This window comes from Gopherus flavomarginatus, chromosome 1, assembly GCF_025201925.1.
Source record: "Gopherus flavomarginatus isolate rGopFla2 chromosome 1, rGopFla2.mat.asm, whole genome shotgun sequence".
In the NCBI taxonomy this organism is placed as follows: Eukaryota; Metazoa; Chordata; order Testudines; family Testudinidae; genus Gopherus; species Gopherus flavomarginatus.
The window spans coordinates 243,968,249-244,112,427 of record NC_066617.1 but is presented as its reverse complement, the minus strand read 5'-3'; the positions used below and the strand labels follow the sequence as shown (position 1 = coordinate 244,112,427).

Here is a 144,179-nt window from a genome sequence, read left to right as displayed (position 1 = left end):
CCCCACCCCAACCACTCCCCAGTATACCACCCCCCCATCCAACCCACCCTGCTCCCTGACTGCCCCCTCCAGAGACCCCCACCCCAACCACTCCCCAGTATACCACCCCTCATCCAACCCACCCTGCTCCCTGACTGCTCCCTCCAGAGACCCCCACCCCTAACCACTCCCCAGTATACCACCCCCCATCCAACCCACCCTGCTCCCTGACTGCTCCCTCCAGAGACCCCCACCCCTAACCACTCCCCAGTATACCAGCCCCCCATCCAACCCCCCCTGCTCCCTGACTGCTCCCTCCAGAGACCCCCACCCCTAACCACTCCCCAGTATACCAGCCCCCTATCCAACCCCCCCTGCTCCCTGACTGCCCCCTCCAGAGACCCCCACCCCTAACCACTCCCCAGTATACCACCCCGCCATCCAACCCCCCCTGCTCCCTGACTGCCCTCTCCAGAGACCCCCACCCCAAACACTCCCCAGTATACCAGCCCCCCATCCAACCCCCCCTGCTCCCTGACTGCTCCCTCCAGAGACCCCCACCCCTAACCACTCCCCAGTATACCACCCGCCCATCCAACCCCCCCTGCTCCCTGACTGCCCTCTCCAGAGACCCCCACCCCTAACCACTCCCCAGTATACCATCCCCCCATCCAATCCACTCTGCTCCCTGACTGCCCCCTCCAGAGACCCCCACCCCTAACCACTCCCCAGTATACCACCCCCCATCCAACCCCCCCTGCTCCCTGACTGCCCCCTCCAGAGACCCCTGCCCCTAACCACTCCCCAGTATACCATCCCCCCATCCAACCCCCCGCTCCCTGACTGCCCCCTCCAGAGACCCCCACCCCTAACCACCCCCCAGTATACCACCCCCCATAAAACCCACCCTGCTCCCTGACTGCCCCCTCCAGAGACCCCCACCCCAACCACTCCCCAGTATACCACCCCCCATCCAACCCCCCCTGCTCCCTGACTGCCCCTTCCAGAGACCCCCACCCCTAACCACCCCCAGTATACCAGCCGCCCATCCAACCCCCCCTGCTCCCTGACTGCTCCCTCCAGAGACCCCCACCCCTAACCACTCCCCAGTATACCATCCCCCCATCCAACCCCCCCTGCTCCCTGACTGCCCCTTCCAGAGACCCCCACCCCTAACCACCCCCCAGTATACCAGCCCCCCATCCAACCCCCCCTGCTCCCTGACTGCTCCCTCCAGAGACCCCCACCCCTAACCACTCCCCAGTATACCAGCCCCCCATCCAACCCCCCCTCCTCCCTGACTGCTCCCTCCAGAGACCCCCACCCCTAACCACTCCCCAGTATACCACCTGCCATCCAACCCCCCCTGCTCCCTGACTGCTCCCTCCAGAGACCTCCACCCCTAACCACTCCCCAGTATACCAGCCCCCCATCCAACCCCCCCTGCTCCCTGACTGCCCTCTCCAGAGACCCCCACCCCAACAACTCCCCAGTATACCAGCCCCCCATCCAATCCACTCTGCTCCCTGACTGCTCCCTCCAGAGACCCCCACCCCTAACCACTCCCCAGTATACCAGCCCCCCATCCAACCCCCCCTGCTCCCTGACTGCCCTCTCCAGAGACCCCCACCCCAACAACTCCCCAGTATACCACCCGCCATCCAACCCCCCCTGCTCCCTGACTGCTCCCTCCAGAGACCTCCACCCCTAACCACTCCCCAGTATACCAGCCCCCCATCCAACCCCCCCTGCTCCCTGACTGCCCTCTCCAGAGACCCCCACCCCAACAACTCCCCAGTATACCACCCCCCCATCCAACCCCCCCTGCTCCCTGACTGCCCCCTCCAGAGACCCCCACCCCTAACCACTCCCCAGTATACCACCCCCCATCCAACCCCCCCTGCTCCCTGACTGCCCCTTCCAGAGACCCCCACCCCTAACCACTCCCCAGTATACCAGCCCCCCATCCAACCCCCCGTGCTCCCTGACTGTCCCCTCCAGAGACCCCCACCCCTAACCACTCCCCAGTATACCTCCCCGCCATCCAACCCCCCCTGCTCCCTGTCGCTTGACTGCCCCCACCCCTTACCCAACCCCACCCCACCGGCCCCCGACCCCTCACCATGAGGCTCCTCGCTCATCCGCAGCCCCGCCCCGCCCCGCCCCTCAGAGCGCTGTGCGCGCGGCTGCCGGGCTCCGGGTGAGCGGGAGCGCGCAGCCCCAGCCCCCAGAGCTCTGCGCGCGCGGCAGCAGGGCTCTAGGGGAAGGCAGGGGAGGGGGCATCGGCACTCCGGCCCGGGACCGCGGACCCCGCGGCTTGGCGCCTCCGCAGGACTTGGAATGGCAGGCGGGGTCCCAGCAGGCAGCCGCGTGCCATTAAAAATTGGCTCGGGTGCCATCGGTGGCCGAGGACCCCTGCTCTATATGCATCTAAGAATGTTGAGGAAATGATATGGTATTTTAGGACCTGCTCTTGTAACTAAATTCACAGGAGCAGACTCCAGTGCCCATACAGCTCTAGTTGCTGCTGGAGCAATACACATGCACAACGTTGGCACATGCAGCCTTTTTCAGGCAGAGCAGGGAGCTGAACCTGCATCTACTTCAGAGCTAAATCCCCTAACAATTAGGAGATTGCAGTGATTCTCAAACTTTTGTACTGGGGACCCCTTGCACATAGCAAGCCTCTGAATGCGACCCCCCCCTTTATAAATTAAAAACACTTTTAAATATATTTAACAGCATTATAAATGCTGGATGCAAAGCAGGGTCTGGGTTGGGGGCTGACAGCTCAGGATCCCCCCGTAATAACCTTGTGACCCCGAGGGGTCCCAACTCCCAGTTTGAGAACCCCTGGGATATTGGCTGTGGTAGGGAGAGGGGAACCTACACATACTTTAACTAGAAAGTTCATCCTGGACCATGAACCCTTTTCCAGTGAAAATTTAATTGAAACTGATACCCCTGAAAAGTTTTGGTTTCATCAAATTGGGCATTTTCCACCCAACCCTTCTTCCCCACTGAAAAAAGGAAAACAAAACCCCACTCTGATGCTTAAGCATGCAACTTTGACTTCTAATATGATGTTTTGTATGGAATTTATTAGGTTTTTAAAATGAAAATATGGTGGGGAGGAAATACATATTTAAACAACTTTAGTCTCTAGGACTTAAAAGTTGTGTTGACTTGTAAAAATTGGAGAAAAGCATATGTCAATTCTATGGTTTGGAACTGTTTAGCTAGACACAACTGAATGTCCTGTTCTGTGCACCTTAGGAGATCAGATGCATCAGATTGGGGCTCCAACCTCCTGCAAACTTTACAAAGGTCATACCATTTAATGTTTTTTATCAGCATGTTTCTATATATTTTTCACCCTTTTGCACTGTTTCAGTATATTTGTCTCTAGAGCTATCACTTTCTTACTCCCTCTTTTTTATCTTTATTTTTTTTTCCTTTTCCTATTTTGTCATACTTTTTATCATTCTCATTCTCCCCCTTTCACTTCTGACCCTGGGATCTCTTTTGCCTCTATTTCTGCACCTCCTTTAGTCCTCTCCCAGTGCTGGTTCAAGTCATTTTTGAGGGGGGGTCTTTGATAGCCTGATTGCGTCCCCCTCCCCACTTTGAAGACCTAAGATTCACTATGTGACCTTCCTTTACCTGTTACACTGGCATGTTTGGAGGTGGGATAAAGAAGTTTAGGTTCATGGAAGGCTTTGGGAGCAACAGGGAATATGTACGGAACTGGCATGTATGATTTTGGAGAGAATTAGGGAAATAATGGATAAGTGAGTTCTTGTTAAATGGGGAGGGGGATGGTGGTGCTGGATCTGAGATGTTCCCAAGATAACACTGATAAAGGAGGAGCCATCATAACCTTGGAGTTTGCAGGCCTTGGAGCTTGAGATGCAAAAGGTAGTCCAGGATTAACTGCAGCTGCTCAGGCTGAATACCTTTAGACAAGGTCCAGCATATAAACCACTTCCATTTGGCCCAGTAGGTCACTGTGGTGAAGGATTTTCTGCTGCCCCACAGAACCCATTGGACACTGGCCAGCACTCCTGCTCTTCCTCGTTTAACCATGCAGTAGCCAAGCCATCAGGTGCAGAGTTGCCAGGTTCGGATGCAGAAGACTGCCGTGGTTCTGGGACAGCAGCTCTGGGCGGAACGGCAGCTGTAACAGCGTGGCCCTGGAAGGTCCACAGCATGCTAAACCAGTGCTGGAGTGCAGGGCCAGATTAACCTTTTGTGGGCCCTCATGGAGGCAATGGAGCATGGCCCAGGAGGTCAGTCCCCAGAGCAAGGCGCCAGCCAGGGGAAATGGGGCATGACTTGGCAGGGGCGGCCCCGCTCCACCCAAAGCGAGGGCACTATTTACAAACCGGCAGTTGCCAGACGCAGCGGCCTGCCAGCGTGCCCCTTCGCCTCGGGGGTCGGGCCCATGTTGCGCCACACAGCCCCCCCTCCCAACACCCTCCGACTCCCTGTGGCCAGAGGCCCTCCAGACCCACTATGCCCAGCACCCACCTCGGGCCCTTCCACAAATGCACAGCGCCCTGCACAACACGACCCCTGCCCAGTGCCACCCTGCCCACAACCCCACAACTGCCCAGCACCCCCCACAGGACAGAAAGGAGTCCTCAGCCAGCCGGGCAGGCTGAGAAGAGCAAGTGGTGGACGTAGCAGCCAGTTTCCCGGATCCAGGGAGGGAATGATGGAGGCCAGGGTAATCATCCAAAACTTCAACTTTTTGATATACTTGTTGAGGTGTTGCAGGTCCAGGATGGGTCTCAGGCAATGTTCCCTCAAATTTTTTCCATCCATGTGCAGAATGAATTTTGTTACGTGCAGCACCACTATCAAGGTAATGTGTGGATGTGCACAACTCGTACAAACAAAAAACCTAGATATAACACACCAAAATGTGGCATAGTGAAAACAGCTATATAAATAAAACAAAGTCATGGCCATTAATTGAAAGCATAAAAAATATGCACTTGAGTCTCAATTTAATAACCTACTCCTACCATAGGCCACTAAATCTTCAGGGAAAGCTGCTCTTGAAAAATGAAGCATCTGCCAAAACACTAGCATGCTACAGACTTTTGCAGGTCACAAAACTATTCTGCACGCATATTTTTTGCACACTTAGCTAAGCTTTAAGATGCTAAACAAATCTATTAGTCGACTAGAAATTGTCATGCTCTCATCGCAAATATTAATGCAATATTTTCTGATACTGGAAAGGAGAGTAAAAAGTATTCACTCAGACATAGTTTCTCTGGGATGACAACTCTTAATTTGATTAATACTTTACACACATAGAACAGTAAAAATAAGTAATAAAGCGACACAGACAGCAATGAAAACCACAAACAAACAAATGACAACACTGAAAATATGAAAAATATAAAACAAGTGATTGGTTATGGGTATTTTAAATGAGTGTTTAGGAGTCGGACCACGCTGTGCAAGTGCAACAGAGCCCTGTAGAAACAGGGCAAGTTCTCCTGGTTTCAAATTGTGTGTCATCAACTCAAAAACTCAGAGCAGACTCATTAAGTTTTTACACATTAACACATAGCTTCAGAGTTTGCAGACACTTCCCTGCTTCAAAAAGCTTGCAAATAAGCTTTATCCTACAAAAAAGCCTAGTGCTATTTGCTACTTATGAGTCAATGGGAGTATTTGAAGAGCCAGAACTATACCAGATAGCAAAGATCTGGCCTTAATGGTTTCCAATACCTCTTGTTTACAGGGTGCATTAGCCCACATGAACGGGTTGTAAATTCCAGTGTGCACTACCATGGTGCACACTAAATGGCTCATGTCTGGACAAGTGATTTCCATTAAGTTTTAGAATTTGTTTGGGGGGAGGCACCTCTCCACTGCTGTCCCAGCCCCGGAGCTGGGGGAGAGGCATCTCTGGACAAATCACAGAGGATGGGAGGAACAGACTGAGGCCTTGGCTACACTGGCACTTTACAGCGCTGCAACTTTCTCGCTCAGGGGTGTGAAAAAACACCCCCCTGAGCGCAGCAAGTTACAGAGCTGTAAAGCGCTAATGTAAACAGTGCCCCAGCGCTGGGAGCACGGCTCCCAGCGCTGTCAGCTAATCCCCACGGGGAGGTGGAGTACCTGCAGCCCTGGGAGAGCTCTCTCCCAGCGCTGGCGCCGCGACCATGGCAGCGCTTTGAAGTTGCAAGTGCAGCCATACCCTGAGAAATGCAAGGGGTTAGTAAGCAGCTCAGAAGCTGCTGCATGCCTTCCCTATCACAGCCCTAACACCTATTTCTAAGGGCTTGTCTACACTTACATTTTATAGCACTCTAACTTGCTGGCTAAGTGGGGTGAAAAATCACTGACCGCAGCAAGTCTGAGCTTTAAAGTGCTAGTGTAGTGTAGACAGGCTCTGAGCTGTGCTCCCAGCGCTGGGACATAATCCCCTCATGGAGGTGGATTACCAGGAACGCTGGGAGAGCTCTTTCCCAGCGCTCGTGCGCAACCAAACTCACACTTCAAAGTGCTACTGCAGGAGTGTTCCTGCAGCAGCACTTTGAAGTTTCCAGTGTAGACATACCCTCAAAGACCCTGGCTGCCTGTAATTGCTCTTGTCCCACTCTCTACTGCTTTCCTCATTTTGAGGGAGGCCCTGACTGCTGTCAGGCTCTGTCACTTCACGGGTAACAACAGCCTGAGAAGAAGTACAGGAAATCCACTGAACTCTGTTTTGTGAGGAAAACAAAAACATGGACACAGGGAGGAAGAAGGTAGGAGAAGGAAGGTAAATACGTGGCTGGATGTCAGGAGCAGAAGGGTTGGGAAGGAGGGGCATCTCTCTCTGGCCACCACAACCCTGGGGCTGGGAAAGAGGGGGAGTCTTTCCCCCACTGCAGCAGCCACCAAGCTGGGGCTGGTAAAAACAGGAGAAGGTTCTGTCCTCTCATACCCTTTCCTTCCTTTTGATTTGCAATTGTGTCTGTTTAGTTTTTCAGCTGCAATTCATAGAATCATAGAATATCAGGGTTGGAAGGGACCTCAGGAGGTCATCTAGTCCAACCCCCTGCTCAAAGCAGGACTAATCCCCAGATTTTTGCCCCAGATCCCTAAATTGCCCCCTCAAGGATTGAACTCACAACTCTGGGTTTAGCAGGCCAATGCAATTACTCCAACGTCCCCCCATATATATAAAACCTAGAATGTCTGCATGTATAATGCCTCATGTATGTGTTTTATGGAATTTGTTTCTGCATATAGAGAAACTTTGGAAGTTTGATAAAGTCTTCAAGTTTCTATGGCTGAAATTTAAGCAGATTTTTTTTGTGCATTAACTATTAACCCCAGTCATACATTGTAGAATTAAAAAGTCTACCAAATTATTATTTGATTTATGTTGCTTGGGGTTATTTTAATACAAGAACCTCCTAGGTGCTGTATTTGACCTGTACTGGGATACATCTTTCCCCTGCTGCGGTGGCCCCTGGAGTTGGGGCTAGGAAGGACGGGGAGGTAGGGTGGTGTCTTTCCCCAGCCGCTGCAGTCCTGTACACCCCAAACTCCCCCGACCTCAACCCACTGCCCCTCATCTACCCATTCCTCCCAAAGCCACCACCTCACCTTACATGTGCGTCCTCTCCAGGGTACAGGCACCTAATTAGTGGAGCCATGCCTGTGTGGCTCCACTAATTAGCTGCACAGCCCTCGATGCCTTCTTATGCAGCCATCCAGGTGTTCACCTTGGATAGGACACAGGTCGCAGGCCCCCTTTTGCTTTTGGGATGAGGAAATAAACACTTAATTTAATGGCTAACTAAATATCTAAGTACAAGAAACTGTAGAACTGGAATTAACTTGCAAACTGGACACCATTAAATTAGGGTTGAATAAACACTGGGAGTGGATAGGTCATTACACAAAGTAAAAACTATTTTCCCATGCTAGTTTTTCCCCTACTGTTACTCACATCTTCTTGTCAACTGTTTGAAATGGGTGATCTTGATCATCACTACAAAAGTTTTCTCCTGCTGATAATAGCCCACCTTCATTGATTAGTCTCATTAGAGTTGGTATGGCAACCCCCATTTTTTCATGTTCTCTGTGTGCTGTGGCAAACTCAGGACACTTAGCTACCAGGAGAGAGGTAGTAATTAGTCCCAGAAGGCTTAACCACGGCGGAATAAGGTTCAGCTGGAACAGGGATTACCAGGGAGCTAATTAGTTTCAGCTGGCCCCAATGGCTGGAGACCTTTTTAAACCCTCCCTGGCAGGGAAGCAGAGGGGAGGAGAGAAGTAGAGTAGCTGCCAGCGAGTAGGGGGCAGCTGAACTCTGAAACTTTTTTTGCAAGGCAGATTGCACTCTCCCCAGAAGGAGAGGAAAACAGAACCAGGGCCTGACTGAGAAGAGATCAGCCAGACTCTGCGCAACTGTGAAGGGCTTTTTGCTTTGCCCAAGCCTGTGTTTCCAAGGCTAAGAAGGACTGAGCTAGCAGAGGAGAGGCAGGTACTTTGCCACACGTGGTGTCAGGAGTGGGAGGTACTAATGAGTGAGACTCGGTGGCAAGCCATCACAGGGCAAGGTTAAAAAAAAAAGAAAAAAAAGAAAAAAAAATGTTTTTAGGGGGGAAAATGGAGGATGTACTGAAGGCATTGATGCAAGCCACCGCGGCTCAACAAGAGGCTACCCGAGTACAGGTGGCGGCCCAGCGAGAGTCTGTACAGGTACAACAGGAGACCAACCAACTGCTGATGAGCCAGGCGGCCCAAGATTGAGCCACCCTGACCGAGGTAGTGAACCAGTTGAAGGCCCTGACCACAATGACGCATGAGGCCCAGGGGACCCGGCCGCTACGGGCAAGCAACTACTTACAGAAGATGACAAGAGATGATGATATAGAGGCGTATCTCCTCGCGTTCGAGAGGACGGCACTGCAGGAGGCCTGGCCCCAAGACCCGTGGGCAGGTCTGCTGGCTCCATTCCTGTGTGGGGAGGCCCAGAAAGCCTACTTCGACATGACCGCAGAAGCAGCTCTGGATTACCCTCGGCTGAAGGTGGAAATCCTGGCGAGGGCAGGCGTGATGCCAGCCATAAGGGCCCAGCGCTTCCACGAGTGGAAGTACTGGGAGGACAAACCACCGAGGTCCCAGCTATATGATTTGATACACCTTGCGCGGAAGTGGCTCTGCCCCGAGGCCCGTGGGCCGGAGAAGGTAGTAGAAACCCTAGTATTGGACAGGTACATGAGAGGGTTGCCGCCGGACATATGGGAGTGGGTCCGCCAAAATGATCCCTCCTCTTATGATGATCTAGTTGCTCTCGTGGAGAGGCACTTAGCAGCCCAAGAACTTTCTCAGACCACCAGGGGAGGAAGGCGCCAGTATCGGAGACCAGCCTCTGCACCGAGGCCCCGATTTGCCCTAGCTCCAGGCCGGAAAATGGAGGGGAGGCGGAAGAGGCCAGCAGTCCCGGAGAGACTGGGGGACTGGGGAAGAAAGGCTCAGGGGATAAATCCCAGCAGCCTGAAAAATAGGGGGCTGCCCCGAGGGGGGTACCGCTGTTATGCCTGTGGTGAATTAGGGCATATTGCTGCCCAATGCCCTAATCTAGGACAGCCCATGCAGTGTGAACTGGGAGATATAGAGGGACCATGCGAGCTAATAAGTCTAGTCGGGGTTGCGATGGTCCCCCATAGGTACACTAGGTCCGTTAAGCTGAATGGTATAGAGACCACAGCATTAATAGACTCGGAAGTGCAGTCACACTGGTCTCAGGGAAGCTGGTCAGGCCGGGCCAACTATCCCAGGCCAAGCGCTCGGGAATATCCTGTGTACATGGGGATATCAGCTATTACTCGACCGTCCCCGTACGCATAGAAGTTCTTGGGAACCCCGCTGAGTTGACAGTGGGAGTCGTTCCGAAACTCTCTTACCCTGTCGTTATCGGACGAGACTTCCCGGGGTTTGATGGCCTATTCCCCGGGGACGAGGGAGAAGGAAAGGACCCTGGGACCCAAAGGGTGGCCCAGATCGGGGACTCTCTCCCCGCCTTCCACGAGTTTAGCCAGGATGTGTTCTTCCCACCAGGGAAGTCCAGGAAGACTCGGAGGGAACGGAGGGCTGATAAAAGCAGGGGGACGAGAATCCTGACCCGGTACCTGACACCTACACTGGCAGGGGAAAGAGGGGACTCAGCTGACAGCGGGACGGGGTCGGCCAACTACAATCCAGTTGTTGGACCGGGTTCCACAGGTGCTGTCCCTGAGGGGGAGACGGAAGTAGTCCCCCCTGAAATAGGGCCAGTAGGGACCGCACGCGGGACTTTTGGTCAGGATCAGGCCAATGATCCCATATACCACAACATTTTTAAGGAAGTAGTCGAGGTAAATGGGGTCCCAGTGGAGGGGAGAACTAAGGGCCCAGGGCCGTATTATATGATTAAAAAAAGGTCTGCTGTATAGAGTAGTCTGTGTCCAAGAGCAAGTCATCGAACAACTCTTGGTCCCCCGGAAGCATCAAAAAGTGGTAATGGATCTGGCCCACAGTCATCTATTTGGGGCCCACCTAGGGATGGATAAGACCCTCGATCGGATTCTACAGAGGTTTTTTTGGTCTGGTATTTATGCGGCCGTCCGGCGATATTGTTCCTCCTGTCCAGAGTGCCAAATACATGGGCCCCGACCATACTTAAGGGCCCCTCTGGTACCTCTGCCAATTACTGAGGTTCCATTTGAGCGAATAGCTATGGACATAGTGGGGCCATTGGAGAAGTCGGCCCGAGGCCATCAATACATCCTGGTAGTACTAGATTATGCCACCTGATACCCCGAAGCCATCCCCCTATGGAATGCCATGTCCAAGACCATAGCCAAAGAGTTAGTCCAGATATTCTCCAGAGTAGGGATACCTAAGGAGATCCTGACAGACCAAGGGACCCCCTTTGTTTCTAAACTGATGACGGACTTGTGTACCATGCTCCACATACGGACCCTCAGAACGTCGGTCTACCATCCCCAGACCGATGGCCTCGTTGAACGTTTTAATAGGACGTTGAAGAGCCTGTTGCGGAAGGTGATTAGCCGCGATGGAAAAGACTGGGATGCCCTGCTACCTTATGTACTGTTTGCCGTAAGGGAAGTTCCTCAGGCTTCCACTGGATTCTCCCACTTCGAGCTGTTACATGGTCAACACCCCAGGGGCATACTGGACCTGGCTAAAGAAGACTGGGAAGAACAGCCGAACCCAGGGAGAAACATTGTGGAACACGTGCTGCAAATGAAAGACTGAATAACCCGAGTCACCCCCCTTGTGCGCGAACACATGGAGAAGGCCCAAGGGACGCAACAGACGTACTACAATCGTCAAGCATGGTCCCGGAAGTTCCAGGTGGGAGACTGGGTGATGGTGCTCATACCCACAGCGGAGAGCAACCACCTGGCCAGATGGCAGGGGCCCTATGAGGTAATCGAAGCTGTAGGAGAAGTTGACTATAAGGTCCGGCAGCCAGGTTGCCGGAAGCTGGAGCAGATCTACCATATAAATCTACTGAAACCTTGGCAGGATAGAGAAGCTCTGGTAGCTGCTCTGGGGGCACCATCCCCTAAAGGCGATCAGCCCAACCTGGTAGGAATATCCCTGGAGCTGACCCCGGAACAACGATCTGAAGTGGTCAGCCTGATCAAACGCAACCAGGATGTGTTCTCGGAAAAGTCAGGCAGGACTACTGAGGTTCACCATCACATCTTCACAGAACCTGGAGTGAAGGTGCACGTCAAGCCATACCGGATCCCGGAGGCCAAGAGAGAAGAGATTACGAAAGAGGTCAGGAAGATGCTGGCCTTAAGAGTCATTGAAGAGTCTCAGTCAATGGTCCAGTCCCGTGGTTTTAGTGCCTAAGCCAGACGGCAGTATGAGGTTCTGCAATGACTTCCACAAGCTAAACGAGGTGTCCCGATTTGACGCCTACCCTTTACCCAGGATAGATGAGCTGATTGACAGACTGGGAAAAGCCCATTTCATGTCTACCCTTGATCTTACTAAGGGCTATTGGCAGATCCCCCTGGCTAAAGCCGACAAGGAGAAGACGGCCTTTGCAACCCCAGAAGGACTATATCAGTACACTGTTCTTCCCTTTGGGTTGCATGGGGCCCCCGCTACCTTCCAGCAGCTGATGGACAAACTGTTACGGTCCCATGGGGAGTACACTGCTGCCTATCTTGATGATGTCATCATATATAGCCCCGACTGGGAGACGCACCTAAGAAAGGTAGAGGCAGTCCTGGATACCCTGAGAAAGGCCGGACTGACTGCAAATCCCTCCAAATGTTCAATTGGGTTAGCTGAGGCCAAATACCTTGGATATATAGTGGGGAGGGGCGTGGTGAGGCCACAACTCAACAAGCTAGATGCCATACAGAAGTGGCCCCAACCACTCCGGAAAAAACAGGTCCGAGCATTCCTTGTACGACTACAATAATACCCCTATTATTGTACGACTGTTGATGTGTCTTCTGATTATGGGGTAACTTTTAAAAGTACTAGCAATTCAATGCAGCCAGAGCATTACTGCTGCCAAGTGAAGAGGGTAGCTTCTGGCATTTTACTTACGTTCAGGAATGTATATAATCTCTCTCAATTATTGAAGTAGTTTCAGAAAGCTCCCAAAGTCACATATCTCTTTCATAAGATGCTGATGGGAAGCCAATCCTATAATAAAAATCATCAGATGTGATTGCTGATGTGTTCTGGTTTTTATTGCCAAATAAAATTTCTTTATTTCTTAATGCAGAAGACAACATCTAACACACTTCCTGTCAGTTTAATTTCTTCATTTGTGAAGCCATGATGGTCCAGTAAACACCTATATTTGGAGCCATTCCTCTCCTTTCCCTCTTTTTGGACAAGCATGTTCAAGGACTGCAGTAAACCTGTGCTCCTTTTCTTCTCATCATCCAACACCATTTCAGCCCACAAAATGCCACAACCTAATTTAAAAACAAACAAACAAAATACCATAATCTTAATCTGCAATCAGATTTAAAAAATTACATCTGCCATATAAAGGCATAAAATATAATACTAGTGGTTTAATTTTGCATTTCAGATGTACTCAAGTTACTAGACCAAAATCACTATATACATACTGTATACATTAGCTCCTTGTAGAGAAAAGAATTTCATTTCCTTTCACAAGATCCAGGGGACACATACTATGGGCTAGATCACCTCTGTTTCTGTGAGAGGGGGACTCAGATCTGGTGGACCTAGGATGGGGTGTGTTTGTGCGGAAGAAATAGGGGTAAGACCACTTCAGTGTCACTCACTGCTCCTATCATCTCTTAAACCTGTTGTTTACATTTATATTGCAGTAATCTTTAGAGGACAAATGGAGGACTAAGGATGGGGGAGCACAGTGCTAGGCACTGTGCAAACATAGAAAGTGATAACCCTACAGGATCCCTTCCACAACTCTTCCGCAGGGATAGGGTTCTTTGCGTTGAGGAAGGCCCAGGTGTGAGAATAGAGGGAAGAGACTACGGTGATGCTATTTTCCACTCCATCTTCCTACCTCTTTTACCCAGTAGGAAATTTCAGAGTAAGATAATGCTGACCAAATGAACATTATTGTACTTGCTCTTCTCCATTGCCCTGTGCAGTCATTTACATCAGTGCAAAGTGGGTGTAAAATGCTAACAAATCAGACCAACGGGTAACATTTTACACTCATTTTGTACTGATATAAATGCCTGCACAAGGTGCAGGACAACAGTGAATCGAATCCCATATCTATGTTCTGCCCCTTGCAACGATTACCTCAAAGGCACTCAATGACAGTATGGCTCCTACTGGCAGATGAGAAGCTTTGAGAGGCATATAACCCAGGGCTCTGATGTATAGATTTAGGGGACCCCTTTCTGTCAGGGGTTGAGCATGCTGCTGGAGTTCAATAAATAATACAATAAATCAGCTGAAGACATGCAATTCCTTTTGGTTGGGAATGGATAAAGTCCTCTGTCCCAAACCCTGCCTTATAGAGTGTACATACAGCATGACAAATTCTCACCAGCAGAGAATGTAGCTGTACATAACTGAGGCAGATTTACACCTTCTGAAATACGTGAGTGCTCATTTGGTCATACAGCCTGAATACATACAGATTCTGTATTAGAATGTTTTTCCCCTCCCATCCCAGCAACTGTCCTCCACCTGCACAGGCAGAACTGCTGTTCCTGATCACACTGCAAGGGTTGCTATGTGGAGCAAAGCAAAGCTGGCACTTCTAGGCCACTGAGTCAGCCTTGTATTAAAACAGCTGAAGGGGCCTCCTGGACATTTTGCAAGGAAACCATGAATAGCAAGGCAACTAATATCCTACAGCAAATCACTCAGACACTGGGGATATCTGAATGCCATGAACACAACGTGGACAAAACATATGCAGAGGAATCAAACACTGCCAGTCTGGGAAGGATGCCCATGTACCTACAGGGAGCAAGTTATGATTAGCATAGAAAAAAAAAAACAAAACACAACTACAGGTAAGGAGTATTTTACAGTAGGAACGAAGATCCTTCTCGAGGAAGGCTTAGACAGAATTTAACTTGGGTTCAAGGCTTGTCATCCTTATCCTTAGAGCAGCGGAAAATACTAGGTGAGGCTTTTTGATCTCTTTGCAGAAGGTCACGAGGAAATGATTGTAATGGTCCTTGCATTAGCCCAATTCTACACTGGTGTAACTCAAATTAAATTAATGAAGTTACATTGCTATAAAACAGGAGCAACGCAGCAGTGAATCAGGCATTGTATGTTTGGAAAGCTGCAGAGAGAAATCAGAGGTAGAAACGTATAAAAATTAATTAAAAAAGTTCTTGCAGCAAGGCAGCAATAATGCACAAGGGCTTCCATTTAGAATAGCATAATAACATGGGAAAATAGCAATGGGCCCATGTATTACACAGTGACTGCAATGGAAGGGCAGGGGATGGGGGAAAGAGAAAAAGGCAAGTCTTGTGTTGCACAATATAAATGCTTCAAGTAAAAGTAGATGACGACCTGTGTGTCAGGGCCACTGCAGATTATGTTCTCGTTTCTAAGAATGGCAACTAATCTTGTTACAGATTACCCATAATCCTCATTTATTTTAATAGGCTGGTTCCGTGCAAGAGCAATGTTGTACTCATTTTCTCTCTTCATCAAATGGGCTCAATTGGAACCATGAACCTAGTCTTCAGCTCCTGGTGGTTGGAGTACCCCAAAAGTGAGGAAAGTTATTGCTGCTGCCTAGTGTCCCCCCATTCCCTCCATCAACCAATTTAATCCTCGCTTCAAGTATAACATGGCAAAACTCCCACTGACTTCCTTGGTAGAAGGTTTAGGCCCACTGATAAAGTTCTGTGGGCCAGGGATGCTGCTATTGCTAGATTGCTTCTCAGCAGGCAGGGCTTGAAAGTATATGGGGGAGGATGGTGGTGGCACTTGCCTAGGCTGCAGCCACAAACCTGCTCTGCAGTTGACCAACCCGAACACTTAGCCTCAGACACGGAGTCCTTAACTCCATCGTCAATAAGGCAGCTGGAGATATTGGGAAATGTCAGGGAGGAGGTGGTGCCTCTCCTAACAACCCATCATGGTAGAAAGACAGCAGGGGATGCAATGAGGGAGCCTGGAAGCCCTCCTGCTCCATCCCAGCACAATGACAAACCAATCCAAAACTGAACTGGCAGCCAAGAAGGGGATGAGGGGGCACAGCCTTTAGACAACACTGCCTAAACTCCTGCCCTTAGGGCTCATATTGAGCCACATCACAGCCAATTTGCTGTCCCAGGCACAGAAAGTGGTCAATATCTGTAGTGAGCGTGCTAGGGTTGCCATTTTTCTATTGGGTTGGGGGAAAAAAAATCCAAAACTCTGCTTTGTCTTACGAGACCATCCCCCCCCCCCCCCCCCCCAGCCCTCAAGGATTCTTCTCAGCTCATCATTCAGTGAGTAAGCATCTGAGCTCTCTTTTCCTCTTATTTCCCTTCCTGTGTCTACTGATCTTTTAATCCTCAATATTTTACACCTTTTGACATTCATTTGGTGATCTATTCGGTCTCTCAGACATAACAGTTACATTACCTGATTTGTCTACATTGGACTTCCTCTATGCCGTTTATAGAGACAGCTGTAAATGATCCCACATTCAAATAAACGTGTTGGATGAAATTCTGATAAGTGAACTGAATTCATATGAACATCCTCTCGTGCATATAAAATCAGACATGCAGATACAGTTACATTCATTTCAGTGAGTGGAGTTCCTCATATCAACATGGGCATTCCTACTACTGTGAAGCAGCTTACCACCAAACAGCAAGTAGCAAACAAGCGGACTTTAGTATTGGCAATAGTTCAGACATCTGGATGATACAAAATAATCCCTCATGAAAGATTATGCAGATTTGGATAATTAATATTAATAGCTCAAAATTATCCTTCATTTAAACAATGTTCAGACAGTTTTTTCCAATAAGGAAACTTTACGACACAGTCATTATAACAATAGTGAGTAGAAATGAATTTTGTCCAGGGAAGCAGCATATCAATGTTTGTACCTCTATAAAAACAGATTATTGGTCTATCTAGTATTCGGAATGTCTATCACTCTCCCAGTAATTCTGTAGTATTTAAAATGAGCATAAACTCCTCTCCCTGCCCTGCCCAGCCCTGAATTCCTTGCACACACTATACTTCCACTGAACTCAGTGGGAGTCTTAGCAATGGAAGGAATAGGCCTGTCAACAGCAAGTGAAAACGTTGCAAATGTCTTTCCCCTCTGCTCTCTGAAAGACATACAGCATTGATCTTTCCTGCGTGTCAGCAGATCTCTCTGAAATAGTTTGGAGACAAGCTAGCAACACACAGACACCCGCTGTTGAGCAAAGCACATTCTCCTGCAGCTCATTAGCCACCCTTTGTGAGACATTCAAAACCAGTTAGCGAAAATGATTTTAGCTGTCCCGGTTCACGAAGAATGTTTTTTGTTTCAACAGCTGCTTCAGATGCATGTCTTATATGGAATTTTCAAAAGGTAAGCTCCCCCCCCACCCCTAATTTTGCAAAGCTAAAGTTAATGCAGACACCTAGCCTCAAGGGACTAATGTGGAGTAAATATATAATGTTGTGCTTTTCTAGTTTAAGACACTGAGTTTATGTTTTAGCCAATTGTGTTCTATAAAAGTTTTACAAAGAATAAGTGAGTACATAATAATCAGAGGGCATAACATTAATTTGACAGTATGGTAGAATATGATGGTTTTACAGCTTATGTAAATCCATCACATGCTTGGTGAGACAGAATCAAACAGTAAAACTTCCATCTGTTGAAATAATAATGCTACCTTTTTTAATGTAGATCAATTAAAAGTAGAAAGAGACCCTTTTTTGTCCCAAAACAGAGAGAAACTTGTTTTTAGTTTACTTAGTTTTCAGTAGCTGGATATACAACCTTACCAAATTTTACTCATCCAGGGCAAGAAACTGCTACAGGTAAATCATTATTATTGGAAAACATGGGTAAGTAGAGAGTGACAAATTTTCATGATGAATTTGCATGGTTGAAACATATTGTAATAAATATGTCCCTCACCTGATAATTTAACTCATCAGGGCCCCTTTACCCTGCTCAGTGCTCAAAAAGAAAAGTAATTATGTTAATGACAGACATTTATGATGCACTTGAGAACACAAATTCTGCCAGACGAAACTATAACTCTTGCCCTTGCTAAAAGCATCTTTGAAAGTTGCTGATGTCAGCAGCTGAGTGTAAGTACAGCCTCTCCTCTTTCATCCTGACTGAGTGGCGATATTGCTATGGAAATCTCCTGCAATCAATAAACTCACAGCTTCCCAGAGATGAAAAACAGTAGCTTTATTTACAGGCGGTGGGGGGAGGGTTGTTCCCACTACAGCTTTAGCAAAATATGTTTTATATGAAAAAAAGTCACTATTGAAGAATCATCAGAAAAAAAAACAGCATATGAAATAGGGGAAAACCAGAGTGACAAATTAGTTGATAATCTGGACATACAATATATACTTATCCCTCCAATTAAAAATCATAGAATGAAAAACTGGCATTTCTATATTCCTCTTATATCAGCATGGAGTTGGAAAGAAGCGAAGAGCACTAGTATTTATGTAAGGAAATACTGTAACTCTTCGCTTAACTTTGTAATTATGTTCCCGAAAAATGCTACTTTAAGAGAAACAGTGTTAAGTGAATCAGATTTCCCCATAAAAATTAATTTAAATGGGGGTGGGGGCAGTTAGGTTCCAGGGAACTTTTTTTCACCAGACAAAACACGATATTATATACACCTCTAACCTGATATAACACGACCCAATATAACATGAATTCGGATACAATGCGGTAAAGCAGCGCTCCGGGGGGAGGGTGGGGCTGAGTGCTCCAGCGGATCAAAGCAAGTTCGATATAATGCGGTTTCACCTGCAATGCTGTAAGATTTTTTGGCTCCCAAGGACAGCGTTATATAGGGGTAGAGGTGTATATAATATCTCACACACACACACAGCAATGATGATTGTGAAGCTTGGTTGAGGTGGTGAAGTCAGAGGATGGAAGAGGTGGGATATTTCCTGTGAAATGCCTTACTGCTAAATGATGAACTAGCACTCGGCTGAACCCTCAAGGGTTAACACGTTGTTAATGTAACCTCACACTCTACAAGGCAGCACAAATGGAGGGAGGGAAGACAGCATGGCAGAGACACACACCATATGCGTGTGAGAGAGACACACATTGCCTCTTTAAGTACGCTGATCCCACTCTAAAGTAAACTGCCTTTTTAAGTAGATCAGCAAGTTGAGACAGCAGGTGCTGCCAGCAAGCTCCTTCCATCCTGAGCCCTGTTCTGTCCCCGCTCACTCTATGGCAATGGGGGAGGGAGAGGAGCAGGGGAGGGGAACACCCTGACAGCACCCCTCTTTCTCTTCCCCTCACCCCACTGCTCAGCAAGCAGGAGGCTCCTGGGAGCAGCTCCAAGGCAGAGGGCAGGAGCAGCACAGGCAGTCAGGGGAGGGACAGCTGAACTGCTGGCAACTGATAGCCTGCTGGGCAGCTGCCATAGTGGAGAGCTGATAGGGGGCTGCCGGTCCACCCTGGTTCCAAGCCCCCACCAGCTAGCTCCAATGGGCTGCTCTTTCTGCAAGCAGTGGACAAAGCAGGCGGCTGCCAAACAATGTTATAAGGGAGCATTGCACAACTTTAAATGAGCATGTTCTCGAATTGATCAGCAGCATAACAATGAAACAATGTTAACTGGGATAACTTTGTTAGGAGTTGCTGTAGAAGCCAGAAAGAGGATGTCACCACCTAACCCTTTACCACATGGACTCTTCTCTCGAGAACAGTTGTATTTGAGTGGTATGAGTCAGGCTCTCAGTTTGGGAGCATATGGGTGGCCAATTCACTTGAAAGACAGCCTCTACGAGGCTGCAGTGAAATTATGGTCACTACAGAAGTAAACAGGGGCGGCTCTAGGCATTTTGCCACCCCAAGCACGGCAGGCAGGCTGCCTTCGGTGGCTTGCCTGCAGAGGATCCACTGATCCCGCGGCTTCATCTGCAGGAGGCCCTCCGAAGCCGCGGGATCAGCGGACCCTCCGCAGGCAAGCCGCCAAAGGCAACTTGCCTGCCACCCTCGCAGCGACCGGCAGAGCGCCCCCCGCAGCTTGCTGCCCCAAGCACGCGCTTGGCGTGCTGGGGCCTGGAGCCGCCCCTGGTAGTAAAGATCCTTGTGACATGACAGCTATGGGTGGGAGTTTCACAATCACCTAAGTGACGAAGGGGCAGCTGCCTATGACCCTAAGACACTTCTTAAAATCCCACTTTTTTCTTTTTTTATTCCTGTTTGCAAAAACATGCATTTCAAGGTTGTTTCCCTCTTCTGCTTCTGAGCAAAGCACTATGGACCAGTGAGCAAAAGGAGAGAGCATCCCAAAATTGCCAAAGTTGTACAAAGTGCACTTTTGTAAAGACAAATGCAATGATTGTTAACTACTGAATAAGTTGCTTAAAGGAGCAAGAAAATTCCTGCAGCTTTTGACCATTTTCCAGAGTACTTTATATATACAGTTCATACTATACCTAAGCAATTGATAAAACAATCCATACTATGGCTGGTTGATAGTTGTATGAAAGTAAAGTTACAAAAGCTCAGTGCCACACTTACTTGCAGTGCAAACTAATGTGCAGAAGTTTTCTTAAAGCCCAAAATCACATCTAAAATGTTTCCTGTAATTTTAATTTGCACATTGGTGAATCCATATTTCTCCAGTAGTTGCTTATACTCTGACCCGTTTCTCTGCTTTCCTTCAGTCATACTGAGAGACTGTAATACTCCTCTAGAAGGGTGCGTCTTCTCTTCATCAAGCACAATTTCTGCCAGTAGCAAGGCACTTCCTGTGTTTTCAAAATAACAACCAAAAATGGTTCAATAAAATATTCTTAGCTTCCAAACTGCAATGCTGTTGGTTCAAATGCTATTATAAATGGGGAAGATGTGTACTTAAGATTGATGTGCGAGTTCACTGTGTGAGCCTTTGGAGAACATTTCCCTTTCATTTCTCACCATGAAGTGGAGAGGTAGTTATTTCATGCTACGAGGATTAGGGAACTTTCAGGGTTTTTAATAAATTTTCTGATTTCTATATGAAACCACCTATGGTTTTATCGCTTGTCAAAGCACATTCTCTCAAGCTAACAATAGACTATTCTAAAGGTATAGAACATGAAGGTGTTGGAGAATTGTCTTAAAGTATTTCATACAGACCAGATGTAATTCTATTTCACAGAAAAGCATTCAAGGCCACTATAGCGACCATTTCGTGATAGATTAGGAAGATAGTAAGGCATACAAGAAAGCAGGCATTCCTCCCTTTGGTTTACAGGCATGATTCAGCAAACAGCATGGTTACTACTTGAAGTAAAAGTTAGCAGCTAATGATATCATTAAGGCCTTCCCTACAAATGTCATCGTCCAATCACAGAGACTCCTTTGTGGCAATATTTAGCCACAAAGTATTCCAAACTGTCCTTTGAAACAAGCAGCCCTAGTTTTCTCTTACTGCTCTCTATGTCCACTGCTTGCAAGGACTTGTTGTCATGTCTCCTGTTCTCCATCCTGGCAAATGCAGTTATCATTTGGTTATCACCTTTCTCCTCCTCAGTCTTACTACTAGTTTCCTCCTCTCTTTGGCATTTTTATATTGTGCCTAGGGTATGGTACAGCATACGCAGGGCCATCCCTAGAGGGGTGCAGAGCCTTCCCTAGGTGGCGTGCAGGGCCCCGGACATAGGCGCTGAATTTCTATCTGCCAGGGGTGGGGGTGCTTCCCTCAGCCCCAGCCCTACTCCACCCCTTCCCCCAAGGCCCCATTCCCACCTAGCCTCTTCCAACCCCTGCCCTGCCTCTTCCTGACCCCGCCCCGCCTCTTCCCCACCCAGTTCCGCCCTCTCCCCCGAGCACACTGCTCCCTCGCTCTCCTTCTCTTCCCTCCTCCACCAGCGCCTCGTCATAGCGAAATGGGAGGGAGAGGGAGGCACTGATTGGCGGGGCCTGCCAGTTGGCAGGAGGCATTGGGAGGAGGGGAAGGTTGGTAGGGGAGCTTCTCCTCACCCCCTACCTGCCCCCCACTTCCCCACCCGCCTCCTAACCAAACACAGGCCCCCTAAAGCACAAGGCCCAGGGCCGGTCACCTCGATTTGCCATACCCTAGGGATGGCTCTGGGCATATGTGAGGTTCATATTTCTGGAACACTTCATTATTTTTATTCCGATAACGTCCAAAATATGCTAAGCACTAATCACACACAGGAAAAAAATCCCAGCCCATCTCCTGAAGAGTTTACCATCAAACTCCGATCCTGAAAACATTTATGCACTACTCTCATGAGTTAATATAAGCATATGCGTAAGTGTTTACAGGTTCAGGGTTGATGATGGGGAGGGAGAGAGAGAGACAATCAAAACAGGCATAATTTTTAAATAAATGATAGATTTAGAATATAAATAAGTGAATTGATTGTTCCTTTGCACAATGACAGCCTTGATAAGCTTTTGCTTCTTAGTATGTTGTGCCATAAACACAATTTGTAAAGGCTTCTATTTTAAGACGGGGAAGAAAAAAGTGATGATAGATGTTCATTTTTAATTGGAGTCATTGTAAACCACTACCCATAAAACCCATGAGGCATTGCAAACCCTTCCCAAAGCACCCTGCAGCCAGTTGCACAGTGGGATAGCTACCCACAATGCACTGTTGTCTTTGCCCAAGAGCTGCTATTGTGGATGCACTCTACCATCACAAGAACCTCAGCGTGGACACGCAACAATGGTTTAATTACAGCGGTTTAATAAAAGTGGTATAACTTGTGCAAAAACCTCCCAGTGCAAACATACCCCAAGGAAAAAAAAAAAAACACAAGATGAAAAACCCTTACCTGGTTTGCAAATAGCTGATATTTTGCTTAACAATATGTGAATCTTTTCATCATTCAAGTCATGTAGAATTAGTGAAAGGATGTAAAGATCTGCTTCTGGAAGATTATCTTTGAAGAAGTCACCTGTTAGAAAATGTATATTTGGTATGATACAATTCTATAAAGCAAAGTGAAAGATATTTAGGGGGAAATGTATGTTTATTTATAGTATGGATGTAGTTTGGGGATGCAGAACATACAAAGGAAAATAATTTCAGTGTCAGTTTAGTTTTAATGTACATTTGATTTTGAACTTTCTTCTGCTCCAATTAGCAAGTCCATGAAACATTTTAGAAACCAGGAGAGGAACCACAGTTTGCATCATAAAATAAATATGGAGCCAGCAGAGGTGATGGTGACAGGTTTTTCTATATGCATCTTCCTACATTTGCTGAAATTCAGAACTCAGAACTGATGAGCCAAAGTAAAGAGAGTTTCAATAGTTAAAAAGACATGAAGTCATGAATAAAGACTTCAGCACTGGTTATGCACCGTGCTACACAGGCAATATTTTGATTTGCAGTTACAGAAGACATGGTGAGAGAAGGTCAATTCATGTCAAGAATACTGTAAAGTTTATGAATCATGTAGAGGCCTGAGTCAAGAAGTGAAATGGAATTGTGATGGTAATGGAAGTATCTTCAAGCAAGTTAATACGGCATACACAGGAGGAGTGTCCAGCCAGGCCCCTCACTGGTGTCACTTAAGCCATGTCTCCGCAGTCACCACTATTTTCCACTCTCACCCAGTCTCTTTTTCCCCTGCTGTCTTATGAGGAAATGAAGTAGCATGCAAGGACCTAAGACTTTCACTTAACATGGAGGATTCTGCTTTGTGCTTAATCTTGTTTGCCCCCAGACATAGCTTCTGTTCACACTTTCGCTGGAGCAGACCAGTGTGCTCTGTCTATGCTATACAGTGAACCAGGATTGTCAGCCTAATAGTTACCTGCTGTGAACATCACTGGAGTTATGTGCTGTCCTGAAGGCTGAAAGCAAGAGACATTTGCAATGACGTCTGGAAGGTCAAATACAGTTACGTTTAGGTTTGGGTATTTTTGTACTAGCTCATGGCCCAGAACTCCAGTGCAACCTGTAGTAGGTAAAAAATAACTAAGTGAACCTTTTCCTTTATACTTGCAGACAAAGTTCATATTGTATCTTACCCAAATACAACAGCACTAAGTTAAGGATGGGGGTGGCCAAGTGACTCTACAGGGGACTTGGGAGCTAGTATTGCCTAGTGGACATAGGTCTGGAGTGGGACTAAGGAGACCTAGGTTCTATTCTTGGCTTTGCCACTAGCCTGCTGGATCTATGTGGGCAAATCACGTCCTGTCTCTGTGCCTCAGTTTCCCCAAGGTTAATGACACTGACCTCCTTTGTAAACTATGGATGTAGAGCTAGGCATTATTATTACCGGCAATTCTTGTACAGTTTGAATAGTGCTCCTGTTAGGGGGCAAAGGATGCAAGGAAAGGAGCAGGAGCTCAAAACTCTGTGGAGGTTCACTGGTAAAAGCAGTTCCAACCATGGACTGTGCTGGTCCCTATGTGCTGTCCACCCTCTCACCCCCTGGGCAGCACAGTTCTCTCAGGAGCTCTCTTTTACACAATCTTTTGCCTGCATAATACGCCCCCTCTGTGGAGGTGCAGGCACAGCTAGGAATAGCATTAACTCCATGCTGATTCCTACAGACAGCGTACTCTACAGAATGGCGGTTCTCCAATTGGATCCCTTTGAGGACTGGAATTGGGACATTGCAGTGCTAAGCTACAAAACAATACCAAATACTTGTGGGGGGCCATCTTGGATTTTTATCCAATTAGAGATTTTGTGTCTGAAAGTTTTTAAATTTTCTAAATTCAATTACAATGTTAACTCTAATCCAGGGATCGGCAACCTTTGGCATGTGGCCCGCCAGGCTGAGCCAGTTTGTTTACCTGCCGCGTCTGTGGGTTCAGCTGATCATGGCTCCCAGTGGCTGCAGTTTGCCGCTCCAGGCCAATGGGGGCTGCGGGAAGTGGCAGTCAGTGCATCCCTCAGCCTGCGCCGCTTCCCGCAGCCTCCATTGGCCTGGAGCGGTAAACTGCGGCCAGTGGGAGCCGTGGTTGGCCGAACCAGCAGGTAAACAAACCAGCCTAGCCTACCAGGCTGCTTACCCTGGCAGGCCGCGTGCCAAAGGTTACCGATCCCTGCTTTAATCAGCTTAATATTTAGCACTTCCATAATGCTTTACACAGGTAGGTAAGCATTTTACAAGTGACCAAGGCCAAGATTTTCAAGACTGATTAGTGATTTTGGGTGTCCAATATAAGATACTTGAAAGGGCCCTGGATTTCAGAAAATGCTCTGCAAATCCTCTGTAAAGCACGCCCCTTTAAAATAACTCAAGTTTCGCACCAAAAATAGAGGCATCCAAACGTTAATCATTTCTGAAAATCTTGATACAATTAACATGTGAAGATCACACAGTAAGGCAATGGAAGAGCTGAAAATCGAATTCCCAGTCCCAGCTACTGAACCACATTGTTTCTCCTGGGGGAAACCCGGCCTGCGACTTAACAGCCATACTCAAAGTAAATTAACAGTATTTTAAGCTAGTGTACTTCCATTTAACTTCATTTTAGCTTTCTATCAAAGCTAATAACAGCAGAAAATTTACCAGTTAGAGAGCAACAACTGTAATTTTGCATTAGATTTTCTTAAAACTATGATGTACGTATATTTCATTAATTTGTATACAAGTCAGTCTAGTAGCAATACCTCCCAAATCACAGACAGATTTAAACGGTGAAAGATCAAAAGCTGTTGCCACATCTCTTGCTGTCAATTTGGCAACGCTATGCATGGCAGTCATGAAATGCTGCTTTGCCTCCACACTGTGATAACAGGAATCCTTAAAAACAGAATACAAAAATTTATTTATGCACTTAAATTATTGTGATTTTAAACAACTGAAAAGATGCCTATCCAAGGGTCTCAGTGCTCTACCACACCATTAATACCGTAACTCAATCTATGTTATTTGCCACTGTTGTTGTAGATGCATTGGTCCCAGAATATGAGAGCGACAAGATGGTTGAGGTAATCTCTTATTGGACTCAAGTTTTGTAGGTGAAAGAGAAAAGTCTTCGAGTTACACAGAGCGTTTCTTGAGGTCAGGGAAATGTATGCAGAGTGTCACAGCTAAATACAAGATTGTATTTAGATTGGAACAGATTGTTTAGCAAAAGTAGTTAACACATTTCTGATCATAGATTTCCATCACAACTTCAGCAACCACCCCCCATCCATCAAACTCTCTAGAACACTCCTGCACTTGCATCAACTTCCTGGACACCACGATCAGCTTCAACAATGGAACCCTACAGACAGCTACACACAAGAAACCTATGGATCACTGCACTTAAGTTCACAGATCCAGTAATCACCTCAAACACACCAAGAAATCAGTTATCTACAGCCAGGTACTCAGATACCACAGAATGTGCTCCGAGGAGAAAGTCTGGGATACACACCTTAGCACACTTAAAGCCGCCTTCACCAAACAATGATGCAATCTACATCCCTGATGGAATGTCAGAGAAGAGGCCACCCAAACACCCAAAAGAACCTGCTTCAATACAGAAGCAAAAAAAGCCTCTAGCCTCACACCTCTAGTTCTCACCTATCACAACACACTGGATCCCGTACAGGTTATCAATTACAACCCACACTAAACATCAGAAACAAGCTCCATATAGACCAGTACCCACCAACTCAAAGTGGCACCAGACTCTTCCAGAACAACAAGTGTAAAACCTGCACCCATATCTCCATTGCTATGATGATCAGTACCCCCACAACACACCTTTCAACATCCATGGGTCCTACATATGTCTATCACAACATGTGGTTTACCTCAACCAGTGCACTAAATGACGTAACAACAACTCTGGGAGTGAAACCAGACTCTCGAACTCACATAGAAAAAAGCCAAAAACAGCTTAACACCTGTGGGTGAACACTATTCACAGAACAAATCACTCCATATCTGACTTCAGTCCTCATCCTCAAAAGGGACCTGCCTAACATCTTGAAAAACACGAGCATGGGAGCTTAAATTCATAACTTTGCTAGACCCAAAAAATCATTGTTTTAATAAGATTTATGGCTTATTACAACAATTTGTAACCCCCCTTTTTTGTCATATGACTGCAGAGATGTTAACTGTTCACTTCACTTTGAATGGTCTCTTATAATAGATTGTTTAGATTAAGTAGTTAACATCTGTTACATGTTCTATTTAGCTGTGACACACTGAGTACCTTTCCCAGACCTGAAGAAGAGTTCTGTGTAGCTCAAAAGCTTCTCTCTTTCATTAAGAGATATTACTTTACCCAGCTTCTCTCTAGTAACTCAATCTAAGCAGATTTTAAATGATCAATTCAATAGGAACTAGCCAGCCAGCCATCTACAGGTCCTTTCCACCCCTTCATCATTGTGGGAAGCATACCCTCAGCCCACTCTAAAAACCTGATCAAACAAATGTCTTTTCCAGCACGCTAGGAAGGTCACCAAATGCCGATTATTTTGGACCAAGCTCCAGAGTTCTGGAGACCTTCCAAGAAACGACCACCAACTTTTATAACAATGGGAATCCAACTTGAGCACCCCTGCTGGCTGGAGCCGGGGCAGTATGGCACAGAGAAAAAGGCAATCCATCAGGGATAACAAAATGCTTTCTTTAACCAGTTATACCTGTGGCATATGCATTTATATAATAATTAAGCTCCATTCAAGAGAGCTAGGTATCTGTTTATACCAGGCCTGCACAACATACGGCAGCAGTGGGGAGTCCAGAGCCCTTTAAATCCCAGCCGCGGCCGGGATTCAAAGGCTCTGAGCTGCCAGCAGCCGCGGGGAGCCCAGAGCCCTTTAAATCCCAGCCGAGATTCAAAAGGCTTTGGGCTGCCCGCTGCGGCAGCGAGCCCAGAGCCCTTTAAATACCAGCCGCGACCAGGATTCAAAAGGCTCTGGGCTGCCCACTGCGGTGCCGAGCCCAGAGCCCTTTAAATACCAGCCGCGGCCGGGATTCAAAAGGCTCTAGGCTGCCCCCAGCGGCGGGGAGCCCAGAGCCCTTTAAATCTCAGCCACGGCCAGGATTCAAAGGGCTCTGGGCTGCCGGCAGAGATTCCCGGTCGTGGCTGAGGGCTCAGGACTCCCCGCCGCCATGGGCAGCCCAGAGCCCTTTGAATCCCAGCCACGGCTCCAGCGGATGGGCTGGGGCTGGGATTTAAAGGGCTCGGGCTCCCCTCAGCGGCAGGAGCTCTGGGCCCTTTAAATATCTGCCCCAGCCCCGCAAAGTTCCGGGTTCCCCCAGCCACTGGAGCCCTGGGCCCTTTAATTTGCCCCTGAGGACTCCCAGCCACCTCTTCAGCTGGGAGCCCCTGGTTGATTTAAAATGAAGTATCACCTCCCCACTCCCAACCTTCCATTTTGGCCCAAAGCTGTTTTGGTGGGGCGGCGCTGGGGAAGGAGGGTTTGTTTCTGCAGGGCTGGGCGGTGCTGAGGCAGGGTGTTTCCACGGGGCTGGGAGGGCCTAAGGGGGCGGGGTGTTTCCGCGGGGCCGGGGTGTTTCGGCCCTCTGCTGTTTTCTTTGGAGTAATGTGGCCCTCGCTGCTTTACAAGTTGTGCAGGCCTGGTTTATATTGTAAACTTATTTTGAGAGAAAGGACTGACTCTTTGCTTCTAAATTGTTTTTGGGTTGTGTTTTTTCCTGCTGTTCCCAATTGTTTTCACTGAATGCTGACATTTATTTATATCTATAATTCTTTGTCAGCAGGAACTTCTTAGCAGGCATTATGTAACTGGAAGTTATACAAAGAAAAGAAATGGCTTCTTAACAGTCTGCTTTCCTGGGCTCCAGCAGTGATTTTCAGTGCAGAGCAGAGTATATTTTTGTATTAATCTGTAATTTCGGAGAGGCTAACTGGCCGAATGAAAGGAGAAAAAAGAAGAAAAAAAGTTTCCCAAATAGACAGTTGAAGAAGCGAGAGTACCCCACATTCTAAACCGAGAAGAGACACAGAGAAAAGATGGTAGTGTAGATGGAAGTAGACTACTGATCATGCTAGAGAAAGGCAGCTAAAGTGTGTGGAGAAAGCCAGAGTTTGGAAAACCAGAATGGTAGTTTGCAATTGAATTCAGGGCCATCTAAGAAGGAATATGATCTCCCTTCCTGAGGCAGAGCAAAAGGCGAGGGATAGCTCAGTGGGTTGAGCATTGGCCTATTAAACCCAGGGTTGTGAGTTCAATCCTTGAGGGGCCTATTTAGGGAACTGGGGTAAAATCTGTAGGGGGATTGATCTTACTTTGAGCTGGGGGTTGGACTAGATGACCTCTCAAGGTCCCTTCCAAACCCTGATATTCTAAGTTTGGCTATAGCATTTCTGATTCCCTGAAGTTTAGAAAAGAGGAATTTGGGAAGACTATCATAAGGAAATTAAATAAGATAAATAAATGCCTAGTAGATACAGACTCCTTGTGAGACTATTACTGAATCACTTACCCTACATATGCCACAGTTTGAGCAACTGTAAAATGGGAATACTTACCTAAATGATGCTGACAGCACTGATTAGCTAATGCTTATAAAATGCTAAGTTTCTTGGGTGAGAGGAGATATTCCATGATTTTTAAGAAGCCTCTCACCATCCCTCTAAGCACACCTACATAAATGTTACACACAGAAAAAGGGTGACTGACTGATGTGAAAGTAAACAGACTCAGTCTTACCCTTCAAACATGTGGGTGAAACCTGAGCAAACGGTTGGGCTTTATCAGAGTGTGCCCTTGGCACAGTGTATCAGGTGAATGTAGGAAGCACATTCCAGAGGTGAGGGAATGGAAACAGCTGCCCCTAGCTTCCCGATATTTAGATCTAGAGCCTGGAAATGAGATTGCATCAACTGATCTCCACTGCTGTCACGGTGCATAGGGAAGAAGTATATTCTGATCCCCCAAGTTCATGCAATCACTTGACAGGGTTGCTCAATGTCCTCAAGTCAATATTCTCCCATCAAGGGCAGTTCTTAGGGCAGTGGTTCTTAACCTGGGGTGCATGCACCCCCTGGAGGTGCGAGATGCCCTTTCTGGGGGTGCAAGACATGCTAGATTTTTTTAGAAAGAAACTGATCGAAAACACAAAATTAAGCACAGGCACGTAAGTACAAGTACTTTGTTTAATCAAACCTATATATTTATTAACATTATACATTTTTTAACGATTACCACATTAAATTTTAACTGCACAATTAAAATAAATTTATAATTCTCTCTCTTTCATTCTATAGTTATGATATATCTAGATTTAAAGAACTTACCTACTTCAACGATTTTGGATAAGGGGTGCGAGAACATATTTTTGAGAACCAAAGGAGTGCAGGCTGCAGTAAAGGTTAAGAACCACTGTTGGCTGAAGGCTTTGAATAGGAAGACCACAACATAGGACTGGATGAGGAGACTGCCTAGTGTGCCTGCTTCTCATTTCTGCAGCTTTTGAGCCACTTAGAGCAAGCAGCTATTTGTCTCCCACATTCCCTTGCTATAGTTACGCATGCCACTGTAACCTCTAGAATAGATTGCTTTAATACCTTTTGCATAGTGCTATGCTGAAAACTGCTTTGAATGCATGAGCCAATTTGCTTAGCAGTGTTAACATGTTACACCTGTACCCAAAGACTCTGGCCCCTATTTATTTCTAGGTTCAAATCAAGGTGTTCATTGTTCGCAAGGCCCTATATATTTTTAGGCCCTGTCATGGTATAACCCCCACTCTGAACCTTAGAGTCCTAAAGATGGGGTACCAGCATAAATCCCCCTAAGCTTAATTACCAGCTTAGATTTTGTAGCGCTGCCACCAACCAGGACTTGCAGTGCCTGGTACACTCTGGTCCCCCCAAAACCTTCTCAGAGGACCCCAAGACCCAGACCCCCTGGTTCTTACATAAGGAAAGTAAACTCTTTCCCTCACTGTTGCCTCTCCCAGGCTTTTTCTCCCTGGGTTACCCTGGAAGATCACTGTGATTCAAACTCCTTGAATCTTAAAACAGAGAGGAATGCACCTTTCCCCCTCCTCCTTTCCCCACCCCAAGAGGTAATACAGATTCAAGCTCCGTGAATCTAAAACAGAGGAATTCCACCTTCCCCCTTCTCTTCTCTTTCCCTGTCATCCACCAATTCCCTGGTGAGTACAGACTCAATTCCCTTGAGCCTCAACAAGGGGAAAAAATCAATCAGGTCTTAAAAAAGAAAAGCTTTTAATAAAAGAAAGAAAAAAGCAAAAGTTGTCTCTGTAATCAAGATGGTAAATGTTACAGGGTCTTTCAGCTTATAGACACTAGAGAGAAACCTTCCCCCCAGCACAAATACAAATTAAAATCCTTAAAGCAAAATACACATTTGCAAATAAAGAAAACAAACAATCAACAAGACTAAACCGCCTTTCTACTGGTACTTACTATTTGAACAGAAAATTAGAGAGCCTCTAGGTACGTCTGGTTACTCTCAGAACCCAGAGAGAACAGACAAACAAACAACACAAAACAAAAGACTTCCCTCCACCGAGATTTGAAAGTATCTTGTCTTCTGATTGGTCCTCTGGTCAGGTGGTCCAGGTTTACTGCTTGTAACCCTTTACCGGTAAAAGAGACATTAACCCTTAACTATCTGTTTATGACAGGCCCTCACAATCTTAGGACCCTGAGGTCAATGGGAGTTGAGGGTGTCCAACAGCTCCCAAGAGGCGCTCAGCACCTTGCAGAAAGAAACTCCTAGTCCCTACAGTCCTCCAAGCTTCCTCTACACAGACAATCCATTAGCTCCTGGACCTCTGCCACTCATGCTGCTGCATGCCCTCTGCTTCCCCACGCCCCCCACATCAACTCCAGCCCCCTTCTGTGACAAGCACACAAAATACAAGAGAAAATATGGCAGGGGAGTGGCCTTTGTGGGATATTTGTAGTGCAAAGAGAATATTGGCAAAGGGGTAAATTGCATAGTCCTTGCAAAGCTACAAATGGCATGATACATATGAACCTAATTGCACAGGAGATAGAAATAAGTGAGGCAAACACTTAGGAGACTCAAGGGATGGAGAATTCTGAAAATCTTTGACTCAATGCAAGGCAGATTTATAGACATGCTCAGATAAAGGAAGAATAAGTTTGGAGTCAAAGCAGATTCTGGTCAGGAGCAAACTTAAGCTCAGATCTTGTCTCAAGTGCTGAAATATTTCTGGTCTGCTGCTGAAATCAGTTTTGGAAGACAAGCTTTCAGGAGAGATGAAGCACATACCTTGAAAATATTAATTCTGGGTTTTGGTAACTATAGTGTGACATTCCAATTGCCTCAACACCCTACCGCCCAATCCTGTGCCATTAAAGTCAATGTGAGTTTTGCCCTTGACTTTAATGGGAGCAGGATCAGGGCCTTAAAGAGTCAAATATATTGGTATTTGAGACATTTCTGATAATTTATTCACATTCCTAGATTATGATAATCTGTGTGACGATACTCTGCACTGGTTAGGCCTCAATTGGAGTACTGTGTCCAGTTCTGGGCACCACATTTCAAGAAAGATGTGGAGAAATTGGAAAGGATCCAGAGAAGAGCAACAAGAATGATTAAAGATCTTGAGAACATGACCTATGAAGGAAGGCTGAAAGAATTGAGTTTGTTTAGTTTGGAAAAGAGAAGACTGAGAGGGGACATGATAGCAGTTTTCAGGTATCTAAAAGGGTGTCATAAGGAGGAGGGAGAAAACTTGTTCACCTTAGCCTCTAAGGATAGAGCAAGAAGCAATGGGCTTAAACTGCAGCAAGGGAGGTTTAGGTTGGACATTAGGAAAAAGTTCCTGTCAGGGTGGTAAAACACTGGAATAAATTGCCTTGGGAGGTTGTGGAATCTCCACCTCTGGAGATATTTAAGAGTAGGTTAGATAAATGCCCATCAGGGATGGTCTAGACAGTATTTGGTCCTGCCATGAGGGCTGGGGACTGGACTCAATGACCTCTCGAGTTCCCTTCCAGTTGTAGAATCTATGAATGTATGATGTGCTCAGTCTGCAATTCTCATTAGTTAGTTTTTCTGGGCTGTATGGTTTTTCCAACTTGACAATTACTTCCTGTTCTTCAGTGCACAAATAGCATAAAGACAAAATAAGGACCAGAGTTTGCATTACCTGAAACAAGTCCTGTGTTTCCTTTCCAAAAGCCCGATGTGTCTGCATGGTCCCCTCTTTGACAGCGGCCTCCAGGTGTGTAAAGAGATGCCAAAGGCGGTCATTAGAGTGGATAATGTAGCCATGAAGTGAACGTTCTCTGTCTGATACCAGATATGTGTCAGCTGAATCTGTATTACTGTAACCTTAAGGGACGAAAAAAAACTGTTAACTAGTTTTTTTGCAGTGTTGTAGCTGCAGCCATGTAACTAGTAACTAAATTTGCTATACAAATGAGTATAATTTTCAGTTAAATGTTTGCGGTAAGATTCTCCACTGGTATAGGATGGACAGCTCCACTGACTCCAGCAGATTTACATCAGCTGAAGATCTGCTTCTTAATCTGCAACATGTTTAATTAAAAAAAACAAAAAACCAAATTACATTTGCTTTGTTCAGTCTGTACACACTGTCCAGTTGATTTGCATAGTCATGTTATCTACATCACAGCAAGCTCAACATAAAACACCAATTTGCAGTTAAGATACCAAAGAATAGATTTAGATGTTCTTGCTTTTCATGTTACAGATGTGACAAACCAGAAGTTATTACTGAGAAAAGCCCACCTCCCTGCTCGTAACATTTCTCAGTGATTGTGAAATTAAAAGTGCTCTCTTTTTTTAATTGGATTTTAAAAGCCAATAAGTAACACTAGTAGTAGTAGTGAATATTTATTTTACTAAAAGGCTCCCAATTAGGATTGGAATGTCACTGTACTGAGTGCTGTACAAGCATAGGGTATGTCTACACTACAAACCTAAGTTGACCTATATTAGATTGATTTACAGCCACTGCAGTAATTACTGTAGTGGTGAATGTCCACACAACCTTCCTTGGGTCAGCGATGCGCATCCTCACCAGGAGTGCTTCCACTGGCCTAAGACAGGCAGTGTGTGGGAGGGAGTGTCCTGTCAGCTCTGCTCGCAGTTCCCTGCCCAGAGTGCAGCTGCCACACAGGCTCCCGGAAGTGGGAGAAGCCACCCAGGGATTCTTCCCATTCCCTGTGATACACTTGCCTTTGAATCTTACTCCTTTCCTTTCCCCACTGTTCTTAAATCACATGCATTTAAGCCTCTCAATCTGCATTCTTCCTTTAGCGCTTTGTTAACAAAAACAGTGGATAAGTTGCTCAAAGGTTTCCTTTGCTAGGCACCTTTTCATCATCTTTAAAAGGTTTATTACTAAGTGATGTGTATCTGGGAGCTTAAAATTATGTAGTGCAGATTGAAAAGGGAAGGTCAAGCTTCTTAATCGTTCCATCACCTGTTTGTATCTTATAATTGCTTAATATTTTAAGTTGCAATAGCTTACTGTTGTCCAATTTCAGTGCCACATTCTGAAAGTCTTCTCTCTGTCATATCCATGGCTACACTACTGCAATCAGTGATTCTGCACTAGTGTAAACTCAGAGAAAAAAAATGACCCTTGTTGTTTGGCCCACACTGAGAGAGAAGCAGGCAGGAGCAGAAGCAGCCAAAGTAGGAACTGCTGAACTGGGGCAGAGGGAGTGAGGGTGGTAAAATGCAATGCAGCCAGGGCCACCCCTCCTCCCAATATCCTCCTGGACCCAGAACTAACATAAGAACATAAGAACTGTGCAAAGGAAACCTCTCCTCCCTCTTCTGGGAGCAAATGGCTTTGGAGGAAAGCTGCAGAGTGAAGCCAGCCAGCCACCCCACTGGCAGGTGCAGAAGCAGCCACAGCAGAGATCTCTGGACATCCAGAGGATAATGCTACATTTTGACTTGACTGTCTCTGCCCTGTGCCGATTGGGTGTTTACTCTAACATGGCCTCTCCTTTCTCCCCATCCCTAACAGTCTATTCACCTCAATTTCACTCCACACTTGCCTCTCTTCTCCTCTGCTCCATCCCCTAAGCTCCCCTTCCCTTCCTTTTTCCACTAAGCTGATCCCCTCAGCTCAATGAGCCATTGGCTTGGGGGAACTGTGATTTGACTTTGAGCCCCTTCTAACTAAATCTACACATCCCTCCAAAAAAAGCCATGGAACTAACATGCCATTTGCTGCCTTCACATTGCTTGTGTGTTAGACCCCTTCCCCTACACTGCGTCTGTCTTGTTTGTTTAGATTTCAAGGACTTTGAGACTACTTCTCTGTGTTTGCACAGTGCAATGGGGCCCTGATCTTCACTGGCTCGTAAGCAGTACCATAATAAACAAAATTATTATTAATACTTAATACGTTTAATTTGCCAAGGACTAGTAAAGTTTCCTGTACAGCCCCAGTGAACAGGAACAAACAGCTTAGTTTTCACAGTGGACAATAATACATTAGAAGTTCCTTCTTCCAGCTCTCTCGGTCCCCCTACACTGGAATTGTTCTACAGTAAAAGTTACCTTGATGGGTTTTCTCCAGCAATCCAAGAGAAGCACAAGCATCAAGCAGTCTTTCTGTTCCACACACAGAGGCTTCTATCTTATTGGCAACATCCACAGCCTTCAGTATACATTTATCTTTCAGAAGATCAAACACTTTCAGTTTAGAGGCCACAAACAAAGCCTGTGTATATGAAATATACATTGAGTTAAATTAAAAATTACTACAACTAAAAAAATAACACGTGTTTGTTTTAATACAAAAGAACAAACGTTCTGGAAAGCTTTCCAGAGGCATGAATTAAGTTCAGAGTATAGTAGTCGTGTGAAGGCAAAACCATGCCATAAAGAACTTAAGAACTGCTTGACTCTGTTGAATTTTTTCCTGCAGAAAATTTCAGTTCAGCCCTGTTACTTCTGGGACAGTTTGCTCCTGGCATCAAAAGACAGATGTCAGCATCTTTGCCATGGTAACAATGTTAGGTGAAAAAAAAATTACTGGTTAAAGCTTGAAAAAACCTGAAATGTCTACTTCAGGTTTTGTGTCTTAGACTCTTATTCATCAGGATACTTAAGCACATGACTAGCTTTAAACATGTTTCATAAGGTCAGCAAGGGTTTAAGTATGCTTTGGAATTGGGGCCATAGAGAAAACACATCAAATCTAATTTGAGTTGATTTTCCTAAGAAAATAATTTGACATTTCTTCACAATGTATTTTTTTGTTTTAACAGCTATAATTCATTGCATACTAATTTTCTAAAAACAAAACAAAAATAACAAAAAAACTTACAAGCACATACGAATACCTTAACTAAACTTATACAGTACATGCTTGTATTTAAGAGGAATTTTCATATTATGCAACAATATGCACCTTCATAGCTCAGATTAGGTTGCACTGTTCCTTCAATTAATAGTGTTTCTGAGGAACTATAAAAGAAAAAAAAAATCAGACTGGAGAGGGAAGAAGAGAGTTGAAATTTTGTTAAAAAAATCAGATGGAAAAATTGCAGCTGAAACGTAGAGGCTTCATATTCGTGATTTTTATATTTAAAATGTTTGCTATTTTGGGGGTGAAGGTGGAATATACAGTTGAGATTGTCTCCAAAATGCCACAAAAATTAACATGCCTGCCTAAATTTAACAATATGATTCTTGTTGTTAATGCATGTTCCAAATCATTGCTGCATTCAAAAATGCACATTGTTTTGTAAAAAATGTTATTAGGTTTAGCCAGAGAGAGGGGAAGTTTCTGGTAAGCACAGCAAGTGTTTAAACAGTTTCTTTGTAGTAGTGGAAGATAATTAATGGCCAGCTTAAGGCCTTTGAGTTGTAAGTCAGTACTGAAAATTAGGTTATTGGCATAACATTAACAAATAGAGCCAGTATTTAAATTATGATAGGATCCAAAGGTCCCATTCAAGATGTGTTGGGTCCTGTATAGCTACAGAGGAACCAAACCAAACCAAATTTAACCCTGAACTTCCATTGACCTCACTGAGTGCAGGACCAAGCAAAAAGTTCCTAGACATCATTTTAATAAAGATGATTATTAGGTTTTTCTTGCTTGCAGTTGATTTCAGCCTGCATTGTGAGGGCTCTGAACCCACGTAAAGGTCAAATTAAATTGAATTTAACTAACAGCTAAACTGTAATTTTCATTATACTTTCAGTCTTCGAAGCATATTACAAACTAACTAGCTTCACAACATTATTGTCTCCATTTTATAGAAGGGGCAGTGCAGGCAGACATAGGATGAGATTTGCCCAAGGTCGCAGAGTAAGTGTCAAAATTGGGATTAGACTTTAACAATCCAATCCTGTGCCCACTGAAGTCAACAGCAACCTCCCATTGTCTTCAGTGGGGCCAGGATTTCCCCCCAGGAGTTTCTGGTTCAGGGTTTTATGAAGAGACCACATCCTGCTCTGTTTCCAGTTAGAATACTTGGTATTTATTTCATCTTCTCTTTCTTCACTGCTGTCACCTTTTCTTTAGTCGCACTAGTCTGGCTCTGAATAGGAAACCTAGCTGTGATTCAAAATTATCCATTTATCTGTTTCCAGGCACAGTTGACTGCTACAGTACACATGAATATTAGCTTCTGTGTACATGTCTTCATGAAGGCCCAACACAAGCTACTGCATTGTGATCATCAGCTACAGCCCTGGTTCACACACAAGAGATTCTTAGAGAAGTATTTCAGTGAAAAGTAGAGAAACAAAAACTGAGCAATCAAGAGAAGGCGGTTCTTATAGGAACCTACAATACAAATACATGGAAAGATAAAGGAATGAGGTAGAGAACAGACATTACATATACATCATATATAAAAAAATATTTATTTTAAATGGAGGCATTTTGAAATGTTTCCTCTGCAGAAGTTAACAGGGAACATTCACTAAAAGAAAGTTACACAGAAAGTTCATTGCCCTCTGAAGTGTTATTGTGCCAAACATGGAGATTAAATTCAAATAATTACAATGAAAAAGGATTTTAATATTACTTCAAGTGCAAATCTCAACACAGACTTAGGAGAGTAGCCACTATGGACATTTCCATAATATATATTTCTGTCATCATTTATGTTGTTTTAGATAATATTTCTGATTACAATGAAATAAATGTTACAAGTACATATATTTTAACATGTTATGTAATCAGCTCTTTCCTCTTATATACATTCCCTGTCCCATCCTGATTTTTGCCCCTCCTCTCTCCCACCTTTGTTCCCCCACTTTCTGAAATCAATACGAGATACAGGTGCTCAGCACCTGTTAGGATCAGATCTGAAGAAAAATGCACTAGAGAATTTACTCAGTGGCATTCTAGGTCTATGTTTCAGTGTGGCATTGCTACTTGCCTTAAATCTAAGGGTGCTCATTATTAAGGGCACTTCTTAAGATGTCCCTCCATGCTGCTGCCTAAGTTCCCTCTAAGCTGCGTGGCCACGCAGCAACCTATTCAGTGCCGCGTAGGTGCTCAGGGCTAGCCCTGGACCTGCCATGGCCGGGAGAAGAGGTACCCCTCCCCAGCCCAGTCCTAGACCTGCCATAGCGCCCCTCCCCCAGGCTCAACCCAGCCCTGACCCAGAGCTGCCGCGGGAAGAGGTGCCTCTTCCCCCCAGCCGAGGTGTTGCTGCAGGGAGAGAGCGCTCTGCGGAGTCACACATCACTTCTATATTGGGTGCACATAACAAAATTCATTCTGCATATCCATGGGAAAAATTAGAGGGAAAATTGGCTGTTGCTTTGGAATGTCATAACAAAACATGCACAGACAGTATTTGCATCACTAAAAGGTACTTTTCAAAAATGCCCCTATGCATTCTGCTGCCCTTGCTAGCCCAGTGCAGTAAATCCCTGAGGTTACTGTTCTTTTCGAGCCTCTTACTGGAATGTGCGCTGGTACTACAGCCTGGGTCACTGGTGCAGCTGCTGGAAGATGCCATTCTCTTGCATAACACACATAGAATCAGAATGAATATTAGGGTAAAATAAATGCATTTGATCATTTGTTTGAATGGGGCTGTTCCCCATACACATGCATAGTGCTGTAGTACTGCTTTACTACTAGAACCTCCAAACTACACAGAAATGTTTAAAAATACAAATTTGAATTATATTAGCTCACCAGTGCAGAGAAAATTAGATCAAGAAGAAGTATTTTTTTTTTTTTTTTTTTACCTTTGAAGCTCTGAAGCCATCCGTAAGTTCTACAATTTTTGATGGGAATTTAGCTGGACATTCCCTCACTCCACTCTGATTTTCCACAGCCACTGTACAAACAGGCTTGATGCTACCGCTGTTTACTAGAGTATGAACGGCTCCTGAGAGGGGCATCCCATTCCTCTCTAATGTGTTAGCACTTTTATGCTGCATGGGATTTGAAGAGTCACTCTCTCCGTCACTGAGGTTCTCAAAAGTCTCGACGGAGGGGATAGAGTCATGCTTGACATGCTGTATAGTATGTTTGAGGGGTGGATAATACAACTCCGCTAACTTTTTGCAGAAGTGATTTAGAGGAAAGCCCACCACATTCAAGAAGTCTCCATGAATATATTCCACTAACATTCCACCAAGGGCCTGGATTCCATAACCACCAGCTTTGTCCCTGCAGGGGGAAAATACAGACATTGAGTTAAGATAGTGGTTAAGAGTGAACGTGGGGATGGAGGAAAGGAGTAACCACTTAGTACTGATTGTAGATTCAGGTGTATAAACATGTTTTAGAAGAATGGAAATGACAGAACTTTGCCTTGATTGAACTAGTGTGTTAAAGTTAGAGATGGATTAAACTAACTTTCTTTTCTTTAAAATAGTCCTGGTTCAACACTGCAGCTTTGGAATCACAACAGTAACGTTTGCTCTTTCACTACATAACACTAGATAATTGAATTCAAATGAGAAAGCCATTGTTACCCACTAGTCCATATTCAACCCTGGTGAAATCAATGAGATCCTGGTCTAAGACTTTTTAGTAAGTGGACTAACACTGCAGTAGTGTAATGCCATTCTGACTTTCACTGAGGTGACATGCATGAGCTATGTTATGGCCAGCCACAGCAAGCACATTATTTTGCTAGGTAAGATCTGATAAAAAGTCAGCACTGGAATTCAGGGGAGAACCCCTTTCTAGCATTTTATTTCAGTCCTCTCCCACTGCAAGAGGTGCTGTCAGACTTTCAACTACCAAGGTTTACCCTTGACATAAATTCAAGGATCAACAACACATGCAGCAGTGCTTTTACCCTAGTGCCTCACCATCTGCCTGTACGTAACTGCACACAATGCCACATATTACTACCTAGCCACTATTTCTATTTGCAGAGTGAAAGGTTATAAACACTGACATGAGTGAAAATTCCCTCCCATTGGTTTCCTAATAATTCCTCCAGTGCTAAACTTCAAGAAATTGGTAAATATTTACACTTTACGCACAACTTTCACAATGGCTTTTTTTAGCTCTAGTAGTGAACTACCTTGTTGACATTTCAGACTAGATGAATTTACTGATATGTGGCGATCACAGACCTTTTTCTAAAGCAATCTTTCAGGGTTATCAGTTATGCAACAGCAGCAGACTACATCAATTCACCTACGTTGGATCTTGCAACTAATAAGAATGCCCTTGAGGACCTTGTGGCACCTTATAGACTAACAGACGTTTTGGAGCATGAGCTTTCGTGGGTGAATACCCACTTCCTCAGATGCATGTACGTCTGTTAGTCTATAAGGTGCCACAGGATTCTTTGCTGCTTTTACAGATCCAGACTAACACGGCTACCCCTCTGCTACTTGAGGACCTTGACTTTTTAGTCCCTGTTAAACATCCTCTTTTTTTTAAAAAAAAAAAATGCAACTCACTAATGTCAGCGTTGTCCCAAAAAACATGCTTCACTGACTGCCCTTGGATGTGATTCCTCCTGAGGTCAAGGGGAGCCATGTGCACATCCAATACATTCTACAAGCAATGGAAAGGGATGCAGTATCTGTATTTCAGGAGAATACTTCTAAAGGTGGGGGCTCAAAAATTACAGCACACGGGAATGCTCCCTTTTTATCTGTTAAAAACCTAGAAATCATGTCCCAAAAATTGTATTTAGGAGTGATACTTCAACTGTGTAACAATGGGTAAATGGGCAGGATAATCTCTATTATGTTAGCTACTGTGAAAGGCCATAATGGACTAGAGCCAAATGGCTAATACAGTTTTGACAGGTACAGAGAGGCAGCAGGTCAACTCTCTTTTCATACAGAGACCAGATCCAACTCCAGAAATTTGATGGGTTAAGCCAGGTTCCAAATTAACTCTGGGTGCAAGGTTGACTTCAATAAAACTGTGCCTGCTTATGCAAGCTGTAACTTTGGCCTTTATTCGTTGAGAGCCTGGGGCTGAAACCCACAAGCTGTCCATGTGCCTATCTCTGCTATGGATTATAATTAAAGTACAGGTTTGAAAAATCCGCTCTCCTACGCTCCGGTGGTAGGTAGAAAGCTTTTCTTGGCAAGTGTGATGCTAGGACGAGAAAGTGCCATGGGTGCAGACTAAGCTTTCATTTAAGGAGTTAAACATCTAGCCCTGGTGGTTGCAATAATAACTTTACAAACATGAACCAAGCAGTGCTGTCCTCCTAGACAGGCAGGTGGAGAGACTGACAGTTTGCAATGACTTTTTCTGGCTTTAGCGTTGAACTATTTCTTATAAAGTTTGCTCATGATACCAAGCTGGGAGGGGTTGCAAGTGCATTGGAGAACAGGATTAGAATTAAAAATGATCTTGACAAACTGGAGAAATGGTCTGAAATAAATAGGATGAAATTCAATAAGGACAAATGCAAAGTGTTACACTTAGGAAGGAACAATCAGTTGCACACATACAAAATGGGAAATGACTCCCTAGGAAGGAGTACTGTGGAAAGGTTCTGGGAGTGGTAATAATGGATCACAAACTAAATATAAGTCAACATGTACCACTTTCGCAAAGAAAGTGAACGTCATTCTTGGATGTGTACCAGAAGTATTGTAAGCAAGACACAAGAAGTAATTCTTCTACTCTACTCAGAACTGATAAGGCCTCAACTGGAGTATTGTGTCCAGTTCTGGGCACTACATCTCAGGAAAAATGTGAACAAATTGGAGCAAGTCCAGAGGAGAGCACCAAAAATGATAAAAGGTCTAAAACATATCATCTATGAGGAAAGATGGAAGAAACTGGGGTTTTTTTAGTCTGGAGAAGAGAAGACTGGGGAGCGGGGGACATGATAACAGTCTGCAAGTACATAAAAGGTTGTTATAAAGAGGTGGGTGATAAATCGATCTCTTTAACCAGTGAGGACAAGACAAGAAGCAATGGGCTTAAATTGCAGCAAGAGAGATTTAGGTTGGACATCAAGAAAAACTTCCTACCTGTAAAGATAGATAAGCACTGGAACAAGTTACCTAGGCAAGTTGTGGAATCTGTCATTGGAGGTTTTTAAGAATAGGTTAGACAAACATCTGTCATGGATGGTCTAGATCACGGATGGGCAAACTTTTTGGCCCGAGGGCCACATTGGGGTTGCGCAACTGTATGGAGGGCCGGGTAGGGAAGGCTTTGCCTCCCCAAACAGCCTGGTCCCTGCTCCCTATCTAACCCTTCCCACTTCCCACCCCAACTACCTTCTTAGAACTCCCAACCCATCCAACCCCATGGCTCCATCCCCGACTGCCCTCCTGACCCCATCCACATCCCTGCCCCCTGACAGGCCCCTCGGACCCCCACTCCCAACCCTCCCTGTTCCCCATCCCCTGACCGCCCCCCAAGAACCTTCGCCCCATCCAACCTCCTCCTCCTCCCTGACTGCCCCCAAGGACCTTCTGCTCCCTTACCCAACCTCCCCTCTCCCCTCCCCTGCTCCCTTACCAGCGACAGGAGCTTGCAGCTGTGACACCCGGCCAGAGCCAGCTGCACTCCCCACGCTGCCCAGCCTGTGCGGCACTGTGGCTGCGGGGGAGGGGAGACAGCAGGGGAAGGGCCGGGGAGTAGGGTCCCCAGCCAGGAACTCAGGGGCCGTAGTTTGCCCACGTCTGGTCTAGATAATACATAGCCCTGCCTCAGTGCAGGGAACTGAACTAAGTGACCTATCGAGGTCCCTACCAGTCCTACATTTCTATGATTCTTGTGCCTGTGTCACTGCTACTTAGAGCCTTCCCAAGTTGCAGTACTCTTGTTGGTTTAATTGCTGCTATCGAAAGCCCTGTGGAGGGCAATGAAATTAACAAAAATCACATTCATATTAATTTGCTGCTGCTTGGGAATTAAGAGCAGAAGCAAAGAAAGGCACTAGAGCAGTGGTTCACAAACTTTAACAACCTGTGAACCTCTTTCACTAAAATGTCAAGCCTTGCGAACCCCCTCCTAAAAATGAGTATTTCCAGGGATTTTCTCCTTTACCTGAGTATAAATTATAAAAGCAGTGATCTTGAAAATATAAAATTTGTTTTTATGACATGCTTATTACACACTATTAACTATTCAGTATTTTTATTACATTATGAAAACGGCAACACTTTTCCAAGATCTCACTTTCATAGCTTGTATCACTTTGAATAAGCCTGTTATAAGACAAGACTCCTATGTTTCATCAAGGAGTATCAGATGTGAAACAGCATGAAAGTTTTTAAGAAACCAACTCAAAAAGAGTTCCTCCTACACAAGCATTCAGGTCTTGAGCAGTCCAGGCAAACAACGCATGTTACAACAAAGCTTAAACTTGTTCTTCATAATATTAAAAAAAAAAATACTAGCTGCCTATTTAGTTTAAAAAACAGCAAAAAATATCCACTTCCCTTTCCATTTCTTATAAGAAGTCTTGAAGTTTAAATGATCTCAGTGTGATAGATACGCTTGCTTTGATCTGCTTAGCTCTTGGAAGTCCAGGGACTCCAGGCTGCTGACCCCATGCTGCCTGGGATCACTAGGGACAGCTCTGTCCACCATTAGGGATTTTTTCCCCACCCCCGAGACTCCCCTGTAACATTTCACAAACCCCCAGGGGTTCACAAACCCCAGTTTGGGAATTACTGCACTAGAGCTATTCACTATCACTAGAGAAGAGATTCCAAAATAGAAGCTGGAGCAAGGGAGTAGCAGATAGGACCCCCTATGTAATGTCAAAAAAGCCAGAAGTTATAGAATAGCTGAGGCCCAGCCCTTCCCACCCCCAAAACTATTCGGACAGCTGGGGGGAAGGAGATAGTAAAGATACTCGCAGCAGCTAGGAAGCTCCAGGGTGGGAAGGAGAGCAGGGGGGGAACCACAGAGTGAGAGAACAGCGTTTTATTTTCTCCCCACCAGCAGCCAAAAGATTGGGAGGCTTCCTATTTGTCTGACACCCACTACCTAGAAGGTGATATGAAAGAGTCCCTGTGCAGAATCCAGGGACAGCCCCAGAAGCCATTTCAGCACCCTTTTCAGAAGTCTGGGAGAGAAGCTGGGTTCATCACAAATATGCTGCCCCAGAACAGCACTTTCCACATCATTTTTTATATCTGCTTCATGCTTGTAGATTTAGACCCTGGCTCAGAGAGGTCTAGTAAATATCAAAAGCACTGATTATGCCAATCTTTGTATTATAGGGTTGTTGGGTTTTTTTGTCCACTGTGTCACCAGCAACTTGATGCAATCCTCAATAATACAAATGTTGCTTAGCTTTTTGGTATTCTGTGTAATGACTAAGTTGGCCATGACATCATGAAGCTGGACCCTCACAAGAAAAAGCTTCTTAGTTGGAGCATAAGTAATGTCCAAACAGGTTCTTCGGTAAAGGACTGCTTTAGCCTATATAAATAGACACAGAAAAAGATGAAAGAAAGACTTCCTCCTCCCAAGGCATCCTTTGGTTTGCATGTAATTTGTAGGTTGGTATCCTCAATTACTCCCACACCAACCCAGAGCAGATGTTTCCCCTCCTTTCAGGTATACAGTTTTCAGTTTGCTCTGTCTCAGACAGGGGCAGAACAGATTATGTGAACTTTTGACCCCCAAAGCCCACCTGGATCTCTCGCTGTGAATTAACAAATGTCTGGTAGCAGAGAGAACAGCTAAGATGTGCTGTCCAAATCCTCCCAAGAGCAGTTCTGCTGCAGCTGTGCTTCAGCAATGCTCTCACTCTTCCAGAGGCCATAGTCACAACACCTGGACTTCTCATTCTAAGCCTTAAATTCTATCTAAAAATCCCAATAGTTTGTCCCTCAAGTCTCATCTTTCTCATCAGCTGCATACTCAAGGGAGATTGATTTAGTGAACTAGAGTTCCCAAAAGCATACTGGGAATTTCTCGGCTAATCTGTACTCTAAAAAAATGTATTGTTTTCCCCACACAGCCCAAGTGATCCCCTTATTCTTTGTAACAAACTGCTCCTGCCCCAGATTTAATTATTCCTGTTTGGGTCAAATTCACTTTGGTTCCTTTTATCCCACTAAATGTGATTATATTGTTAATTATTAGTATTAGACAAAAGCAAGGCCAACGTAACATGAAGGTTGAGGATTTAAACATAAAACAGGAAATTAAGAGTTATGGAGCCAAATCTTCAGATCTATGCTTACTGTATCACTCTAGAGGACTGGGACAAATCTAGCTCAAGATCACCTTTGCACTCTCCCGATCTCAGAGTCAGCTGGAGGCCAGTTCAGCTCCTAACGCAAACTCTGAGGCTGCACTAACTTACTTATGCTAAAAGTAAAAACCCTCTTTCACCTTCAACACACCTCCTGTGCTAGAAAAGGGCTGGATTAGACTGTGTAGACAAGTTGTATAGACCTGGCTCTACACAGTTTTCTGGGCATGGTACTGCAGATGTTGCTGAAGGGGGGTGGAGCAGGGACCAATGATCTGGTCCATAGCTGGGTGTAGAGTATATGTAATATAATGGATTACAAAACCATGCAGTACTGGGCTATGTGACAGATCTGGCAATTCTTTTATAGATACATAATGTGTAAGTGCCATAGCTGCCTTAGATTTCTCATCTAAGAATGCTGGCTAATTAGTGGAGGGGGAAGTGGAGGGAGAAGAACAGGGAACACAGCAAATCTAATACAATTGAATGTTAATAAAGCATTTAAGTGTCTCCTGAAATCTTCCTGAAAACTTCATTCAAGTAGGCTTGGAAAAAAGGGAGGGGACACAAGGTCTGATATTGGTTGATGGATTGTAAAGACCAAGGATCTGTGCTAGGTTCAATTTTATTTAACATCTTCTCTCTCAAGGGAATGTTAATGGAATTCACAAATTAAAATGAATTTACAAACGTCAGCTGAATAAAGACAAAATGACTTAGTTGACTTAGAAATATGAAAGGTAATTCTCCAAATCAAGGTTCGGCTCTTGTTTCCCTCCCGCTTTTTACATTCTACAAGATGCCTCATTGTGCGATATTCCATGTATCCATAGGTGGCTAGAAAAAGTTCTCCACAGCACAGCAATGCTGCTCTTTTCAGAGCTGTCAATAAGCCTATTACATTATTTAGAAGGGTCTCAGCACCAGAAATACTTTTCAACCTCACACCACCAGAGGGTTAAGCCCAGGCTGACTTGGAGATGAAAGACTCCATTAGTCTCAAACTCTGATCCACTGCATGATTATTATCATTTATTTTAATGAGAACGCCAAGAAAGCACTACCTCAATGGTATGACTTTCCTCAGAAGAATAAAAAACAAACAGATCACACTTTTGAGACAAAAAACTACCTCTAGTTAAAGTGCAATTGTTTAGGATTAAAGTTAATGAATTACAGTTTTGGTTGATAAACACAATAGTGTTGATGCAAGGTGTTTGACTTAGAACTGCATGACAATTTGATTAAATATTTAGAATAATATAAAACGAACATGGAGCACATTAAAATAGATTAAAAGCTGGCTAGCTGACAGATGTCAAAATGTAACTGTAAATGGCGAATCGTTATCAAGTAGGTGTGTTTGTAGTAGCCTTCTACAGAAATCAGTTCTTGGCCCTACACTCTAACATTTATATCAATGTCCTAGAAGAAAACATAAAACCATCACTCAAAGTTTGAAGATGACACAAAAATTGGGGGAGTGGTAAATAACAAAGAAGACAGTTCACTGATACAGAGTGATCTGGATCGTTTGGTAAGCTGAGCACAAGCAAATAATATGCATTTTAAATATGGTTAAATGTAAATGTATACATCTAGGAACAAAAGAATATAAGCCATGCTAACAAGGTGGGGGACTCTATGCTGAGAAGCCATGACACTGGAAGAGAGTTGGAGGTTGTGGTGAATAATCAGCTGCCAAAAGGACTAAAACAATCCTGAGATAGATGAATGTGAATCTCAAGTAGGAGCAGGGAGGTTATACTATTTGGCATTAGTGTAACAATTACTGGAATACTGTTTTCAGATTTGGTGTCCTCAATTCAAGAAGGATATTGATAAATTAGAGAGGCTTCAGAGAAGAGGCATGAGAATTATTAAAGGAGCGGAAAACATGCCTTATAGTGATAGACTCAAGGAGCTCAATTTATTCAGCTTAACAAAGAGAAGAAGATTAAGAGGTGACTTGATTACAGTCTTTAAGTATCTGGATGGGGAATAAATATTTGATAATAGACTCTTCAGTCTAACACAAGAAGGTAAAACATGAGCCATGGTCTGGAAGTTGAAGTTAAACAAATTCAGACTGGAAATAAAATGCATGTTTTTAACAGTGAGCGTAATCAACCACTGGAACAACTTACTAAGGATTGTGGGTAGATTCTCCATCACTGGTCATTTTAAAATCAAGATTGGATGTTTTTCTAGAAGATCTGCTCTAGCAATTATTTTGGGGAAGTTCTATGGCCTATGTTACACAGGAGATCAGACTGGCCTTGGAATCTATGAATCATGATGTGTACAAATCCATACAACACAAAAATGTGCATCTTTCTCTGTAGCAATATAAACCTTCTACTGTATTTTTTTTTTTACAGTCTACTGGGTTTTTTTATTACCTACCCCTGTTGAGTAGCACTGGCTAGAGTCAAACTAATGTGGGAATACAGTCTGTCAATTTCCCCATGTAATTTGCACACCATATCCCTTCCCTACAGTAACCCTGCTAATTCCAGGCCTGCCTTCCACTGAAGGCAGTGCAGCCACTTCTGTATTGATTCTTTATGTGTTTGCAGAGTTTTCCATAGAGATGAGAAGCTCTAACGTTATAATCCCTTCAGGTACCGGTGCCACTGCCCCATTATTGGTTTACAGGTAGAAGCCGTAGCTGTTAAAGACTCATCTCATAGATAAATCTAAGCAAAGACTCCTTCCAGCTCTCTGGATATTTGGATTAAGCTGTTAGTTCAACATGGACATTTATTAGTGCTGATTAACACACAACAAATGCAAGACAGAATGTGTTTTCTCCACTTTGTAAAAGTTCTGCTGTAGGTAGTGCACTCATAACTGGAACATACAATGATAACTGGCTCTATATCCTCACTACTGTGAGCTGCTACATGTCCTAAACACCAATGGACATCAGTAGGAGTTGAAAGTGCCTCACAGAATGCAGGATAGAGTTCACTATAAGTGTAAGGATAAGCTAAGGCTCTTCCAACTTTCCATACTATATCCATATAGGGCCTAATTCTTCTCACTAACAATCTGTTTCATTGCTCACTGAAGTCAGTAGATGGGTTCCAATTATCTTCATTGAGATCAGGCAATAACTAAACTAAAATTGGGCCTTAAACAGAATACTGCACAATTCCACTGTGTCATCCATTGCCTGAGCTTTCAAAATAAGGAGCTATTGAAAAAAAAAAAAAGACTGCTAGCAGTTTAAAAGATTGGGTTCAGAGTTCCACCCTGGGAATTCAAATGCTAGTCAATGTTGTGAATGCAACATTAACTTCCTTTTTGCTTCACACAGCACATCAATGACTGCAAATACACAAGGCCAATTTCCCCCAAGGACACGGCGTATTGCTTGCTTCGTATTTGAGGTCAACAATGTCTTAAGGCCTATACTCAAGTTAGATGTCCTGCCTTCAGCAGCCTACTTACATTGGTTCTCCACTGTGAATATATTCCCATAAAAGCTCCTCAGATAGTTCAGCAAATTTAACTTTTGTCTCTTCATAGAAATCAGTGACTTCAGTCTCCAGACGATTATCTACAACAAAAAATCCCACTGTAAATAAAAAAATTGTAACATGAAAGTAATGAGACTAAAGGGTAAAATAAATCTTGATAAATGGTTTACCTTTTGAATACTCTGAACTGACATTGTTCATCCAAGAAAACGTATACAGACTTTTGATTCTATTTTAGGATTTAAAAGAGATTTCCTGAATTTAAAAGATGCTTTTAAGGTTAGTGGGCTCAAAAATCTGACCTACTTCCTTGCCTCCCTCATCCATGGCCTTTGTCAGTGAAAGGTCCAGATTCCTGTATAGATATATGCTACTCCTGGGGGGATTCTGCATCACTGTGCTTGTGCAGAATTCATGGACCTTGCAGATTTTTTTGCTTCCCTGCAGAAAAAGGACTTCTGATGGGGAAGCAAAGGGAAGCCGCAAGAGAGGTCATGCACAACGTCCCCAGCAATGCAGGCAGTTTGGTTTGGGCACCCAGAGCAGCTGGTAGACACATATTTCACCACTGGGGAGGTGGAGGGGGCTGGGCAGTCGTGCGTAAGAGAGAGACACTCTCTACCTCTCGCTCGTTATTGCGGTATGCTCGGCATGGATAGGCTGGGCTTTGGGGTGTTTCTGAAGAGGTAGGCATGGGGCAGGCTCTGTTCCCTCAGGCAGAGCAGAATGCAGCAGCCTGCCTGCTTAGTGAATTGTTCCCATTGTTCTTAGGGAATTCCCCCAGGAGTATAAAACAGGTATAAACATTTTAAGGCTCCTTTACACTGCCAGAGTGGTATAAAGGAGCCGTACTGTAAAGGACGATGTGGTGCTTTAGTGATTAGAACTGGTCTAAACGTTTGGACTGAAAAAGTTTCCTATCAAAATGTGCTTCATGAACTGTTTGCTACTGACCTCTCTGGAGATGGTCAGTCGCCAATATAAATTGTGAGTTTGAGTCCCCAGCCCTCGCTTCCTCTTCAGTTGCCAATGATGCAACACTGAGCATATGGCTGCATATATTTGTTGACTAATAACTAGAAGTAAACGGTCAATATAGCTACATTACTATTAGACAAAGGGGGCTTGGCGATTTCCTCCAATGCTCCCCATTCTCAGTCTCCATCCATTGTATTGTAGTTTAAATAAACTAGCAAAATAATTGAAACCAGCTTGATTATATTGTGTTATTCTGACAAAAAATATGCAGAATTTTAAAATATTGTGAGAATTTTTTATTTTTTGGTGCAGAATTCCCCCAGGAGTAAGCAAGAATAGGGTTTACTGCCAGGTTCAGTGGAATATCTATTCAAGAAAGCTGAAGTGAGTAAAACCCCACATTATCTAATTCTGCAGAGTCACAGCATGTAACTATTTACCCAAGTGGAGCGGGAGAAAGAGATAATAGTAGGACAAAATTTGGAGAGGAGGATCTTATTCCTCCTTTATGGAATGCTCCCAGAATTAATTCTGTCATTGTAGGACTACTGGTTGATTGCCTGCACTGGAAAGAAATCTGCCTAGCTCAAAATCAGATTCAGTGGGCATGCAATCAAAAACAGAGTAAAGGAAATGCAGTAGTCACTCCTCTAACATTGTGTATGCCATTATGCCTAGCAATGTGTCACAGCATAAAACTGCAGCAGTGCATATAAGCACATACAATAGCTGCAAGCAGCAGCCTCTGTCATCCAGCAATCCCTTTTATCCTATCATTTCCTCTGCAGCAGTAAAGAGTAGTGCAGAGTTGTAATACCTCTTTTAAGCCGACACAGCACTTTTGGTTTTTTTAGCTGGAAGCTGGTTGTGAGCAACCTGCAATGCAGAGTTGTGCAGCACTAGAGGCGGATTTTGCTGCATGGAAAAATGCCTTTGAGTGCCGGAATTAGAGCTCATGTGGGTTCTGCTAAGGGATTTGAAGCATACTGCCCCACATACATATACTGGTAACAAACGATGCCCTAATTAATGATAGAGCAGTAAGTTCCCATCCTTGTTCCCTACCAAACCAAGAGCAATATTCTCCTCTTATCTGCACTGCAGATCCCTAGTTAATATTCTGACAGAAGTGGAAGTTTCTTGGCAGAATACGCCAGAGAACTGCAGTATGGATCAGAGATAAGAGTTTTATTCAAATACTACAGCGTGAGTGATAGAAAACATTAACATTTCTCATAAAGCAACTTAATGATTTCATAAATGGTTACAAACAGTGAGTAAAAACAATTATGCATAAGTTACTGAACATAAATTGACAATATCCTTTCAGGATGACAGTATGGTCATTCAGTAAGATGCTTGGTAACAGGCTTTTTAATGGGCTGCTAACTGATAAATGGTATGCTCCACAAGCTTCTCTCTTAATTGCAATATTCTGGGGAATATTTTTATTCATCAAAATTCTACAACTTTTTTACAGTAGTTTCTCCCACCACTGGCTATATTTTTTATATGGGCACTGGGCTGCTGATACAACTGGTTTATTTTTTAAATGTAAAAGCATTTATTCTGAAAAAAGCTTTTCAGGGAGTTGTACAGCAATTGCAAACAGAGAAAGAGGGGCAAGAGGTTTGGCCAAATTTCAGAAAACTGATACTTCTGAGAGTTTCCTGAGTGAAATCCTGACTTGACTGAACTCAATGAGAGCTTTGCCATCAAGTTCAAGGGTGCCAGGATTTTACCCCATGTCTGGAATGATGGTAATACTATAATATTTACTATAATATTTATTAATGCTGTTATACTGCTTAGGAGCCCTTGTCATGAACCAGGACCCTATTGTGCTAGGTGCTGTACAGACATAGGACAAAGACAGTTCCTACAACCTTACAATCTAAGTATAAGATACGCAACAACAGATGGATATAGACAGACCAATGGGAGAGTCCAAGGAAACAATGAGACCCTATTAGTCAGCATAATCTGATGGAAAAAATCTCTTACTGATCAGAAATCCATTAATCTGAATGAATTATTTATGAAACAAAATATGGTGCAGGTCAATCTCAAACCCAGGACTGCACAGTTAAAAGGTAATGTACAAACCATTATTTCACTTACCACCCAACAGGATTTTTTAGAACTGCTACTAATAATGAGAAGTAATTTTCTAGCAATCCAATCTCTTTACAACCTAGATATTAAGAAACTAGAGTAGGACCCATACATGTGATAATCTTCACCATACTTGAACAACATAGTCCCTTCATTCTCACCAGAATAAAGCCCAGCAAGAAAAATAACTATGGATCAGATTCTGCCACCTCTCTCATGTTCTCATGTTTACTCTGGGCCTGATTCAACGTCCACTGAAGTGAGCAGGGAGATACTCCCACTGATTTCAGTGGGTACTGGATCAGGCTCTTTCAGTAGCCCTACTGATTTCAATTAAGTGCCTACTCTATTCTTAATAGGCTCTTATACCAGTCTTAATACCATAATATCTGAGCGCACTTCAGTAATGCATTATGTGATCCAACTAACATCTGGCATTCATTCTCTCATCATCCTTTATGTGCAGCATAGTGTTTTGTTTGTAGGACTGTTTGCTCATTTTATTTAATTACAGATAATCCATTCCTCACTATGGGAAAGGGTAGCAGAATCAGATGTTGTATGAAGGGATTCCATCTTCACAATTAGAGTAGAATTAGATAACATATGTCTGTAAGAACATACGACTTTACCACATAGGTATCTGTACACTTCTCTGCAATTACCTTTACTGCTGCAGTGAACAATGGCCACTCCTGTAAAGACACTGTGCTCCTTTCCACTCAACCTATGAGGGAAAAATGAAGAATCACTATGTAAGTTTTATAAAGTCCCTTCTTCACTAATGCATCACTGCATTACTATTTCACAGGTTTACAGAGTGTTCCACGAATAAGCCAATGGACACCACAGAAAAATACCAGCTCTGGCTCATATCCTTACACACAGGACATGGGTTTTGATTTTTCTTTCACAAAAGGTGAAGAGCTAAAACACAAAATGGTGCAGAAGGATGGGTACAGTAATTGGAATCTCTCAATGCTTAGTGTCCCCAAAACATTAACACCTGCTGGCTGTTCAGTGGCCTAAAATATGTTCATTTATATTGAGGTAAAATTAGAATTTTTGTTTGGTTTTATTATTTTACTATACCAGAGGAGAAGTGTCAATCTCACGGGCAAAACAGGATCATCACCATCATAAATGGCATTGTGATAGTCAGCTTCAGCAAAAAGATAATCCATGAAAGGCTAGGTTATACAACCTTTCCTCATGCTGAGTGGGAATACTGGTACCCTGCTACACCAGTATACTCATTCATTTCAGCCGGGCTATTGATGGAGCAAAGTACCACTCAGCTCAACTGAGAGTGGCAGCAAGGAGAATGAACTATCCTTACACCTGCCTAGGGATGATGCTTTCAAAGAATGGCTCAGAAATATCAGCAGGGAAGTGCAGGAAGCTTGAATTGATATTGTTTATTTTGTCATAAGGACTTTACTTTCCTGAGTAGTTAACTACCCCTTTGCACAGAACATTGAACATACTTTAAAAGAAAGAGAGAGAGAGAGAGCGCGAAAACTATACAGTTCATAGATGTGTAAGCAAAACCAATGTAAACCGAGTCAAGACAGCTTAACTTCTTAGACAGTCTGATTATGAAATAGTATCCTAACGCTGAATTGTGATACCATTACTCACATCAGATAGTACCTCCCACCCTAGTTAGTCTCACTGAAGTAAACTACTTGTGAAGCATGAAACTACTCAATATAAATCGTCCATTCTGGCCCCTTGAAAGTTTGTGTAGCTGATGATAATTAACACACAGATAAGAGACAAGAGTTTACACTGCTAGCACCGGATGCAAAATGACCCCAACAGGGATTATCCTGAAGAAAAAAAAACACAAAGATTTCAAATATATTGCACATCCATGCTTGTTTTAAAAGTTTTGAGATGACTTTTTTATAGTCATGTAACTCACAAGATTGTGGATCAGAATATAAACTAACATCTTTGTAAGTTAAATGCAAAAAGTGACTATTTTCTAGAAGCCACCAAACATGGTATAATTTCAAGCAAAATTATGTATTTAATCAGAAGACCCTTTCCAGTCTTTCATGAGTTTGGTAGGATATGTTTGGTCTCCTGATAATATCACATTCTGCCCTTACTCATTTGCTCTGAACCACCATTACTTTTTATGCCTCCATCAAAAGGAGAAATCTAATTCAACAGCACAAAATCTAAATCAGAGCCACAAAGCAAAGATTCCAGAAAGCCATATGCTATGTGTTCCATCCAGTGAATTTTTCTTAAATTAGTTTGTCTCTTTCATCAGCTCATATTCAATAAGTCATGTCACTGGCAGTTTGCTACACAACAGAAAAATGATCAGCAGTCTTTAACAAAGACACCATTTTATTCTAAAAATGGTAGAATGGAGCCTTGAGAAAATGTGACCATGCAACCTCCTACTTACTAGTCCCACCTGAATAACCCAGAGCTACACTCCTCCCACACGACTACTGTAGGCAAGTATTTCTTAGTTTATGAATTATTACTATGTACTTCTTATCTTGATATTTGTCTTACACTAAAAGCTTACATCTCACAAAACTGGCACATAAACACAATCGCATTGATTACTTTTTTTTTTTTCTTTTTACTGTTACTTAAATGTTTATTGCCATGATCCCAGAACTGCAAACCTTTAAGGGGAAAAAAGTTAGGTAATTGAGTTGCCTCTGGAAGGCAAACATGGTTTCGTCAGACTGAGATACAATCTGATTTTTCTTTTAGGCCTCAGGACAAGATAACAGCCTAACAGCATTAGAGCTTTAAGAGGTGGAGTGACAGTCAATTAAAGTGTTCTAGCCTGGTAACAGGCTACAGTATTGTGTAATTAGCACTTATTAAAAGTGATGAGCTGCAGAAAGAAATAATTGCATTAATGAAATGGCTCACATATGGTATACAACAGAATGAGTCTGAAACATGGGGAAGAGGACATCGTTAAGCTGAAATGGTTGAACTACATTCAAAAGAGAGAAACAGAAGCCTGAGATGACTTAAGGACCCCAATGTAGGACAGGGGAATAAGATAGGACAGTAAAAAAAAAAAAAAAAAAAAGAAAAGCAAAAATTTTGCTCTTGGTTACACCAATGTAAATTCAATGTACTTCTATCAAAAAATAAAATTGCTACTGTAAAGGAGAGCACAATGTGGCTCCAAATAAAGGAATTCCTGATTAGTTTTCTCCTAGTACACACATCATGCAAACCGCACCTGAGCAGACGCAAAGGACCAATATCAAATGCTTGTACTGTTAAAGAACTTTATTATTAAGGAAGTCAATAATAAAACAACTGCAATGCAAATAAAAAAGAATTTATCCTAATGATACTAATGCAACATTGTTATTGAGACTCTGGAAGGACACAAGTCAGGAAATTCAAAGCGGTGGATCCTAAGCACACCATATTTCACATTCCTTGTACAGATTAGTAATTTGTAATAATATTTTATTTATAATCTTGTATTATTGTACTGCCTAGGAGTCCCAGTTATGGATCAAGTCCTCACTATGCTACACACTGTAAAAACACAGAACAAAAAGACGGTCCTAGCCTCACCGAGCATATATATTGTTATCTTTTATGCATCTCTGTGCACGAATGTTATAGAATTTTGCAGTTCCAGTTGCTTTAGAAAACACTGCCTGATTGTAGAATTGCCTGATTAACTCATTTAACCTTATTTAACACTACAAACCTTGACAGCATCTTATATGCATCTTGTTTATCAACCGGTTTCTCCAGAATCTGTTTTCCGACAGTCTGAAACAGAAAGAAAAATACTCTGCTGTGTATCTCTAATATGCTGAAACTGAGATCAGTCACACAGACTTTTCAAACCATGATTTCAGCCAGCCCTGCCAGCAACATCAGTCTACTGAAAAGCATAATGTTAAGTATCATATAATGATACTGATCTCCTCTGTAAAGCTTTTTGAGACCTAAGGATAAAAAGCACTAAATAAGAACCTTGGAGACATGAGCCTTCTATTTATTAAGAGAGCACATACTATCAGTGCAAGCTTCCTCTCCACCCTGTGACTGCCAGAAGGATCTGCAGAGGCGAGTGGCTAATTCAGTGTCTATCATAATTCTTTCTTTACCCTCTTTGCTGAGACTACCAGTAAGAGTACCATTTGTGTTGGCTGTTAAAAATGTCTTAAATGGCATTGCTTAGGCGATGCACTCAGTTATTTGACAGCTGTGAGGTTCAGGAAACGTGCCTCTTCCAACATAGTAGAAAGCCCGATATTGATTATGGAATATGGAGTATGTCTAAAAAAAATAAAATAAAGGTATTGGTGGAAACCCTGTCATTTCAAACCAGGCTAAGTACTAGAAAATATACCATAGGGACAATTCTGCATTGACAGGAGGATGGACTAGATGAGTAGTCAGGCCTTTTCCAACTTTAAATTTCTAAGAAGTTAGACCCCAACAAGAGAGTTTTAGGCACTGGTCAGACATGATTCAAACTACTGCTAAAATACACAAAAATTCTTACCACAATAGTGTCTGCTCCTATAACAATATCTGGAGTTCTAAGGTGTTTCTGGAAAGATGGAGACAAAAAAGAAATCAATAAAAAAAACCCAGAATATCCAACTCAAGACACTGTAGCTTTACCACTTGAAAGGTATTGATCTAAATATATCTAGGAGGGAGCTGAAGTCTAAGAATCCTTAACAGAATTGTAATCAGTTACATCTGTGAAAAAACAGGGACAGCAAGGGATGTGGGCAGAAAAATCTGAGGGCATGATTTTGCCTGCAGAACTTGTATTGCTGATAAAGTGCACTCAGGAAAGATTAGAACCCAACTCAACTCTCTGAGCACAGGTTGAGTTTCAAGGCTGCCAGTCACAAAACAACCTTTTTTGTAACAAGCCAAGTGTATTGGATACAGAAATCATTGGAACACATTAAACATGAGTCCCACAATGCCATTGTTATAGATGTCCTTAAGTGTACTTGCATACCCCTCAACCACCTGAATTTAATTGTATCCAGCCATTAAAAGGAGTTCTAAGGTTTGGTTTTATAGAATTCTCTCAGCCCTTTCCTTCTTCCCTCTCCCTGCTCTCAACTGCAAAGTGTTCTTGTTGTCTAGGATTTTTTGCTTGCCTACATTTCATTTGGATGATTTCAGACACTAACTCTACAGTTTATCATTTTACGATGTAACATGGCTAAGACTTACATTTATTTATTGTTCATGATGGAAGCAACTGTTGATATAAACTTACTGCTTCTTGTGGCAGCTTATTTTCATAAATAGAGAAGGCTCTAGTCTTAATATATTAGGTAAGAGTTAATACAGCAAATGAGAGTAGGAACTCTACTGGGAAACAGTGTAAGATTTGATATCATAATAGAAAGTGAAAGCACTACCGTACTGATTAGTTTTAAATGGTACACCTACATCCGTATGCTACTTAACTAAATCCTGTACACTGGAAGTGCTCAAAATCTGTCTGGATGGATTTAAGAAAAATATGAAGTAGCAGGAAAATTTTTAATACTATTCCACAATTAAAGTCCACTATATTCTTCTTAAGGTTTGAAATTCACTCCCCTAATGTCACACCATAGTCAGAAAAAGAAAGTGACAGAAACAGATATGAATCTGTGTAATCATTTACATAGGAGATAATTCAATATTTGCGCTGGTAGATAGTGTCATTTGGAAATGGTGTTGGCAGGGCACATTCAGTATATGTGAATCAACCTCAGAAAAGGATTAGTCTCTATTCCTCCCTTCCAGAGGAAGGTCATTAAGGAAATATTTGCAGATCCACACCAGTAGCAAACAACAACCTATAAGGATTTTTTTTTTTAATCTAATCAGTTGAGCTTCAGGCTTGGTTGTGGCACAGAACCAGCCTTAATCACTGTGGTGGAACATATTAGGGCAGTAGGCAGAAGTCTAATAGCTATGCTGATGCCAATAAATCTATTGCTGGATTTCGACAACATTACTCACAAGGCTGTATTGGCTTGACCATGGGACTAGTGGAGAGGCAGACCAAGTTGCTTTAGTTCATTGTTTTCAGAATGAGGTCAGAGGGCTGCGTGCTGGGCAGCTGTTCTTTTGCTTAATTTATGAAGGCTCACACTCCTCACTCCAGTCACACTTCTTATTCAAGCAGTACCTGAAGCCATTCAGAGATTGTGAGGCATGATGGGTTACAGTATCATTGGCATGCTGATGACAGTCAGTTCTGTATCTCCTCATAGGACCTAAATAGAATTGCATCTCTGCTCACCAAATGCCTGGAAATCCTGGACAAAGGCTAACTATCTCAGTCTCAATTTGTATAGTTCGCTGTTGGAAGGACTTAGCGATTATACCTCAATTTAAAGCTTCTGCCTGCTATCAGAGCTGTGTGTAATCACAGTTTTGGCCTTTCACAAACTGAAGGCACTGGAGTTCCTTTCAGCAAGTCTAGACCATTTCAACAGGTAGTTGCCACAATAGTGACATAGGGGAAAATGTGTCTGTTTGCTTAAAGGATGCAAATGCACCTGTATACTTACTATCTTTACAAGTGCACATACCAGTAATAAATAGTGAGAATAACACATACCACACAAACACAAGATTTGACTATTGAAATAGCTGACAGACTCACTAGATGCATTCTATTTGCCACTTCAAGTGCCTTCTGCTTTGCTGTTTCTATGGCATACTCATAAGGGGCTGCAAAAGACGATTTCTCAAGTGTCTCTTTAAACCAGGATGGAACCACCTCAAATCGGAGACCCTACAATATACAAAGGAAAGACAATGCAGTGAGAATCATCAAGTGTTTTGGAAAAAACCTGTAAAATAAAGAGATTAAGTGGATTTTGCTCTTTTTTAATTCTATATGTTTATGTCTCATTTCCTCTACAGTGCAAATTATATTAAAATCATGCAAATAGTAAATTAGAATAGAGTGGAAGCTAATCTGAGAAATATCAGTGAAAACTATCTAGTTATTTATTTTTAAAAATTAACCTACTATAAAATGCCAACTGTCTTCAAGAGAGACAGAAAAAGATAGATATTGGGAACAACATATAAACAAACTGTAGTATTACAAATCTATTGCAAATATAACGATCTAGTGCAAACATTGCAAACTTCACTCATTCCATCAGCAATATGCAATCAAAATTAAAACAAAAACAAATAACCTAAATTCCGATTGTGTGTATTTCATCTGAGAAGCAAAATCCTTGTTGCATTGAATTGTTTTGAATTTACTCTTAATATGCAAACATCTCAAGATAAAGGCAAGAAAATCTATCCATGACAAACAAAAGTGTTACACTTGGAGTATTTATAATCATTTTACTCGTCAGCTATGCATGTAACAACCTAACCACAAATGCATGACATCTCTCTTCTTTAGGGTTTTCTATAACACCCAACATTGTAGTATCTGTGTGCTTCCTATGTAAATTAGATCTGTGCAGTGAAGTCTGCAGTAGATATAATCTTGGCATTTACTTGCTGCTGCATGTGGATAAATCTGTGTAAATATGAGTTTTGCTACACATTTAACTGAAACACAACTATCAAATGTATGTTTAAATGTAAACATTCACATGTAGCCAGAAATACACAAATTAGTTTGGTCACTGCAACCGATTTAGCTTTCTGGATTTTTTCCCCCTAATTCCTGCCTCCAAACTACAGGTTCTATCTTGTTTCATCAGTGACTTCAGTTAAAATAGGATTTCACCCCCGCAGGGGCATTTCCAGGGAGCTTTTGGGAGCTAAGACCAAGCAGGGCTGGGCATCCTTGCAAGAGCATTGGAAAGTGTATGTCTTCACCTCAGTTAGACAACAGAGACTGGTCTGTGAGTGGTATCGGCTGACTGGGGCTTATCAACTGCTGTGGAGACTTCTAGGCTGGAGCTCTAGCACCCTCCCACCTGACGGGGTGCAGCCCCTGCCCAGCGCCAGCACGGGTGTCTAAGTGCAGTGCAGACTTTGCAATGTAGCCACACTCCGAGTGCCCACTAACGGCAGGGGGCCCAGGCGGCGCTGCCCCGGACTCACCACGTTCGTGAGGATCTCCTGCCGGCGGGGGGAGGCGCTGGCCAGCACCACCCTCTTGCTGACCAGCTTCCCGATCACCGGGTTCAGCACCATGGCCGCGGCTGCGGGGAGGCCCGGGATCTCCCCCGCACAGCCCAGAGGCTCGGCAGCGCAGCACCAAGCCCGGCCCAGGGGGTGACGAGCGGCGCGTTTATACTGCGCAGCGAGCGGGGAGGAGCGGGCACTGGGACCCGCCTCCGGGCCGGCGCGCTGCAGGGGGGAGCGGCGAGCGCTCCTGGCGGGACCCAAGGGGCAGCTGCCCCGGCGAGCTGGGCACGCGAAATGGGACGGACAGACGCTTATCTACACTGGGGGGAGGTACAAAATACTAGTGCGGCAAGGCAGCTGGCGGGAATGGCGAGACAGACGGCTGGAAAGTTGGATACGGGGCGGATTTAGTCCAGGAGAGTCAGTCTCGCAGTTTTCAACTTCCACATAGTACTGGGATCCTCAAGTGCTTAAAAATCATTATTCAGGCTCCAAAATCAAAAGCCTGGTTTAAAAATTGTGAGATTAAAAGGAGAACTACACAGGTGCACTCATTTTGCATTTTCAACCTTTTCTCGGCCACCGCAACGGCTAAATTGTATTATTATTTATTATTTTGTTTTCATTATTAATTAATGCTCAGCTTCACCTGCAGACTCTTGATTCCAGCTGCTGAGGCTTTCAGACGATCACGAGACTTTTGATGAATTGGTGAGCTGGCGAGACTGCAATCTGTTCTGCGGGATGCTTCCCTTTGAATAAGACTGAGGGCTGGTCTACCCGACACACTTGAGTAAAACGATGCTGTTCAGCAGCCTGAAAAGGGAAGTGGCTTAACTACACTGATGGGAGGAGCTCTCCTGTCCTGTTCTCCTAGAAGCATCTTCACTAAAGTGTTATCACAGCTTTGTAAGTGGCGACCTGCCCTGAGTCCCATGGGGTAATCAAGATACATGGCAGTAAGGGGCTAGCTTGACCCTTTAACTGTTCATTTCTTGACTTATTTCCCATGTTTGGGTACTTCAGAAGGTGTAGATATTATCTTTAGATAATATCTTCATCCTTGACTCTCATGTCACATGATGCTGAATGTGAGGATTTGCACACCCTATATATGGGGTGACCAGCTCACCACACTAAAATATTGGGACACATTGGGGTGCCATTACCCCTGCCCACAATCCACACCTGCTCCTCCCAGGCTCCTCCTCTACTCTGCCCCAGGTCCTGCCCCCTCCCCGCTCAGCCCCCTTATCGCACCCTTCCTCATCCCCCAGCCTGCCACTGGCTTGCTGTGTCCCTCCTCAGTCCCCCACCCACCACTCGCCTCTTAACGCCCCAGCATTGACTTCCACTCTGCCGGGTGGGTGCTCACCCACCACCTGCCTCTTCCTGCCCCTGCACCACCCTCACCCTGCCCCCATTCCACCTCTTCCCCCAAATCCCCGACCCTGCCTCGCCTCTTCTCCACCTCCTCCCCTGAGTGCACCGCGTACCCACTCCTCCCCCCTCCCTCCTGGAAAGCACTAAGCGCCGCCAAACAGCTGTTAGGCAGTGGGAAGCACTGGAGGGGGGGAGTAGGGACAGGCGTACTGGGGGGAGAAGGAGGTGAGGAGTGAGGAGCTTGGCTTCAATTTTTCCCCATGAGTGCTCCATCGCCAGAGCACTTGCAAGGTCATTACCTCCGTCCCACTCGCCTCCTTACCTGAATTACAGGACAAGTGGCGTCCTGATCGTACATTGATCAGGACATGGGACAAAGGGTTAAATATCAGGACAGTTCTGATTTTATCAGGACATCTGGTCACCCTACCTATATATTTTTTTCAAAATAAAAAACCTAAACATACATTTGCAAGAAATTTCTAGACATGAAACTGATTAATATTTTCATTATCTGGCCGTCTCCCAACTCAGTTACAAATAATAATGGAAAATCATTAAAAGGTTTATGTAGGTGGAAACCAATCAAACTCACAAACGAAGACCACTTGTCGGTATGCATAAAGAAATGGGAAAAAACCTTTCAAAATAAGCATCAGTACAAAAGTGGTAGAATTTTCATTTGGCAACAATTATAGGAAATTCAGACAAAAGAAAAAATTTCTGCAACCATAAAATGTGCAGCAATTGTTTTCCAGAAATGAGACTGAACCATCTGTAAATGATGGAGTCCAGATATCCCAGCCCCTCATCTATCTGGGCCAGATTGTGAGCTTTTCACTCCTGTTAATGAACAATTCCAATAAACAATACATTTAGTCTCACCAAAAGTGAATGGAACTGTCCATGTGAGTACTTTCACAGATTTTTGAAATCAGAAAAGATTATTATGATCATCTAATCTGATCAGTTTCTCACCATGAGTACTAATATCAGACCAAATCCTAATAAGTGCATAGCATCTACTGAACTGCTGCAACTCCCCATTGAAGTTAATGGAATTCAAATAATCAGTTCTTCTTGGGATTTGGACCGTAATAATTACTGATCCAAAGTTATTATTTCACACAATACCTCATATGATTTCAGGATATGATATTGTATTTTGGTGATGTGCTGCTCTAGAGAGCAGAGTTGTATCTGTTTATTCAAATAAAGTAAGAAGTAATGATCAAGTTGTTTAAATAGTGCTTGTATTAATCAAAAGTTTGAAAGACTTTTTTTCCTCCTCCTGCTAATCAACCTGACTCCATAGTTACTTATGGTGGTGTATATGTGGCAAAGTTCAAATATCTCTATGAGAACAAGCTAAGCAATGTCAAATAAGCTAACACAGACAGGAGAAGTAGATGAGTCTCACACATACTTATGAGTTCTGAAAATTTACTATTGACAGGTAACCATTGTAAACCACTCAGTTGCAGATTTTCAGAAATTTAAAAGTATAAGTATGAGATTCCAGTGAGTTGACTGAGATGAAGGACATTGACAGCAGTAGTTATTGGAAACGTGGTTGCCTACTGTGGATATTCTGGTCAAAGATTAGCTCATCCAAGGTTAGTTGTTAAACTCAACTTTTTCAAATACCTACTAGATTTTGAAAAAAGGAAGGTAAGAATTAGAGATGAATGTAAAGCTCTGAACTGTAAAGGCTTTTACTGTATTGGAAGATTGGTATTCCAGTTTTAGATCTCTTCCTTTTTGCCTATGTTCTTACACGATGCTCATCATTGTGGTAACTGTGAAATATCAGAGAATGTTTTAAGGGCTAAATTCTACTCTCATTTACACCTGTGTAAATTCAGAGTGACCTCAATGATTTAAATTTGGGTTTACTGGAATTGCTTTATTTGGATACAGTGTCTCTGCAAATGCTGAAACTTCCTTATCAGGAGAACTATGTAGTTCCACTACACAGAGATGACAGGATGCCAGGGGAGCTGCTATGGAGGCAGAGCCATAACTAGGGATTTTTGCGCCCTAGGCAAGGGACAGGGGCGGCACATCCGGCTCTTTGGTGGCGGGTTCCTCTCGGAGGGAAGGACCTGCCGCTGAATTGCCGCCATTCTTCGGCAGCAGTTCGGCAGTGGGTCCCTTAATCCCTCTCAGAGAGAAGGATCTGCCGCTGAACTGCCGCCGAAGAACAGCGGCAAGTCCTTCCCCCTGAGAGAGATTGATGGACGCACAGCCGAATTTCCGCCGAAGAGCCAGACGTGCTGCCCCTCTTCCTTGCCGACAACTGGCGGCAATTCAGCGGCGGATCCCTCAGTCCCTCTCGGACGGAGGGACTTGCCGCCGAAGGAGAGACTTTCTGCACTCCTCACCTTCCGCGCCTGATCCCATAACCACTCAGATACTGAGCTAAGGGAAAGGGTATTTTACTAGGGCTGGCAGGAAAGGGACAGATTGCAAATACCATGGTACAAAGATTTAAACAGTGACAGTTCAAGGTGAAAAATAGTGGTTGTTGTTTGAGTCCATGGGGGAGTCCAGTCAAGAATCAGGGCTCTTTGTGCCTATTGCCTAGGTGCCCTCTCCAGTCTAGTCTCTATTTTAGCAAATAGAAGCTTGCAGGTTTCCAAGCCAGGCTCACTAGGTATGTGTGTCTCTCAGGAGGCCCCTCTGCACTGTCTCCTGCCTAGTTGCTGCAGTTGATCACATGTGTGGCAGTATCACGTGTATATATAGAAATGCAGTAATAGATGGGTGCCTAAAGTTAGTACATTTGAAAGTCATGCCACATTTAGGGGAGAAGCCCCTGAGAGGAAGGATGGTCCAGTGGTTAGGGTGTTAACCTTGGACTCTGCAACAGACTTACTGTATGATCTTGGACTTAGTTTCTCTCTGTGGACTTAGTCTCTGTGTGTGTGTGAATTCCCCGTCCGTACCATGAGCACAATACCACTTCCCTTCAGTAGAGACTGTGGCATGCTTAGATACTTTGGTAATGAGGGCCATAGATAGGTACCTAAATATTGATTTAGGGCCTAGCTCCTCAAAGGCATTTAGGTGCCTAATTCCCACTGAGACCAATGAGAGTTAGGTGCTTAAATAGCTTTAAGGGTATGGGTGTGAGAACCTAACTTTAGGCACCCACATTTGGAATTTTTTGACCTAAGGTAAGTTTCAAAAACAGGGTTCAGAATCCCATACTACAATGGATCGGCCACAATCTGTTTAATAGCCCACAATCTGTTTCCCAAACAGTCAAGGAAATCATTGCATTTGAGCTTACAGCCTGAAGAGTTGTAGGCCCTATCTTCTTGGATTTCCCTGCTCAGAATAGTACTCCCAAAAGGCTCTGGGTGAATAGTGCTTAATCTGTTATCTTTGTTATCCCAAAGGTGACTCTCTGTGAATGATCTGATACAGTCGTCTCTCAAGTCATTTAACCATGCAGCTGAACTGCTGAGGTTCTGCAGCAGAATAGATCTGTTTGCAAAAGGTAATATAGTCAGCCTCTTTTAAGAATCTTTTAAGCATTGGGTTTGCCTTTGAAGGCAAAATTTATTTTGACAGGGCATGGGCATTGGCTGTTCAGTTTCCTATGTACAACTTCTGAATTCTGTTTGACATTGGGGGGCTCTTTATGTGTATCTGTGTCAGTCTGCAGACTCCATTTTGAATGAGGAGTTTGCTGCCTTCTCTGTTATTCTTTTACCTCCAACGAATGGTAACACAGAGCTAACAACAGAGGGTCATTAAATCTTGAAGGGGCCAATGTTGCCAACTTTCATGATCTTTTTTTTGCAAGTGACAGGATTTTGGCTGTGGCTGGAGCCAGCCTCGCTGCAACAAAATAAAGTCCGGCCCACTAGTGAATTTGAGTGGTACTTGGGAGAAATCACCTCTTGTTGGCTACCTGCCCCACTTGCCCACCTCCTGGGGTTTAGTAACCAATTAGAGCTTCTACAGAAAGCTCTCTCCCTTCCCTCAGCAACCTGAAGCCATTCTCACAGAAGGGGAAAGGAGAGGAAGGAGCTAAAGAATCCAGCAGCTCAGAGTGACACTGTTCTTGCCTCTCACATACCCTGCTGGGAGCAATGGGGATGGTCCTTCTCCTCCCACTTGCAGCACTTGCGGAGGTCAGTGTGAGAGAGTGCATGATTCAGAGGAGAGCCACATACGGAAGAAGCGCTCAGACTCCTCAAAGGTTTCTACCCTAAGCCCAAAGAATGCTTAAGAGCTATGAGGAAACTGAGGCAGAAAAATATGTACAGGTGTGTTTATTATTTGGTCTAGATCAGAGGTTCTCAACCTTTTTCTTTCTGAGGCATCCCTCAACATCTAATAAAAACTCCACGACCAACCTTTGCCACAACAACTGTTTTTCTTTATATCCAGTAGATTAAAAGTTATATTAAATAGATAGTTATAAAGTTAAACACAGACACATATATAATATACAAAAGAAAGAGATAATATAGGTACAAAAGTAAAAAACTGAATATTATTTTTACTTTACTTAGTGTGAAACTTTTTGCTGGTGCTGGTCAGCAATTCTGCCAAGACATGGAGGGTATCTTCAACAAGCATACTTACCTGTATGTCATGGTCAGTGTTCATCCTGGCTCACCTTCAGCCACAGGTCGGGGGACTCAGGCTTCAGCTTTCTGCCCAGCAAGTCTAACACTGGCCCTGCTCTCTGGTTTATTTTGGTGGACCCCCTGAAACCCACTCACAGCCCCCCAGGGGACAGCGGACCCCCGGTTGAGAACCGCAGATCTAGATCTCTATATTTCTTCTGCTAGCTAATGTAAAGAATAATTGTTTCAGAATCCTGTGCAAAGTCTGACTATGCATCTCCTGGCTTGCACTGTCACATTCCCCTGAAGAGGGAAAGTGTAAACCCAGCATACCAACAAGAGTGAAGATTTGTCAGAGGGTGTGCTTAAACTTCTGGGGAGTTTGGAGGAGTCAGCACTAATCAGAGGGCCTGGGCAGTTGCACCGCTAGATATAGGATCTGCACCCTGAGAGATGCCTAGGACCCTAGCCAAAGGCCATGCCTGAACTCTGTTGAGACTCAAGAAGATTCAGGAGCAAATAGGAGCCTGCTGATATGGGCTCCAAACACAACTGCCTGGTGAATGTCCACGGGGAGTGGTCTATGTGTGTGACAATTGTTCAGTGTCCTTGTAACGTGTTATGCTCACCACGGTGGCGCCTCCTGCTGGTTGCTCCGGGAATTAGCTCTGTCAATCAGCAGGGTGCCCTCCTCTTGTGGTGTCTCACTCTCCGTCACTACTTCTCCACCATCTCCACTGTCTGTGGGGACCGCATCACTCCCAGACCACGGTGTCCTCTTCAGGGCATGGCCCTCCAGCTGTGCCCCAACTCCATTGTCTCCCCCGTTCCGGGGGAACCGGCAGTCCTTCGCCCAGCTTCTCACCGCACTGGTGAACTGCAGCCCCAGTCCAGCCCCTCACTCAGGGGCAAACTGCAGTCCTTTGGCTGGCCACTTCTCTTGGCAGCCAGTGGGACAAGGGGGGGGGGGGAAGGCCCACCCGCTACTCTGGGCCTCAACGCAGGGACCCTATAGCTGGTAGCCGCTCACTGCCTCTCCTTCCCCTCTGCCGCTACCTGCTTTCCCTGGGCTGCTTCCACATAGCCCCAGCACCTACTCGGCCCCTGTATCAAGATGTAGTGGGGTGATCATCCCCCTCCAACCCTGACGGGGTTAGAACAGTCCTGGGAAAGGGCTGCCCCAGGGAGCCAACCATGGGCGGGCTTGAGATAGCCAATCAGGGCCTGGCTGGGCCACTATAAGAAGAGCTTCTGGGGAGAAGGCAGGGAGTCTCTCTTCAGCCCTGGAGGAAGAAGGGCTAGCTACCTGAGAGGAAGGTACCTGAACTGGAGCAGTGCTGGGGAAAAGGGCAAGTGAGCTGGGGAGTTCCAGCCTGGTAAACCCCCATGCTGCAGGCCTTGTTGAAGGCCTACAATAGTACTGGGGCTACAGAGGTGCACCCTGGGAATAGGCAGAGGCAGCAGGTCCTAACCCCTTGCCAATGATGAGTGGCCATTACAGACTGCAGTCTGCCCCAGTGAGTGGGGGCTAGATGCTGACTGGCAGTAGCCACTGAAGCAAGGTAGGTGAGAGGGTTGGGGGTTTGCCTGGGAGGGGAGACCCAGCATGTGGGGGTACTGCAGTGGTCAGAACCCTGAGGTAAAGGACATCGGGATCCAGGAGGGACACAGGGGACCTGAAGCAGGCAAGACACTGGCCACCAGGAGGTGCTCTGATGCTGAAGAGCTAATTCCCAAGACTTCCAGTAGGAGGTGCCACAACAGCGAGTCTTTGCTTCGCTACACAAGGCCACAGTGTAGGAGCCAGCCAGGCTGGAGATCTGCTTGCTCCCCTGACCCTGCCTGGCACTGCTCTGTCCCAGGTGCTTCTCCCTATAGGTAGCCAGTCCTTCTCCCTCAAGCTCCAGGAAGAGACTGAGCTCCTCTTTGCCCAGCAGCCCTTCTTGTAGGACCCAGCCTAGCCCTGATTGGCTGCTTCTAAGCCTTCCTCTAGTTGTCTGGGTTCTGCACAGCTGCTCCAGGGGCTGCTATTAATCCTTTGCCAGCCAGTGAGGGGCAGCTGCCCTGTCACAGTCCTTTACAGCTTTCAAGGGCTGTGAGCGCTTTCTTGGAGTGGGAAGCAGCCAGGAAACCTGACTCGCCTTGGCTAGCACATTATCTCAATGATATTAGAACATAATGTAAGAATCGCCATACTGGATCAGACCAAAGATCCATCTAGCCCAGTATCCTGTCTTCTGAGGGAATGAACAGAATAGAGCAATTATCAAGTGATCCATCCCCTGTCATCCAGTCCCAGCTTCTGGTACTCTGTGTCTTATGAACTTCCAGAGAATGGGGTGGGTTGCATCCCTGACCATCTTGGCTAATAGCCATTGAAGGACCTATCCTCCATGAGCTTATTTAATTTTTTTAACTCAGTTATAGTTTTGGCCTTTACAGGATCCCCTGGCAACGAGTTCTACAAGTTGACTGTGTGTTGTGTTTTCTTTCTTGCGGCCATACTGTCAGCATTAACTTACTTTGGGAAAATTCCCCCAGATTTCCAGGTGCTGAGAGGTTATGGTGAGGGAATCTATCTCAGCTCTACCACCTCTTTCTCCTCCTTCTCCCATCACCAATCCACTCCTCCCAAACTGACAGGGAAGCTCAACTGCATATTGTGTGCACAGTGGGCTACTGATGGGTTGGTGGGAAGGAGAAATATTATCTCAACTCTCTCCCACTTCTCTGTGACAGACATTTGGCCTTAAAGAGTTGGTTTCCCCTACTTTCATCCCTATTGGTGGGAATGTTTTAGCTTCCTTATTTGGAAATTGTTCCAAATTCTTCTTTCTGTAAATATATCTGTATTCCCCCACCCGTGTATTTTTTCTCCCAAGTCTCGCAACATCTATTTGATAGTCACGTTCCAGACTTGTCTTCACTCCATTGTTAGCTTGAATTATATAATCATTCAGGTGTTGCCCCAACCCTGACAGCTGCGCACACTCAAAATCTATAGCATTTGTAAGCTTGCAGGGTGCTGATACTCGGGCTAGTATTGCAGTGGAGATGAAGCCACTCTGTACTGCTAATCCACTTGCTTTGTGTACCTCACATACTTTGCAGCATGACTGCTCTCAGTCAAGCTAGACTACAACACTTAAGTTAACAATAACTTCAGTTAACGTTGCAATGAAGATAAACCCTCACGCTCATGCTAATTCCATCAGGGTTTCAATCACGTTATGGGTCTTTTGTGAGACAGATCAAATACATTTTATCTGAAGGTCCAGTTAATAGTCTGGTTAGCCATAGAAATATAGTAATATAAGGAGAAAATAGCATGTGTGAGTGGCAGCTAAGCTGATAGATCTATACTTTTTTCCTGTTAAATGTTATAAAATGTACTCAGGAGGGCTTTTTTTGCAATGTGCCTGAGAATGTAAACTGGGAACAATGGAGAAAGTATGTTAAAAGAAAATTTAAAAAAAGGTGGAGGTATTTTTTTCATGAAACTACAAAGCAATTTGTTTGACATTTGTAACCACAAATGGTATAATCCTTTAACTGTACTTGCAGAGTTAACACTGATTTCTGTAAAGAAAAACCCCCAAACCAAAAACCAAACCAAAACATCAACAACCCTTTAATTCTGCAGACATCAGAAAAATAGGCCAAATTCTATTTTCTCGGTTAGACCTCTGCAACCACACTGAAGTTAATAGCTTGACACAGGTAAAACTAAGAGCTGAAACTAGCCCAATGTTTTAAAATATATTTCTTGTTTTAGTGACTCATCTTTCTAGTCTTCAAGGACAAAGGATTCCAGAATTAGTCACTAAAATATTGTAAACCTTAAAACAAAATGACTCAGATTTTTTCTTTTCTTCTTATCACATTCATTGTTATAAATGTAACTTTGTTTTCCAGAATGAAAACTTTGTGGAAAAAATACAGCTTCTACTCAGAAACAAGTTAAATTAATAAGTTGGCAAAATCAAACTATTGTTTGGTCTGTGCAACTAATGAAACAAACATTGTTTAAACTTAAAATTTGCACAGCAGTTAGCCCATAAAGCAGTTTGGATTCGGTATTTTGTGAAGCAAAAGTTATTTAACTTTTTTAAGTCTCTGTTCCTCAAAGACTTTTACCTTGCAAACTGTGATGGTCATAGGAAGAAAAATAGTGTAACTCCAGTAAAGGTCTTTTGCAAAGGATATTGGTAATAAAACATTTGCCAGTTCAGGCAAAATATTAACACTACTGTAAAATTAATTATTAGCTCTAACTCAGTAGTTTCCTACACTTATACATATCACCAATATGTTCTTTTTTCCCCTAAATAGCTTCTCATTTAGTTAGCCACAAGATGGCAGTATATTACTTCAGTTTTCTCTATATCAGGGGTTCTCAAACAGGGGTCACCGCTTGTGTAGCAAAACCCCTCTGGCAGGCTGGGCTGGTGTGTTTATCTTCCCCGTCCGCAGGTCCAGCCAATCGCGGCTCTGGGCCAATGGGAGCTGCTGGAAGCAGCACATGCTGAGGGACTTACAGGCCACTGCTTCCAGCAGCTCCCATTGGCCCAGAGCAGCGAGTGGGAGCCGCGATTGGCCGGATCTGCAGATGGGGCAGGTAAACACAACGGCCCGGCCCACATGGGGCTTTCCCTACACAAGCGGCGACCCCTGTTTGAAACCCTGCTCTATATCCCCCAAGCTTCTTAGCTTTTAAGTAACAAACATAGCATAACTATAATTTCTTGTTCATTTCTGTTTAAAGTTTAAGGCCCTATTCCTGCAAACATTTATATACGTGCTTGACTTTAAGCATATGAGAAGTTAAGCATGTATGTAAGTGTTTGCAGGATGAAGGATATAAAAGGGCATAGGTGATAGCTTCATATTTAGGCTGTGTTGAGATTTGTAGTTGTAACAAAGATTAAGGACATGATCAAGCAAAGCACTTAAGCATGTGCATAACTTTCAGTATCTGAGTAGTCCCATATCAAGGGCTAAATCTCTTTGTTAGATATGAAGATTAAAGTGTATCCTCACAAGACTTACACTACATACAGTTAGTGCACAGACAATCTTCTAGAAAAATAGTAGTAAATCTGTTAAGTATCTTATGGATATGAAGGAGTTAAAAACTTTCTTTAAAAAAAAAAAGTCATCTGACATCTAATGTTATATTTCTCTATCCCTTTAATATACAAATGGCTTGGTTTTAACCTTGAAAACTTTAGATACATTTATCTCTCCACAAAACCTCATGCATACTAGTATTTAAGGTGAAAATATACACACATTACATTATTCATAAGTATTGTTTAACTTGCTGTTTATGCAAAGGAAGCCAATAAATAAAGCTACGCCATCTAGCTCCTTTGACCCAGGCAGTCTCCGATGTCCATGTCCAGCCCCTCAGCTGATCACAGCTCCCTGCCTTGACCACTCCACAGCCTGTCGTGCTCCAGCCCTTCACCTTGGATCCCTTCATACCTCCCTCATGTGCATTGCTCTTCTCCTTCCACAATCCTGCTAATGTGCACAGGAAGAGAATACCAGGCTGATTGGGCCTCCCAGTCAGTCTTAGGACATTCACTAACCACGGAATCCTACCTCCTCACTCATCTGTAGCCCGGCAACAGCAGTTAGGGGCCAGGAAAAAACCTGAGGCAAAATTTATGTTGGCAGTGGAACTCCTAATGTCATTGGACAGGTGTCTTCTCAAACTGGCAAAACTGGCAAGCTGTTAACCTTGTCTTGCAGTCCTGGGCAGGTTAAGTGGGAGGTGGCAGCGGATTGAGGCACTTAAGCAGAAATTGGGATGATGTGCTGGCCGGAGGCTGGCTGGGAATCGGGGATGGAAGAGTGGCTGGGGTCCCAGGGAGATGGGGCCAGGGTAGGTATAAAAGGAACTGGGGGGGTGGAAATAAGAGCCCACTTGCACAACATGTCACTCTTTTCATTGAAAAACTTCAAAGTCTGATATTTTCAACCAAAAATGAGAAAATTTGTCATAAATTCTTTTTGTGAAAATCATATTCCCTTGTTTAGTTGAAAAACTTTGAGGTTCAGAATTGTTGGACCAGCTTTACTCATTATACTTTGGATTTTCAGTGGGTCTAAGAGACCAAGTCATTTCAGTGACATAATGTGGGGCTTGGAAAGCCAACCGGTCTAGTGATTGGAATACCTGGCTTCCTGCCCCTGCTTCTGTCATTAAGGTGCCTTACTCTCTAAGGACTCTACCAGGTCCCAATCATGGACATAGTTTGCAGGTTAGGGGAGGCATTGCTCCCCCAACAAACTGCAAATATCAGGCAGCTGCAGAATTTGTTCCCTCCCCCTCCACCCTACAGTTGGCCTGACTGAAGCTGTCCCTCTAAGTATAGAAGTCAAACTATGCCTATGGTCCCAGCCCGAGGCCCTGTTTATTTCACTCTGAGTACTGAATCTACAGCAGGGAGTCTACATTCACTGCCCAGGGCTACTTCCTACTGTTTCCCTTTAGTTTGGGGCATAGCCCTTATGATCCAAGTTCCTGTGGTGGCTTGTCTCTTAGTAGTGCCCCCTCATGGACCCTGGGTGGTATCCTGCTGTGGTCCCCAGGTTTCTCCAGGCAGGGCAGCCATAAGTTTGGTGGGGTCAGAAACCCCCTTCCCCCAGGTCTCTGTGCTTCGGTCACCCGAGTTCCTCTCAGGGCGGGTGCACCTAGGCCTCTTTCTCTTTCTCTGTCTCTGTCAGCCAAGAAGACAGTGCTTCATCCCTGGTGGCTGCCTCAGTCCGCAAGCTAGTGATCCTTTCCTCAGGTAGGGTGGCAGATGGCTCCTGCCTTTTCACCTGTCAGCCCCAAGCTCCCCTCCAGGCCTGATACTGGCTGCAGGTATAACGGAGTGGGGCCAGCTGGGCCCAAAGACTCTTCTTAACCCCTTCCATGCTGGTAGGTTCACCACAATTGGCTTGTTTCTAACTATGATGTGACAGCTGAACACATTTGCCGGCAGCTCCTTCTGAACCAGAGTGTAATTTTCTCCCCCAAATTTAGAAAGCCACTCTTAATGCCAATGGCTGGCCAGACAAACTTTGAACAGTTTTAATTAGATTAGCCAAAGGGAGGATTACTTGGGCTAACCTCTCAGAACTGCTTGTGGACCATGAAGGTCCCATTTTGAATCCCAGCTGTGGTAAAGTACAAGCCTTACAGATAAGAGCAGCTAATCAAAAATGTTCAAAAATCATGAGATTGTTTGAAATAATAAATGTTAAATTCTTTTTCTTTGCCTTCTGGTTTTTCATCCTTCACAGTGCACTTACTTCACATTTTCAAGGTTTTCTCTTCTACCAGAAGAGCTCCATTTCTTTTTAAATGACAGTTGAAGATTTTGGGATAATAGCATAATTCCAGCAAAATTCTGGGGCTTTAAGAAAAACACTAAACATCACAAAAAATAAAATCGCAACATTTGGCAACATTGGGGAATACCAGATAGGGGACTCTGATAATAATTAATATGCTTTAGTGTTTGTTCACTTGATATCAGCCACAATACAAAGTGGAACTATATTTACTCCTCAAGTATTCACTGATGTATAGTGTAAAGACTTGTTAATAGATTTGACAGCAGAATTTGGCAGCATTTGGGAAGGTGAAGTTCAAAATCCACTTTGTCACTTTGTGAATACATGGAAGTGTATAGTATGGGTCATGTTCTGCTCTTGGTTACACTGGCATAAATCCAGAGTCACCCCTTGAAGGCCATGTATCTGCAGCATAGTTGTGGTATTAGAACATCCTATTGTTTATCGATGTGGATGTGCACAAAACGTTCCAATTAGCTTTCAGAACCTTTCCCACTCCATCTTGGATTTTTTAAAATATTAACCCAAATCTTGCTTTCTGAGGTGGCAAGTCCAACAAATTGGAGCTCTGTGGTCATATTTATTATGGCAGGATGACATTAAATCTGAACTTTCTGAGAGTTGCAGAAGCCATGCTTTCCTGACCGTTATGAAGATTACTTCATATTTAATGTATGGTCACAAAATTACTGCATGGGCTACTATCAGTTTTGTTGGGGGGTTTTTTTGTGGGGGAAGTGGGGAGGTTGGACAAAGTTTTTCAGTAAGTCTGAGAACCTTAAAATGCTTAGTCTCTCTTTTGACGTCAATTATCAAAGGGTGCCTGTGACTGTTTGGGAAATATGTCTGTGTCCAGTTATGAATGCCATTTGGTTTTATGAACACTAGTTGGAGCTGTGACAGTCACTGTGAATTAGAACTTCCATTCTGGCGCAAAACACAGATTATAGAATTGGCTACACTTGAAAGAGTTTGCCAGTAGAGCTATACCAACAAATCTCCCTACTGGAGATTTAATTTATACTGACTAAAGAATTCTTTAATGCCAATTCCCCGGAGACAGTAAGCAATACTAGCAAATTGACTTTTTTATTGACATGACTGCATCTACAACAGGGCTTTTTCTGATGTACTACATCAGTAGGAGGCGGGAAGGAAATCACATCCCTGACCAAGATAGCTATGCAAGCAAAATGTATTTGTAGACCAAACTGATGTCTGAGAAGATGAAACAGTGCCATCTATCTTGAATAGTCCTACTCTGCAGGAACAATAGGGGGCTACTAGTGGAACCATTAACTGTTGGCAACGGTTATGCACACCAGCCCGGAGAGGTAGCGTTGGAGAATGGAAAATCCCAGCATAAGAAGAGAAGCAGGAAAAGGTGTCAGAAATTGCTTTTAAAAGTAAAGCAAAGGAAGCTGACCACTGCTGCAGGGAAGAAAAGGGAGTCTCTCCTAGCCAGAACATGGACAGATCTTGGATCAAGAACAGAGATCAGATCAGTCTGGTGGGGGACTGCATTCAAGTGTTCGTTGTTTTGCCTAGATCTGTACTGCTCTTTGTGCAGTCTAAGAGTAAAATGTGTGTTTAAGAAGTTATTTTGCTAAGCCTGTGTTCCTTACTTTACCTGCCATGTGGTTCTTGAACAGAGTAACTTGAGAAACTAGGGATCACCCAGCTAGGTGGACTCCAGGGGGCACATGTCTAACTGGGGAGGAGGGACTGTGGCACTGGTTCCAGGTCTAGGTGGCTGATCAGCAGGGCCCTGCTGCCAAAAAGGGTGCCAGACATGCAATCTGCACCTGTGGTGGGCCCGTGTGTGACCCTCAGCTAGGAGGAGTGACCAGTCACTGCTGAGACCTGGGAGGTGGGGGAGCTTAGGGATTGAATGGTTTCACTCACAAGGTTGTTGTTGGTAGAGAATGGAACTAGATCAGGTTGTAACAGTGTCATCTATAAAACCTTTTTGCATTTGATACATTGAACAATGTATACAATATAAATTAACACATATAGCTGAATGTATTTTTGATGACTCTTTACCACTAAGGCACACCAAAAACTCACAGATACTGAGCATTAATATTAATTTTCAAACTGCAATGAAATGAAGCAAAAATGTACCAGAGTGTCACTTCCATGCAAATGAGGAAAATCTGAATGTAGGTTTGTGAAAGAGAATACTGCCCCTTTAAGGAACAGACAGGAGCCTATAGCTAGGGCAGCCTGGGCCATAATTAAGAATGCCTGGGCTATATAAATAGGCAGAGGAAGCCAAGTTAGGGAGACAAGAGTAGAAGTTATACAGACTGCAGTGGGGAGGTGGCTTCTCTCATGCTCTAGCAGAGCAGGTTCAGAGACTTTGTTTTGTGGATGTACCTTATGAATTGTTTTAATAGCTCTTGTTCTGAAGCCTTATTAAAAAGGGGACATGCTATTTGTTCATGTGCATTGGCTCTTCCTTGCCTCAGTTTGTTATAGTGAATGCAGTGTTGCCAGTTAGGGGAAATTAAGGTAGGGCACACACCTGTAGTGCCACACTGAGGGTGTGCAGGGACTGCCCAGGCCTTTGCAAGGCTCAAGTTTTGTTTTGTGGTATTTTTAAAATCTGCTTTACAAGTTTGATTGAGGAAAGTGTGAATGGTAATGCTGGCCCTGGTTTCTATAAGGAAAAAAGAAGTGAACAGAAATGCAAAATATTCAGCCTTCAAGATGCTTGGGAAAACTGAGGAAACTGTAAAGGAAAAAATAATCTAAAGACATAATAGAAATGGAAAACAAACTTCTGTTACTTCATATTTAGCTGCCCCGCCCTGTTACAAGTTGGGAGTAACTCATACATTGTAAACACACACAGAGAAATCATACTTAAAATGGGCCTTTATATTTATTTTATTAACTACAGTAGGCATTTTCACAGCAATATCATACAGCAAATATAAAAAAATCAGAAGCCTATACAATCATCCCAAAATGTAATCAACTATCCAAACAATTAATAAACAAAAGGTCCAACTTCCTTAGCAGTCTACTTTTCCCCAGAGTGAAAGCACTGTATCCATACTTCAAGCTATGGGTGTCATGTTGAGCTTATGTGGATGTATGCACACTAGCTGTGATGGAGCTAGCAAGCTGAAAATATCCGTGTAGCTAAGGTGGGAGGGGCTAGTCACCCCAAGCACATACCGAGGGTCTCAGGTGATATGGTAGCTAGCATATGTATGTTTACCTGAGCTGGAAGTTACACCTCTAGCTCAAAACGTAAATGTATCCCATGGCTCCTCACAAACCTTCTAAATGGCCCTGTATGCATGTTGAATATGAGGGTAACAAGGTGGCAAGAGAATATTTTCAGTGGTTCAAAGAACATCTCCCCAGACTGCTCCTCACGAAAACAGAAATACATTTTATAGCAAATTACCTTCACAACATGCACTACCGAGTCCTAAAGACTATGTACATAGAGCCAGATGCTATGTTCTTCAGTCAGGCAACAGTCCTACTGACTTTGATAGGAGTTTTGCCTGAGTAGGTCAGGGCCACCCAGAGGATTCAGGGGGCCTGGGCAAAGCAATTTCGGGGGCCCCTTCCATAAAAAAAAATTTGCAATGCTATAGAATACTATATTCTCATGGGGGGCCCTGCAGGGCCCAGGGTTCTGGGGCAAATTGCCCTCCCCCCCGGGCAGCCCTGGAGTAGGCACTCTGAGATCTAGCCCATAGTGGTAATTTAACAGATATTGTGGTGAACAATCAACAGTCCTGGCCCCTGACTGAGACATTAGTGCACCAGAAGAAAGATGCAGTGGTCTGAAGGGCTGTATGGGGATGAGGGACAGCGCATTTTCAGTCACTTGTGGCTGACCTTTTTTATTGCAGAAAGACCATTTCAGCATTTCTGAAACCATAAATCTGTGAGGGTCTGATCCTGCAAAGTTTCTGCACTGTCAAACTCCTTTTGAAGAGAGTGACAGTTCAGAGCATTCAGTCCCTGACAGGATTGGGCCCTAACTAAAGCACATAAAAAAATCTGCTCTAGAGCTAGGGGAAATTAGCAAATTTTAATTGGACAATAATTGAATTTAAACCCCCCTGGATATTTAAGTATGTAATCCAGAGCAAAACTGCTGCCATCATAAGTGTAGAATACCGATTTGATAGCAAGAATGCTGGAATTCTTGAAAGCTGATGGCTGAATAGCTCAAATAGCAAAGTGAAACCATGTGCTACTAAACCTATAAGCACATTTGCAAGACATAAATAAACTCACTGAATTTCTAGATGATGAATGTGGGATAGCTTAAAGAGAATCTGTTCTCAGAATCTTCTCAGACACAGTAAATAAATAGAATACATATCCAAATGCCTCAAATTCACATAATGTGCATCCTCCCTCTTTTGAGTATTAATTTTTAAAAATATTATGCTTTCATTGTGTACTTATTATTATAAATTAGTACTTTATCTGCTTCTTTCTTTCTTTCTTTCTTTCTGTGCCATACCAGATAACTTCCCATCTGCTTAAAGAAAGTTAATGTGGAGTGTATTTTTTTAAAGATAAGCAGAATTTTCATGGAGTGCTTAAAAATATTACTGAGAAGTGACATAAAACACTTCAGGTAACTTTAGAACGATAGTAGAATCTCAGAGTTACGAACACCAGAGTTACGAACTGATCAGTCAACCACACACCTTCTTTGGAACCAGAAGTATGCAATCAGGCACCAGCAAAGACACAAAAAACCAATAACAAACAAACAAACAAACAAAAAACAAAAACAAAAAACCAAACAGAGTACAGTGCTGTGTTAAACATAAACTACTAAAAAATAAAGGGAAAGTTTAAAAAAAAAAAGATTTGACAAGGTAAGGAAACTGTTTCTGTGCTTATTTCATTTAAATTAAGATGGTTAAAAGCAGCATATTTCTTCTGCATAGTAAATTTTCAAGGCTGTATTAAGCCAATGTTCAGTTGTAAACTTTTGAAAGAACCACCATAATGTTTTGTTTGCAGTTACAAACATTTCAGAGTTACAAACAACTTCAATTCCCCGAGGTTTTCCTAACTCTGAGGTTATACTGTAAAGCACTAATATGTGTTGCTTTTCATCTTGGTTGTAATCTCCATCAGTACTTGACTCTTTGACAGGGAGGATAATAGGTAGGAAAAATCCTTATAAATTCTAAAACAAGTTTTTTGGTTATCCAGTGACTATAACAAAGCATGGGTTAGAAAGTAGATGGTGCACAAGACTAATGTTTGGAACTAATAACATTTGTATTGCTGAGTTTGAATCATACTTTAGATGAAAAGGCAGATAAATTTTTAGTGGTCTGGCACCTTTTAAATGTTTTTGTCCACGTTACGGAACTACCACACAGTTCACATAGCTGGCGGTCGCTGCTCCAGGCTGGCCAATTACTTGAGGCCTGATCCAACGCTTATATCAGTGTCAATGGAAAGTTTCCTGCTGAGCTCACTGAGAGTTAGATCAAGCACTAGGATATTAGAAGTACTGTTGAGTTGTTTTGGCCCAGTGGTGAGGGGGAGCTTGCTTGGCTCTAACAAGTGTCATTTGCTCCTCATTTTAATGAGTGTTGAAATTATGCACAATTTCAAATTAAAAAATAGGAAAAAAGTCATTTGAGATTAAAAAGAAAAACATAGATGCTGTTTTATTGTATTTCTAAACAACCATTCAATTTCTGAGATATGAGGAGTAGCATGGTATGATGCAATATTTTGGGACAGGTTACTGAGGGTCTGAACATACCACTGCACTAATAATACATGAGCTAGCTGCAGGAAGGTTGGTAAATTTCAACTGCCCAGTGCCTTTCTTTCTGTCTGTAATACCTGTAGTCCAAACATGTAAAGTATCAAAAGCAGATGAGGTAATGCCAAGATTCGGGAGACAAATCTTCAGCTTGTTTATATTGGCGTAATGCAATTGAGATAAATGAGATTACTCCCCTTTACACTAGATGAGAATCTGGACCATTATCTGAACTAGCTCCTAGAGGAAAGCAAAATAAACTACATAAAGCAATACTCGAACTGACTGCAGTGGGAACTGTTTTCAGTACAGGACCATAGAGTTTGGCCCATTGTAAAACAAACAACTAAAGTATGTTAAGTGAATGCCAGCTCTGCAATCTTAGTGTAGTGGGTCTTTGTGAGAAAATTGCCATGTAAGCCATCTGCACTTCACCTCCCTCCTTAGAAGTGTCTAGTTCTAACAGTGATGTAACCCACTCAGCAGCTGGGGCGTTGATGTGGTTTAGGGTACTGACGTTGGTCTTTCTTTTTTACTTCATTTTACGAGATATTTCTATAGACAAAATTGAAATAAATAACTATTAACCAAGCTAACCTCTTTGAAGGTTAATGTGGTTAGGTTAGGCTGTGTATAAATCAAGCGAGTGATACGTAAGTGTTGTGATGAGTTCATAGTGGCTACACATAATATATTCATGATAAAATGGCAAGATATATTCATTCTTTTTCTGCAACACAAAAGAGAAAATCATACTTCTATAAGCAATTAACATATTATTTACAAAGGCAACTCCCTGCCCCCAAACCCACTTTAACATTATTTTCCTTTAGTATGATAAGTGAGATCCATAAGTATTTGGTTAAGCACTGAGATCTCAGATTCTGAAAGTACTTTTGGTTTGTCCTTGCTTTCTGATCATATTCAGAAGTGTTCAGTAGAATTAATTCTATCTGCATCCTTGTTTGTCAGTTTTGTCTTGGATCACTGGACTTGGACTGGATCACTTTCTTCCTTTGATAATTTTGGTTCATCTTACTCCTTCTCTATTCCTTCCCAGCAAGTAGTTACTGATTTTTGACATGTGTGAGATACTTGCTGTTCACTGTGGTTGGACTATTATTGCTATGGGCATTGATGTTTATCAGAATATCATTTACGAAAAATCCCTTTCTTTCTCCACTGAGAACTTACTACTACCTTCCCACATCTGATTTGAAGTCTGTAGTTAAAAAACACTTTCTTGCCTTTGCAAACATACCTTAACTCCATCTAACCCTTCCATAGGCCCACTTGACATTGACCTGGCTGACATTGTCCTGCCAGAAAATAAGCTTTCCCTTCTGGTCTCCAGACTGTCAGTGAGCAGTACCTTATGACCTATTACCTGCATAAATTTCTGATAAAATTCTTTGGATGCAAAATAGTAAATGAATGGATCTATACAGATGTTCAGGCAACTGAGGCATAGGGTGAGCTTGTAAGCAGGGTAGAAACTCTTGCTCAAAAAGAGACGGCTAATCATGTGCACAAGTAGAATAAAGTTATTAGGGGCGAAGCAAGTGACAAATACCAAGAGGACAATTCCAGCAAGGTAAATAGACCTAGTCTTCTGCCTGCTACCGTATCTGCTAGAGGTCTGAATGAGCTTCCGAATAATGCCAATGTAGCAAGCTACCGTCACTATGAATGGGATCAGGAAGAGAAGAACAAACAGCGTCAGAAGAAAGGTTGCCCATGCCATAACATTGGGCAACATGTCCCATTTAAGCACATCGAAACAAGTTATAATCCCTAGTGCTTTTACTTCATAGGTCAGATCTGTGCTTGCCAGTGGGTATAGGGCCAATAGCAAAACAGCCCACGTGCCCAGGCAGGTAGCAAGTGCATATCTCTTTCTTCTCCACTTGACTAACTTCATGGGATACACCACTCCCAAGAACCGCTCTATGCTGATGCAGGTCATGGTGAGTATAGAAGAATACATGTTTGAGTAGAACATCACTGTGACTAAGCTGCAAAGACTCTTACCAAAGATCCAGTTGTTGTTCTTGATGTGATAGATAATCTGGAAGGGAAAGCAGCAAGCCAGCATGAGGTCTGTGATGCTAAGGTTAATCATGAAGATAACTGAAGGTGTCTTGGGTTTGATGTGGCAGCAGAGCACCCAAAGGGAAAACATGTTCCCAGGGATGCTGATGAGGGCCACCAAGGAGTACACAGCTGGGAGGGTGATTGCAATAGCTCTGTTCTGAAGCATGGCCAATGTTTCATCATCCAGTTGGGATTTATTTGTATGCATTATGGAAAAGGAAATTGTTGATTCTTAAAAGCCTTCTGGATCATATCATGAGAGTTCAGTTAAAATCTAAAAGGCAAATATAAAGAGAAGAGATAAGTCAAAACAATAGTTAAAATACATTTTCCCTGTTAATTAAATGTAAAACAATAGCATTATTTACACTCACATTTCAAGTTACTTTTGAATTGAACTGTCATTACATCGCTCTGGAAAATATTAAGTGTGAAATCCTAGCCCTATTGAAGTCATGGCAAAATTGCCATTAACTTCAGTGGGGACAGGATTTCACTCCCAAATTCTGGCTGCCCTTTACCATTCCCACTTTATATTCCTGTGTTTGTCCAACAACAGTGTGGGGTCAAAGATGTGAATGCATTGCAGCCAAAGAAGAGAAAGGGAAATGACAGATCAAAAGTTAGCTCTGTGATGAGACAAGGCGGGTGAGGTAATATTTTTTATTGGACCAACTTCTGTTGGTGAGATAGACAAGTTTTCGAGCCACACAGAGCTCTTCTTCAGGTCTGGAAAACACTCAGTATATTTCCCAGACCTGAAGAAGAGCTCTGTGTGGCTCGAAAACTTGTCTCTCCCACCAACAGAAGTTGGTCTAATAAAAGGTATTACCTCACCCACCTTGTCTCTCTTATATCCTGAGACTCACGTGGTTACAACACTGCACATAACAATAGAAGAACTCTATGGTGGACGTAACAGGAGCCCAGAATAAGGCCAAGGCTAATGCAACTGGCAGCAGTGGGGACTGATAGTAGTGTAGAAAGGCCTGTAGGACCCACTATATCCAGCTGGTGGCAACTATTGATGAATGTTTTAATTATTAGTTATTTCTCATAGTGCCCCAAAACTTTCTAGACTTCTGCCAGAATCGACTAAACTGTATGACTGTTGCCCCAAAGATTTTACAAGCTGAAATCAGACAAGGAGTTATGAGGGGCTACAAAGACAGAAGGGAGGGGGTTGAGAGCATGAACCCTGTGTAGCCTTAAATTCCCCAATTTTTTTTTTTTTTTTTTTAGAGTTAGCAGCCTTGGAATCCTTTTAACATACGATAATTCAAATGTACTAAAAAAGACTTGATACTAATAAGGGTCTGTATCAAACAGATAACATCAGTCGTTGTTTGTCCTCTCAGGGTTTGTAGTCTCAGTGTGTTTGGGTCTTGCTAAGTAATCTGAGACACAGAACAAGGCAGACAAGAGGCAGAATCTACAAGAACCCAGAGATAAGTTCTAATATGCAATTCACATGAAAAGAAATTAACACATGCCAAGAAATAACTGAATCCCATGATCACAATTGCACAAAACCCTTAGAAGCAAATTCATCACAGCTGAATTTCATTCGTGTTAGTGGAGTTACACCAGAAGTGAAACTGGCCCTCTGTTTTTAAGAGGGAATTGCCAAGTCACTTCCTGACACAAAACTGTTGAAGTGCAGCACGTGCAGAAGTCTCTCTCCCCCCTCAGTCTGTCCATGGCTTTTACAGAAAAACTTTTATTGTAGGCTCTGATCCAGCAAATCTTTATATGGATGTGTAACTTAAAGCATGTGAGTATAAGCTAATGGCACTGTGCTTAAGTGTCTTACTGGATCAGGACCACAGTGGCATATGACATAAGTAGGCACTGGAAGAACAGATGACAAGAATGACTGGAATCAGAAAAAAATTGCAGAAGTCTGATCAGCTTTCTCATAGACTGTAAATCTAGAAGGTGGCATTAGGATCATCTACTCTGACCTCTGCATAACACATGCAGCATTACTATTCCCATCTTTCAGCAAGGGAATTGAAGCACAGAGAAACTAAATGACTTGTGCAAGGCCACACCAGAAATCTTTGATAAATCTGGGAACTAAACCCAGGTCCCTCGAGTCTTTGACAGTTACCCTAACCAGCAGACTATCCTTCCTCTTTGATTACTTTTCTTAACATAGATAAATTTAAATGGTCTAACTACCAAAAAGGGCAGTTGCCTGAAGTGTGTTGATCTAGTTTAATTGTCCCTATATTGTGTCTGTTTTTGTTTAGTGTGTATATTTTCATGCTTTTCTGTACAATTTTTATGTCCTCCTGTCACCTGTTGTCCAACCTGAAAATTCAATACGTGACATTAAAAAAAATTGTAGTAATTTTTGTGCTTAAAACCATATTTGGGTTAGAGTTGGGTTTATTCATGACATATTTTTCTTACTGCTGAAGACTTTTCCTTCAGTTATATCCTTCCAACACAATTGAAATTAGTGGAATTTCATGGGTTGAATGGGGAGAATTTGTCAAAGAACTATTTGAAATTTTAAACTTTACACATAGTTTATACACAAAAATATTCATGTTAAAATGTCACGGTTATGCTTGTACCTTGCTGACAGGTGCATTAGAAGGATTACTAATTAGACAGAACATCTGACTAAGGGGTTTTCAAATGTGGAAGAGAAAAGGGAGCAAAAGTCTCATTGCCACTCCTCTCAATTTCTGGGTTCTCAGATATCAAAAGACAGGGGTTTTAAGCAGTTAAGCTTTCTCTTGTCTTAATATGGACTTTTATGGAGGGTTATATGGATTGATTTATTTCAGTTAACTTGTGATGGTAAGATGATCTGAGTCCTCATAAGCACTCTGAAGTTGTAGCATAGAAGGGATTTCTTCTGATCATACTTGTCTCTCATCAGCCACATCCCAATACCACAGCTCCTTGTAGCTTATGTAAAATCAGATTTTTCTTCTGATGTGCGAGTAAAGATGACCACCTGCATGTTAGCTCTGGTGACAGGAGCTGTAATTTCCACCTGCCCCTCCAATTGGCAGCCAAATGTAAATCACACAATAACAGCAATATCCTTATCCAAATGGGAAAAAAAGAAAGGAGATGGGACTGTGGGCTTTTTCTCACAGTAGGGTAACACCAAAAGAAATGTCTATTTTCCTCATATGAAAGTGCTAAATAAAACAGATGGTTTTCCTCTCACACATTTGTTCTCTTGTAGTCAATACATCACCAAGTGCATGTGTGAAACTTATGACTGGCACAACAAATACTCAGTCTTGAGTGAATCTACAAAGTTTTGAGTTCAGGTTTGGACTGGATGCCTTAGTCTAAGCCTATCTAAAACTAATAAGATTTCACACTGACAAGTTCTGGCACAATCTCACCCTCACTCACAAGGAATTCACATTTCCTCTGTAGTGAGACCAGGCAACTTGCTGCTAGGTATCCTTACAGGTCTGTCTCACCTCATGTGTCTCTGAGGTGGAGATAATCCGAGAGTACTAGAGTATTAGAGAAACCCTGTTTTTCTTATAACAAGATAACACAAAATATTCTTTACTTTCCTGTAATATCTCTGATTGATCATCAAAGGAAAGTGAAAGCTTGAGATCAGATAGTAGAATGCCTTTCAATTTACTCTTATTCTATAGCACATTTATTACATCCTGATAAAATAAATACATCAAACTAAATAGAAAAGCTTAAACATTAAACAACACAGAAGACTTTTTATTGGTTTCATATGTATTGAGGACATTGTTCCATCCCTGGAAGACAGGTTGGTTTCCTAAATATAAGCAAAGAAGGAAAAAACATAATGAAAACCACACAGTTGGTAAATATTCAGCTGAGGATTTAATTCTACACGGAGCCTCTGGATCACTAGATTGGTGACAGGGCATTTGGTCAATGAGGCACAGTATTCCAAGTGAATGAATTTCCTTTTCTGATTATATGTGAGGAAGATGGAGAAGTTGCAGGGAGAGGTACCATTCTGCAAGAAGAGTTAGAAATACTCAATAGGTAGCTAGGTAGAGCAATGGGTTTTCAAAGAAAAAGAGAAGAAAAGAACCTCATTATCACATCTCAGTTTCTGTTCCTGAAATATAGTATGGCCTGCTTTTAGTTCCTGATTCAGTAAAGCACTTAAATACATGCTTACATCCCATTGAACTAAAGAATGTGCTTATGTGCTTTGTTCAATAAGGATAGACATAAGTGTATGCTTAAAATTAAGTGTGTGCTTTACTGCAACAGGGCCTAAGTTAATAACTGGTGAGTGCTCCCTAGTTGTAATAACCTCATTCTGCTAAATATAAACTTTGGGGGTGCAGACTGAGATATTCACTGTGAATAAACTCTCACAGGCAGAGATGTTTATCAGCCCAGGGTTTGGTTACTGCAAAGTTAATAAGACTCTATCTCCACTGGAAAAAAAAAAAGGTATGTTTTCACATGCAGATAGCTAGCTTGATGTAAAATCCTAGTGGAGACAAGGCACTGTATCTTTTACCTTGATTATTTTCATCACTATACAGAGCTATACCCTCTAAGTGAGAGACCTAGCATTGCCCTAGTCTAGCTAAAGAAATAAAAATGACCTGTGCCCTTGTTTACACTAGCATTTTACATTAAGATAGCTATCTCAATATGACAACACACTATATTTGCAGCAAAGACATAGCCGGAGAAAACTACAATAGAGACCTTGAATCTAAGCTGTTCTCTGGGATAGCCACAAACTGAGGTGATGGCTTTACTTAGTGGTTTTCCATTATTGCAATGTGCTTTTCTCTAAAGTCTTGTCTTCTGTTTTTGTCTGCCAGGTCTTCTTAGATGGACTTGATATGGGAGAGAGGACTGAACATACGATTATTGTTTCCTTTTCTATTATCTCATCCTTTTAATTTGCCATTGAGTTTTTCCTGTTTAAATTTAAACATGCAAGAAGAAAACAGGATTGTAAATTTTTTCTTGTTCTACAAATTTATTATTGTTTTCATCTGTTAAAAGTTTTCATTTTCTATTTCTGTGTCCTCTGTATTTCCCCACATGTTCTGACAGTTAAGGCAGCTCTCAGAGGCATGTGATGGGACTTGCTTATGTTCGGGCTTAAGTGACAACGTGGCTGGACAGCTGAATCCTGAAAAGTGATTCTTTCAGAGGATTCCTTCTTTTCTAGAACCACCTTTTATTTCTTTGCCCTTCTCGAGCTGTGTCTCTTTTCTTTCCCTTTTTGCCCCGCATGCGGCAGTGATGTTTGAGGGGCCCACCTTCACAGGATAGTCATTGAGGCACCAAGACACAAAAGTACATAGGTGTTGGGGGTAGACAGGCGTTCACCTACCTAACTTGCAGACAGGGCCTGATCCGGTAGTTGTGCCCAAAGGCTACCTACTGGATTGGGTCCCATGCAAAATCTGATAGCAGCAGAAGGTGGTGCATGGGCTGTGGGAGACTGTTCCACTGTGGAAGTGGATAAATATTTAAATAGTTATGAGGCCAGAAAGAGAGAGGAAGAGAGTGAGAATGATGCTGTAGCCTGGTGGCTCAGGCACCCATATAGGAGACCCAGGATCCAATGCCCCTCCTCTAGTGACCCTTTCACTATTTATCCACACTGATACAGCTTCAACAGGAGGGATTGAGGAAGCCCCATATCTGACTTTCTGCTCAGTGGTTAGAGCCATCTCCTGAGACCCTGTTCAGCTCCTTTCTTCCCAATAGCCATAAAAGTAATTGAACTTGGGTGTCCCATATCCCAGATGAGTGCTCTGACCACTGGGCTAAAAGCTATTAGGTGGGCACCACCTCCTCCTCCTCCAGGTGTTTTATGTGGAGCGAGACAGGCACCTAACTCACTTCTGCAAGAAACTACTTAGGTGCCTAAGCTACCTGACTCCAGGCAGTGGGTTCCCGTTCATGGATGCCTCTCTGGAGTTAGGCACTGATCTTGGAGAACGCCACAGGGCTTAGTGGATATCCCTGACATCAGCATCTCCCATTGGCTAGCTTAGCTGGCTACCTGCCTAGCATGCTGGATTTTGTGGATCACATTCGAAAGCTCCTATCTCTCCCCAGGCAGTCTATATAATGTGTTCCTGTGATTTTCTAGGCACCTAAAAGTTATGCACTCTTATTCTCTGCATCACAATGCCTCAGTCTTTGGATCTAGGCCCAAGCCTTTTCTGAACTAATCATTCTGCTTTATACTGGGACCTCTGCTGCCATCTGCCTTACACTGTTTCCTAATGCCTGGGGTATTTTTGAAAATGTCTCTGCAAAAATCAAGGCACAATTTTTGCTTACTGAGCTTGTGGTTGTACTATCATATGGGCATAACTCTTAATTTTCACCAATTTTTAGCTCCCTTCCTTTAAAAAAAACCCCCAAAATTATGGGCGCCTGCAAATTCTGCCTTCTATGCACATGCCTGTGGATTCAGATTTGCACTTCTGAAAATTTAACACTAAATAGTTACATCATTTCTTACCTATTACATTTTGACCTTTGAAGGATGAAAACAAAACCATAGTTCTTATTTTTCATTACATTCTCAATGTAAAATCCTAGTGGAGATCAATAAAACACTATAGGTTTTAACCTGAGGTAGCTAGTTAGGGTAAGCTATAGGTGAGGCTACAGGATTGACCTCAACTAGCTAAGTCAAGATAAAACTACCTGTGCCTTGTCTCCACTAGGATTCTACATTGAGTTAGTTGTCTCAAATTATCTTTAGGTGAAAACACAACTGTTTTTTTCAGTGAAAACATATGTATAAGAGTCACCAGCTCCCTCATATTCCAGACCTCAGTGCCTGAGACCTGCAAAAGATTGAGCTCAGAGAAAACACCAGTTCAAGCACAACCACCTACATTTGCAAGAGAAATTTATTTTCATCAAATAAAGAGCATTTCAGTTATCATGAAGTGCGGATTTATCTTATTTACTCCAATGACCAGATTTGCATATGCCAGCCAAAAAAGTCTTAGGTGTGAAATCTACGCATGTAGAAGGGGAAAAAACAAGCAATGTTGTGTTAATCTGTTAGACTAGCTAAGGAGTTTTTATTAACTGTAAACAGATAGCTTTTAGTTTCCTGTCTCTTTCCTGGATTTCTTAACATGCTTCATGAATCTGTTTTCACAGAACACTATTGCACAGGCTTCTTGTCAATACTAAGGGAACATTTTTTTTTTAATTTTTACCTTTACTAACACTGAATCAGCAATGCTGGTAGCTCTACTGGTATTAGCAACATTGAGAGCCTCAATCTAGAAAAGGTTCCCATGGCCACCGCCATCTTACACATCAAGTCAATTAAATCTGCTCAGAACAAGTCCAATCATGTTGGTCTTAAAAATGAGCCTTGTCTATACTAAGGCCCAGAACCTCAGCTGGTGTAATTAGGCAAAGCTCTGATTTAAATGTTGATGTCAGTGGAGTGAAGATCTGGCTCCAGGACTCCAAATGTTGCTGCAGGAGGGGAACATTTTTAGAAAAGGGCCTTAGACTTTGAGAGTATTTAAGAGTTCATCAGTTTAATTTTTGGTATAAACACTCAGTTAAATTAATGCAAAACTCTGTGGGCACCCTCTTAATTTAATTGCAACCTGACTCAGGTGGTTTTAACTTGACTTACTGACTTGTCAAATTAAGCGAAATTGACATTGGTTTCAGTCAAATGAAGTGTCCACACAAAGTTTTGCACTGCTCCAGTGAATCAGTTTATAATTGCACTTTTTGGCCTTGTCCACATACACAGAAGCTGCACCGTTGTCATGTAAGGCTTGTCAACACACTCCAGCAATGTGCACTATGGGGGTGTGATTTCTAAAGCACAGGAATGTGTTGCACACTAACTGGTCCATGTAGACTCTACTGGTGTGCACTAAAAATTCCCTAGTGTTTCAAACAGCACTACGTTAAGGCGCACTAGGGAACTTTTAGTGCACACCAGCAGAGTCTACATGGACCAGTTAGTGTGCAACACAGTGCACTTTAGAAATCACACACCCCTCAGTGTGCATTGCACTATGTAAACAAGCCCTAAAATAGGATTTTAAATATATTTAGCTAAACCAGTGCAAGAACCACAATGCACTTACTTCAGGAGTGGTTTATTTCAGTTTGTCTTAGACCAACAATTTAAGCTAAACTGAAAACAGCCACCCAAGCCCAAATAAGAATGTCCTTACAGCAGTTTGCACCTGTTTAACTAAATTGATTTCAGGTCACATCTTAGGTTTAAACCAGTACAACTTTCTCATGTGGACAAGTCCTGAGTTAAATTGGCTCAACTTTAAATATAGACAAGTATAGTCATTGTTGCCTTAGGGTATGACTACCCTATGAAATTAGGTTGATTTTATAGAAGTCAGTTTTTAGAAATTGATTTTATACAGTCAATTGTGTAAGTCCACACTAAGAGCATTAAGTCGGTGGAGTGCGTCCTCACTACTTGGGCTAACATCAACTTATGGAGTGGTGCACTGTGGGTAGCTATCCCACAGTCCCTGCAGTCTCCAGTCACTCACTGGAATTCTGGGTTAAGCTCTTAATGCTGGATGGGGCCAAAACGTTGTCGTGGGTGGTTTTGGGTACATGTCATCAGTTGCCCTTTCCTCTGTGAAAGCAATGACAGACAATCGTTTCTCGCCTTTTTTCTTGGGTTACCTATGCAGACGCCATACCATGGCAAGCATGGAGCGCGCTCAGCTCACCGTGATCACTGCTGTTGTGGGCAAGTCTACTGTGGGGGCTACTGTGAGCCAAGCAGCCAGAGCGATTAGAAGAGCACAGCAAGGCACGCTGCATGTCAGAGAGGCTTTGAAAACCAGTCTTATGACTGGCCAGGTTTCGGTGTGACAATAGTTTCTCCTTGATGCAAACCCTCCTCCTTTGTTGATTTTAAATCCCTGTGAGCCAGCCACCCTCCTCCCTTTGAAATAAAGTAACTATTGTTTTGAAACCATGTATTCTTTCTTTATTAATTAAAAAAAATGAGATAACGGACAAGGTAGCACGGGTGGGGTGGGGTGGGGTGGGGGAAGAGGGAAGGACAAAGCCACATTGCTTACTGTAGCCACACTAAAATCAAACTGTTTGAATGACAGCCTTCTGTTGCTTGGGCCACCCTTTGCAGTGGAGTTGCCTGGAGCCTCCCCCCACGTGTTCTTGAGCATCTGGGTGAGAAGACTATGAAACATGGGAAGGAGGGCATGTGGTTATACAGTGGATACAGCAGGGGCCTGTGCTCTTTTTGGCTTTCCTGCAGCTCCAACAGACGCTTCATCATGTCTGTTTGCTCCCCCATTAGCCTCATTATCTCATCCTGCCTCCGCTCTTTGCGCTCACTTAATTCTTTCCTGGCTTCTGCCACTGAATACCTCCATGCATTAAACTGTGCCCTATCAGCATGGGAGGACTGCATGAGCTCAGAAAACATGTCATCGCGAGTGTGTTTTTTTCGCCTTCTAATCTGCAATAACCTCTGGGACGAAGATGGTGGGGGAGCATAGAAACATTCTATGCTGTGGGGGATTGCATGGTCACCTGTGCTGCTGAATTCGCCACACTGACCAAACAGGAAATGAAATTCAAAAGTTCCTGGTGCTTTTCCTGTGTACCTGGCTAGTGCATCAGAGTTCAAGTGCTGTCCAGAGTGGTCCCATTGGAGCACTCTAGGATAGCTCCCGGAGGCCAATATCCTTGATTTGCATCCATGCTACCCCAAATTTGACCCAGCAAAGTTGATTTTAGCACTACTCTCCTCACTGAGGAGGAGTACAGAAGTCGATTTTAAGAGCCCTTTAGGTCCGCAGAAGGGGGTTGGTTGTGTGAACGCATTCATGTTTGAATCAACCTAATATGGCTAAATTTGACCTAACCCCGTAGTGTAGACCAGGTCTTAGTGTAGTCAAAACTTGTATAATCTTTTCCATCTGTGAAAAGTGGATTTAAAACACTATCAAGAAAAATGGCAGCATTTTACACCTACTTTACACTCTGGTCTAAATACTAAAATCTACCTTTTATATTGTGATTTTCATCTATAGATCTCAAACTGGTTTACAAAAGAATTGTCATTATCCCTATTTTACAGTGGAAATGAGGCACCTAGACTGAAAGTAACTTGCCCAAGGTCAGCCGATAGGCTGGCATTCCTAAGTCCCTGTCTAGTGCTCCCAAATGATCATACAGTGTGCATGGCAGTGGGGAACCAGTCCCCAGAGGCTCATTTGTGCCCTGTACAGGGGGTAGGGGAAATGCAGAACTATGCTGTTCCAGAAGGAATCCCAGTAGAGATTTAGAATGATACTGAATTAACCATCCCAAAAAGTTGTTATGAGAATTAATCTGTTAATGATTAGACAGTGCTTTGACAATGCACTGTATCAGTGCTAAGTTTAATTAATATACTAACTGGTTTCCATTTGTATTAAATCTTTTGAGTATTGTCTAATTCAGAGATCAAGAGACTATGGCTTCCGGTCTGTGATTGTTCTCTAGCACTAGTGATTGCATCATATGATTGTGGTGAAACTAAGCGGAAGATGTACAGTTGCTCATTTCCCTTATGGCCTGACCTGCCTCGGCCAGGAAATGAGTGACAGTTTGTACACTGAGGCTGCCTGTTGCTAATATAAGGAGATATTTTTACAAACTCCTCAAAATTCAGGAAAAATCCTGCCCACAATTGTATATTTACTCTGTAGATTATAAGTAGTATTCTAATGTGTACTTTTCCCAGTTTAAATGGCTGGCTTATTTTTTCTCTCTCCCTGTTCTGTGAATCTCTTGCCAAGCATTTCCTCACCTATTCAGCCCACTGAAGAATCCAGTCAGACCTGTACATACACTTTAAAAGTTTATCTTCACAAATAGAAAACTCACATGTAAAAGACATTTGCTTTCTTTTTCTCTTTTCTGTGCATTAAGGATATGGCAGTATGTCGTTGTTGCTGTTCAGTTTAAGACATGATGAAGTCTGTCAGTATGTTTAGCGCTGAAGGCTCTGGATTCAGTCTCCACTGATAACTTTGCTGGCTATGTATGCAATGATAGTTCATTACAAATGCCCCAATGAGTAGAACTCGAACACCTGTGAACCTTAGGAGAATATGGGAGAATAGGTAGTACAGTGACCTAGTGTGTATATAATTAGGTCTTCCCCTGAGTTGCTGGTCCCTGTGAATTCACAACTTCCTACTATCTCACCTATAAAAGAGAGGTTTTTTAGATCTAGTGATAGAGACCTGTGAGCGGAAGGGACTGTGTGTAAGCCCCATTGAGTGGACATGCATTGCTTCACTATGATTTTTATTACAGTGAAATCTATACATTATATTCCTCAGGGCCAGGACCATCTTTTCATTGTGTTTATACGGAGCTCAAAACAGTGGGGTTGGGACCTTTAAATAGTATGAGGATAACAATAACAAAGAGACTACCTTTATTAGGGAACATACCATCTTAAGAGTTCTCTCCAATGTATCCACAAACACGAGTAAAATTCTACTCTGTAGTTATTAGAGGATTATTTCAGTTAAATAGCCAATTGTTTTCAGCTCCTTGAGGGAGCTTTTAAGACAGGTTTCAGTTTATTAATCATACTAAAAGCTTTAAGGCCTTATTTCTAACTGAAAATAAGCGTCAGCAGACCTGTTTCATACTTACCACCTGTATTTAACCCTGGATCCCAGTGCAGGTTTATATTTACATATTCAGTGATAGAGTTGCTATAATTGTTGGTACACTGTATCAATTTGTATAGAACTATACTTGATTTACAACTATGTATAAATCCTTCTTAAAGGCTGGCATGTGTCAACAAAAAAACATGTTTATGTTTTGCTTTGTGTGTGAATTTTCTGTACTACAACCACATGGTTTAGCTCTTTGTTTTTAAAACATAGCCGTTGCAATCTGACTGAAAAACAAGGTTTTTATGTTTGCCATGTTGTTGTAGATATGTTGGTGCCAGGATATCACAGAGACAAGGTGAGTGAGAGACAAACTTTTGAGGTTGCACAGGGAACACTCTGAATTAGTTCCCCACACTTGAAGAAGAGCTCTGCGTAAACTGGAAAGCCTGTCTCTCTCACCAACAGAATTTGGTCCAGTAAAAGGTATTACCTCACCCAGCTTGTCTCCCTAAGGTTTTATGTGTCACTTTAGCAATTAGGCCCTGATCCTGCAAAGATGTTCACATGTGCTAAACTTTAAGCATGTGAGTAATCCCATTGAAGTTAATGGGGCAGATCCTCAGGTAGTGTAAATAGTGATAGCTCCATTGAAGCTATGTGTCTAGGACAATTTACACGAGCTGAAGATCTGCCCCAATGGATTACTCAGGTGCAAAAGATAAGCATGCACATAACTTTTGTCAGGACTGGGCCCTTCATTATGTTAGTCTGTGTTTAGATCTTTCACAGGCCTTCCCTTCTTATGTGTATTCTCTAGAGTATTTCACAGGTTGCTGCAAGAACTGTGTCTGGGTCATGAGAATAGAACAGTTGCCTTTAGCCCAGAATTTATTCTGACATGAAAACAAGAGACTGTTAAGCAGTGTTGTTGTAGACATGTTAGTGCCAGAATATCACAGAGATAAATAGTCTGCAGTTATATACCGCAATCAGTGTATACAATCAAAGAGAAGCATCTATCTGAGTTCTGAGTATAGGCCCGATCCAGCTTTGCTCGAAGCCCATAACTGTTTTGCCACTTCCTGCAATGAGGGAAGCACTGAGCACCCTATTTGAATATAAATCAGTCAAATAAAACATGATTTGTTTCTTGGAGATCCAAGGCATAATAGAATGATTGCATGTGAAAATCAGTAGCCACAAAATTGGAGTCCCAAAAAGGGTTTATCTGCCTGACATTGATCATTCTTACTCTGTCTCCATATTTTTTAACCAGTTTTACCCATTTTTGTAAAGTACATCTCTTGGTTCTGAAATGAAAATGCCGTACATAAAACTCAAAAGAAAATGTAACAAAGCATGTAAAAGACAGGCTTTTTGTCTGGCTGTTAGTAATTGTCCAGCTCATCTTTCTTATCATTCACTCACAGTTTACCTGTGAGACTGACTGTTTTACATAATCCAAAAATGCCTCCTCTTTATTTTCCTCAAGGCAAACTCCTGGCATATGGGCCAAATGTGTCCAATCAATGTATGCATCTGGCTCACACATGAATTAAAAATTATTCTACTGTTTGGTCAATCATCAGGATATGCCAATCCCCCTGCCCTCGAACAGGCTACAAAGTACAATTACTACAGCTCCTGTGCAGGATCTTTTGAGCTTGGTGAGATATAAAGTGACCTGGACTAGTTAATTTTCTTCTGTATCTGACTCTTTGCTGCTGGAAAGGAAAATTGATCAGGCTCCTTCCATAAGAGCTTTGCCGCATGCAGAAGGAATCTGTCTATTCTTAGTCAGACTCCCCATGGATGAGGCAAAAAGACCTCTAAGAGAAATGTATTAGAGTATTCACCTTCTGCAGTCTTTTACACACGGAGCGCTTCTGACCAATCCTGGATAAAGAGCGGGGGAGGGGACTGAGGCACAAAAGTGAAGGAGAAAGTGATGAAAAACACAACAGCAGAAGAAAAAGAAAAAAGAGCACATAAAAAAGAGGGAAAATGGCAGAATTAAGAGGACTGAAAAGAATGAGTGGATACCTAAAAAGAAAAAAAAAGAAGAAAGATAAATGTACGGAAAAGAAAGGAGCCGAGAGCTAAGCAGTAGGGACAGGTCAGGGAGAAACACAGACAGCAGAGGTAAAGAAAAACAGACCAAACAGTGTCAAGCATCAGAGGGGTAGCCGTGTTAGTCTGGATCTGTAAAAAGCAACAAAGAGTCCTGTGGCACCTTATAGACTAACAGACATATTGGAGCATAAGTTTTTGTGGGTGAATACGGCTTTTGACAGACTAAACAGTGGTCATCCTAACTCTGATGCCCATTTGTTATTTCCACAAAATGTGTGATAATCTCTCAGTGACATGTGCACAACCCCATTGAAGTCACTGCCCTATTGGGAACAGGTAAACGTGTATATTGGAGAAGTGTTGCTGGGACAACTAGACCCACACAGAGAATTTGAGGTGATGCCACTCCAGGCACTTGGAAATGTGAGCGCTCTGTGATGCTAATGTCCTCAACTATCATTTTGGACAATGCTCCCACACCTTGTTCCTACAGACCAGTGTTGTGTGCTCACTCCGCTCATTTTATGTGATTCTCCCAGGCTATATAATTGCTGTTTTTCCCAAAAGATCTTCCATTGTTGTAGCCCTCATCATGCCATAGCTTCTCCTTTTGTTTGTCACCCCACCCAGTGTGAAGCGTAAGTTAGGGCCATGTTCCTGGCACTGTATTTTCTATGAATGTTGGTCAATTACGTATGGGTTTTATATCTGGTAAAAGTCCTGTTACTAGGAGAAGTTGCTATGTTGTATCATTAATGTTGCAGTTTTTTAATAGGACAGTCAACAGGATACAGATTGCAATCATGGGACCCAATGGCTGACTGCCCTCTGGCCATGCCCCCCCTTTTCCCCTGTGGTGTTTGGTACACAGATCTCCAGGACAGTCATGTGCTGCTTCCATCTTTCTACATCTGAGCAATTCAGGGCACGTGCATTGCCACTGAACTCTCTAAAGTAATCATGGGGATGACCAGGGCTCAATAACCTTAGGGGCTGCAACTCTTACATTTATGTAACTCCCACTGAATCTAATGGCATTTTTGTGCACAGAATTACTCAGATATAAAGTACAAAGGTGAGAGGCACCTTAGAAACTGTTAATTGCAATAGCTAGTCGATCTTCACCAACTGAGAAAATGAGTGTGTTCTTCCAGGCCCTTCATTATTTTTGTTGCTCTTCTCTGAATTCCCTCAAGTCTGTTAATGCATTACCTTCAAGGGTATGTCTACACAGCCAGCAGAATGCTCTGAGCATGTGTCCTCCTCTCCCAAGGCTTCAGAGCCCAAGCTCTAGCCCAAGGCACAACTTTAAAGTGCTGTCTGCACAGTTATTTTTTAGAGCATGAGCTCTGTCAACCTAGACTGGGAGGCTCACTTCTGTGCACTCTGTAGCCATACTCCTAGAGGTGCAAGCAATAGCACATGGGAGGCAGAGAATGTGGAAAGGGAGGAGAGAGGAGGGGTTTTAACAAAAGCCTTTCTTGCTTTTTGACCTTTTATGCCTGCTGGTGCTAGCCCATCAATAAGTAGACCACAAGGATTCGTAAAAATAACAGTGCTAATGTGCTGAAAGCACAACAACCCACTCAGTAATAGTTGTTCCATTCCCTTGCAAATGTGTTTCAGACAGTATGCAGAGTTATACAGGCCAAAGTTCCCTTCTATTGAAAGCTAACTAAAGGACATAAAGTTTCCTAATACTAAAGTGCAAACTGTTCCTCAATATTCCCCTTCATGCTCAGATAAATTGTGCATATAAATCCCCTACAGATAAACAAGTGATTCTATCACCCTTCTAAAATTTCCCCATTTCTTCTCTTAGTGAAAAATTACATATTTCTCTTAACTATAATATACATTTAGTAGTCATAGGCAGAGCACAAGAGAGCTTTGTTGTTAGTTGAATTAATGAGGCTGATTGTGCTCTCACTGACTTCACTATTACCCCAATGTTATGTCATTAATTTTACTGGAGTTAATATTGATGTCTGTAATATGCCCTGAGTTTCTTGGGTGTCAGGTGTTATATAAAGCCTGGAAGCACCTAACTTTTAGGTGCTTAGATGATCACAGGCTTTTTAGGTGCCTAGAGGAACACACTGCAATCCACAGTGCCTGAGTTAGCCACACTAGGCTCCCTAAACAATGAACGGGGAGACACTGGAACCTTAGAATGGGATCCACAAAGCCTGCATGCCAGGCAGGAAGTCGCCTAAGCTAGCCAATGGAGACACTGACCAGACGGATGTGTGCAAAGCCCTGTTCCCTCTCAGAGGCAAGTTCAGACTGCAGGTAGGCACCTATATCTGCTTGTGATTCACAAACTGGAGAAGAATAGGAGTTTGACCACTTAAGTCATGGTTGGTTCAGTAGGTGTGCTCAGGGGCTGCCTAACTCCACACAAAACAGCTTGGGGGCAGAGGAGCTTCCTTATAACCTTTAGCCCAGTGGTCAGGGTAATCTGCTCAGATATAGGAGATGAACAGTTTAACTCCCCACCTCTACCTGATGAACAGAAGGGATGTGAACAGGAATCTGTTCCCTCTCAGTAGGCTATAGAGTCATTCTAACTTTTTATCTGTCCCGATTAATATTTAATTATTCAGTTGTGTAATTAAGGTGGAACAACTTGAATAGGAGTGATTGAGGGACACCCCCCCTGCATCAGAATATTCCATACCCCAGCAGTTAGGGTGCTTACCTAAGAGTTGGTAGATCACTGTTCAAATCCCTTCTCCTCATCAGGCAGAGGGGAGACTTGAACTGGGAGTCTCCCACATCCTGGGTGAGTGTCTTGGTCACTGGGCTAAAAGTTATAATACAGCCTCCTCTTTCCTGGCTGTTTTGTGTGGAGTTAGGTGACCTTTGACTGTGCCTACTGGATCAGGTGCCACATGATTTAGGTGGAGGAACACCTTTCTTTCCCCTGGTAATGGACTCCTCTGAGGCTGAAGAAGGAGTTAGGCACCCAGATGCCTAGAGCTAGGCAGCACTTTACATTCTCATAGGCAAAAATTTAGGTATCAAGTGAGTTTAGGTGCCAACAGGATCAGGCAGCAGCTGAGTGGGAGTTTTGTGGGTCACATTGTGCCTAAAAACAGCAGGGCTGCCCAGAGGATTGAGGGGGCCTGGGGAAAAGCAATTTCAGGGGCCCCTACCATAAAAAAAAAGTTGCAATACTATAGAATACTATATTCTCATGGGGGTCCTTGTGGGGCTTTGGGCAAATTGCCCCACTTGCCCCCCGCCAGGTGGCCCTGAAAAACAGGACTTGAGCATCTAAGTGATTAGTAATGCTTCTTTCTTTCTTCTTCTTTTTGTTTGTTTCTTTGTTTGCAATCCTGGGAAAGTTAAAAAGAGGGGTTTTAAATATTAGATGTTACGGTTTGAAGAGTGTAATTAATTTATCTCTTTATTTAAAAAATAGTAGGCAGCTTATGTTTTCTTACTTTATATTTTGCAGCTAATGGGCTATCGAACAAAAGAATTCTCATGCCTCAATCAGGTCATGAAGAGCAAACCCACATTTTTAGTTTGCTGCAGTGTTTCCAGCTGCTCACAGATACAATCTGTGGTCCTGACCCTCCTTTCTCAGGCTGAATTCTGATGTATCAGATGGCTATTTTTATTTTAAAGTGACAATTACCTTAACAAAACAAAATGAGTCTAGAAAAATGTGTCCAATTTTCCAATTACAGATGCCAACACAAGGCCAGAGAAATCTCAGAATGACTTCTGTGGGGTGGAAAGTGCATTAGATGTATCTTATATTGAGTCAGGTCCTGAGAAAGTACTGCAAGGGTCATTATGATGACAGTGCAGGTTGTGATATCATTTGGAGATTTTGTGTTTCGTTTTAAAATGTCCTCTCACCTGCCCTCCAAAGAGGAGTTACAGTGATTGTTATGTTCTAGGTTAAAGGGAGCCTTTAAGTAATACTCTAATAGGATGATTCACTGCTGCCCTGAAACTTGTGCAAAGTACGTTAAAGTCAATGTAAAATGAGACACCAAAGACCTCTGAGAATATCAAAAGGTTGAATTTTAGTTATTCCTGAGGCCTCCTCTACATAAATGATTTGGGTTATCTCCCCACCCCCCTTTCTCCCTGCCCATTGTCCTATATAATTACTGGATCATAGAGGAGACTTTGCTGTGGAAGTCTCTTTGTTGTCAGGGGCCTGTTTCAAAGGCAATGGTTGCCCTGTAACCAGAACTCTGATGCATCCATCTAACCAGCCTCCAAAAGCCAGATTCTATCCTTGACTTCAATGGAAACAGAGCTAGGCCACTGCTTAGCACTTCTGAAAATCCTACTCTTGTGTCTACCTGCTGTGAATGTATTCAGAAAGATCACCACTGTTTAGTGAGTCTCTATCTTCTTTCTTTGGGGGGTTTCTTTTTTCTGGTGTTTCATTCTCGTTTCTATTTTAGGGCCCACTCTTACTTCCTTAGTAGCCAATGAGAATTTTGATGGGAGCAGAGCTAGCTCATAGATTTATCATGCAGTAGGTGAAGCATAAGGAAATGAGTATTCTTCCGAAAACATATTTTTAAACATTTTAAACTCTTAATACTAGCCTTTTTTTAGTAAAATAACTCACTACTAGAAAGAAGCATACTGGATATCTGCTATCCAAAGTGTGTGCGTGTGTGAATCATGAGAGATTGTTGTTATTTAATCTGACAACCAGGAGGAATGCTGCACTAAAGGGAGTAAGAAGACCCAAGATTTACTATCCTGTGTGGTAAAGAACTTCTTTGGTGGCAATCTACTGAAAAAGAGAATAGCTCATACCTCAAAGCTCAAAGGGAATAAGGATACCAAAAGAGGCGCCAGTAGCTATGCCACCAGATGCAAACAGATGTGAGAGATCACACATATATGGATTTTGCTATTGGAGAAGAAGGAATGAAGCAGCATTTGGAAATCTCCATAGCTATCCAAGTGTCATTATTTGGGACTGCTGAAATAATGAAGATATGGGCTGATGGGCTGTCCAGTGCTAGAAATTATATAGTACCTACATCCCCAAAGTAAAGAAAATAGTATTCAGATACAATGATAAAAGGAATTATGTTTAATGGAAAATGTATGGCTAAGTCCCCGTCACTGCTTTTGATAATCTCAACCAAATCTCAAAAGAAAATCAATCTCAAAGAAAATAAACAATCAATGTGAATTTCAGGAAAGTAAATTTAGAATAATCTTCACTCTCTCTCTCACACCCCTACCCAGTAGAAAAGCAGAGTTTCAGGCTTAAAAAGTCTTTTTTTTAAAAAAAAAAGTCAGGTTATTAATTCTATTTTTGTGAAGAAATCTAGGAAGGACATGTTGTTTGTTGAAATCTTTTCTAGAACTACCTTGCCAGTATTGCAGGTGAGCAAAGAAAGAACATTCAGACATCTTAGATACTAAAGATAAGGTGCAATGATAAAAAGCTGCTCCTCGCATGATAAGGAATTTTTACGCTAGTACTTTCTGCTCAGACCAGTCCCTCTTTCTTCCTCTTTCACTTCTGCGAAACTCTTTAGAAAAATATCAAAAACAAATGTGAATGTGGTTACTCACGTCAACTCTTCCACCACTCCCATACCATCTCTACAGATGTTACCTCTGTGCTACACCATAACCTATGATACGTGCATTGTTTTCTTTTACACTGTATAGACTATAATAGATTTTGAAGCATTCTATCATATCAATATATGGATGATGACACCACACAAAAATATGCTTTATTTTATTTGCCAGTTGCACTATATTGCCGTAGCAAATTATTCTCCTCTACCAAGGACAACTGGAAAAAGAAGAAACGTAGAAAATCAACAACCAAAATGTATTTTTAAAAAAAGTTTATACCTTCACAACAGGAAATATTTTTAAATGGCCATGTGAATCACAAGACAAACCAACCACTTTCTGAACTGTGTTCATTCTAGTCTTCTATTTTTAGGTCATATCATGCGCAAACTGGCTGCCTGCACTGTTAGTATTTTATTACAAGCAAAACAATAATCTAGCGTTAGCACCATTGGGAACAGGATTTTATTTCATTTCTGTATAAATCCTGATTTGCTGTACTAAATTTCATCATTTGTGGGAAGCGGAGGGTAAAAACTGGTTAGCGACTTATGATCAGAGATTTCTTTGAATTGGCACCCTCAGCAATAAAATGTAATTCAGTATAGTGGTTTGGAGGAGAGTCATTTAGCAGCAGAGTTCCAACCTGGGTTCCATCCCCTGGCAAAGGCAAAACAAACAAAAACATACACAAAACCTAACCAAACCCCACACAATGTTTCCCTCCTTTATCCATGTATATCCATGAGAGTAGCAGTGATGTTAGCAGACAACTTTGCACGAGTATGAAGGTGCTGTAGAGGCTGAATAATTCATGCATGATGAATAAGCATTAAAGCAATTAGTCATCATGTTGAACATGCCTACAGTGCATGGGCTTCTATGAAGCACTAACCAAAACTTCCCAAGTGCTGTCCCAGCATGCACTGGGCCCAGCCTAAAACCTTGGATGTGTCTCTTCATTATCACTTGTTCTAAAGGCATCGTTGGGAATTAGGTGAAATCATTACAGGCCTTCCCAAAGCTTTCTGTGGAAATACCTCTCACCCAAGTCAGTATCAGTCAATTGAAAGAGCCAGGAATCAGTTGAGAGCTAGTATGATGTGGATGACAAGGACACAACTGGATGAGGTGGTCATGCCTGAACAGGGCTGGCCTTACCATTAGGTGAACTGAGGCAGCCACCTCAGGGGCCAGACTGTGGGGGTGCCACTAGGACTCAGAGTGTGGAAAATTGTGTCTGCTGCTTGTGCATATGTATTCTCTCTGCTCTAGATGCACAGAGATGGTGGAGTGCCGTGCTGGAGGAAGGAGGACACAAGAGACATAACAGGCAGGCAGGAGAAAAGGTGAGAGGGAATAACAGAAAGCAGCAGGAGCTGCAGGGAGAGAAAGGAGGAGGAGCCTCTTATGTACCTCTCTAGCACCTCCAGGATCCTGGACTAATTAACAGCAGCTTCTCAGATGGTGTTTCCTGCTGTTTCCCTAAACCCACTTGAGGAGAACAGGCAGTCAACTGAAGTAGTAGGAGCCAGTTAAGTCCTTAAGATGCTGATATCTTCCCTCACTCAGGCCCTGCTACCAGCCTGCTTATTTGTCCCCTTCAACTGAGTGTTGAGAGCCACTATAGCTGGTACAGAACAGCAGTCATGAGTGAAAGAAGAAAATGAAAGAAAGCAAAGGAAGCTTTTCTAGCTAAACTAGAAGGAGCTGTCCTGAGATACGCAGACACAAATGTTCACAGTGAGCCTTCTGGCCCCAGTGAGCATGTGAGTGGTGAGGAGTTGCCTGATCTTCCGGTTAGTCAGCATGCAGGTGAGCTGGCAGCTGCAGCATCCATATCTCCATCTCAAATGGATGTAACCATGCACATTCCTGAAGAAAAGTGTAGATCAGAGAAGAGTGTGGTGGAGGTGCAAGAAACAGCTGTTGCTGCAGTTAGTTCCTTAAGTCTAGATGATCAAGGACTGTGGACTCACTTGAGCAGTAGTCTGAGGGACTTCCTTCTACTGCGTGGGCCACAGCAAGTGAAAAGTTTCATGTTCCCCAAAGACAATGAAAATAGAAGTTTCCATCCAACACATTACTGGCGTGAAATTCCCAATGGTGATAAAGTGGAGATGCCATGGCTTCTGTACTCAAAACCCCAGAATGCTGCATACTGTTTTTGTTGCAAACTTTTCCAGTGTAATGTTCCAGCCACATTGGGTTCTACAGGAACTAAGACCTGGAAAAATCTGGCTATAAATCTGGCATGCCATGAGAAGGCAGCAAATCACCAGAGAGCATTCCATAGGTGGAAAGAGCTTGAGATGAGACTAAGGTTAAAGGCCACCATAGACGATCATCATCAAGAGAAGATTACATCAGAGTCTCCTTACTGGCATTGCCGTTGTGAGAATGCTTGCTACCCAAAACCTAGCACTGCATGGCACTTCAGATCAGCTGTATATGCCAAATAATGGAAACTTCCTTAAAATTGTGGAGCTGATGGCTGAGTTTGATGCTATACTCCAGGAGCATCTGAGAAGAGTCACCACCTAAGAAATGTACACACACCATTACCTTGGAAAAACAATTCAAAATGAGATCATACAGTTACTGGCAACAAAAGTCAAACAGAAGATTGTGGCAGATCTGAAGTTCAGCAAGATATTACTCTGTTATTCTGGACTGCACACCTGACATCATCCATAAGGAACAAAAGAACCTAGTGAAAATGTCCCTGCAATGGTGATTGTCAGAGAGCATTTTCTAGAATTTATTGACATTGATGATACTACAGGAGCTGGTATGACAAATGTGGTTCTTAAAAAGCTGGAAGATATGGGAATTGCAATTGCTGACCTGAGAGGTCAGGGCTATGATAATGGTGCCAACATGAAAGGAAAGAGCAGACAGGGATCCGACAGTTAAACCCTCGAGCTTTTTTTGTCCCAGGCAGTACTCATTCATTGAACTTGATGGTCAGTGATGCAGCATCAGCTTCTAGTGAGGCTGCTGAATTCTTTAATGTAATTCAAAGCATCTATGTATTTTTCTCTGCATCAGCGGGAAATTTTGAAGCAACATCTGGGAACATCCTCTCTGGCACTGAAACCACTGAGTGCCACATGATGGGAAAGTCGAGTGGAGGCGATAAAGCCTATCAAACACCAAACTGGGAAGATAGATGATGCCATAGTTGCCATTATGGAGGATAATGCTATGACAGGAACTGTTCGTGGGAGAACAGTGGCAGGGGGAAATGGAATCACCAGAAACAAACATAACTTCAAATTTCTGTATGGCTTAGTGTTGTGGCATGACATACTGTTTGAAATAAATGTTGTAAGCAAGAGACGCCAAGGTGTTGACTTTGATATATCTGGAGCAATGGAACAACTGGACAAAGCAAAGTCATACCTACAGTCTTACAGGTCAGATGAGGGCTTTCAGAATGTTCTGAAGAGTGCACAGACATTGGCAGAGAAACTTCACACTGAAGCTATTTTCCCACCCATTCAAAAATACAAGAGTCACCGAAGAAGACATTTTGATGATGAGGCATGGGATAATCCCATAAGAGACCCCAAAAAACAATTCAAAGTTGAATTCTTTAACCAGGTGCTAGATTGTACAATACAGTCAGCTGAAGAAGGTTTCATGCGGCTCAGGGAACACAGCAGTATATTTTGGATGTTGTATGATATTCCAAAACATGGGGGAAGGATAGTGCAGTGATATGAGCATTGGCCTGTTAAACCCAGGGTTGTGAGCTCAATCCTTGAGGAGGCCACTTAGGGATCTGGGGCAAAAAATCAGTACTTGATCCTGCTAGTGAAGGCAGGGGGCTGGACTCAATGACCTTTCAAGGTCCTTTCCAGTTCTAGGAGATAGGTATGTCTCCTATTATTGTTATAAAACTCCTCACTATACCTGAAGAAGACCTATACCAGCAATGCAGGGCACTAGAGACAGCATTGACACATGATGCAATATTGATGCGAGTGATTTAGGTGCTGAACTAAAAGCCCTTTCAAGATACATTTTGGCAGGATCAACTCCAAAGGCTTTTCTGGAATATATGTGCGCAAATATGATGACCACCATCTTTCCACATGCTTTTGTTGCTCTAAGCATACTTCTAACACTTCCTGTAACAGTTGCTAGTGGAGAACACAGCTTCTCCATGCTGAAGTTAATAAAAACACATCTACGCTCCACAATGACACAGGAGAGGCTGGTCAGCCTTGCAATCAATAGAGCATGAGCTGACCCAGACTGTGAACCTTCAGGAAGCAGTTCAAATCTTTGCAACCAAGAAGGCACGGAAAGCACCACTTTGATTATTCAAACAGATAAAAATGCCAGTGTTTACTATGCAGACAAGAAAAGTTATTTTTGCTGTTCAGGCATTTGAAAGTTTAGTGTTACTTAAAATTTGTGAACAAGGCATTTTAAGTTGTTCTCTTTTCTTGGAGTAGATAGCAGAGCAGTACCATGAGAGGAGTAGAACAGGAAGAAGGCAGAATTGAGACCTTTCAAAATTTTGGCCCAAGCGAGAGGGCATGGGTGCATCATTTGAGCTCCCCGCCTCAGGTATCAAAATGTTGTGGGCCGGCCCTGATGCCTGAAGGTGAGAACCACAAGAGTGGGCCATGTCTGGAGGTTAAAGCACAGCCAAGTTAGATTCAAGAGTCAGGACCATGGGACATGCAGGGGCACAGTCAAGAGAAAGGCCAAGGGCCAGAGTCAGGGATCAGAAGCCAAATGCCAGAGTCTATGGGTGAGCCAGAAATGCAGTCAGGAAGTGAGATTAGGGGAATCAATGATGGTGAACACATTGAGTAGCCAGCAAGTTCTGGGCGCTGCTGAATCTATCCCTCGGTCAATCAGGAAATGCAATCAATTAGGCAGCCCCTTCCAGGATCAGCTGTGTCCAGTATGTTTCTAGGAGACTGACCCTGCTGCAGCTGGTGCCCTGACACTGGAGAAGAGTGAATGACTTTGGCACTCAGATAATCCTGACTTTCAGTGGTGGCTCCATCACTGTCTTACAGAGTGACTTTGGGCAAGTCACTTCTCCTCTCTGATTTAGTTTCCCCATCTAAACCAGGGGGATGATCATACATGTTTATTTACTTGTCAGGGGTATGTGAGGATTAATTAGTCCATGTTTGTCTATTGCTTTGGACATGTACATCACTGTAGAAGTGCTAAGTATTATTATTATAAAAAAAACAGTAAGCCTTTGGAAATTGCCAACACCTAGCCTATATTACTAATTTGATTTGGCCTAGGAGCACTTATTGCTTGTCATAAGATGAAGTCTTTTGCTGTAATGCATTAGCTCCTTTGCTTCAGAAGCTGCTTCTGTTCTTTTATGAGTTCTGGGCAACCCTCTAGTCATTTAATTTTTTCTCTGCTAGAGAGACAAAGTTGTATCTGAGTTTTAAAACTACCTCATAAAATTTGTAAATATTATTGACTGGATTCACTCTTGTTCATGCCAACTTCTGCCAGAGGTGCTAGGAACAACCCCCAAAATAAGCAGCAGTGGGCTGGGAAAGTGTTGGCCAATACATCAGGTGAATGTGCTCCTGTGAAGCCCCTTGTAGAAACTAACCCTCATGCTTCAAACCCTAACATATATGCATAACTTTAAGCATTTGGATAGTCCTGTTGTCTTCAGTGGGACTGCTAACATTGTAAAGCTAAGCATGTGTCATGGTTTTGCAGGACAGAGCCTAGGCCGCTGTCCTGCAACATAACCTTTGCAGATCCACAGAAGTATATTGAGTAACTCCATGAGGCAATCATGATGAAACAAGGCCAAGGAAATAATTCAAAAGTTAAGGTCAAGGTTTTCCAACATGACTAGTGATTTTCTGGATGCCCTACTTGAGACTGTAAGGGGACTGCTTCTCAGGGGTGGGTGCTCAGTATTTTCTGAAAATTAGAACTCTTTAAGGCAGTTCAAGTTGGGCACCCAAAAACAGAGGTACCCAAAATCACTGGTCACTTTAGAAAATCACTCTCCATGTAAACATAAGAATAGCCATACTGGGTCAGACCAAAGGTCCAGCTAGCTCAGTATCCTGTCTTTGGACAGTGGGTACAGGGTACAGTGAGATTTTCTGGCTGCATTTCTGTAGGCATCAAGTGCCTACTATTACACTATGTACTGCAGCCCAGTTTCTGTTCACGTTGTATGCTGGGTGGGGATTTTTGATTTAATAGATTATTCACAACTCTTTCAGCAATTTCAAGAACCCATGTAACCTCACACCGCACAAGTTCAACTGACAAGAGCAGGTTTTAGTTTTTTGAAAAAGGTTCTTTGGAAACTTGGGTGTATAAAGTGATTGTGGGCAGGGGCAGCTCAATCACACAAGCAGCACAGAAAGCCACCAACATTTTTAGAGACTGTTAATTTGGTTAGAATGCACCTTCCTATAGAAAGCACATGCTAAACCCATGCCTGCTATGCCACTTACAGCCAAATCTTAGCGTACTTATGTAACCCACTGGTCAATATGCGTTATCTTTCTCCCCACTGTGTAAGAGTCTGTTACAGCTCCCACCTACAGTTGTTGAATCTTTAGCTCAAGCTACCAAGGCTTAGACTTTTAGTTCTGGAGGTCTCCAGTTCAGTTCTTGGTGTCACCCGAGATAGCAGCTATTACACCTACTCAAACATGCAATAATAAATAATAGTTAAGGGCCTGATTACCATCTCTCAAGATTGCTGGATTTCAGTAACTCAGCCAAGGATTATGGAGTGGGTGGGTGAGGTTCTGTGGCCTGTGGTGTGCAGGAGGTCAGACTAGATGGTCATGATGGTTCCTTCTGGCCTTAAAGTCACTGAGTCATGATAAAACCTTATGTACAGGGTTGAGGAGAGGGAAAACTCCATCAGGAGTTCATAGAGTTCCACTCCAAACATTTCTATCAGGGAACATCCAAGGAAGCAGCTGGCAGTTTTCCCTCCAAGTACTAAGGACCCTGGGGGGTCCACAAAAGGCCAAGGCCATTGGATGGAGGCCTGGTGCCTCTGCACTGGCTCTGGAGCCCAGGAATCTCCTTCTGTTTCCTGGCAGCATGGGTCCCTTGGAGCTGTGCTATCAGAGCTTTCCCAGAAGGAGATGCTACCGTATCCTCTTAAAGCAGTGGAGCTGAGAAGTGCTGTATTGTCTTTCCCTGAGCAACTCTATAGTGTGCCCTCCTCCATGGCTTGCCTCACCCACAACTCCTGTGAGAACCTCAGGGGTCCCAGGAAGGGGAGGCCAGGGTCATGAAGGCAGCTATGCCTCACCCTTCCACTTGTGGGAAGGCAGATCTACACATAAAGGCCCCTCTCAGCACATGGATCTTGGAGACACAACATGGGCCAAAGAGCTTGTCTTTGCAAGAGTTCTGCACCTTTAAGACTCCCATCCTTTGTGCTGAAAGAACTTTTTCTACTTTCTTTGCAGCATGCACTGTCAGAGTGATACTTAGTGAGCTGTCTCCTGTTTCACACACTGTCCCCTTCATGTGTTGTTTATCAATAATCTGTTAAATTGACTGGGTTTTTTTCTGCCACTGCTTTGTCTCAGTCTCTTCTCCTTTTAAATTAAAGTTCTCTGACAGGTAAAGATCACCCCAAGCCAGCTGACCAATCCTTCCAGGCAATGCTGCCTCAAACATTTTGGCTGCATCTGCTGCCAAGCGCTCACAGGTGTATAACCGGCCCAACAGGTACACGGAGAGGATGGGTTGGGGAGGAACACTGCCTGATTCTGCTCTCTCTCAATTGCACTTCTGCAAGACTGGGCAGAGTTTTGCCCATAATGGCAGGAGAAGTCACAGAACAGCTGGATGATGCTCTTTACTTAAAATCAGAGATCTCGGTTTTCCTGCCCGTATGTTTTGGAAAGAGGCAGGTGGAGAAGCTCATTTGCACTCATGTTTTTAGGCCTGCAGGGGCTTGCTCAGCCTTCCATGAAATTTAGAGCAGTCTGATGGGAAGCAAAGAATAACTGTAGTACAATGTGTTGCAGTTATGTCCCTGCTCCATCCCTGGCTTGCCCCAGTACTTAATTTGTACCAGGGCTTGTCAGGACTGTGCCCCGGCACCACTAGGCTTGGCAGTTCATAGCCCCAGCACCTCTGGGCTCGCCACATCAGCTATGAATGTAAAAAAAATTGCTTGAGCCCCAGCACCTCTTTCTTTACAAATTAAGCATTGGTTGCCCCCTCCCTACCCTGACATACTGGGGGCAGGGCCAGTATCAAGTGCTTACACCAGCTAAGGAGATTATCTGTATAGGGAGTATTCCAGGGGGGCTATTTCTACCCCTTCAGGGCCTATTTATGCTGCCAGATGAACAAATGAAAATCAGACCCGTAGAATCATACTGTATGGTAGATCAGTGAGAAACTATGAGCCTCCAGCGTCAGCTGCTAAAGAGAATTAGATGTGTGGAAGGCACACAGAGCTGTAGCTGTGCGCACACACCAGCCCCAACACAAGACCTCAGCTGTCTCTGGCAACTTCCTGTCATTACCCACACTACAAATGCACAGGAAGAGCAAACACCAGTATGTGGCGACACAAGGTGTAAGGAAGATAGTGGAGAATCAAGTCACTGTTGAAGGTATTTGGGGATAAGTCTGTAATGCATCCTATGATAGCATTAGAAAATGAACGATCAGGAAAAGATCACCTCCTGAAAGAGAATGCAAGGTGAATTCTGGATAAGAGCTAGAGAAAACCACCTTCCCCACCAAACCATTTTATTAAGTCTTCACACTCCTTCTTCCTGTCAACTATGAAACCAGCTGAAAAAAGTAGCACAGTCCCCACACATACCCATTAATGGTGGAGAAATACAAATGATTTGTTCATAGACCAAAGCCAGGGAAGAAAAGTGAGACTAAACGGCTTAATTATGGAGCCTGAGAAACAACAAACAAAAAGTTAAACAGAAGGGAGGAGAAAGCAGGAAGTAGTGGTTGAAACAATCTGTAAGGCAGAGGAGGGGGTCAGTCCCGTTTAAAACAAAGTGCACAAACAACAGGGGAAAGTACACAAAAAAAGTAAGTTCATTTTGTCATGTTAGTAAAAGTTGTGATGGCCACTTTGGAACCTGAAGACCTCCTGTTTATTCAAAGAACAGGTGCCAGCTTCCCACCCATCCCTCAGCCCTTAACTGAAGGGACCATTTCTAGCAGCAAATGGATGGTTCAGTTTGTATGGTCTTTCAGTACTGGTATGGAAATTATTCTCATTTGGATTTGCATTTATGCATTTTGCTATTAGATATAATAATGAACCAGGTAGGATTGTTAAGATGCTATATAACTGACCTAAGCACTAGCCATCTAAGACAGATGAGCATTGTCAAAGAGACAAAATATGAAGCGCTTTTAAAGGTGTCTTTGCTTGTTGCTATTATGAAGAGGTCATATTTTCTCTTTAGCAAAACTATGCAATACATGGCCTTGTCTCTGCTAGAGAGATTGTCTAGCAAATGCTTACTGGTGTTGAGAGTGGCTTGGCAGCCACAGTGTTAGTAATGTCGGGAGCCCTAATCTAGACAACCTGCTTTTAACACTATGTTAAGTGTATTGGACTTTTTCAGAGCAAATCTAATCCACACCTTGTTCATTTTTACCTTGTCTGTTCACAGAACTTCCAAAATTGCTAATTGCAATGCAGCGGTACCAGTGTTAGCAGCAATGGGAAAGCTATAGGAAATTTGCCTCAGTTAGACAAGGCTCTAAGGACAACAGAAAAAAACAGGACTGATGGGTAATAGAAGGAAGGCCCCAATCATGCAAACACTTAGGCACCTACTTAACTTATGCACATGTTTAATCCCATTGAGTTATTTAGGTTCATAACTGTAAGCACATGTGTAAGTTTTTGCAAGATCATGGTATAAAAGGGAACAGACAGTGACTGAAGTTCATCCTCACTGTTTGTGTTTGATAAAGACAAGGTAAAAGAAAAATACTTAGGCTGTAAACTCTTTGAGACAGGGACTGTCATGTATTTGTGCAGCACCTAGCACAATGGAGCCTGGACCCGGTTAAGGCTTCTGGGCGCTACTGCAATTAATATTTTTACTTGCATTATCAGGGGAACATCTCTTTTAATCAGAAGTCACTATGACTCTTGTGCTACATTCTAGCTTTGCATTCCTACCACTTCAAAAGGAGAGTTAATGGTAAGTGGTTTAGCTATAATGAGAGGAAATGCAGTCACTGAGGAGGACGTCAAACAGTAGCACAACACCAAGAGTACATTTACACTTCGCACTGAGGGGTGACTGCTGCTTGGGAGGAATTCCTGCTCTAGCTTTAATGTAGCTAATTCACTAAAAACTGCAGTGAAGACACCGCAGGGTGGAATCCAATGCGGGCTGGCAATGCATGTCCCTACTCAGTGTTCCAGGTGGGCTTCCACAGCTCGCTCTGAAGTCTGTTCTGCTGCACCTGCACTGCTATTTTTAGCCATGCTAGCAACATTAAAGCTAGCAGATATATAGCTACCCAAGCTGCAATCACATCTCTGATTGCATAGTATACGGACCCTAGGTGACATGGTGATGGTACAGAGAGAAAGAGAGAGAGATAAGTGCTGAATTATTTTCCCAGTGGACTCAGCGAGAGCTTTGCCGCTGACTTTGATGGAAAAGGGTTGTGCCCTTAAATGCAAGATTCTAATTTCTTACCCATTATTTCTTTTCTATAATCAAGATTTCTGTTATTACACAACTAGTTAGCCAAGCTAGTTGGGTAGTTATATGATTTTTATTTCCCTGCAGGTTTTCTCTATTGTATCTGAAATCAGTTGTTATATTTTATCAGTCTGATGGTTATGCTTTATGATTGTGATTTAACATTTATATTGCAATGGTCCTAGAGGCCCACCAGATGGGGCCTTCTTCGTGCTAAGTGCATGTCTCCACAGCAATGTCTAAAGGTGTCTACACAACAATTAGACACCTGTGGCTGGTCTGTGCCAGCTGGCTCAGGCTCATGGGGCTCAGGCTAAGGCGCTGTTTCACTGCAGTGTAATGTTCCAGGCTTGGGCTGAGGCTCTAGGACCCTGTGAGGTGGGAGGGTCACAAAGCTCAGGCTGCAGCCCTACACTGCAGTGAAACAACCCCACAGCCTGAGCCCTGGGAGTCTGAGTCAGCTGGCACAGACCAGCCATAGGTGTCTAATTGTTCTGTAGCCATACGCTAAAGAGTTCACAGGGCACCTAAAAGGCAAAGACCAGCAGTAAAGGACAGTGATTGTACACTTACCCTCACTACTAGGGCTGACACTAAAAATGCTAATTGAGATGCTAGTTTTTCTGATGCTTCACATAAGTCATCAAACACTGTTAAGTGATAACATTTGTTCTCTGACAACCTGGACTGGACTTAGAGGGGAAAGGCTCATTGCTCATTATAACAACGTTGGCCATTTAGAATTATTTTGAGGTATTATTTGGAGGTTTGGGGGTGGGCCCTATGACCTGTAGGGGAATCTCCACAGGATAACACTTGTCCTTCCCCAGAGCTACAGGTTTGCAGTATTGGGCCCTAGCTGATGTCACAAAGAGCTAAAGTTGTCAGTTTATCACCAGGATAATTTGGATATTTTCACTGTCATTTTTTAAATAAAAATGATACCAACAAAGGGCAATTACCCAACCACCCCACAAAGCTGCTTTTATTTTTCCTCTAGGCATTTTACTGAAAGCCAGTTTGTGGCAGGCAACAAGTTCATCAGGTCACAGAATTGTAGAAATGTGGGGCTGGACGTCTTTGCAGCCTCGGTACAAAGGGCTGTAAAATGTGGTCAGAATTAATGACCACTATAGATGCCACTATAAAATCCATCTGCAAATGAAGAGTCAAATGCAGCTTGACCAACTGCATTCCTTGCGCATAGCAGCTCCATTTTGTGAATACCCACCGGTGAGCATGCCTAGCTCCCAGTGAAGTTAAGAGGAAGTGAGGGTGCACCACATTGTACAATGAGGCTCAGAGCTGGCTGCAAAAATACATTCTGTAGACCTGTGACTTCTATTTCTAGCACTCATCCAGCTTGTATGTTTCTGGTCCGTTCAACATGAGAAAACGTCACATTTATTTACCACCTCTTTCAGATTTACAAGGCAAAGTTGAAGCTGACAAAATATTGGTAGTAAACCAATTTGGCTGTAGGGGGAGGAAGGCTCTACAGGGTGGCTAGCCTTGCTGATAGTCCAATCCATATATATAGTGGTTGGCAATGGCAGGCAGGTACCACATTGAGAGCACTTCTGAGTGTAGACTATGGAATCTTCTGATGTGGGTCTCCCTCAGCCTTGCCTATTGAAGTTGTTACTCTTTAATAGATAAATATTCATTGGGCCAGAGAAAGAATTAGAACAACTCTGTATCCCAGTAGTTAGGGTACTCACTGAGAGGTAGCAGCTCACTGTTCAAATCCTTTCTCTTCATCAGCTTCAGGGGGCACTTAACTGGGAATCTCTCAGATCCCAGTGAGCATCCTAACCACTGGGCTAAAGATTTTAAGGTGGAGTTAAGTGGCTTCTGAGCAAGCCTACAAGATCAGGCTCCACATACATCTTAGGCAGAGGAACACCTAGCTTCCCCCAGGTTTCTAGTTTATTCCAGGGCTTAGGTGGGAATAGATGCCTGGACTCTCTGAGTGAATCAGCAGAGCACATGCCCAGAGGCAGAAACATAGGTGCCTAGGGAACTTTTACTGCAAAAACTTAAGTGCTCAGTGGGTTTAGGCACCTGTAGGGTTAGGCGGCAGCCAAATGGGAGGTTATAGATCACAGTGGTGTCTAAAAACAGGACTTAGGCTCCTAACTACCTTTATGGCTCCCACCTTTACTCAAACAATCCCACTGACATTGAAAGGAATAATCATGTGAATAGAACAAGCAGATATTGGGCCAATACAGCATGTGAAATTGCACTGGGTACTTGTTCTCTAGAAAATAGTTTAGTTTCCACAGGATACATTTGATTTAATTTAATGAAGTGAAAATGATTTTTAAAACATTCACAGTTTGAGACCCCGAATCTCTCAGAGGATGCACCCTGCACCCTGAAACGTGACTCATTTCAAGTGGGAATTTGTCCGGCTTTTTTACTTGCCAAACCTGAGTTCAGGGTTCCATGCTTCTAGTGCAGAAGCTGATGAGATCACTAATGCCCAGTGCAGAGCAGGTTATTGCTAGTTTGTCCTGCTAGAGGTGTTAGGTGATTCCATTAGCTCCTGGAGTTAAAACACATGACCCAGAAGTCAGGTCTTTAAATGGAATTAAAGGAAGAACTGGCTTTCAGCTATTTTGTTTGAAAATGTATTTAGTTGTCATTGCTTAAGCCTAGACATGTATTCAGTTAATGATTTTGGCTTATCAAGGGTTTTTGTCTAACGTATATATAAAGCAGTTTAGTTTACTTTATGGCCCTGATCTTATGCCCATTGAAGTCAATGGGAATTTAGCACCCATCAGCTTTTGCTCACTCAAACGGTGATTGATCTGCAAAACGGATTTTGAGGAGCTGAAAGATTGTTACCAACTACTCATTTGTGGTCATCAACATTGAAGTGACCTATAGGGAGGCTGTGTCTAAAAATGTAGATTCTTTATTTCCTTTCCTTCTGTGTTGGCAAAATGCCACACTGAGATATCATTGGTGGGCTCTAACGAACCTAGAGTGACAGATTTAAGTATTGTAACATTACTGACCATGCAGACTGTCTGAAATGTTCTCAATGACTTTTGGAACCTCGGACAGTTTCATTCACCCACCACTAACCATTCCTTTACCATTCCTTGTCCATAGTATTATCTGTGTCTTGCAATGTGAGCCGTGCTACGACTCCCTGAGTACTTTACAATCAACCTTGAAAACCGTAGTTTTCTTTGCAGTTGTCTGCTGTCACTCCCCATTATTGCCCTTGGTGCACTTTTGTAAGCAGATCCCTGTGCCTCTGTAATGTATCATTGTGGTGGGGAATTGTGGACATGGGCCAGGGCTCTTGACTTTCCACTTGGCGCCTAGATTGGCATGTGAGGGTTGGGGTCTGTGTTGCCTGTCCACTTGTCTTCTATAACTATTACATATAAAAACCTATATTTAATGAAAATTAAGTTTGCAAAGTCAAGTGCTCAGAAGTTAGGAACTGCCAGGTTTAGGGTTGCCCATGAAACCTCTAATGCATATACACAAGGGAGCCTAATTATGATCACATACTATTTTTTCCACATGACTGCTATCTCATTCAGTGCATATTTCTTGATGGGGTCAGGTAATAAATTAGGACTGGGCTGTGCATCGGGACACTTTATGAGGGTCGCTTGAAACATGAATTCTATCCATATTCAGTATTTCTTTTAATTAGCACTGAGAAGGAACAAGATTTTTTCATGCCATTAAAAAAAAATCCAAGATTTGGAAAAAAAATATCATTCCATAGTGGAATGGGAAAAACAAACCCTGGAATTTGTCACAGAATGGCTGCCTAGACCCTGGGCATGAGCCTAAATATCTACACTGCAATTTTTATAGCTCCGCAGTCTGAGCCCCGTGAACCCGAGTCAGCCGACACAGGCCAGCTGCGGGTGTTTTATTGCAATGTAGACATACCCTGAGAGCACAGGAGAGAGAATCTTCCAGCTGTCCAGGTATGTCTACTCTGCAGTGTAAGCCCAGGATTAGTGGAATTCAAGTTGGTGGACCCTGGGTTAGAGGACAGAGGGCTTGAGCATCTACACTGATTGGTTACCATAGGCTGAGAATTTTTGAAGCTGAACCACAACCTGGGGCTTCAGCATCTACACTGCAGAGATCTGAGTCCAACTAACCATATCTCAGATTTCCTAGTGCCCTCCTGAAATGTGTCTGTGCCTAATGTCACAGAGTCCCCTGAAGCCTGGAACGGAGCGTGCTCAGTGAAGACAGACTCTGGAGAATTTAGCTGCCAAACTTCTAATGGGCTTGTGTGAAATGTGCTTTTTGGAAGAGCATACGTTGGCCAGATTCAGGCAGATTTTCGTGGGACTGGCAAAAAGGCATGTCCTTCTTGACAAATTTCAAGCCCCTGCTCCAAAGCTTAGAGGTGCTAGAGTCTCTCAGCAAAACAACTGTAAACATTTTCTAATATGTTAAACTATGCAATTTTCCCTAACTTCGTTCTGAGATATGGCTGAAACATTTCTACTGAAATTTTTGAAAATATATTCCCCAAGAGGCAGACACCTGGCACGGAAGATTTCAGCCGGAATGGCTGGCATTTGGCAAAGTTATAAGCAACTGAATACTGCATCTTACAATGGGACATGATAGGCAACCTTAACTATAGGTGCCACTACTATTGCAGCCTATACTTATGAGAATTGGCAGATTTTTCCACACCCCTTGGCGAGGATTGGTGCTGGTTCATTTGAGAACATTTTTCATCATTGTAGACTCGGGGACAACAGGATTGTGTCCAGATGAGCGTTAAATGTTTACTGTCAAACAATGGCGCTTCCTCCTTTGTGCCTGGGTGATTATTCCTCTGTCTTATTGAACTAATTATTTAGAAATTATTTCTAACATTCAACCTAAATGAGTCCTTTCTTAATTTTATCCCAATATATATCAAGTTCTCTTGAACTTTATCTCACTCCATCTGTCACTGGATCTGCCCAGTCTAGGTGATAACAGACTGCTACAAAACACAACACTTTTCATCTTAAAACACAACTCATTTTGTATGAGTACAAAATGTTGGTCAGACTTACAGGCAGTTCCCTAGGGGATTTTCATCTGATCGGTGCTGGTGCTTCCACACTGTAACAGATTTTATTTTCTGTACACGTCTGAGCTGCAAAAAGAGCCCCAAAACAATAACTTTAAGAATATTATATTTCAAAATGATCAAATCTCAAGATATTTCTCAGTTCACACAAGCACAGATAACACGATCAGTTTTCAAATGGGCTAGCTAGCTCAAAAGCATTTATACGCCAGATTTCCAAAAGTGCATATTCAGCACCCACAACTGAGCCCGATTTTTAGAAGCGCTACCCCCTCTTGTTCTTTTGAACCTACCGTTTTTCCAGATTATTTCCCCCAATGCTACTAGTTGTGGGTTTTCATTGCAGTAGTTGTTTATGTTCAAAGTGTTTAGTCAAGGGTTGTGTGTGTGCAGGAGGGGAGCTGAGGAGAGTGATGGAAGGCTGGCATCCCAAGGTGGGCAGATGGAAGGTTGTGGTATGTGGTCTGCGGTGCACAGTACTTGTGGCAAGGGTAAAGTGTGTGTTTCTGTGTAGAGGATGTGACATTTTGGGAATCTGTCTGTACAAGATATGAATTCTGTGTGAGATTATGAACTCTCTATGTATCGTTACCAAACTACAGACTGCAACTGTTGCCTGATTTGATGGGAGATTAATAATATTGTTTAGATAATATGGGTTATAGGCTCACCAATTAATCTGATCAGAAGATAATAAGGTTCTTGTCCCAGAGTCAGGCTACACAGGGGACCATCAGGATGTCTGACTAAGAAACTCACACTGAGAACAAAAGGTACCTTTAAGCCTTTTCCTGAGTTATGGAACAGTAATGCAATAGCAATCAAATAATCAACCAATTACAAAAGCAGTAATATTGTTCTAGCAGTACAGGTGGTATTATGTACTATAAAGATTTCTTGATTCCTATACTCACACCCTTCCTTGAAAATCTGGTGATAAGAGACAAAGGACCAGCCTTGCCCCTGGCAGGCTAAGAGAGTTCAATGGTCCAGGTTCCTCAAGTTTTGAATGAGAGGTGAAGAACTTAGAAGAAGCTGGAGCTAAAAGCTATAGAAAGACCTCAGAAGCTAATGCAGCTTTTACTTAAAACTAACTATTAAGAACTAACAATGATGAATTGACAATAAACAAGCTGAACTTTCCCAACATGGTGGGTTGCCCCTATTATGGAGCCTGATCCTAAGTGCTCACTTCCATGTCCAAACTTAACTTCCTCACTCACAAAAATGTTAGGGTACACTTACTCTATGGGCTGGCATGTTCATGCGTATTAAGCCATACTTATAACTATTAGAGCCCACTAGCTCATCCTCACCTCTGTTGTTTCTGTCCTAACCGGTTATTTTGGTTACTTCCGTGTTCTTTGTGATGTACCTGTTAACTCTGAAAAAGTCCATGAACTTGGGTGGCCTTAACCACCAATTTGCTTTAACTTGCCCACTTATCTATGTGAAAGGTCACACACATATATACTATATGTTTTAGCTCGTCACCACCTATCTAACATAAAGATCTTGATCATATGTATGTTAACTTGCTTTAGATTAACATACAGGACGTTGCCTTTAGGTTCCTTGCATTACAGTTAAACCAATAGCAAACCTATAATGTGGCAAATGATCAACTCATAAGAAAAGATATATATGCAAGCAAGCAGGCTAGCTCTATAGGCTACAGTGCAACCTTTTGCCTTCTCTGTTGTCTCTTTGACTCCATATTGGACAGAAATTCCAAAGACTGATAGCAAAAGAATAATACAACAGAGGTTAGTTGAATTAACTTGCTTCTCTTTGAAATGTTGTAACTCTAGAGAATAGGATAGTGCCTCCCTAGGAAAACTGTTTTTCAGTCAGTGGATGTATTTGGGATCTTTGGCCACTTTCAGTGGCTCAAGGTGATGGGAGCTGATATAGTTTTATGAGGCAGGGAAAATGCTGCTTGCCTGACTTCCTGAGCCCAGATGGTCCCCCAAGGACTCCCAAGGAAATGGTGAACTAATGAGGGGCATTGCAGGTAGGGTGTTCGTTGTTTTTTAAATGATCTGTACTCTCTTGTGCTTTGTTAAATAAAAAAGCAAGAACGAGTTAAATGCTGAGCAAAATGTCTGTGTGTTATATTCCTCACAACTGCCTCCGGAAAGAGGGAACTGTAAATGAGAAGATTCACATCTTGGAGAGGAGTTCTGGGAGAGGATATTTTTAGGTAGCGGGGAGTCTGAAGGGTCAGCAATGAGCCCAGGAGCTAGTCAGCTGGACAATGGGTTCTCAGAAGCGAGTGTTGGACGCTGGGTTGCACTCTGAGGGTGTGCCTAGGGACCCAAAGATTGGGGCAGTGTCTGGGCTTCATTCAGGCTCCAGAGGCTTAATACACCCTGGGGACCTAGGAGCTGAGTCCTTTACAGCAGTCTGCTGGGTGGCCTGGAGGGGGTGCCGTATCGGATCTGTGACAGTGGCCTACATAGTATGTATTATTAGATAGCTTCACGTTTCACTCACCTGCTTTTTTGTGGGTTTGTGCATGTAGCGATTCTAAATGCTTCACACTGAAGATTTTTTGTGTATTAATTTTCTAATTATTTCAATACTTAATTGGAGGTTCTGCAAGGGGTCCTGTGGTGGTAGAAGTATCGAGAGTCCATCAGCAGCTGATTATGTACCCATAGCAGTTACAAGATAAAATACAATAGAAAAATGTAGCCTTTTATGCAAAAAGGGTTTGTGTGCCTAGCCCCCATACACTAAGCTTCCAGGCACTCTACTCCCATCCATCAGCAATGTGCGTAGGGCATAAACTTTCAGGTATAACATAAATAATGGTTGACCCAACATTTTTTTAAAAATTAGCTATTGTACCAGACCTGCTCAGGATCCACCTCATTATGAAGTTTTGTGGAAGTAGATGATGGCTTTTTTAAAAAGAAATATTCATCAACAATAAAAAGTAGGTTTTTCAGCCAGAGCCCTCAAAGGCTTCCCATTAAAAATGTATAAGAAACCCAACAAAAACTACACAGACAATTCAAAGGGCATCAAATCTAACCCTGTGAGAAATTTCTTTTAGCAAAAAACTGGAGTGTATTGCTCATTTTACGTCCATTTTTAGAACACAGTCCTAACTATGAAGCTACTACCAGGCTTCCTTCATGTAATACATGACCCAGAAAGAAAACCAACTGGCCCAATAATTGACAGCAGCCTCGTGGCCCTGGCAGGGAGAGCAAGATCCCGTGGCCCTGAGGCCCCAGTGTTGAGAGTGAGCTTCTCCAGTCCTGGGACCGCAGCAAGGAGAGCGAGCTCCTGTGGCCCAGGGCCACAGTGGGGGCACAGAACATGCCCCCCCAAAGGAATGGAATTTAAATTTTGTGTGCACGCTTCTGCTTCCAACCTCATATTCCTGCACCAAACAAGAATACTTATTCTGACCAAGAATATACTGGGCAAAATTTTTAAAGACTCTCAACTTGGCCTCTCATTTTTGCACTTACAAGCTTTGCAGAGAGCAAAATTGCCTGCATAGTTAATTGCAAGTGTAGATGATATTGGGTAAAAGTGTTACAAATACCTGGAAGTATCCTGAAAAAGGCTGCAGAAAGGTGCAGGGTGCTAGCTGGAGACGTTGATTCAGTTCCAGGCTCCCCACCAACTTCTTAAGTCACTCTCCCTCTCTCGGTATGTTGACACTGCAGCTGGAAGTGAGCCTCCTAGACCAGGTAGACAGATTTGTGGTGGGCGAGGGCTCACTCTTGCATGCCAAAAATAGCAGTGTGGATGTTGTGGCAATGGCAGAGGCTTAAGCTAGCTACTTGAGCTCAGACCCAGGGGTCAGATTGACCTTGAGCTTGGATGGCTAACCTGAGCCTCCACTGGTACTGCAATGTCCACCCAGCTATTTTAGAGCACTAATGTGAGCCAAGCTAACACATTATCCGGGCTGGGAGGTTTGCTCTTAGCTGTAGTATAGACCAGAGGTCCCCAAACTGTGAGGCATGCCCCCTTAGGGATCCACAGAGAAACTTGGGAGCGGACTGGAGTGGTGGGGAGGGAGCACCACCCAGCTCCATTCCTGGCCCAGGCCTTAGCTGCTGGCCCTGGCTGCTGGCCCCATGCCCATGGCCACGCTCCAGGACACCAGCTGCCGGCCCCGTGTCTGGGCCCCACTACTAGTCCCGTGCCCGAGGCTCTGCCCTCGGTCTTGACTGCTGCTCCCATGTCTGGGGCCTGAGCTGCTGGCCTTGGCCTCCAGTTGAGGCTCCATTCCTGGTCCTGGTCCTGCCTCCAGCTGTGGCCCCAGCCTTGTCCCCCCTTACTCATGTCTGCCTCCTGGAGCCGCAGCCCTGTTCCCAGCCCTGGCTTCAGAGGTAAAGAGAGAGGTGAGGTAAAAAGTTTGGGGACCACTGGCGTAGACATACCCTCTGAGCTCTCTTTCCTGTCTGAATGATAGGGATAATAGCACTTCCCTTCCTCACTGGGATGCTGTGAGGTTAATACATTAAAGATTGTGAGGAGCTCAGATTCTACAATAATGGGGGTTGTATAAGTACCTAAGACAGAAATGTCTAAGGAACCCTATTAGATGTTGATGGGACTTATGTTCCTAATTCCCATGGGGGGCTTTTGAAACTCTTATCTAGAATCTATGTAGGTATTTTTTCCATTAATAAAATCCAGAAGTTGCTCATTCGAAAACGCAGGCACAGTCAGGTAGCCAGTGTGTAATGCTACAACTGATTGTGGGCAGAGAAGGTCCTTTTAAAACACTGGCCTACAATAGCTGAACATTTCCAGGGATCATTGAGTAGTGATGGGCTGGTGGCATCATGCTATTATTATAACTGCCCTACAAATGACTTTTTTGAAATATGGAAAATCTTTCATATAGAAATAGTATATTGCAAAAGACAACAAATACAACATGCAAAAGTGCACTGTGCTACAGGAAGACTTCCATCTGGTGTTAGTCTGCAGAGTTCTGCTTTTATGCTGCGAGGCAGTCACCAAAAGCCAGTGTAAAATTATATATTCTTATGGTGTGACTGCATATTTATGATTCTTATTGTGTGCATGTGCGCATGCTGTAAACTTCACTGCACATGTTTTGCCGGTGCAATGTCAGAATGACTTTAAATCGCACCGCTGCAAAGGTTAAAGATACATATCTAGTCCAGATTTACAAAGAAATTGGGTACAAAGTTTATTCATTTGGGTTTCTATCAAAGACTAGAAACTGATTCTCCACTTTTATGATGTCACTTGGAGTACATTATATCTTCTACTGTTCTTTTTACCAAAAGCAAAATTTACACCTGTTGCCCCTTTATTCTATTATTATTTGAACATTTTAGCTGTTTGTCCTACTACGGTACCTGCTGTAATTCTGACTGATTGCGAAGTTACCTTTTTATAATATGCAGTCACTTTAACTCATAAAATAATCATTTTATTTCTAAATTGCCCAGTCATCAGTGATGCAAACATATTCAGCTCTTTGCTTTTCAGTGACCATTTTGGGCTTTTTCCATGAGTAAAGAATATGGGGATAGGAGGGAAATGAGCCAATCTGTATTTCACCTACTGAAAAGCTACTCTAAAAAAAGAGAATGAAAAAGAAGTGAAAAGTTGTCCTTACCTGCTCCAGTGCGTACGGTGTAGCATGAAAAGCCCATAAATGACAGATTGGCTGTTAGAAAACGTCTTATGCTGGTTACTCCTCAGATCATCAGGCTCAGGAAATGACCATATATTTCTGCAACGGTTAATTTCCTCACTCTGTAAGTTAACTGTTTTGATACGCCCCTCAGGTTTTTTTTTGTTTGTTTTTTTTTTGGTTTGTTTTTTTAAGTTCAGAAAATCTTTCTTCATCTCCCAGTAAATCTGTCTGATGTCTGTGCTCTCCAGCTGACTTGTTTCACAATGAGAATGTGAAGTTTGCAAGTGAAATGGTGAGCCTTAAAATATTTCCACGTAGTAAAAGGAAATGGAGCTTCAAAGATGTTGTCTGCCCTAGAGTAGCAAGTGCACAACCATAGAGAGAAAATAGTAGAGTAAAATTTTCAGAAGCACCTAAGGGACTTAGAACCCTACATCTCATTTTCAAAAGAGACTTGGACACTTAGGAGCCAAAATTCCATCCTAAGTGTCTAAATTCCTTTTGAAAATGAGATTTAGGCTCCTAAATCAGTTATGTTACAATTGCTGAGCACAGGAATGCCCAAATACCTTTAAAAATCAGGGCCTTGGTCTAGAAGCAAACTGCTATCATAGGGATATTTCCAGGTGGTCACTATTTCCAGTACTGTTTTGTTCAATTTCTAGTTAGTCCATCTCTTCTATAGAATCAATACTTGCTTGGTCCTTTGGTGCTTACTGAAGACAGATTTTATTGTTATAAGTATTTGAAGTTGCATTAATTGTACATTTAAGGTTTTTTGCAGCAAAGGTATGTTTAGAAACCATTACATTCTTAGTTTCTTTGGAGTAAATTGCTGTTATCTGGAAACTTCAGATGACAATTTTTAATCACCTTAGAGGTTGGCCAATGCCACTAGTTGGTGACTCAGCTAGTGCTATGTGAATAACTGATTTTCGGTTCATAGGGAATTCTGAAAAATCAAAAATAACATTAGTTTCAGGTCAATCCCAAACCAAATTTTTTTAGAAATTTTCAGTGAATTGAAAAATCAGAAAAAGAATCATTTTTAATCCAACAAAATGTTTTGTTTTGATTTGGGGCATTTTTAACTGTTTTTAAAAGAAAAGCAGAGAAAATTTGGAAATGAAACCTAACTTTACAAAATTGAGCAGGAGGTGCCTTTCCTTTTATGCCCAATAGCCCAGTGGTTAGCACACTCAGCTAGGCTGTAGAAGATCCAGGTTCAAATCCTTATTCTAGAGCAACAAATTGTAGCCAGGTCTCCCAAATCCTAATCCTCCTCCCTTGCAAGATTTTGGCTATTCGCTGGTGGTGGTGGGTCTACTTAATCTCTCCTATTGAAGCTTCTCCACTTTGTCTGAATTCCTTCAATGTTTATTGGGCCAGAGGAAAAAAAAGTGACTTTATAGGCTATGGGGGTCAGGGAATCCTCCTGGGAGGTAGGACACTCAGATTCCAGACCCTGCTCCAATGAATATTTAGTTATTTATACCAAGTAGAACCGCTTCAACAGAAAAGGTCAAGAGCTTGTTCTATGCTACAATTACCCAATAGCCTGCTGGTTAGAGCACTCATCAGGTATATGGAATATCTCAGTGCAAGTCCCTGCTCCAGAGGTGGGGATTCAAATGTGGGTCTCCCACAGCTGAGATCAGTGTCCTCACTATCGGGTATAAGGGGACCACCTCCTTCTTGTGAACCTAACCTGGCATTTTCAAATATATATATTCTTTTACCAAAACAATTCATAAAAATCAACACAAATTTTTGTAATGTTTTGATTGACCCAAATCTGCATTTTTAGTGAAAAAATGTTTTGGATGAAAAATTTCACCCAGCTCTAGACTCAACTCCCTCATCTGGGGCTTTCCCCAAAGAACACTGAAATCAGGAGAAAGACTCCCCTGACTTCAATGAGCTTTGAAGCAAGCCCATGCTGTTGCAAGCTTTGGGCCTCGTCCTGGGAGAGGCCACGTATTTCCAGCAGGATGTTGAGTGCCGTCAGTGCTCACTGTGCTGTAGGTCATTGGCATCTCCCAAGATCAGGCCCTGTGTCTTATCAAGACAACAACTGTGCAGAGAAAATTTAGTTTCTGGAAGAGTTGTTAAAACTTCCACTGGCCACTTAGTGAGCAAGTTCCCTTTCTTACGTGTTTGGTTGGATTTTAATACAGAAAAGCACAATTAAAGGCCAGCAGTAAAATCCTGACCCGACTGAAGTGACCCAGCTGGAGTTTTGCCATTGACTTCAGTGGGGCCAAGGTTTCACCCCAGGAATAAATTTCAAAGAATAAACAAACCAACAAAAACCCAAATGCTTTTGGCTTCTATCCACAACAACACTCAGGCATGTGCTTAACTGTAACCAAGAGCGGCGCCAGGGTTTTTGGTGCCCTAGGCGCAGGGCCAGCTCTAGCCATTTCGTCGCCCCAAGCATGGCGGCTCCGCAGCTCACCGGTCCCGCGGATCCGGTGGAGGTCCGCCTGCGGGAGGTCCGGCTCTGGTGGAGGGACGTGCGGGAGGTCCACCAGAGCAGCCTGCCGCTCTCCCAGCAAAATGCCGCTCCCGCAAATCATGGTGCCCTAGGCAACCGCCTAGGTCACCTAAATGGAAGCACCGGCCCTGACTGTAACACATTCCTAATCCTATTGTCTTCAGGGAAATCACTAGGAATACCCATACACATAAAGTTAAGCTCATGCTTAGCAAGATGAAGGTCAGCGTGCTCAGCATCTTGCAGGATCAAACCCTAAGTCAGTTATTTTTATCCTCTGCTCTTGAAGAGCGACATGCTACGTTGTTTCACATGCAGAAATCTTAAGGGAGCTTTGCATACAACCGGATGGCTGTATATGGTCTCAAAGCATTTCTCTCTCCTTGGCTGCTCTCACTTTTGCATACAAAAACTGAATCAACTGTCAGGTGCCAGAATGGCTTTTCATGCTGAGTCTAAAAGTAAAGAGAAGTGATTGACTCAATATTGCCAGCTGCAAGCATTCAAAAATCATAAGATTGGCTTAAAAATCATGAGATTTTAATTAAAAATATACTACATTGGGGTTCTTTTTCTTTGCCATCTAGTTTCTGAGCCTTCACTGCATGTTTCAAGTTTTTTTCTGCAACCATGAGGGCTAGATAATCATGTTTTTATCTGTCTTCTGAAGCTGAGTCTTTAAGAAAACACCAAATATTACAAGACTCATGGTAAAATTGTGGGAGTTGGGAACACTGTTAACAGCTCCAAGGGAATCAGTTGGTGGCATTCATTCTGCAGAATGCAAATCCTTGGGTGAATACATCAGTGCTGCTCTTGTGTGGAAATATTATTTAGGAGTGCTATTGATTTTCACGATAAAGCTTTGATTTTCTCTAAAGCCCTTCAGCTTGGGTGAAATTCTGGCTCTACAGTAGTCAATAGCTAAACTCCCACTGACTCTAGTGAGTCTTGCTGTGGAGTCAGATTGAAACAAGCAGCTAGTTAGTGCTTTTTAAAAACTAATTTGCATTTAAAAATGTCACACCTTCCCAGGAAACCTGGACCGGATAGTGTATTACACTAATGTCAAGTGTCGGGGGTAGCCGTGTTAGTCTGTATCCGCAAAAACAACAGGGAGTCCGTTGGCACCTTAAAGACTAACAGATTTATTTGGACATAAGCTTTTGTGGGTAAAAACCCCAATTCTTCAGATGCACAGAGTGAAAGTTACAGATGCAGGCCCCCCTGATTCTACTCATTGTGCACAGGGCTTCCCTGGATAGTGCAGAGCTACTGCAATGGTGTCTGCACCAGCCCAAGTCCTGCTGGCTCCCTGGATAGCAGGTAGAATAGATATGTCACCAGAGAGCACGTTATTATCACTATTCTTTGCTTCTCACTGTCCAAGGGAAACATAGTATGGAGGCCTTTCCCTACTACACTAAAGATATGATGCTTGTTTAGTGATAGCCTTAGTTCTGAGGGTGACCCTGCTGGTAAGATGACCTGTCTGGAGGCTGTTCATGAGGTTATTGAATCTACATTCTTTAATTATAATTTGGACTAGGGTAACTGATCAAATAGACACTGGTGTAGTGAGAAGAGAGAGGTCAGTTTTAAGACCTGCTTATTTATGAAGGGGCAAATCCAGCCCCCTTGTCTGCTGCGGTGGAGGACCCCCTGGCAATGAACCATTACAGTTTGACTGTGCAAGGGGAAAGCTGAGTATGTGGCCATGCAGAGGGCATGCCTTCCCTGCCCATCTTGGATCCCAGCTCAAGGATGGCTCCTGCATGGCCATGGATGTAGTCAGGACCAAGGCAGTCAAACACAGGGTGGATGTTGCTCCACAGAGCCATCTGCTCTTCTTTCTCTCACTGTGTGTAGACTGTGAAGGGAAACCCTGAGCTACAACGGTTGTGCTGAAGTATCCTCCTAGGAACAGCTCTACAGCCACTTTGCAGGCCTGAGTGGAGAAATTTCTTCCCTTTATTTCCCTGTGAGCTACCCCAGCATGCATTCCAGCTAAACTGGGAGCTAGGCTAAGGAGCTGGCCCTAGATTGCTACTAATCCTCCACAGATTTTACTGTGCACATTTAAGATACGTGTATAATGTGACACTTTCCTTACTGTTACACATTTTGGTAAACTCACAGTTCTCATTGATTTAGACTGACCAAGTTGGTTGATTAGCTCCCTTTACTTTAAATGCTGCTATACCAGAATAAGTGGGATAGTCCTGAAGAACAGCTGAACTCTCCCAAAATGATTCCAGGTCTGATAATTGTCTTGATTAATAGATCCATAGATTCTAAGGCCAGAAGGACCATTGTGGTCATCTAGCCTGACCTCCTATATAACACAGACCATAGAATTTCCTTGAAATAATTCCTAGCGCAGATCTTTTACAAAAACATCCCATCTTGATTTAAAAATATTCAGTGATGGAGAATCCACCACAACTCTTGGCAAATTGAAGGGATGCAAAAGTGGGGGAAGAAGGAGATACAGAAGGCCAAGGTCTAGCCTCCTCTACTTCATGCCCATAGATGTCAGGGGCAGCAGCTGCAAGTGGTGACCCCTCAGCATGTCTGAGCCTGGCAGCCTGCAAGGAGTGGGCCTGGCTACTACGGTGTGGGTAGACCTCCAGGACCCCAAGTTCAACTGCAGACACTGCAGAGCCTACCAATCTCCACCCCACTCAGAGAGCCATGGTCTGAGTCACCCAGCTCCTGGAATCATGGTTCCAATGCTTTCTCTCCCCGGGAGCTCCCTTAGTTTTGAGGGGCAAGGAGAGCTGGCCTGATCTCTGCTCAGCCTCCCCCAGGAAAGGGGTAGCCCCAGGGCTGTCATTCCTGGAGCTGGGGAAGGCTGAGTAGGGCCAAGGCTGGCTCCCCCAGCTCTGTGCTGCTCAGGAGCTCCTGAGGAGGAGAAGTCCCAGGGCCATGATTCCTTGAGCTGGCCAGCTTGGGCTTTGGTGAGGCTGGAGCTAGCAGGCCATGTAGCAGCTGCAGCTGGGCTCATGGCTTTTGGGGAGACCCGTTAGGTGCCCACTTCCTGCTCACTGCAGGGCTCAGACAAGCCAAGAGGCCACAGTTTCCGGTGGTGGTAGAACTGAGGATGGGGAGTGCTAATGATCTGACAATGGTCATATTGTCATGTTTGTGCTACCATGGCCCTGCATGTTGTTCCTTGTAAACTGTACATGGGGAGGGGAGAGAGGTGAAAGTGGGACCCCAAGAGACTGGAACAGCTGCCTTGGCACCTTGGCTCTGACTGGGGAGAAGTAGGAACATTTGACCTCGGCCTCGCCCTTAGTATAATTGTGGTTGCACAGGTAAATTGTTCCAGTGGTTAATTACCCCCACTGTTAAAAATTTATATCTTATTCCCCATCTGAATTTGTTTAGCTTCAACTTCCAGGCACTGGATCATGTTATACCTTTCTCCGCTAGCTTGAAGAGCCCATTATTAAATATTAGTTCCACATATAGATACATATAGACTGTAATCAAGTCACCCCTTAACTGTCTCTTTGTTAAGATTAAGCTCCTTGAGTCTGTCACTATAAGGCATGTTTTTTTATACTTTAATCATTCTCCTGGGTCTTCTCTGAATCCTCTCCAGTTTATCAATATCCTTCTTGAATTGTGGGCATGAAAACTGGACACTGTTTTCCATTACTGGTCACACCAGTGCCAATACAGAGATGATATATTATAACCTCTCTACTCCAACTTGAGATTCCCCTATTTGTGCATCCAAGGATTGCATTAGTCCATCTGGCCACAGTGTTACATTAGGCGCTCGTGTTCAGCTGATTATCCACCACAACCTCAAAATCTTTTCAGAGTCACTGCTTCCCAGGATAGAGTTCCCCATTCTGTAAGAATGACCTATATTTTTTGCAGATGTATACATTTACATTTAGCTGAATTAAAATGCATATTTTTGCTTGCACCCAGCTTACCACATGTTCCAGATCACTCTGCATCAGTAACTTGTCATCTTATTTATTTTCCACTCCCCCAATTTTTGTGTCATCTGTAAACTTTATCAATGTTGATTTTGTTTTCTTCCAAGTCATTGATAAAAATGTCAAACAGCACAGGGCCAGGAACCTATCCCTGCAGGACCTTACTACAAGCATACCTGTTTAATACATTTTGAGACCTATCAGTTAGCCAGCTTTTAATCTATTTAATATGTGCTATGCAAATTTTATATCATCCTAGTTTTTTAATCAAAATGTTGTGTGGTACCAAGTCAGGCACCTTACAGAAGTCTAAGTATCTATTATATCAGCACTATTACCTTTGTCAGACAAACTTGTAATATCATAAAAAAAAAGTATCAAATTAGTTTGACAGGATCTATTTTCCATAAACCCATGTTGATTGGCATTAATTATATTATTCTCCTTTAATTCTTTATCAGTTGAGTCCCATATCAGCTGCTCCATTATTTTGCCCAGGATTTACGTCAGACTGACAGGCCTATTAATTACCATAAGGGTGCTCACGGGATGTGCCGGGTGTGCCCAGGCACACCCTAATGTTTGCGGGATTTGCCCCCCATGGTGCCGCAGGCCCCACGCCGCTCTCAGAAGCAGCTGGCACAGCACCACATCCCTGGGGCCCCAGGGGCGGGAGGGGCAGAGGGCTCCTTGTGCAGCTCCCATTGGCCAGGAATGGGGAACCACAGCCCATGGGATCTTCGGGGTAGGTACCTGGAGGCTTGGCAAGGGCAGCGCACGGAGACCTGTGCCGCCCTCCCCAGGGGCTGTGCAGGGACATGATGAGTAGCGGGACATGGGGCCAGGAAGGCAGTCAGGGAGCACACCGCTGCAGGTAAGCGGCACCGGGCCAGAGCCTGAACTCCTCCTACACCCTGCTGCCAACTCCCTGCCCTGAGCCCCCTGCCTGTACCCCTCCTGTACCCCAACTCCCTGTCATGAGCCCCCACTGCATCCCTCCTGCACCCCAATTCCCTGTCCTGAGCTCCCTGCTGCACCCTGCACCGTCCTGCACCCAACTCCCTGCCCTAAGCCCCTTGCTTGCACCTTGCACCCCAACCTCCTGCCTTGAACCCCCTCCTGCACTCTGCCCCCCAACTCCCTGTTCTGAGCCCTCTGCAGCACCCTGTACCCCCATGCACTCCAGCTCCCTGTCCTGAGGCCCCTGTCACACCTCGCATCCCTCCTGTACCCCAACCCCCTGCCCTAAGCTCCCTTCCTGCACCTCACACCCCAACCCCCTGCCAAGCCTCCTGCTGCACCCTGCACCCCAACCCCCTGCCTTGATCTCCCTGCCACACCCTGCACCCCTCCTGCACTCCAACCCCCTGCCCTGAGCCCCCTGCTACACTCCTCATCCCTCCTGCACCCCACTCCCCTGCCCTGAGCCCCCTCATTTACCCCGCACCCCTCTTCTGCCCCAATCCCTTGCCTGAGCCCCTTCCTGCACACTGCACCCCCTCCCATATCCTGCACTCCCTCCTGCACTCCAACCTTTATGATGTTTGCCTTTAAAAAAAAAAATAAATAAATTTCCCTGAGTGCACACCCTAATGAAATGTGCTGTGCACGCCTATGTTAATTACCTGGTGTGATGGGATGTATTTGGCCTTTTGTCACGTTATTGATTTGAACTGGGATCATATAGAACACGGTTGCAACCAAAGTCCTGCAGTGGCACCAAATTTGTATAAAGGGGGTCAAATGAGGTGTCTAAGACAAGGTTATGGTTTGCTGGTTATAATTATGCTGCCTATATGTGTGTATCAGTTTTGTAGTTGAAGTTATGAATATTGGCTCTATACTGTCTGTATTTCAAACTTACGCCATGCTTCTGGATGACACCCTAGACAAGTTGGTGTTAGCTCTGCCTAGCCTGCTTGATGGTCCATTAAGGACCATCAGCTATACAACTGACCCATTGAGAGAAGGCAGATACTCTTTGTAACTCAGCAAAGTATGCAGGAACTTGCCCATGTGACTCCAGACTCCACAATTTTCCACAGTAAGAACAAAAAGGTGTTTTTACACCTGGAAAAGACTATAAAAGGCTGATGCCTCATCTCCATCTTGTCTTCAGTCCTGCTTCATACCTCTGGAGGAACTTTGCTACAAACTGAACCTCTGAACAAAGGACTGATGACCCATCCCAGCGGGGGATGTACTCCAGAGACTTGATTTGAACCTGCAGTTTATTCTATCAATGCTACAAGCTTGAACCAAGAACTGTGCCATTACTGTATGTAATTGATTCCATTAAACCAGTCCTTGCTCTCATCTCTTTTTCCATTTATGAATAAACCTTTAGATTCTAAAGGATTGGCAACAGCATGATTTGTGGGTAAGATCTGATTTGTATATTGACCTGGGTCTGGGGCTTGGTCCTTTGGGATCAGGAGAACCTTTTTTCTTTTGCTGGGGTATTGGTTTTCATAACCATTGGTCCGCATAACGAGTGGCACTGGTGGTGATACCGGGAAACTGGAGTGTCTAAGGGAATTGCTTGTGTGACTTGTGGTTAGCCAGTGGGTGAGACCAAAGTCCTCTTTGTCTGGCTTGTTTGGTTTGCCTTGGAGGTGGAAAAACCCACACTTGGGCTGTAACTGCCCTGCTTTAAGCAATTTGTCCTGAATTGTCACTCTCAGTTGTGTCCCGCCAGAACCAGCATCGTTACACCTTTGCAGCTACCTGCTAGGGGTCCCCCATCCTACTACATCTCAACCCAAGAAGCAGCGAGCTGACAGGAAAAGAACAGCAAAGGTGAGTCCTCCAAGCTTGCCTAGAGAAAAACTGCCAAGATCTGGTCCTCCAAGGGCTAGAGGGTCCAGCAACAGCCAATCTAGGCCTTAATGGCCATATAAAAGGAGCTGCAGGGGCCTAGCCGGGCAGTTTCTGGATGGGACCAAAGAATGGTGTTCCTGTCTGGCCAAAGGAACCTGACAATCAAGAGAGATTATGGCTTGGTGAATTTACACAGCTGGGATAGCAGAGATAAGAATTTGAGAATGTTGGCCCTGAGATAGGGGTGGACTTAAAAGGGCCTGGTAGGAAATAGTAAGGAAGGACTGAGGTAAGCAGGACACGGTAGCGTCCCTGGGTTGGAACCCAGAGTAGCAGGAAAATCTGGGTTCCCCCACCTACACAGGTAAAGTGGCATAAACCCTGAGAAGGGGATAGGGCTTATTTGAGAGTAAGAACAAAGGGCTGAATTTAAAGGGCCCAGAGCCAGGACTGAAGACCCTAGTGAGGGGAAATAGGCTGCTTATTGGTGGGACTCTTTAATACCCTGGAAGGGGCTCATTCAGTCTTTGTGAATTGGCCAGAGGGTCAAGCCACTGAAGAACTAGCAACAACGTGTCAACAACCTACAGTGAATGCCAGGAGCAGGAAAAGGATTGTAATGCCACGCCCAGTCACAAAGAGGTGATCAAGAAGTAAGTATTTCCCTTACACTGGGTCATTCTGTTTACCCTTTTAAAATATTGGCACAACATTAGCTTTCTTCTGGAACTTCACCAGTGTTCCAAGACTTATTGAAAAACAACATTAATGGTCAGCCACCTCTTTTAAAAGTCTTGCATGCCAGTTTTCTGGACCTACTGATTTAAAAATGTGTAACTTTAGTTGTTTCTCTTTAACATCCTCCAGAGGACTAGTGGAATGGAAAGTGTAATCATCATATGATGTAACTACATCAGCTGTTTTTCCCAAATACAGAACAGAAATATTTATTGAACACTTCTGCCTTCTCTGTATTTTTATTGATAATTCTAGCATTTTCATCTATTAATGGACAAGTACCATTGTTAGGGGTCTTTTTCTTGCTACTATACTTTAAAATGCCTTTTTATTGTCCTCAACTCTGCTGGCTATAGATTTCTTCTTATGTCCCTTTGCTTCCCTTATCAATTTTCTACAGTTCCTAGTTTCTGATTTATATTTATTATTGTTGACTCCCCTTTTATTCCATTTATTATATTTTAATTTTTATAGCTGCTTTCCTTTCTCCTCTAAGCCAGGTTTGTTTGTTTTTTTAAACCAATACACCGTTCTTTATCAATTGTGCGATTGTGACTTTTGGAGCATCTAGTGAAGTGTTCTGAAACAATTCCCAATTATCATTCACACTTTTTCTGGTTAAATTCTTCTTCCCAGAAAATTTGGCACATAACTATTTTCAGCTTTGTGAAATTGGCCCCTTTAAAACTCCGTGTGTGTGTGTATACCATTAATTTTTAGTTCTGTGCCGAGTTCCTCTTTCTGTCAAGAGAAGGTGTAATATAATGTTGGATGCAACACTTCTTAAGTTAGGAAATTTCCATCTATAATGTTTAGAAATTCCACAGGTGTTTTAGTTCTGGCAGCATGAGACTTCCAGCATATGTCATTCAAACTGAAGTCTCCCATAATAATATAGCTTTTTTCCCTACGCATTACAAGTAGATGCTTAAGGAACTGGTCATCCTGTTCCCTAGTGTGATATGGTTGTCTGTAGAAGATAACTAATATCCCATCTTGTGCTTTCTCTGTTAAGCCATCGATCCATAAGCATTCAAGACCATTTTCTTCCAAATAATCAGTGACTTTGAAACAGGTAATGCCATTTTTGACATAGAGTTCCCTCCCCTCTTGCATACTCAATCCTTTCTAAATAGGTTATAACCAATGATTTTAACATTCCAATCATGTGAATAATCTCACCCGGTTTCAGTAATACCAACTGGATCAAATTTATGTTCATAAATGAACAATTCCAATTCCTCATGTTTGTTGCCCAAGCTTCTACCATTGGTGCAGAGGCAATTAAAGAATTTATCCTCTTCAGGTCCTTTGCTTCCTTGAATAATTTTGTTCTCAACATCTTGATTCTGCGCTAAATAAGCCCTCATGTCTTCCCTCTTTTTACTCTCTCCTTTTGTTATTAGGCTGACTAGAGTAGTCAGGAGGGCATTAAACTATCCCTTAGGAGATTGGTTCCCCTTCTGCTAAGGTAGAGATCATCCAAACTATACAGCCCTCTCTCTATAGAAGGTGGACAACTGTTCCATAAAACCGATCCCCTCCACCCTTACCTAACCAGTGGTTCACTTCCAAAATCTTCTGCCTTCTGACCTCCTTCACTCACATGGCAGAAAGGATTTCAGAGAAGATCACTGGTATATTCTTCAGAGCGCTTCCAAGTTCCCTGAGGTAATCTATCTGTGAAATATCCTGGAACATCATGCCATTAGCGGTGATATAAACCAACACCAGTGGATCTTCACTCGTTGAGTTCAGTAGCTATCCGATTTTAGGTGGCCTCTTGTATCTTGACTCTGGGAAGTGAGCACACCAACCCGTTGTCCATCTGTCCCTTCCAGCATTTTCTTTTGATGCTTCTGAGTATTCACTGCCCAACAAGGATTCCCTGTATTCTTTGGATGGTTGCAGAACACTTTCTGGGCAAGCTTGATTTTCTTACAGGTTGGGCTGCTCTGCCATCCATGTGTATGTCCTGTACATCTCTCTGTTCCTTGGTCCAGCTGGATCTTGAGAGATATCTTCCACAGTTTTCACTCTGTGGACCTGATATCAATTGGAAAATTCTAGAAATGTGGCCCTCTACCTGGTCCCCTTCTCCCTGGTCTGCCTATCTTTGTCTGTCTCCAGTTACATAGAATGCCCCCAGGGCCTCTTGCCTCCAGTGGTTACAAGCTGCCAAGCCTCCTCTCTGACTTCCTCACTCTCTGATTCCTTGGTGACCAGCTTCTTTCTTTCTTGAACATGGGATACTGATGCTTACCAAATCTAGCTACCTAGGAACTCCTCATCTTCTTTGATTCTAGTAGCAACTATACTTGCCCATCCAATCCAAGAATCTTTTCCTCCAGCACAGCCATCAACTTGCATTTCAAGTCCTTTCTGGCTTCAGGCAGGAAAGAAAACATAGCACATCCATTGCATATCATCACCACTGTTTCATCACTAACCAATGTAGAATTGCACTTAGAGTGTAATCTGGAAGAAAAGCATTTCACACACCTTCTCTAAACTCCCTCTGAAACTTTCTTGTTAGCTGCCTCTGTTTGGGTTTGTCTAGCAAGTGATTTTTTTATAGCACTTCGGTTTGTCTAGCAAGTGATTTTTTTAATAGCAAGTCTTCCTACTTAGCTCAGCTCAGATCTACCACTCACCTCAAACCTCAAACCTCAAATAGTGGGCTGATCAAAGTTCCAAGGGTCAGTACCACATAGCCCTTACCAAGTCATCAACAGACTTGTCTCAGGGGCCCAAGACCCAGCTATTCAGCCCGTAAAGAGAACAAACAAACACAACCCACAGATGGACCAAATGCACCACTCACCAAGTCCAAGCACCGAGTCTTTCCATTGTGTGTAGAACAATAAAGACGATGTTAGCAGGCTATTTCCCAGACTAGATGAAGTCCCTTGATATCCTGGTAATCTTACTGGCTGGAATGGTGAACTCAGGGTGCAAAGTAGAAGCAGCACTAAGACTCTAGCTTGTGTAGAAAGCAGTGGCCCATCTCCTCAAGTGAGTCAAGCTTGTAGAACAACATCACACCTGTATTCCTCTCTATTCACTGCCTCTTGGTTTACTTCAGATGCTAATTCAAAGCCTTGGTGCTGGATTTTCAAAGTCATCAGTAGATGAAAACCCAGCTACATCAGATACCAGGGGTTAAATTTTGGCTTCACTGAAGACAATGGAAAAAATTCCGTCAACTTCAGTGGTTTCACCCCATGTTGCCACCTGCCAAGATAGCTGTGCACCTTTGGGACAAAGCTGCTAACAAAGCTGAGAATAAAGTGCATGAGAGTTGGAGATAAGGTATTCTCAATTGGAGAGGTTGATTTGTAGAACGAGATACCAGAGGAAATTAGACTGATTAAAAGTCTCACCAATTTTAGAGTGAATGCAAGACCAGTTTAGTTATTAAAGCCTTCCCACAATACCCTAAGTGTAAAAAGCAAACCAAAAAATCCATCATCAAAAAAATAAATTGGAAAAGGACACCGACCCAAATCCTCAAACAACCCAAAAATCTTACAGTAGTTCCTAGAATCATGGAAGAATGAAGAACAGAACTCTTGACAAAGATCACTTTGCATTCAGAGCCAATTTATATTGGCAGCACTTAAATACTACAGCGAGGGATGCTATAGAGAAACCTAAGATGGGTGTCTTCAAATGGTTCTGAAGATTTGCCAGCAGTCATAGAACTCTGTTCATCAAATCATTATGTTAGCACCATTCTGATGTCCTTACTTCAGAGGACTAGCTTCTAATTCCATGAGTGGTCCCATTGACATCAGAGTAAGGTGCTCGTCAACATGAGGAAGGATATCAGAATCTGGCCCTCAGAATACATTTTCAATAGTTACATTATGTTCTTCAGGCAAATGTCTAGTTAATTAATCTGTTCATTTTAATCAAAGAAGAAGTATGGAAATCAGATTAGGTTCATATAAGCAATCCAAAATTCAGTTATCTGAACTTTTTTTAGAGCTTCATCCCCGCCCATGCACAATTCTCCCCCCTCCATTCTTTCACTCAGACCCCCTTGAACAGGCCCAAACATCTCTGGGGGGCTTTCGCCTTCCTCTACAGGTGACCCCTTTCACATAGCAAGCTTCTGAGTGTGACCCCCCCCTTATACATTAAAAACACATTTTTATATATTTAACACCATTATAAATGCTGGAGTCAAAGTGTGGTTGGGGGTGAAGGTTGATAGCTTGCAAGCCCCCATTTAATAACCTGGCGACCCCCACCCAGGAGTCCCGACCCCCCCAGTTTGAGAACTCCTGCTCTACAGCATGGGGTATGGGTCACTTGCAGGTTTAAACTAGTGTAAATGGTGAATTCTCTGTAACTGGAAGTCTTTAAACTACGATTTTTGAGGACTTCAGTAACTCAGCCAGAGGTTAGGGGTCTATTACAGGAGTGGGTGGGGGAGGTTCTGTGGCCTGCAATGTGAAGGCGATCAGACTAGATGATCATGATGGTCCCTTCTGACCTTAAAGTCTCAGAGTTTATTTACTCTGACTTCTATTGGATGAAAAGGAACCTCTCCCTCCCAAGTTATTTTCAGAGGTAGCCACCAGGCCCATTTTCCCCTTGTAGTTCTTTAGAGGATGAATCCTCTTACACCCTCAAACCTACTCTCGCAAGAGCTTCTAGGGGGCAAGAGGCCTGCCTGACCCATATTTTGTCTGCAGCAAAAGCTGCAGCATTTCTCTTAGTCTGACTGCTCCTGCACACTGACCATTCTGGCCCTTTGAGTCTGAGAGGTGAATGGGAATATTTTCATGCTGCATTGCTCTCTAGGCTAGGGCGTCTCAGACTCAGGCTGCACACCACTCTGCCTAGAAGATGCAAAGAGAGACGATTTGGAAAAGAACAAGGCCTTCAGGAGAGTGAGATAGGAGACTGGATTACTCAGAGAGCCACCGGCGTGAAAGGGAGAGGGCCAACTCACTGCCAGTTCCAGAGCAGGGGATTCATGCACTTTAACTAGTGCACTTTAAATTCACATCTTCAGCTGATTCAGCTTAACTTTCCTGAGTGTTCCCATGTAGACATGTCCCCAGATGACAAAGAGAGGGAAGGGCAAAGAGCACTTGACTTCCTCATCTCAGAAAAAACTCAAGGTAGATGGAGGAGCCTGGATTTTGGTGTGGTGTGGGCAGGGCATTCTGTGGACAGGGAAGGGTCTTTGGGATCAGGCTACTGAGTCATAGAGGCAGGACCGGTGCAACCATTTAAGTGACCTAGGCGATCGCCTAGGGCGCTAGGATTTGGGGATCGCCATTTTCTTCGGCAGCGACCACGGCAGCTGGATTTTCAGCCGCCCCGGTCACCACTGGCATTTATGCGGAGGGAGGGGAGGGGCAGGGGAACGTGGGGAGGGCAGCCTGCAGCAAGTAAGGACAGGGAAGGCGCTGAAAGCCTGGGAGGCGGGAGAAGTGCAGCGGCCATGGCATGCTTGGGGAGGAGGCAGGGCAGGGGTGAGCTGGGGCAGGGGAGGTGCCTCAGAGTGGAGTCTGGGGTGTGGGCAGCTGCTGCCAGGGGGGCACCTCAGGGTGAAGGGCAGGGCCTGCCACGGGGGTGCCTCAGGGCGGGGGTGCGGGATAGGGGGAGGACGCAAGGTGGAAGTTCCGCCTAGGGTGTAAAACATCCTTGCACTGGCCCGGTGTAGAGGAGGGGCAGGACATGGTTTGACCCCACCCCCAAACTGTTACTGGGAGGGAACGAAGACTGTAACCTGATTAATTTAGCACCTGCCATTTCCAAGCAGCCAGAAACTAAAAGTTCAAAGATTCATACATTTCAGAACCTCAAAGGATGTTTGCTTCTATTCAGGTTTGTTTCGGGTGAAAGGCTAGAAAGATTCTCACTTTATCCAAATCAGTTTTCCCATCCTTAATACCTTTCTGATTAGCTGCTTACATTTAGTAGAGAAAAGTCTGATCCAAAGCCCACTGAAATCAATGGGAATCTGTCCACTGACTTGAATAGGCTTAGAAAAGCTTTACACGGGAATACATAGCAAAGGTGCATTAATAATGAGAGAACACTTAGCACTCAAGCTGCACCATGCTAACAGATCAGACTCGTGGTTTGCATTGCCTAAACATCAGTATACTCATAACTGCTTTTTAAGTTGTTTTTAAGAGCTTGAGTTTTTTTGCTGAGTAATTGCTAGCTTGGGTAACTAGTGCTAAGTAGATTTCAGTTTGATCATTCTGACATGCAATTGTAAGCTTTCACAGCAACTTCCTTTGCTCATATCTGGAAATGTACATTCTAGGGGGCTGATTCTCATTTACCCTGAGACCTGTTTACACTACTCGGGCAGTGTAAGGGAGCCATTCAGTGGACATAAATGTAATAAAATGAGGCTCAGAATGTCTCGCTTTATGTTTAACTTTGTAGAGGCTTTGGCCATCATAATGTACAGTTCTCATATGGGGGGCGAGGTATTTAAGCTCCACTCAGGAGACACCACACTCTGCAGAAATAGCAACAAGTCCCAAGTGATGGACATAATGAGCCTGACCATTGTAGGGAGTTCAAAATTGCACTTCCCTGCAGGGCTTTGGAGCAGGGCCTGGAGCTGGAGTGCAGAGCAGCTCCAGAGCGGTGGAGCTGCAGGTTTTTGCCTGGAGCTCGAGTGGACCGGAGCACAGCTCCAAAGCCCTGCTTCCCTGAGCTCTGGGGATTGCTGCACTCTAAGGTGGATTCACTCCCAGAGAAGGACAGGCAGCATTGCCATCACATCCTCAGGGATTTATGCCAGGGGATGCTGGCTTTCAGATTTCCTATTGGTTACAGAGGAGCCTGGGGCTTTCTGCCCAAGCAGAACAACACCCCTTTTTTCAGACTGAGCTGCCTTCTGCCTCTGCAATCTTAATTTGGTTCATTTTAGGATAAGTCTTTGACATGATCAGATCCTATTTATCACATTCAGGGCACAGAATGAACTTGCTTTGGGCATGAATCAGGGCTGTGTAGTAATGGAGACTGTTGTCTGTAGGCCCCCTGCCTCATTTGTTGCAGAAGCTGGAAACTCTGTGCTATTTGTAGGACTGGGACAGGCATGTCTAGGCCTGCGCTAGACTAAAGCGTCCCCCCAACCCTGTCCTTAGCTAAGGGGGAGAAACCACTAAGCCCAGGCCACAGTTGAGTATGTGGGACAATGAAGGAGAAAACAGGAATGGGAGAGAGGTCAAAGGTTAAAAATGAGGGAGCCAGAAAGGGACATTGAGCAGACAACCTGGACAGCGCCCCTGCTCCTAAAAGGCAGTGAACACTGCTCAGAGGAACTCTGCCTGGAAGCATGATTGGATAAGGGATGAGAAATAGGCCCCACAGCCAGAGAGTACCCCCCACCTCCAGCTTCCTCCTCCTGGAGTGATGGATAGCCATCTTGGCTGGTGCCAGGAGGAGGTCACATCACTTTTTGGGGCCAGTGATGGGATGTGCATAGATCAAGACGCAAGGGGAGAAATGCAGCCACTGGAAGAGCCATTGCAACTTGGTGGACATCTATGTAGGGTGAAACAGGGCTTTCTTCTCACTGCAGAAGTGTTGGTGGAGTTTGTGAACCAAACCAGCTACACACCTGTGCTCATGGCTCCATGGAGGAACGGTCAACTAATATCCCCGGAACAAGAACAAGAATACAGACTGTCCCACTGCGGTTCCTCAGGCTCTGCAGGTGGCAACAGGTCCCACCACATGGTGTCAGGGTGGGACATAAGGCCATGGAAGTGGATGTGATGTTCTCTGATCCTAGTTCAGAGGCAGACTGGGCTGGATATCATGCAGTTGGCCCAGGTGGCATTTTGGGGTGGCCAGGGAGGCTTCTGGGGTACGATCCTGATGACAGGGGCCAGGGTGAGAGATAGGCAGGGGGCACCCTCCTGCAGGACCTGCTCAAGAAAAGTGAGAGAAGCAGGAGGCAAGTGAGAGAAGCAGGAGGCAAGGCCTTCACCTCTTGGAGCACGTGACAGGGAACACACAGGGTGGGCAGCCCTATGAACTAGCTGAGCATTACAGGGTCCACCCAATCACTCTGATTGCAGTCCAGGAGGTCTCCAGTTTTTGTGGCACCAGCCAGGACCCTCTTCTGGTGCACCAAGAGGAACTCTACCACCTGCACACAAGATGTGGATTATGTGTGAGGCTTCTGTGAGGACGGCCTCCCCATTGTGGGCCACTACAGACCTGTTACAGAAACTAGATTCTGGGTTCTGAATAGGTCCTGGAAAAAGACTAGCAGCATAGAGGGGTCTCATGAGAGACCTTTTTGATGCAGATAAAAGAGCTACCAGTTGTATGAGTCCTGGCAGAGGAAGGCATGTGCCAGCATGTTCCATAGAGGACTACTGTAAAAGAGTTTCTGGAAGGACTGAAGGTGGAAGGCAAGGGCCTGGCTCTGGATGCATACTAGACCAGTTCACTCTCCTCCAAGGGAAGACTCAGGAGGCTGGCCAGGGTCCCTGAGGGAGAGTTCAGGAAGTTGAACTGGTGCCAGAACACAGACAGGATTAGCTGGTTGATAATCAACACCCTCCTCCATGGGGAAAGGGGCCAGAGCAGCCCCATCCACCTCCACAACTGGTCAGATACCCTGGCCTCTAGATTGAGCCAATTCCACAGTGGGGAAATGGGTAGAGGAGTGTGACAGATGGTGATGGAACGGCAGGTGGGGCCGCAGCACCTGGGTTTACACTCTGGAGGCTGATGAGCGAGCGTCCTTGGAGCTGGTGGAAGGGAGGGCAGGGAGAGCCATGGCCAATGGCTGGGCCATGCCAGTGATAACTGCCACCATGTAAAGAGCCTTCTACATGGACATCTTGCCCTTTTTCCTACCCCGGGCCCTTTTTGCCAACCAAAGGGAGTTTCCATGGTGGTGGTAAGAGTTTTTGGCAGTGATGTCCTTGCCTGTGCCTGCTGCTGCAGTAGTGGGGGTGCTGTTGGTGCTAACAGTGAAGTTGGGGAACAAAACTGATGTGGGGCAACAAAGGTTCCTCTCTCTCGATCTGCCACCTTCCATCCTTAGATGAAGCCGCCAGAGCAGAAGACCTGTGTGTGGCCAAGTTGAGCTGTGCCATTTAGGGCAAGTGACGGGACAGATACCAGAGGGGAGGCTAGAAATGGCAAATGGAAAGGTAGGGGTAGGGAAAATGAAGGTTGACTCTTCCTACCCATTAGCCTACATGTGTGGGGGAGAGGGTGTAATCAGAAAATGAAGGTGGGAGGGTGTGAATTAACACACAAAGAAGGTGGGGGTCATTGAAGGCAGTTTTGGGAATACCAGTTGCTCTGGGAGTGAGGGGCAGATGTAGGTGTAGGGGGTGTGGGATCACAAGTGCTGGTGCCTGGGGTGAGGGGGGCAATGGAGGCAGGGAACTAACAGAAATGAGCAGGGGCCTAGATAGGAAACAAACAGGGAAGGGAGAGACCTGGGCTGGGCAGGGAAGGAGAGTACCAAACAGTGTGTGTGGGGAGGGGAGTGCAGGATGGTGAAGCTATCAAACAGCAAAGTGACAGGGAGCTCTGGGCAGGGCAGAAAAGGCAGGTAACAAAACTGGGAAGTAGGGCAGCAGAATGCCAGGAGAGGAGGACCACGCCATATGGGCAGGGAGCAGCAAACTGCAAGGGGAAGGGCGACCATGCATACGGAGGCAGGAGTGGGGGAGGAGGAGCAGGCTCACCAGCCCAATGCAAACGGAGTGGTGGGGAAGTGTGATGAACTGGGAATGTTCTTAATGTTTTCTCTGAATACTGTGTTGGTGCCTCAGTTTCCCCATGGCAGTTCTTAAGTATCTGGCAGAGCAAAGGGCCAGTGCACCTAAATGCCTGGCACTCTGTCTCCTAGCAACTGATGGCCTGGGCCCCTCCTCTGCAAAGGTGCCAGCTGAAGGTGTTGGAGACAAAGGGATCAGGTGGCCTCCTGGCCTGGGAAAGGAGCTGGGCAGAGAGGAGGGGCTGGGGGGGTTGTTAGTCTGGAGCTGGCTGGGGTCGAGGAGTGAAGTGCAGCTGTGGGGGGTCTGGCTCACTGCCCCCCAGAATGGACCAGGCCGAGGGGTCCAGTTCTCTGTACCTATAAGCTCTGTTTTAGACCCTGTTCCTGTCATCGAATAAACCTCTGTTTTACTGGCTGGCTGAGAGTCACATCTGACTACGAAGTGGGGGTGCAGGACCCTGTGGCTTCCCCAGGACCCCGCCTGGGTGGGCTCGCTGTGGGAAGCTCACAGAGGGGCAGAGGATGCTGAATACTCCAAGGAGAGACCCAGGAGGTGAAGACGTGTGAGCTTCTTGCCCTGAACAAGTCTGCTCCAAGGAAGAGGAGGCTCCCCAACGTCCTGACTGGCTTGGTGGGGACCAGTTCCAGAGCATCACCCGGTGACTCCGTGACAACTGGTGGCAGCAGTGGGATGTACTGCACCCCGTGAATGGCGCTTCTTGCAGTAAGTGACTGGGGAGCAGTAAAACAAAGGAGGGATAATGAGAACCAGGCAAGCTGAAGGCTCAGAGAGGGATGGTTTCAGGGGGCAGTTAACCTCTGGGAGTGTGTGACCAGCGAGAAGGACTGTTGGAGTAACGGGGTCCCCCTGAGGACTGCAGCGAGCAGTCTCGGGGCGGAGGAGCTTGCCGCTCGACCCTGGGAGAGAGAAGGACTTTTGCAGTAGCAGGGTTCTCCTGGGGATTGTAGGAGCAGTCCCAGGGGCGGAGGAGTCTGCAGCTCGACCCTGGCAAAGAGATGGTGACCATGAGAAGGGCTGGCACACCAGGGGTTCTTCCTGGAAACCATGGGGGAGCCAAGAGCACACAGGCCTGTGAGTCCAGAGCCACTTGGGAACGGTGAAGTGATGGCCTATCACCATCCCCTTAAGAAGGACATTGTGATCCTGTGCACAAAGAGAGGGTTACGCATGGGGACGTTCACCAAGGCACAGTTAATCGTGCAGCTGGAGGAGGAGGACCGCTCTGAGGAGCAGATTCCTGGCCCAGATGGGGCTACAAGAGGATCTGGGAGCAGCTGGAGCAGCAGCCAGACATCTCCGAGAGTCTGGTCCCCAACCAGACAAGAGTCTTCACGATCGGGTTCCCCATCAGGGGATCGGAGACGGATGGGATGGGAGCAGAGCCCGAGAGAGCAAGAGGACCGTGAGAGAGAGCAAGAGCCCGAGGAAAAGCTGCAGAAGAAGCAGCAGCAACCTGGACTGGCAATGGTGGAGCGGAGAGACATAGGGGGCTGCCCAGGGGTCAGTGGGGAAACACGCCTGGGGTGGCGAGATCCTGGAACAGAGAGAACTGTGGTGGTGCAGTCGCAGATGCTGAGGGGCTGTGGGACCTGGGTGAAGGTCCCCGGGGTGAAGCCCCTCGCCCTCATTATGGGCCGGATCCCTGTGCAGACCCAGGAGGGGTCGGGCTGGCTGGTTGTTGGGGTTCTCCAGGATATCGGCTGGGAGGTCCTGTTGAGGGGTGACTGTGTCTCTTTGGGACAGGATCCAGGCCCCGCTCCTGTAACGGCCGAGGGTTTGAATTCAAATCCAGGGAACCAATTGGCTAGGATGGAAATGGTCAGTGAAAATGCAAATGACCTGGCTGGCAGGGCGGAGGGGCTGCTGGGCTCAGGATACCTGCCTACCTGTAACCAGCCCCCTGGGGCTGAGTGGGAGGGAGAGATGCTCCCCGCCTCCCTGCACACTGGAGAGGGGGCTCACGCTGGCTCTGATGCTGTGACCAGAGCAGAGAGCTCGCTGCCTGCCCCCACTGGGACAGCAAGGGCAGCGCTGGGCACAAGGGGAGCTGAGACCCCAGCTGACTGGGGGGGACACCCAGGCAGGGCAGGTCGGCTGCCAACCAGGTTTGCCTGGTCCAGACGTGCTGCTGGGAAGTGATTACACAGCAGGGAGGGAGTTACCAGGGACAAGGCTCAGGGGGGCTGGGACCCCAGGCCCAGCCAGCAAGAGGGAGCAGGTCCCACTCCCTGCCCCAGCAGCTGAATCCCAGACCGAGCTGCAGAGGGATCCCTCCTTGGAGAAACTGAGGGAACTTGCTGGCCACAGCGCTGCAAACCCCCTTGGGGAAGGCTGCAGGGACAGAGTCCTGCGGGAGAAGGGATTCCTTTACTGGGAATGGGCTCCCCAAGGGGAAGTAGAACTGGGGGGGATCGGGAGGCAGCTGGTGGTGCCCTAGGAATCCACAGGGTTCTTCCCTCTCAAGCTGCTGTATGGGAGGAGAGGGAGGGGACCCCTGGACCTGAAGGGGGAGGATTGGATGGAGAAGGGGGAAGATCCCCTGGGGGATCTCTTCCCTGAGGTGGGAGCCAATCCCCC

The 144,179-nt window shown here is 44.0% G+C and overlaps 2 protein-coding genes and 1 long non-coding RNA gene across 9 annotated transcripts; 1 reads left to right on the top strand and 2 right to left on the bottom strand.

Moving 5' to 3' along the window:
• Positions 1-12,706: 12,706 nt before the first annotated feature.
• ASMTL (acetylserotonin O-methyltransferase like) lies at positions 12,707-60,049 on the bottom strand. Of its 3 annotated transcripts, XM_050932744.1 has the most exons (14): positions 59,869-60,047; positions 58,451-58,582; positions 56,324-56,371; positions 55,517-55,581; positions 52,464-52,525; positions 48,677-48,785; positions 38,802-39,228; positions 35,136-35,298; positions 32,740-32,924; positions 25,281-25,413; positions 23,464-23,607; positions 22,477-22,599; positions 20,207-20,436; positions 12,707-12,959 (listed from the first exon to the last, which is right to left on the bottom strand). In XM_050932744.1, the coding sequence occupies exons 1-13, from the start codon at positions 59,959-59,961 to the stop codon at positions 20,219-20,221; spliced, it is 1,902 nt and encodes a 633-aa protein (XP_050788701.1). In that variant the 5' UTR covers positions 59,962-60,047; the 3' UTR covers positions 12,707-12,959; positions 20,207-20,218. The 3 variants fall into 3 exon arrangements, with proteins under 3 accessions (XP_050788701.1, XP_050788720.1, XP_050788711.1); XM_050932763.1 differs by lacking the exon at positions 20,207-20,436 and having other exon boundaries at positions 59,869-60,049; XM_050932754.1 differs by lacking the exons at positions 56,324-56,371; positions 58,451-58,582; positions 59,869-60,047 and adding an exon at positions 55,953-56,036.
• A 73-nt stretch (positions 60,050-60,122) lies between these two features.
• Positions 60,123-64,777, top strand: LOC127039377 (uncharacterized). Of its 2 annotated transcripts, none has more exons than XR_007770953.1 (3): positions 60,123-60,440; positions 60,565-60,606; positions 64,683-64,777. It is a non-coding gene; the product is annotated as an uncharacterized LOC127039377 (long non-coding RNA). The 2 variants fall into 2 exon arrangements; XR_007770952.1 differs by having other exon boundaries at positions 60,565-60,804.
• An 11,308-nt stretch (positions 64,778-76,085) lies between these two features.
• Positions 76,086-122,139, bottom strand: LOC127039344 (P2Y purinoceptor 8-like). Of its 4 annotated transcripts, XM_050932880.1 has the most exons (5): positions 121,807-122,139; positions 119,743-119,881; positions 116,164-116,246; positions 86,429-86,547; positions 76,086-81,361 (listed from the first exon to the last, which is right to left on the bottom strand). In XM_050932880.1, exon 5 carries the CDS (start codon positions 81,293-81,295, stop codon positions 80,222-80,224), a length of 1,074 nt encoding a protein of 357 aa, XP_050788837.1. In that variant the 5' UTR covers positions 81,296-81,361; positions 86,429-86,547; positions 116,164-116,246; positions 119,743-119,881; positions 121,807-122,139; the 3' UTR covers positions 76,086-80,221. The 4 variants fall into 4 exon arrangements, with proteins under 4 accessions (XP_050788837.1, XP_050788828.1, XP_050788858.1 ...); XM_050932871.1 differs by lacking the exon at positions 86,429-86,547; XM_050932901.1 differs by lacking the exons at positions 86,429-86,547; positions 116,164-116,246.
• Between the last annotated feature and the right edge of the window lie 22,040 nt (positions 122,140-144,179).

Bases quoted from the DNA above. Each gene is read 5' to 3' on its own strand.
- ASMTL (XM_050932744.1), bottom strand. From the start codon at position 59,961: ATGGTGCTGAACCCGGTGATCGGGAAGCTGGTCAGCAAGAGGGTGGTG. The intron at 23,608-25,280 runs GTATTGCTACTA...TACCTACTACAG, and splicing joins ATCTGTCTGTGATTTGGGAG to GTTGCACTGGAGTTCTGGGC. The intron at 20,437-22,476 runs GTAAGGGTTTTT...TTGAAAACACAG, and splicing joins ATCAGCTATTTGCAAACCAG to GAAGTGCCTTGCTACTGGCA.
- LOC127039344 (XM_050932880.1), bottom strand. From the start codon at position 81,295: ATGCATACAAATAAATCCCAACTGGATGATGAAACATTGGCCATGCTT.